Source organism: Pseudochaenichthys georgianus, chromosome 12 (assembly GCF_902827115.2).
Source record: "Pseudochaenichthys georgianus chromosome 12, fPseGeo1.2, whole genome shotgun sequence".
Taxonomy (NCBI): domain Eukaryota; kingdom Metazoa; phylum Chordata; class Actinopteri; order Perciformes; family Channichthyidae; genus Pseudochaenichthys; species Pseudochaenichthys georgianus.
In genome coordinates, this window is record NC_047514.1 from 19,703,703 (window position 1) to 19,847,881 (window position 144,179).

The 144,179-nt window shown below is 41.1% G+C and overlaps 6 protein-coding genes and 1 pseudogene across 8 annotated transcripts; 6 read left to right on the top strand and 1 right to left on the bottom strand.

Annotated features, from left to right (window-relative positions):
• The first annotated feature begins 410 nt into the window (after positions 1–410).
• ccbe1 (collagen and calcium binding EGF domains 1) lies at positions 411–63,941 on the top strand. 2 transcript variants are annotated; one of them, XM_034095870.1, is made up of 11 exons: positions 411–629; positions 705–785; positions 38,286–38,338; positions 38,532–38,666; positions 45,037–45,174; positions 46,150–46,259; positions 47,569–47,677; positions 47,948–48,087; positions 49,599–49,634; positions 57,340–57,375; positions 57,864–63,941. In XM_034095870.1, the coding sequence occupies exons 1-11, from the start codon at positions 526–528 to the stop codon at positions 58,137–58,139; spliced, it is 1,218 nt and encodes a 405-aa protein (XP_033951761.1). In that variant the 5' UTR covers positions 411–525; the 3' UTR covers positions 58,140–63,941. The 2 variants fall into 2 exon arrangements, with proteins under 2 accessions (XP_033951761.1, XP_033951762.1); XM_034095871.1 differs by having other exon boundaries at positions 46,153–46,259.
• Positions 58,615–72,219, top strand: LOC117456589 (tripartite motif-containing protein 16-like protein; annotated as a pseudogene).
• A 3,239-nt stretch (positions 72,220–75,458) lies between these two features.
• Positions 75,459–88,455, top strand: lman1 (lectin, mannose-binding, 1). Its single transcript, XM_034096238.2, has 13 exons — positions 75,459–75,710; positions 76,963–77,117; positions 78,667–78,774; positions 79,649–79,710; positions 80,049–80,148; positions 80,652–80,775; positions 81,335–81,393; positions 81,537–81,669; positions 81,863–82,050; positions 84,041–84,120; positions 86,780–86,936; positions 87,032–87,156; positions 87,949–88,455. The coding sequence occupies exons 1-13, from the start codon at positions 75,491–75,493 to the stop codon at positions 87,983–87,985; spliced, it is 1,548 nt and encodes a 515-aa protein (XP_033952129.1). The 5' UTR covers positions 75,459–75,490; the 3' UTR covers positions 87,986–88,455.
• Positions 88,456–101,996: 13,541 nt separating this feature from the next.
• On the top strand, positions 101,997–107,604 carry cplx4a (complexin 4a). Its single transcript, XM_034096613.2, has 3 exons — positions 101,997–102,160; positions 104,648–104,735; positions 107,377–107,604. Exons 1-3 carry the CDS (start codon positions 101,997–101,999, stop codon positions 107,602–107,604), a joined length of 480 nt encoding a protein of 159 aa, XP_033952504.1.
• Positions 107,605–111,113: 3,509 nt separating this feature from the next.
• On the top strand, positions 111,114–113,168 carry rx3 (retinal homeobox gene 3). Its single transcript, XM_034096624.1, has 3 exons — positions 111,114–111,372; positions 111,717–111,946; positions 112,728–113,168. The coding sequence occupies exons 1-3, from the start codon at positions 111,114–111,116 to the stop codon at positions 113,166–113,168; spliced, it is 930 nt and encodes a 309-aa protein (XP_033952515.1).
• A 6,568-nt stretch (positions 113,169–119,736) lies between these two features.
• grp (gastrin-releasing peptide) lies at positions 119,737–120,974 on the bottom strand. Its single transcript, XM_034095391.1, has 3 exons — positions 120,680–120,974; positions 119,962–120,164; positions 119,737–119,874 (listed from the first exon to the last, which is right to left on the bottom strand). Exons 1-3 carry the CDS (start codon positions 120,831–120,833, stop codon positions 119,821–119,823), a joined length of 411 nt encoding a protein of 136 aa, XP_033951282.1. The 5' UTR covers positions 120,834–120,974; the 3' UTR covers positions 119,737–119,820.
• A 4,734-nt stretch (positions 120,975–125,708) lies between these two features.
• Positions 125,709–142,125, top strand: znf532 (zinc finger protein 532). Of its 2 annotated transcripts, none has more exons than XM_034095356.1 (9): positions 125,709–125,972; positions 129,727–131,959; positions 132,197–132,378; positions 132,973–133,149; positions 134,016–134,178; positions 134,366–134,704; positions 139,699–139,811; positions 140,527–140,659; positions 140,762–142,125. In XM_034095356.1, exons 2-9 carry the CDS (start codon positions 129,758–129,760, stop codon positions 141,239–141,241), a joined length of 3,789 nt encoding a protein of 1,262 aa, XP_033951247.1. In that variant the 5' UTR covers positions 125,709–125,972; positions 129,727–129,757; the 3' UTR covers positions 141,242–142,125. The 2 variants fall into 2 exon arrangements, with proteins under 2 accessions (XP_033951247.1, XP_033951248.1); XM_034095357.1 differs by having other exon boundaries at positions 129,727–131,125.
• The last annotated feature ends 2,054 nt before the right edge of the window (positions 142,126–144,179 follow it).

Genomic DNA, 144,179 nt, shown 5'->3' on the forward strand with positions numbered 1-144,179 from the left:
TCACTTTCACCGGTTTAACGAAGAAAATAAAAGATATGTTTATGTTTCAGAAAACTTCTTTGCTAAAATATGTTTAAGGGAGCATTACAAAAAAAGATGTATTTGTATTTAAGTGGTTAAACCATAGGGTTATACACAGGCAGACAACTTATGAGCCAGTTTTCTGTCAAGTTTTACCTTAACACTGTAACAACAGTCGCAGTCTCAATGTGTTACTTGCAAATTGTCGACAACACGTGATGTAGTCAAAGATAAAAGTCACAAGTCTTTCTTTTCTCCCAACCTTTACTATGTATTGAACATATTGACTCATATTGAATCTTGGCATGACCTGTCAAAAGTAGGCTACGGAGTTGGGGAAGTTAAACTAGCCGCTGTAGTGACAGTTAATTCAGTCAGCAGCACGAGGAGTGGGAGGGTCTCGCGCGCGCTGCTGACCACTTCTCCCTGAAGCTGTAGCAGTGAGGAGTAATCAGTGCACGTGTGGATTACTGTCAGCAGCACCCAGGTGTCTGGACCGATGAGATGATACTAAACCGCAACAGGAGTCCTCTTCTGCTCGCCGTCACCTGCATGTACATCTCAGGAGGTATGCTCTGGTCCTACCAAGAGGAGGATGCCAGTGACGGGTAATTATTTGCAGCACACAAACTTGAATAAAGGTTAGAGAAAAATGTCTCACTTTAAAATGCTTTCTTTCACAGCGAAGAGTGCTCAGAGAATAAGATTTCCACGACAAAGTACCCCTGCCTGAAGCCGAGTGGAGAAGTTACAACATGTTACAGGTAAGGGAGGAATGTAGTTATTGTTCAACTTAATATAGTTATAATGCTGTGAAATGATCAAGCTGCTGAGGAGAAAGCATTGGATATTACACTTAAGTAGTTATAGCTTACTACAACTTTAATTTCACTGAAATCCATAATTATAAGCATCAAAATATAGAATAGAAGTACTCATTATGCAGAATGTCCCATTTCAAATGATTATGTGATTGCAATATAATTGTTGTTGCATGATTAATGTGTTCATCACTTTAATGTTGCAGATGGTAAAAGTGGAGCCTATTTTAATTACTCTTTATACTGTCAGGATGCTTGTGAATTTATACTTGGGGCTCAATTAGCAGTACATGGAAGTACTTAAGTTAAGTTACCTCATACTTAAATACAATAATGTAATACATGTAATTAGTTACCACTGATATTTATGTTTACAAAAATTATTTCAAAATATTACTCTACGTGATGTTAATTATAACTTTTTAATAGTCATTTAAATATTCAGAGCATGAATGTTGATTAGATGGTGCTTGGTTGCTGTGTTCACAAAAGTGTATTGCTTGAGACTGCTTATAACTTTAAAACTAAATAAGCAAACATCCTCCAATGTTTATTTTTACAGTTGACGTGGTTTACTTGTGATTATTTTCAATGAATTTACTTTCTGTAGGATGTTTAAATGAGTTATAAAATGTCTGCTTCCTAAAAAGGCTTTTGCAGATATAAACTTAACTCCATGAAGACTTTAGAGTTATTAAATAATAAGGTATCTAATGGATTTCAGGGATTTTATAGGACACCCGGGTGGATTTCCCTCTTAATCATCCTTTGTGAACATCAGAGTTCATAGCAATCTAAATATCCAGAAGCCTTCAGAATGGACTATTATGCTTTGACACTGGCTTTAATGATCAGAGACACCATGGACACAGCGTCTCCGTGCAGCAACACTCCTGTCAAAAGACACGGATTAAGTTGTTAGAACCTAATCTGTCTTCATTTCAAGGGGCCACCTCAGAGCTATATTGAAAACAACTTGTAACTACTGACTTTAAAGGGCTCGTTGGTTAAAAAATTAATTCAGATATCCACTGTTTGTTTCCTTTAAGGCAGGGGTTTTCAAAGTGTGGGAAGGTGAGCCTACCCTCAGAGAACATAAGAACAGCCGTGCCCCCCCCTCCCAATTATTATTGCTATTATTATTATTATTATTATTATTATTATTATTATTATTATTATTGTTGTTGTTGCTATAATGCAGGGGTATTATTATCCAGTGGAATGCCCTTACCTACTGGCCTAGTTAAATCAAAGTGGTTACTTTTTTTTGGCTGGGCAGTGTAGTTTTACACACCGTCTTATTTGACTTTCTCAGGACATAAAACCTGTTTTTCGGGGCAGACCCCCACAAAGGAAAAAATATATTTACACACGTAAGGTCATCATCTTAACAGTTTTTTATGCTCATCGAGTCATCCGTGAGCAGAGCATCACGTTGGCATGCCTATAACAGCTGAATGCGGCGATTACCATTTGTTCAGCAAAACGCAAACTTATTAATATCTAAAGCTTTAGTGCGTTTTGATTCAATGCTGAGTACAGCCAAACTTCACAGTCTCTTCTCTGTCATTGTAGACCGCAAATACCTCATTCCTTCCGTCTACTTGGGTCCGAATGCTTCTCGTTTTGTGCCGTCCCGTTCAAATGAAATCGTCACCAATCACATTTCCACGCTCGCGCCAGGGCTGGGGAGGGGTTACAAGACTCGCGTCTTGTGCTGCATTCACTTGCACTCGGACATTAGAGATTTTCTCTCATAAATGTCCGATGAGCCACAACTTTTCTTTCAAAACAAAGCTGCCAACCGGGGTGGCAGCTGGGGTGGCAAGGCTATTTTTAGGGTGGCAGTTGCCACCCCATGCCACCCCGGTAGATCCGCCCCTGCTTGACCGGTATACTTGCTTTTGATCAAAGTCCATGCGGAAAACCCGCACTCACACAGGTAAGCGGAGGTGAAGAGAATGAGCACTTTTACAGCCTTTTTGGCGAGGTGGGGGAACTCGGTCTCCACAGACAGCCAAAAGTGTGCAAGTGACGTTTTCTGCCAGACGCTGTCTCCTCTCTCACTTTAGGTAACTTCACTAAAAATCGATCCATGTTGCCACTCGCATAAAGTTAGCTGAAGTTAACTAGCTGAAATTCTCGTTATTATCGTCACACTTTGAAAACCGCTGCTTTAAGGTATTTGTATTGATTTTGGTGCAGGAAAAATGTACAGCAACAACGTTTGACAAATGCCTGTTGCCTTTTTGATGGATACAAGCTGAAAGTTGAATCATTTTATCAAGAAATTGTACTTGACAATTGTCAATCACCCAACTCCCCCACACATGATGGACACCTAGTAAATGCTGAAACACAACTTTGCGGGAATGCAGTGCTTTTTATTCGGGGAACTCATTTCTAACGAGTGTTGTCAATCATCTTGCTTTAAATCTATTTCTGTTCTTCCTTTCCTGGAAAGCCAATTGGAGAAATGCCAGATTGTAAAAAAATCTCTTCTGATAAGTTTTCCAAGTGAGAACAGAGAGGTTTCATGTCGGTTTTGCTTGACAAACTGCTGGCTGTGGTGCAAGCACACAGTGACATCCTGTTGGATCTATAAATCTCAAACACATTCTTAACATAATCATGTTGGTTTATGGTTGTTGGCTGCAGCCACAGTCGTTTCCCACAATGTTTATTTAAAAGAGCCAAGGCAATAGGTGCATTTCGGTTCACCTGCACGCCATGAGCTGATGACTGCATGAGCTCTGTAATTGTTGGTTAAAAAGTGTTATTGTAGTGCCAAATATTCCAATTAATAATCTGAATTTAACTTGGTGAATGTTTTCTTTGCGTACTGCATGTTTTCAAATTGCCGTCATGTAGTTCAAAGGGAACCAAACTTAATTTGAGTTGGAAAGATTGAGTTGCCAAAGGAAAATATCGTCCTTATGGCATTTATTAGGCACTTTGTAGAGTAACAGTGTGTCTGCCCATTTTAGAACATTTACTTTTATTCTATTCTATTTAGTTGTTTTATTTGAATGTGTTATATTTATGTCAAAGTTGTAGCTGTGCTTTAGGAGATGAATGGCCCTTAAAAGCTATGGTGCACAGGTTTTTCTTACTTTGTTTTTATTATTGTGATCACCACCCTGGATATTGAAATAGAAATATGTTAATCTGAACACTTAGTATGTCTTGCTTCTTTAGAGGAATCCTTGTTCTTCTTAACATATTTATGTTCTAGTATACATATACATCCAGCCTTCCCTACACACAGTACTCATCCTTTTCTTTTTTTTACACAATCCCCGTAACACCGCACATTTAGTTTATTTACCTGTCCTGGTAGCTGGACTTTTGTCCCACTGGAGAACGGTAGCTATTTCCCTGTGTTTCTTGTCTTTATGCTAAGTAAAGCTTATCAGCTGCTGTTTCGCACTGCAAATGTACCCAGCAAATGTCAGAGTGGCATCGACCTTCTCTTTGCAAGATAACAAATCTTATTTGAAATATAAGTCTTTGGTAGGACTAGCGGGAGAGGAGAGGACCACTTGAAGACATGTTGAAACAGCCCCCTTTGACCATGGCATTCCTCTGTGTGCACAGTTTAACGCTCATCTTTGCAGCATTTATCATATTGTGAAAGGGATCAGAGGAGACACCAGAGACCCAGAGAGCATATGTCACAGCACAAGAGATGTAGCAGGGCCTCAGCTGACTCGGACCATATCTGTCTCACTGTCAGTGCAGGCACATTCTTCTCTCTGTCTCTCTTTCTGGGCTTTTTTATGTGGAGATTGTCACATGTGGGTTTCTTTATAAGGTTTCAGCATTTTCAGGCTTCACAATATATGCAAATGATTTGCTTGGCTTACAATAAGATGTGAGAGGTTGTGTAGTTTGTTCCAGAAGTTGTACTCACAGTAAATCATGAATGCCTGAGATTGCAACACAAATACTTTTCAAAACTTCAAAAAAGGGTCTGATTAAAATGATAAGGTGTGTGCTGTTTGTACCAGTTTGGCAACATCTTGAGTGCTAAGCGGTCTCTGCTGTTGAGATTTCCAGTGTAGCTCTCAGAGATCAGTTTGAATCAGAATTGACAGTAACATGGATTATGAACTCCATTGTCTTTCTGTTGGTGACTTTGTGTTATTAGTTTGGCTGGTGACTGGTAATGCTTACCATTCTCTTGAACCTCACAGTGCATTCTAATCCAAACCACAGTGGCTGTTTAAAACATAAACCCATTACTTTCTGTGTCCAGAGAATGTTGCGGCTTGTGTCACAAAGCACATTACTGACTTGGCTGCATTATAACGCTGAGTATAACCTAGAAAACGTTTTTATTTGAGTCCATATTGCAGAGTCGATAGGCTTCCAGGTTTTACTCCGCAGCTATCAGCTAACCTCATAATCCTGCTTTGTGAGACGGACCCCCTGGGGAAAACATACCGGACAGCGGCTGTTAGCAAACAGCACATGTGTCACATCATAAACTACTTTACACTAAATCAATTCATCAGTTGGCAGTACAAAGCGACAGAAAATATATTTATGATATCGTTATACTAAAGATTGATTGTGTTTTTGTGCTGTTAACACAGTAAATTCAGAGCAGATTACTCAAGATGTAGACGCTTTTTTAGCGGCTGAGATAAAGTATCATGACATCCCTGAACATCCAAGATAAGAGCCAGATCCAATGTGTTGACCATCATAGGATGGAGGCACATTAATAACCATTGTTTATAACTTCTCCTGGTGACAAGAGGGTACATGAAACAGTGATTACATTGGCCTGATTTATTGTGTATACGATGTCTGCCTACCCTCCCTGTAAAGGAAAAGAAGCAGAGCCCGGTGAGGGGCAGTCTTTCACTCTACAGCTGCATCAGTTTTATATAATTGGTGTGCGACATTTGTAATTGTTGCCTTGTTATCTTTCCAAATAATTCTGGTCTTACTACATTTTGCCCCCCCCCCCCCCCAGCTAAGGAATTCAGGGGAAACTCTGGGTTACGCAGTGAGTAAACTGAGGATAACATTTCTACGGCCCCCCTGTGAGACATGATAGTCATGATACTCCTCATGCACTTGGCATATCCAAACGGCATTGTTTGTGTCCCGTAAATGTCTCTATCATTTCCTTCCAATAAAGTTCAGTGGAATTTGTTCAGAGGTATTTCTTTCTATCTCTTCTCCTCTTTTTACACATTGTATCCTGATGAATCAAGTGGCCCGGGGGTTTGTCAGTATTTGATTTTACATTGACTGCAACATGTGAAATGGATTTATATTGTGATTCTGCAGGCAGTATTTTAAACCCTCATCAGAAATGATCGCTAAAGTCTGATTATTCAACTTGGCGAAAAAGCTTGTCTCCTTAGTTTCAAATCTGGTTTTCACATCAAAATGTATTCTGCTCCTTAGAATAATCCTCTCAGCTGGTCTTCTGTTCCTTCTCCCAAATTCAAATAGCTTTCAACATGAGAAATACACTTGGGGTTCTCTGCTGCCATATTGTCATCCCTCCAGTGAACGTAGCTCCATGAATTGTGGCTGTAGACTGCATTTAAAATGTTGTGGCACAGCTTAAGGAGTTCAGCAGACCCTGGTTAGTTGTGCCTTGTCCTTTTGCGCTACTACAGCTGATACTATGAGCCCTGATTTATGGACAGCATACGAGTGGCATCTTTCAGGGGGAAAACATGTAACTCAGGAAAGCCCCCATGTTATATTGTTACTCAATGCACGTCTACTGAGCCATGGGCACACATCCAGTATTGTAGCATAGATATTTAATAAGGTTGGGAACTTTTCAAATATATACCAAATTATGCTAATTCTGAGGTTCTCATTGAACTTATACAACCGTTTTGCATTTATAATTTGTCATTAAACACAGGGGTTATTCCAGGATAAAAGAATAAAAACCCTCTGCAGGTAAACGGATGATTGCAGTTGAGCAAGATGACAAATATTAGGCAATACAACATTATTACTATTGGTCTTACACATTCCCTTTAGGTGTTTTTCATTAGTTACAACAAGCCCAATTATCAACCACCTCCGGTGCTACTGGAAATGCCTCAGAGGATCATTCTTTATAAATATGCTTGTCAAATCTTGTTTGTACAGAAACATCAGCAGGATGACATGACACTTGTTAGACGCTTTTATCCAAAGCGACTTACATACTTAATACTGTGTGCAATCCCCACAGGGGCAATTCGGGGTGAAGTGTCTTGCCCAGGGACACAATGACATGCTGACTGCATTGGGGTTTGAACCTGTGCCCCCCTGATCCGAACACCAACGCACTATCCACTGCCACAGCCTCCCTATAATAATTTAGGATAATTCATGTCAAAAGATTTTGAAAGATATCACTAAAGCTAAACAGAAACCAAAAATACACTTGCTGTAGCTGTTCTCTTGTAAAAGCCTTTGTGGTGGTTTCCACTGGAAACACAAGTGCTATGTGGCAAAGCAGGAATATTTTAGATGTATTAAAGACACATCTGGATTTACTAACAGAGTTTTTTGATTTAGTTCAAATTAAACACAAATTGCCTTTCGGAATGAAAACATTGTAAGCAACGTGCAGTTAAGCATTTCGAGAAGACAGAATGCACCAAAAGAAGTCAACTGAGGAAGGAGTCTGGAATAAGTCCAAACTGTTTCTCAACACCTCTTGTGAGTGAAACAGAGTGTGCCGGAATAAACCTCAGCAGATGCAGAAAGAGATAACAGCTGACAATCATGCCAATCAAAAATGCCTGAAATGATGTACGGTTCCTGGCACTGATCCCCAGCATCGAGTTACTTTTGACTGAATAATAAAAGTAAATGTGCTGGTTGAAGGTAAACATTACATAAGAAACTCTATTATTAAAAGGCATTACAAGTGTGTCTTTACATGTGCTAAAGAACCAACACCACCATAAGACTGGGGTTTGATTCATCCCAAACTCATCATAAACTGTATCCCAGAAATGATGCCTGGTCAAAAAAAAGACATTAACATCTGCTTTCTATCCATTTTGAGAGTTTGAGAGTTTGAGAGTTAACTGAAGTAGACCGTGTAACAGAGGCTGTCCTGTAGAGTTGACATGCACCTTCGTGTTACTCTTCAATGACAGCTCCCGCACAGCTGAATGTGGAGAGTGTCTCAGGCAGACGAAGTCAGCTGTGGGACTAAGCTTATGTTCACGTCTGTCTGAAAATACTATAACGTCTGTAATGAAATACTAGGAAATCCGTTGTCTTTTTGTTGACTCGTAGAGGAGTGCAGAATCGTCCTTCTGACAATCTTTCCTTTCCTTCTCCAGGATAGGTCAATTTGATGAATCACGAGCAGAGCAAATACACTTGAAGATAAAGGGGAGGTTGTTTGAACAGTTTTTCCTCACATCTCTTTCCAAAATAACACGTTATGTTTGTAATTGCAATCCAGACCACACAGATAAGAGATTTCTGATCTGGCGCCTTTAACAGCATGAGACAAAAACATGACAATCGGCTGTTTGGAAAAGTAAACCTGTTACAATCTGATAAGGCTATGGTACAAAGGTGGTTACATTTAAGTATGAACACAACTTTGTTTGGCAAGGGTTTAAGGTCGAGTAGCTTCATCAGAGAAGCAGTGTTCATGTTGTTTTGATTGATCCACTCAGGCGAGAGTCATTATGACTTCGCAGGCTGCTGGAGGGACTTTCCACCTCAAAGAAAGCATATGTTGTTCTGGGACTCCTTTTCAAACTGATGCTGTCCATTCATACTGTCAATTATAGTAAAGTGTCATTTATCCAGTGTATCCTTTTTTTTAATTGCTTCATTTCAGACAACAGTATAAGTGGATGGATCATCCTGTGGCTTATGAATTTAGCTCAGATCATTTTCAGTCCTGGTGGAGATGATACAAATACACACTATCAGTCACTCATCAACTTTATTTATGGTTATCACTTGTTTCAGAAAATGCCTGTGCTTGAATACATCAAGTTGCTCTGTCTTCCTGTCCCATAAACATATTATTCATGTTATCATTCAAAGCACATGCACTAATAGAGTCACTTATTACTGTGCGTCACTTTAATGGTGTCACACTTTGCAGGATATTGTTGTGAATAACATTGTTACAGAAGTCGAGCCAATTGGCGGTGAGTAATTTCTGCAGGTCCGGTCGATAATACATGACTGCTGGAAGTTCTCCCAGTCACTGCTGAACTCTGTTCTGAGTGGGAGGTGGAGGAAGGTTTTTTAAAGTGATTTTCATTCGTCATTCATCTTTGCTCCCATAGGGGGTGATGTGTTACAAAACATTTTAACAAAGTAGATTTGATTTGAAATGAGATGTAAAAGAGGTGTTTAGCCAAAGTCTTGTCAACAACTTCAGTGAAGTGGTGACATGGCCTATTCGGTAGAGTATGTTACCCCGTCCTGTTGTTTAGAGGAAGATGCAGTGAAGTGTAAGTGATGGCCGTGAGAGCACGGGAGGACATGTTAGTGGAAAGGAGCATTCCTGAGTGACAGATGTGGAGCACAAGCAGCAGCAAACATCCTCTTGTTTATTTGTTTTCATGAACTCATGTGGTGTGTTGGGAATATACATAGAGTACACTTCCGTAACTTGGCTTTTGGAATAATTAATTAATATTGATTTAACCAAAACTAACACCAGGACAATACATATGCTCCAACATCTTTTCAACTTCTGTTTTAATGTTATTTTTCTTTCTTAAAATGATTAGTATTCTGTTATTTCTATCAGATTCTAAAAAAAAAATGCTTACTGTACATTGTCAGTAATGCAGTGTTGTCAGAGAGTCATTTAATTGGGTTCCTTACAAATTCATGTTGCCATCTGTTTCCATTTGGAAAGAAGACAGTAATATGAAACATGCCTTTGCTGTAAAGACCATGACTTTGAGTGTTCTCACTTTATAAAAAACGTGTTGACAGAAAAGTTTGACAACTGTTGTTTAAAGGATGTATACCTGCTGCCCAGAGAACACAGTATTCAACACCTTCCAGTAGTGTTTCTGTATTTGCCGCACGGCTGTGAATGGAGATGGATATTCTACACCTGTCAAAGCCTTCCCCTCTTCAAAGGCGTGTACAGGCTGTGGGGTAGCTGGATATCTACTGGAAATGGAAATGAGGACTAAATGGGAAAAGGAATGACCATAAATCAAATGTGTAACTACAGTGAATCCATATGGCCTCTTTTCACCTATAGTGCACTTTGAAATAGAGTAATGTCATATGTGTACATGTGTGCTCACACAGATATAAGAAAGTGGCACCTGTGTAAATAATGGTATTTTAATAATAGTAGATCCTAAATTAGATAAATGATCCGTATTTAGTTTCTGTGATCTTTGAGTGTTTCTGAGTCACATTCACCTTATTCTTTTAGGATCACACATATGTTGTACTTCTTTAATCCACATTGCTACTTTTTCTTTTGGTATTAAGTCTTTTTTTTGTAATCCCTCTATTGTTTCGTTTGGCTGTTGCTCCTTTACCCATCTGTTTCTTTCCATGGAGAACTGTAGTGTGGTCACGCTTTGGTCAGGCTGTGGTGTTTCTGCCTCCATGCCTCTGCTCGTTGTATCCAAGAGCAAGCTTAAGTTGTTTACAACATTCTATTCTACAGAGGAACATTCAATAAAATAATAATATAGCAGCACTTTGAATGGAAAACAGTCATTGTACCAAAACACTTTGAAACACACAAAGTTATTGACAGGTAAATGGGCTTGTGTTGAAACTTGAAATGCATTTTTTGTACCTAATTGTTATTCACATCGGACTGTTTGAAGCCTTCATTTATGCTCCCATGCGTGCAAAGAATAAGGTGCTAATTCATCAGTCAAGAAGAACAGCAACTAGCCAAAAGAGGAGCTGCCCGCACCACTGAGCACAGCAGTCCTTCATGTTTAATTGTAAACAGCTGCTGCATTCAATATTAATAACACATTTTGGAAAAGGGGCTTCATGTTTGTTGTTTTTTTGCAGTGCACATGTTGCCCCCTCGACTGCAAATGTTGCTTGTATGCTGCTGAAATCCAATATTTGTGAGTCAGCTGTCATTTAATGTAATGATATTCATCACTACCACCACCACCAGTGTGTTTGTCCACCTGTCGTCATGCCATGTTAAACAGCTGTGCGTTACATCATGCTGCCTTAATAACTCCGACTTTAACTCCCCCACCGCATGCCCACGACATACCTTACCCTCTACACCCAAGAAGGCCGGATATGTTTAATTCTAAAGGAAACTTGCACATTAATAAGCGTTATTTTCAATTATAATCTGTGTTACTAATGTGGGTTAAATCCCGTGACAGAATATTAAATTTCATTACATGCAAGTTTTAAAATAACATGAAAACCAGAGCCTTTAATGGGCTAGCATACAACATTTACCACGCAGTTAATTTACACATGAACAGTGTTGGGACTAACGCGTTACAAAGTAAGCCGTTATTTTTGGCAGTAACTTGTACTCTAACGCATTACTTTTTAAATTCAGTAACTCAGTTACCGTTACTACATGGTGCGTTACTCCGTGAAGTTTTTTTATATAGTAAACAGCCAGGTGAACAGAGATGAGAACTGTACTTAAGTACAGTACTTGAGTAAATGTACTTAGATACTTCCTGTGTCACATGCGGAGACGGGCTGTGGGCGTGTTTGTGTCGTTTACTAACAAGACTATCATGGCGGCGGCGGAGCTCAAGTCTAGTTTCTCCACCTGGAGATATTCTCACTAGTTCACTTTTGTCGAGCACAAAGAAAATAACGTTTTAGTTAAATATAAGTTGTGTCCTGGCGGGTCAAAGAGCCTATCTACTGGCCAAACCAGTCATTCAAATCTCTTAAAACATCTGCAAAAACAACATGCTGGGACGAAGCTAGTAGCTAAGACCACAGAGACTCAGCCGACGCCACTCCACCTCCACCTGCACCTCAGCAACAGCGGCTGGATTTTAACCAAGGGACAGCTAGCCAGGGAAAAGTCGATAAAGCCATTGCACGGTATGTTGTGGAACACATGCAGGCTATTGCTACCAGGGCCGTATCCAGGATTTCCTAAATACCGAGGTCCAAACATGTTAGGGGGGTTCGGGGGATACCCCCGCGATTTTTGGGATTTTCATGATCTAGTTAGGTGCTTTTTAAGTCCTGTGGGGATAATATATTGATTTCAAACCATCTCAGTGGGCTGCAGTATAAATTATTTTTGAAAGTGTAATACATTAATCAGTTGACTGTTACTATTAATGATCTGGACATGCAGAAGGACCTGCACCCTCTCTTCCATCTTCATTAGTCTCTCTGCCCTCTACTCTTTCTCTTTGTTCAATCTCTCCCTGTTGTTCACCTTTTGCTCCTCCTCACTTGTCTCCTCCTCACTTGTCTCCTCCTCACTTGTCTCTCCTGCCAGTGAATTAAAAGCAATTCAGCCATTTAGTTCATTTCACTTGTTTGTTTGCATTTTTTATTTTTTTTAAATCTGTTTTGTTTGATTCTCAAAAGAGAATAAAGATGTAAGCAAATTGTGTTTTATTATGAAATCATAACTGCAATAGATGTATGTTGTTTTAAAATGATGCCTATTGTAAATGAAGACTATTGTTATAGATAAATAGATAGATAAATGGGGTTATTAAGCCTACATTCTTCTGTCTGACTGTACCTGCAGTTCCTCCCTGACTTCCATCACTTTCTCTCTCTCTTTCTCTCTGCCTGTCCTGTCTCTTCCTTACCAAAGCTGAGCTTCGACTGACATAGTCTTTTCATTACATCTGAGTCAGTGTAAAAAGAAAACAATACAATGTTATATCTCCAATGTTTTACTCAGATTGAAATGAAAAAAACCCATTAAAACGTTTGTTAAAAGGTAATCCTTCTGACATTGGATGAATGTAATTAACTGTAGCTCTCTAGCTAGTTTATTCACGCAATTTAAATCAAAGTATAGCCTATAGCTGCAATATAAGTTAGTGTGCATGTTGTCGGACATCCACTGACTAACGTAGAGCGTTCACACAGGATCTGCTGGTCATAATGTCCTGATGAACAGAAGCACAAGCAGCCCGCTGGACTCAGATCTCTAAATACCTCATCACTCCTCCGCCGCTCCGGTTCAAGTCCGGGCTGCGGTGGTTTGTTGATACATGTCGTCTTCTTCTGTTTGCTTAAATCGAGGCTACGTAGTTAGGCTACGTAGTTATGCAGCGCCCCCATCGTCAGTAAATGGAAGTACTACAAAGAACCCCGTTTAGTGCAATTATTTCACAAGTGTTGTTATATACACAGCTCGACAAATATTACCGAGGTCCGGACCTCGGTGACCTCAATGGTAGATACGGCCATGATTGCTACAGTGGAGTCACCCGCTTTCAGGGAGCTAATTAGCATGATACCATGTCCAGGCGGCACACGGCATATGAAACGGAAAACTTTTTCCAACTACCTGGAGAAAGAATATACAAAAATGTAAAGCCTATGTATAGCCGATGCTATCCAGATTGCATATAATGCATGTCAAGTTGATCAACAGATTGTATTATTCTCCAATGCAATAACAGTACTGAAATGAAGGCTATAAGGGCATTAATATAATGGGAGCCCTTTTTTAAGTAACTAAAACGTTACTTTTCACAGTAACACATTACTTTTTGGTGTAAGTAATCAGTAAAGTAACTAAGTTACTTTTGAAATGAAGTAACTAGTAATGGTAACTAGTTACTGGTTTTCATTAACTAGCACAACACTGCACATGAATCAGGTGAAGGGAGAAAAGTAATCTGTAACTACCCCACATGTACAATTACACTGAAAGAAAAGACTTATTACAGTAACTCGTAAAATGTATTAATTTATCTCATGTTCTAATATTATGTCGCTAAATTGAATCATAAAAAGCTCTTTTTCAAAAAAATCGTACCTTTTTATATTTTTTAACTTCTATTCTGCTTTTAACATTTTGATAAATATTGTTGGAGTGATTCTTACATTTATTAATTGGGATGAAATATGTTTATTTTTAAGGGCAAATAATCCCTCAGAAACTACTGTTTTATTTTATTTTACCTTTCAGGAGGGACCAGTTTTCCTAAAACCTCTTTGGCACCATTTGAGTAGTATGACTATTCATATTGCAGCGCCTTTCTCAGCAGCTTTTACCACAATGAACTGTTTATTCTGTTAATAATAACAAATTAATAGATTATTTAAACATTTCCCTGAAGTGGAGGATGCACTCCTTCACAGTAACCTCAGTGTTTCAGGGGGTTTGGTATATTTGGCCTTTGTTCAATAGAATGGTTTGAGTTAGAGACACATGGAAGGTTTGATGACGGTTTAGGCTGCGGCCACACGAGGACGAAAACGGTCGTTTGCGTTACTGTTTAGTGTCATATAGACCGTTCGGCCACACGAGGACGACCGAATACGGCACTAATCGACTGAGGAAATGATAACGGGTCCCAAGGTGGATAGAACGGCATACGCAACGCTCTGGGGGGTCAAACGGCTCCGTGTGTACGCCCTATACGATCATTTTCTGATAATGATGAGGCAATAGCCCCGCCTCTCCCCACCTCTGCTGCTCACCCCCGCGTCAAAGTAAACTGCACACTGAATTCAGATTATTTATCTTTCTCTCGATATGGACATAAACACGAGTGAAGTCTAATCTGACAGGACGGAGACACGCAGCTCTGCTCACCTGCAGCTCCTCCCGCTGCAGCAAAACACACACTTCAAGTCAGATCATCACCCTTAGCTATTTTAATTACCTCTCAAACTCCCTAAACTAGTTATAAATATGTTTATTTTTACTGTCCGCCGGGTCACTCATTACTGGATCAGCTGCTGCATGAGACAGACACTGACGCTGTCCGAAGAGAGGGAGGAAAAAGAGAGGCTCCGTGTATTTTATTATTATAATATATAGAGTCGTTATTCATTTGTTTTAAAGCTCAATAAATAACAAAGAAGACCTTTGACCGGCACTTTTATAATTTTGTCCGGAAGATTTCAACTTTAATACACGTTGACTGGCGAAAAACTCTACCCGGTTCCCTCGGCCCCCACCGCGGAGAATAAACAGAAGGGCAACCATGACAACCATGCTTCTTCGCTGCTTTTGTGGAGGAAGTTACAGCGCCACGTACAGGCTCCTGCATATGTACTGCAGCTTCTCCAGCGGTTGGAGCTAAACGGAGCGGTCTCGTGTGGACAGACACTATCCGGATAACTATTGCGTGTGGACGGAAGCTTGTTTGCGATTGTGTTTGCGTTAATCCTACGCGTTTAGCCGTTTTCTACCTCGTGGGGCCGCAGCCTCAGAGTAACAGGCCACAGACAGCCGTGCTCTGCATCATTTCCTGAGGTGTCAGTATCAGAGACATCACACACACTTCTGTACTTGTCCTCAGCGCTTTAAGTGAAAGTTAAATGAAAATGTGAGATCTCAATTAAAAATGTGACATTAAAGCAGATAGATTTCATAATGGATTACTTTACACATTTTATAGAATCTGGCCAGAGTCAAATCCGATTAGTTTGAGTCTGGAACACCACTGAGGAAAGGCAACAGAGCGAGGGCTGCCTCTGCTAAAGCTGACTGGTTGTGTTTTGGTTCCAGCTGTCCGCTAAAGCTGAGCGGAGCCGAGTGCTTTGCCGCTGCCTGTGAGTCACTTAAAAACTGCTGGTTTTGTTGGATAATGTTGCAGATGCCAGCACAGCAGGAGTGGTGTGCACGTCCAAAGTAGCTGCTAACAGCAGATGAATTGCAGAGTGTGGAGGGGTCCTTATTTCAAGTGACGCTTTTCTACCACACAAAACATGCGCATTGTTCAGTTTCCATACTGCAACAGTAATCCTTTCCCATCAGAGTGCTGAATAGACATACTTGGAAGTTAGTGTCGCCCTGGTTCTCCGGTCATAAAGTCAATGGGATTTTTGGATAATGGCATAAAATAAGCTCTTTAGCAAGCAAACGTTTATGATACTGCAATATTAAACTACACCACTGTTCCCCAACTTAACATCCCCACTAAGCCAGCTGCAGAGTTGTGTACTCTATATTGTAGGTCAAAACATTACAATCTCTTAAAGGGAAATGGAAACACTTTTCAAACTGCTTTCCATGCGACAATATTACCATTAGGAAATGTATTTATCTAGTCTATTTCCAATGTAAACGATCGAGATACGCGAATTTACTTTTTGAAATACGTGCCTAATGACCATGGGCGCTTCCATTGCTCCGGGACTTTCCCAGTGACGTCACTGATTGGGTACGGCTTCCTGGGCCAAAGCTCAATAACAAACAACATGGCGTGCAATGCACCAGTAGTTTACATTACAAGAAAACGGTCGTCGTCAGGAGTTTATTGTATTGCCCCAGGCTGCACAAATGGATTTTATACAAAGAAGGAAGAAGTACATTTCCATAGGCTGCCACTAAAGGATGAGAAGCTGCTCAAAGTCCAGTCTGGATGCCTGGTTCAATACAAAACATTGGATTTGAAGCCAGGATCTGTTCCCACAATATTCGATTTCTCAACGTATGCAGTCGGGAACACCGACCGTCCCAGCACGTCGGCCGCGCAAGACAATGACAGTGTCAACAAACGTGAAGTTCGAGCCACCAAACGAGTTGCTTCAGCTGCCGAGAGAGAGGTAAATATTGCAGCACTACTAGCTCACACATGTATTTACTGACACAGTGTGACCTTATTAATTAACGCAATCGCGTCCAAACTAAATGGTAGCTATTATTATGACTAGGGTTGGGTACCGAGAACCGGTTCCGGTTCGGAACCGGTTCCAACATTTCGATTCCAACGGTATCATTTAGAAATGTGAATTTCGGTTCCGCTTTTCGATTCCTGAGGAACTGTTTCTCGCAGCTCTCCGTAGCCTGCTGCATGACTGCGGCGGGGCGGGAAATGTAGCGTTGTATCTACATTTCCTACAGTGTAACCTGAGACCAGGGCCGGCCCGTCGCACTGGCATTATAAATGTTCGCCTAGGGCGCCAGATCTGTGGAGGCGCTGCGCTGACAGCTCTGGGAGAAAAAATAAATGTTTTGACCGTTGGGGCTCATCCTAATGTTCGACCTTGATGTAACAACATTCATAATTAAGTAAATGTAACACCCTTTTCACCCCGGTTACACTTTTCATTTGCCCTGGCCCCTGTACGATGGGCGCTGCAAGTGATGAAAATGGGGGATGTTGGCTTATCTGGCAACCGCAGCTCACAGCCAAAGTGCGCGTGAGCGAGGGAGAAAGGGAGGGTGCACTGGAACCGGCGCTGTTGTTATTAGCATCTGGTGCTAGCTGCTCTTACGGAAGAAGAAGATGTTTCTTCAATGATGTGGAGGGAGAGTCCTCTCCAGTCTGACTGAGAGGCTGATAACTACAGCTCAGTGAGGTAAAGTACTCCGAGTGTTTAGATAGTTCACTTTAGTCTAAGTTATCTCAGTGGGTCTCAAACGTTTTGATCACAATTTATGTAAACACATATTTCCAAGGCTCTCCTTTATAATTATTGGGATAAAACAGGTTTGAAATCATTCCAATGTATACTATAGGACAGTAAACCAGACATATCGTTTTAAACTGGAGAGATAAAAAGATATGCATAAATAAAATAGTAAAATAAGATATGAATGAACAACAAAAATAAAATGCATTACATGTAGGCTATTTGTTATTTAATTATTAAAATGTAAACTGATCTTTTTCATATGGGTGTTTAGAGTTGTACCCCCTAGATCTAGTCTCTAGTAATTCTGCGTGTGCACCAGATTGAAGCATTTTACTTCAAAATGTTCAAACATTTCTTCCCGGTATGCCTGAGAGGCAGATATGCTTGTTTTTCTCAACAAGAACTGTTTTTAAAAGTTGGACTGTTGCAGCTTCAGTGGTTCTCAGGTTAAAGTTACATAGCAGTGAATATAAACAGACTGATTAATGTGAATATTACTTTAAACTAACCTGTGTAAAAGTTTCTCAAATAAATGTAATTTTTTTGGTGGAAGAAGCATGTATCATTTTTTTACCCTGCCCCTCAAAGAATCGGAATCGAGAACCGTTAAGAACCGGAATCGAAAAGTAGAATCGGAATCGGAATCGTGGAAATTCAAACGATACCCAACCCTAATTATGACGCACAGTAGAGAATTGGGGGTGTTCTATAGCTCAACTAATTAAACTGGCATACACACGCTCATCTGTCGAAAACAGCCCTACAAAGGCTAGTATTGCTATTGATGGATGGTATTGCAGGACCCAGAGCGCACGGAGCACAGAGCGGACAGCAGATAACGGAATTGCAGTTGTATTGCTTATAGATTATCAGAACATTTCAAAGGGGACACAGCCCCATTGGATATTAACCTATGGATTAACTACATCATCATTTTTATCGTTGTAATGCCATTGAAGACCAGTTTAGACCAGACAATGAGGAAGGTAAGCCGTTAGCCTGGCGTATGTTAGTACCTAGCGCCACTTGTTTTGATGTACGTTTTTGTGGATAACCTCGCGAGTTTGTATCTTCCAGTGTTGAGGTGGGCACCGTTAGATTCTGTGTCTCCTTGCGATCATAAACGATGTGTTGGATGTCAATCAATCAATCAATCAATGTTTATTTATATAGCCCAATATCACAAATGTTACATTTGTCTCAGTGGTCTTCACAGTGTGTACAGAATATCAGTATGACAATACGACACCCTCTGTCCTTAGACCCTCACATCGCACAAGGAAAAACTTCCAAAGAAAACCCAGTTTAAAGGGAAAAATGGGAGAAACCTCAGGGAGAGCAACAGAGGAGGGATCCCTCTCCCAGGACGGACAGACGTGCAATAGATGCCGTGTGTAAATTGAAAAGATAATACATTTGCAACATAGGTAGTCCAAATGTTTGGAAATGCATGTGTGTATAATAGGAAGATGAATCCACGAGGATATCCATCCAGGACCTATGATCCAGGACCACAGCCACGACTCAAGATCCAGCGCTCGCGATCCAGGACACAGGACCGCAGGATCATCCATGACTCCGGATCCCAGCGTATATAGACACCAAAAAGAAAGACATTTGGGGAAGCTGGGTTAATCGGAACATGAGTGTACACGGGTATAGACAGAGAGAAGGAAGAAGTAAGATGTCCCCCGACAAACTAAGCCTATATCAGCAAAACTAGGGGCTGAATCTAATCAGCCCTAACTATAAGCTTTATCAAAAAGGAAGGTCTTAAGCGCACTCTTAAAAACGGATAGGGTGTCTGCCGCCCGAACACAAACTGGAAGCTGATTCCACAAATGTGGAGCTTGATAAGAAAAGGCTCTGGCTCCCATTGTACTTTTAGAGATTCTAGGAACAACCAACAACCCTGCATTCTTGGAACGCAATGCCCTAGTAGGACTGTAGGGTATAATGAGTTCTTTAAGGTAAGATGGCGCCTGCCCATTAAGGGCTTTGTAGGCGAGAAGAAGAATTTTAAATTCTATCCTGTGTTCTATAGGGAGCCAGTGTAAGGCAGCCAGAATAGGAGTAATGTGGTCCCTTTTCCTAACTCTGGTTAGTACACGAGCCGCAGCATTTTGAATCAGCTGAAGCGACTTGATTGACTTCTTAGTACTCCCTGATAATAGAGAGTTACAATAATCCAGCCTAGAAGTAACAAATGCATGGACTAGTTTCTCTGCATCGTTTTGAGGCAAGATATGCCTGATTTTTGCAATGTTACGTAGATGGAAGTAGGCGGTCCTTGAAATTGATTTTATGTGGGCGTTAAAGGATAAATCCTGATCAAATATAACACCAAGATTCCTTACAGTCTCACTGGAGGCCAAATTAATGCCATCCATAGTTAGTATGTCTTTAGATAATTTGTTTCGTAGATTCTTCGGGCCAAGTACAATAACTTCAGTTTTGGTCGTGTTTAACATCAAAAAGTTTAAGGTCATCCACGTTTTTAAGTCCTTAAGGCAGTCTTGAATTTTATTTAGATGATTAATTTCATCAGGCTTGATTGATAAATATAGTTGAGTATCATCCGCATAACAATGAAAGTTTACAGAATGATTCCTTATAATATTGCCTAACGGAAGCATATATAATGTGAACAAAATAGGTCCGAGCACTGAGCCCTGTGGCACTCCATGGCTAACTTTGGTTTGCGTGGAAGATTCATCGTTAACACGTACAAACTGAGAGCGTTCAGATAGATAGGACCTAAACCAGCCTAAAGCAGTTCCCTGTATGCCAACTAAGTGCTCTAGTCTTTGCAATAGGATATCATGGTCGATAGTATCAAATGCAGCACTAAGATCGAGCAAAACAAGAATAGAGACAAGTCCCTTGTCTGAGGCTATTAGAATATCATTTGTGACTTTAACCAGAGCTGTCTCTGTGCTATGATGTGTTCTAAAGCCAGACTGAAAATCTTCAAATAAATCATTGTTTTTTAAGTAATCACACAACTGTTTTGCGACCGCTTTCTCAAGAATTTTTGAGAGGAACGGAAGATTAGAAATAGGTCTATAGTTGGCTAAAACCTCTGGATCGAGGTTGTGCTTTTTAAGAAGCGGTTGTATCACTGCTACTTTGAATGATTGTGGAACATAGCCTGATAATAAAGACATATTCATAATATTTAATAAAGAAGTGCTAATTAATGGAAAAACTTCCTTCAACAGCTTAGTTGGAATTGGGTCTAACATGCACGTGGATGGTTTAGAAGAGAGAATCATTGAATGTAATTGTTCAAGGTTAATGGCTGAAAAGCATTCTAGTTTACTATCTAGTGTAATATTAGAACTTACGATTCCGGGAGCTGTTGATAACACTATACTGGTCAAAGGCAAGAGGTCATTAATTTTGTTTCTAAGAGTAACAATTTTATCGTTAAAAAAGCACATAAAATCATTACTACTGAGTGCTATGGGAATAGAAGGCTCAATCGAGCTGTGGCTCTCTGTCAGCCTGGCTACAGTGCTGAAAAGAAATCTTGCATTATTCTTATTCTCATCTATTAATGAAGAGTAGTAGGCTGCTCTCGCTTTACGCAGTGCTTTCTTATATTCATTGAGAGTAATATGCCAAATTAAACGAGATTCTTCAAGTTTAGTGGAACGCCATATCCTTTCAAGTTGTCTAGACTTTTGCTTTGCGGGTTTCGGCATTATGCCATGGAGCTAATCTATGTTGTTTTATTTTCTTCTTTTTCAAAGGAGCAACAGAGTCTAATTTTATTCGCAGCGCATCTATAGCACTATCAACAACATGATCAATTTGGGGTGGTGTACATTTTGTATAAGTTTCCTCCCCTACATGCAGACATGCTATCGAGTTAAGTATTGGTTGAATCTCTTCCTTAAATGTGGCTATAGCACTAACAGATAGGTTTCTGCCGGATGTGCGGCTAGGATAAGTAATAAGGGAGCTATCGGTGCAGTAATAGGTTAGCATTTTCGCTCGGGGCTAATTCAGAGGCTCACTGTTAGCATTGTGTTTTTTTTATTTTTTTATTCCGGATCGTATGCCACTCTATTCGACCGAATCGGTTCATAAGCATAGGCCATGGGATGCCTGGTAACTGTAGATGCTTCCACATCAATGTCATCTCCCGACGAATAGTCAAATTCATCGTTCAAAACGTCGGTCTCATTGCAAAATTCCTCCATCGCTGCCATATCTGCTACGTTGTGTTGACTTTCGGTGGAGCGAAAACACAGCCAGTGACGTCACCATTTGGGACTCCCCTAATGGCGGCGGCCTGGTCCCGGAATTCCCCACCCGGCCGGCGGATAATTAATTTTCTTTTGGCGAGTAATATCATATACAATAAATATTACGATCAATATCCATTGTAAAATGAATAAACTACCGGAATATTATAACTGTAATTGGTGTTTCCTTTCCCCTTTAAGCTTGAGTTTACCATAGACTCCATTTCAGTCAATGTATCGATAACTCCAAAGATCCAATGACTTTGGGATGAGGTCATTGGAAGTGTAGAAATGCAAACTCTTGTCAGGTTTTAAGGACTGATGCTTGCTCTTCGTAGGGCTAACTTCCCACCACAGCCACGCTGTATTATGCGCTCACTGTGAACGTCTTGTTTGTACAGATTGGTTTTAGAGGTGCCAGTAGACTGATTTGTTACCTTTGCCCAGAGCCAGACAAGTCGTTTCCTCTCTTTTTCAGTCTTCTGGAAAGCTAAGCTAACTGGCTGCTGACTGGCTTCCTATTCAACCTTTAGATACAAGAGTGGATCAATCTTTCAACTAAATTACTGCTAGAAAATAAACAAGTGTACTTCTCAAAATGTTGAACTTAGACTACAATACCCACGATGACAGTGCTGTAGCAGCAACAGTTGCTTTCAACTTGTGACATAATTGTGTTGCTACATGCTCAACAGCATATTGTCCTACTCTTTTTTAAATGTCCAGGCCCTCCAGTTACCATTGTGTCGCAAGAGAGAACATGAAAACAAAAGGGCAAGAATTAAAAGCAGAGTTTTGAATTAGTTACATTAAATTGAGCGATGCGTTTGCACAATTTATTTTAAATGAGAGGCCTTACCAAGGGGTATTGTACCAAAGCTATGTGACTGTCACGGGCCGTGAACACTGAGTGCACAGTCATTAACCAATAGGTTATGTTAATGTACCATGTTAGTGATGGGGCGCCATCATTTCTCTGTGCAGACGGATATGCACTCACCATGATACTGATGGAAAGAGCAAAGCACAAAGCATTTTTTAAACAAGAGAGGATATTTTCCAAGAGGATATATGTCAAGTATATAATATAATATAAGTATATAACTGCCCCTTTGAATAATTGGGACCTCAGCAGGATTGCGTCATCCAGATTCGTGACTTTTCGTTTTAGTGTTTTGCATATAACGATACAATGTAATGTAAAAATGGTTTGCTTTTTAGTGAATAACCCACAGAGACATTTGGCTCGATTGAGCCTTTTAGCTTCATTAAGCTCACAGTTTTAGTTGTATGGATTCCAACGGGTTGATGTCGCTGTGTGCCTGCTGGAAGTCGGCTGTTGTTTTCTAACATTAGCCAGATGTATAACGTGATACAGTCAAATATCAGGTGTCTGGCTGTGTGTTTGGCAGCTTTCTCTGTTTTCTTCTGTCCCTTATTGGCTAGAAATGCAGCTTGAAAATAAGTAACTTTTTTTTCAAGTCAATCCTCAAAAAGCAAATGGTGGAATAACTCTAGGTACGTGTGAATTGTGTTATGGGTCTACTTTTCTCTGCAAAACTCACCTTTGCACATACCATTAGATATGAAACACATGATGTTTGTTTTTGACGTCATAGTATTGTGTGCCAGTAACAACTCTCTGTAACGCCCTCCTGCTTACTCATTTCCGTGCTTGAATGAAGCTCTTGCACAGCTGAGTTGTTGTTGGACTCCTCAGTCTATGAAATGTCCCTTTAGTGTTCACGCTGAGTTATACTGCTAAGTGCTCAGGGGTTATAATTATACAACTGTTGTCTTTAATGGCCCGCTTCCAACAGACAGTTATCAGCTTGTGGAAAAAGATATTTCTTCAACACCGTTTACCTTTTATGGCATCTCAAAACAATCTCCTGTAATTACATTATAATCACTTTTAGTAACGGGACATAATACAGCGTAGCTGAATAACAGAAACACATTTTGAGGAATGTTAGTGCATAGGAATCACAGTCTTCCACTACAGAGAAAACTATGGCCTGCAACAATCACTGATCATTTTGTATTTCTTATGAGAGTGGCATTTTTAGCAGCATTCATGACCTTTCCAGGACTGGAGTATTTTCCAGTCTGGAGATTTGGAAAACACAAAGGTATCCAGGCATTCTGAAGACGTACGCTCTGTACCTTTTGTTTTGTTTTAATGTGTTCCCATAAACCCCTCAGAGTTGTGTTTTTGGATACAGCACTGACTGTCCCTCTTGATTTACTATATTTTGTCTGCTTCTGGAATTGCTAATGCGTTTCTTAACTGTATTGTCATGACGACCAGTGTGTGCTTACAGAAATAGGGCACATTTTGACAGGCTGGAATTTTATTTCTAAATTACATAATGACGCCTTACAGACCGCAGTGCACATGTGTTAATGTGTTTATAATACACTATGGGATCCTAAAACTGTTTGTGTTTGTGTCTGTATTGTATGTGTGTGGCTAAGCTTGACCGAGAGGGTTTATATGAAAGTGACAGCACTTACACTTCCTTTAAGATATGGCTATCAATAGCACACAACAAGATGTGGAAAGTAATGTGTTTTGAAGGCAGAATGAGTTATGTGGCGTATGATGGTAGTTCTTTATTTTATCTGAAGGAACCGCTGCAATCCAGACAAGAGACTGATGATTGAGTTGAGGTATTGTTGATGAAGAAACATCTGATTTAACAGATGGTTTCGTGAACACATACTAGATGGATTGGCTCATGGCTTTGTTGCAGGTTTTGCGAAACAGTCAGTTGACTAATACCAAATGCCTGGCAGGACCCACCATGGTCTTGAACAAAAAACGACATCTTGTTAAGGGAAACATTTTCCTGGAAGGAAAGTGTATCTTCTTCATTCCAGGACCAAGACTATGTTGCTGGCTAATATATCCCACATTGATGCAAAACAATGCGAGAACAATAATGCAAGGTGTATCACTGAAAACAAGTTGTGAAATGAAATAGCTCGGGGACACGGAACAAGAAAGAGCAACGTCTGAGCTGTAGAGGACTCTCAACGACAGAATCAAGAGTTAATAGTATTCAAATAGTGTGGAGACAATACACCCTGAAATAGTTGATTAGTGTTTCACCCCTCATCTACATCATTCAGCATGGACAGGCTGTGGAGGTTATGCTTCCCCTCTTCCACAAGCATTCAACTATTGTGGAATGCAGACATGTTATTGTATATCACTGCAAGACAAATAAGCCTCCACTGAGCAGCCTGCATGTTTTGTCCAACAGCTGTGTGTGTTTGCGTGTGTGATACCCTTAAGTTTTCTGATTGTTATCCCTGTTAGAGAGAAGAGCATGCTGGGATGCGACGAGGAGGGCCTCTCTTGTGAAGGTGCATGAACTGAATGCATGTTGTCATCCAGTTTTTGCTCATGCTTTAGTTCGATTTAACTTGTGTGTGTCGGTGGGAATTAGTGTGTTTCATTACAAGACAAAGCCAATCCGTGTTGGTTCAGGGGAGTAACTGAGGTCAGACTAATCTATGTCTAGATTTCATGGGGTGGGGGGGGGGCTGTAAAAGGATATGGATCAGTGGCAAAATGAACTAACCCTTAGGTGAAAACAGGCACAGGTGGCCAAACAATCAGACTGTCTGTGATGTGCTCATGTTGAACAAGTGCAGGACTCACAGCCTAATGGGACTGAAGTCTAATGTCAATCAATGGGTGGGTGTGTGTGTGTGTGTGTGTGTGTGTGTGTGTGTGTGTGTGTGTGTGTGTGTGTGTGTGTGTGTGTGTGTGTGTGTGTGTGTGTGTGTGTGTGTGTGTGTGTGTGTGTGTGTGTGTGTGTGTGTGTGTGTGTGTGTGTGTGTGTGTGTGTGTGTGTGTGTGTGTGTGTGTGTGTGTGTGTGTGTGTGTGTGTGTGTGTGTGTGTGTGTGTGTGTGTGTGTGTGTGTGTGTGTGTGTGTGTATGTGTATACAGGAAAGCAGGTAGATCATCTTCATCACAACTGAATTAAGCTATTTGTTGCAGCATACAAAACATGGCCTACACTTGTATGTGATGGTAAAAGGGTGGGATGCTCATACTCAAAGTGAGCAGATTGTGTACAGATCCCAAAGACTGGCACAGCTGGACATAAACACACAGTGTGAGACCAATCATAATTTAGAGCTGTAGCCAACACCTACGCCGTCAGATTGACTTTCTAATTCCTTCTCTCCCAACTGTTGCCACCATTCTGACATTTAAAATGTATGACTAACCAATAAGTGACATTTCTGAAGGGTAAATCAATGAAATAAGCTTGCTGGCTGTGGTCTATGATTGACACCTTGGCCAGCAAACATAAAATACAATCTAATGAGCTCTCGGACTGGTCAGTCGAACAGCAGTCTGCATCTGAAGAGTGTTTCATTACGCCGAATGAGAAGAGTGAATAATGTTGATCAAGTAGACGAATATCTGATGAGGAAAGATCTGATTCAGTAGATGTTGTTAAGTGCAACCTGTCTTGGTTTTGGCAGTAATTATATTATCGGGTGTTTGGAAGTGTTATTGATGAAAGCTGCCAGTTACTGCTGGGATTTCAAGCGTGCTATAAAAGAAGTGCGGTGATGGATTTAGACATTTAGTGTGTGTGTGTGTGTGTGTGTGTGTGTGTGTGTGTGTGTGTGTGTGTGTGTGTGTGTGTGTGTGTGTGTGTGTGTGTGTGTGTGTGTGTGTGTGTGTGTGTGTGTGTGTGTGTGTGTGTGTGTGTGTGTGTGTGTGTGTGTGTGTGTGTGTGTGTGTGTGTGTGTGTGTGTGTGTGTGTGTGTGTGAAAACTCATTATTATTCTTGTAGAAAAGTGGCATGTAGGCTTTTGGGATATCTTCCCCCCCTTGTTCTCTGACTCATGAATATGAATGAAATCCACATGTGTTTTACATTTGTTTTCTGATTAGCATGAAGTGCACGAGCCACTAACAAGCTGGCACAGCATTGTATTCTTAGCTGTTGTTATGAAAGGTGCGAAGCCTCCGTGCGTAATGACTCAGCATGATCTTGTTTTGTGCACTGAATATTATAAAGAGTTTCATCTCTAATCACCCATGCCTAATCTTTTGGATAGGTGTTAGTCTATTAAAAGCTCAAATAACGAAGGCACATTGATATCATGCGCTTTGACTGTCCCCTAGTGTGGCTGTGGTGGGTGATGTAGATCTGAGCTGTTTCTGCTGTTTACACACAGTGAGAGGAGCCGAGGGGGACTGTTAAATAACCCCTTTGAATTATCAATGCCCAATATCGATTAAGACAGTTGTTTAAATGTTAACAAAGCTGTTTGGAAAGAATTACATACTTTATTTAAGCATACACACTGCATTTAAAATGTTGGAAAGGTGTGAGGGACTACTACAATATGTCACTTGACAATTTGTATCTTTAAAGTAGACAAACGTTTCAATGTTTTTCTACCTGGATTATAACACTTGAAACCACATTTGAAACACATTTCAGTTTAGGTTTTTACATCTGGAATGTGATGTGGTATTTTCATGTATCATCAGATTATCTCTGAGACTCACCATACATATCAAAGATTTGGCAGATATTCCACCCCCACAAAATAAATCCTGTCATTTGTTTAAGGTTATTTTATTGCTTTGGTGCTTTGACCTTCAGCCTAGTATCCATCAGCCAGTGTCATCACAAGGCATGTTGTTTTAACTTGTGGACAGGTCATATCATTTCCATCTTGGTTGTCGTTTCTCCCTCTCCTGGTCTGCCTGTTTTCATGTCCATGTGTCAAAATATTAAAGGTTATTAAAGGGGCAACCTAAAGAAACTTTTTTTTTTTAAATGAAATCATTTATTTTAATGCAGAAGCCCAGATAATACTATTCTTTTGTTTAAAAGTGCTTTTATTTGCTTTAAATATAATAAATAATGTAGACCTGTTTATTTATGATATAATGAGAGAAAGGTTGATTATTATAGGGTTAATGATAATTTCCATAGATCATAATTTAAGTGAAAGTCAACACTGATGTGAACCCAGTTTCCATGGGATGTTGTCGCCTCTCATGATCTTCTGGAGACGGACATAGATGTTTGTTATCTCATGATTGTTCAACTGACCCTGGTTATTTTGCTAAGCTGCTTATTTGCTATAAGTTCCTCCTGTCCACATGGGGATGTTATTATGACATGAGATATTGGGTCACACACGAAACCAATCCTCATCAGTGCCCTCTCACCCACAGACACCAACATATGCTGAGATGTCATTCACTTACACAAATTGAAAGAAAGTACAACGTTGTATCGTTTGGCTTTGCACGGATACATTTTCTACACAGTTATATTTGCCTACACTTAAGGGGTATTCCAATTACTAGCTAATGCTAACGTTTGCGTGCCAACATGCAGGCCATGCCATCATTGTACACCATACAACCATCTTCACTTGGTGTGTTAGCATGCTAATGCATACATGCCAACCTTTCCAAATCCAAAAGAGGTAGGTTTGCGCGCGGCAAATGTGCACGCCCAAATTAGGTAAGAAATGGAACCCCAGTAATTACATGTATAAACCATGTATTTAACATATATTGCATCTTTTTATTCATTTTTCAGAAAAAGTGGTAGTTTGGTAAACAGTGACATCAACGACATGTCTGTTCTGTAAAATGCCTGAAAAGTAAAAGAATGGGAGATAAATCTCCCAAAGTCTCCACATTTTATTGTATTTTCAATGTGTTTCTGGTCCTCTTTCAGTTGAGACAGTGTAGATGAAGGATGTGTCAGGATGTAGAACTCTTGTGTGAACATTGGATAAAGCCAGGTTCATATTCTTGTTTCATGTTGTTGACATATTAGAGTCAAAGGTTTGCACAGAGCGAAATATCTTTTAGTTGCGCCATAAATCAGAAAATACTGCATTAAAAAAAGTCATTTCCTGCATTTGTCTACTGATAAAGTGTGATATAAATAATGTACAGGCTTTCAGATTGCTGTAGTTCACTAAACAGACACATTAACGACATGTTTGGTGTTGAAAATGTCTGAAAAACTGGGAGATAAATATCACCAAATCTCAAAATTGTATTATATTTTGAGTGTGTTTTGTGGTCCTCTTTCAGTTGAGACACTGTAGGTGAAGGATGCTTCAGGAAAAGACCAAACACTGGATGTCTTTCAGTCGCCAACATGTGTTTTCGAGACACTGATATTAACGGGGAAATCCTGCAGGACTCAAATGCCTCGTCTCTGTTCCCTCACTCAGCCCCGGTGGTGCAGAGGAAAGGTAGCGTTACCCCCGGTCTGCACGTTGTTTCTCTTTCAGAAACACAGAGGACTGTTTGTATCACAGACACGCTGCAAACGGTGCCCGCCAAAAGTCGAGTCCAGTGTCTATGTAGTGTCTTTTTTATTTGTTATAGTTTGGGAAGATTGAAAATCGGTAGGGAAAGCCAGCTAAGTCGGTAGGCGGTAGAAACACGTCAAAAGGTTAGAATGTATAGTTACAGAGGCGATGCATAAAGCTGTATTGTAGCTGATGTAGGCCTTCTCAAAAGTGTGATTACACATCGACTGCATCTTCGAGTACACGTTTCTGAAAGCAGTGGAGATTGTTGATGGTGAAGGCAGCGTTAAGGAAGTTGAAGTAAGACTATTACGTTACCATTGACTGTTAGCAGGCTCAATGTCGAGTCAAGGCAACATAATAAAGGAGACGGTAGACGAAGTAGTCAAAAGAAGAATTTAATTAATAATTACCACCATGGTTGGACAAAGGAAATATAAAGTAATGACAGACAAGAACACGTACTGCACAGACAGGATCAGCCACAGACAAAGGGGAAAGCAGAATCCTTATACATGAGGTAATGACGAGACAAGACACACCTGGGTTAATTACAAATGGGTACACCTGGAGGAGAAACGATAAGGACTACAAAACCATAACAGGAAACTACAGCTAGACATGACACATCACACTAGGAGCGCCTGATCAGGGCACAAACACATAACACCCCCACACCCAACTGTATGTCCATAACCCCAAGGCGAAATGGGGGAATGAACATAAACAGAAGAAGGAAACAAGAAACAATAATACTGTCAGCACAATAACAAATACAAATTGTACTAACAGCACCGGTATGGGCGGCCATAACCCCCACACCACCTCATGGATGAATAGCACCTCCTCACCCTGTCGACACAGTCCTCCATTCTGGGCAATGGAAAACTATCAGGCCTAGTCACGTCATTTACTCGGCGAAAATCCGTACAAAACCTATCTGTCTTGTCTGACTTATCAACCAATAAGCACGGCGAGCTCCATGGGCTGAAACTGGGCTCAGCGATATTGTTAGTGAGCATGTATTTCACCTCTTTCTGTAATCGTGCCCGCTTATATGGATGCACGCGATACGCGTGCTGTTTAATGGGTAATGCCTCCGCCACATCGATATCATGTTGTAATACGTTAGTGCGCGAAGGAATATCGGAGAACAGCTCACAATGAGACCCAACCAAACCCCTGATATCATCTCGCTGCGTTGTTGATAAATCGCCAAGATGACAGTCAAGAGTGATCAATGACTCAGTGTTTGTCAACCGTCCCTCCACGACCGCCTTGGACGGAATAATGACGTCATCTTCCAGTTCTCCAACCCCCTCTGAAAAACAAAGACTGTCATTACTCTCATCAACGCTAGATGGCGCCAACATACAAACTGACACCGGCACAGTGGACACACTCGCAGAGGGCACAACAATACTGTCAATAGGATTCACCAGAGGCTCCCTCACATAATATGGCTTAATCATATTAACATGACACAAGCGAGTCTTCCGCCCACGATCCGGTGTCTCGATCAGGTAGTCCAAATCCCCTACTTTCTCTCTAACCAGGTACGGCCCACTAAACCGTGCTTGTAAGCTGGAGCCTGGGACAGGCAACAACACTAAAACCCTCTCCCCTGGCACAAACGTTCTATCCCGAGCCTTCCTGTCATACCAGCCCTTCATCCTCCCCTGTGTGTCACTCAGATTTGTCCTCGCTAGTTCACATGCCCTCTTCAGCTTCTCCCTAAAGCCACAGACATAGTCTAACAGGTTCTTCGGCTCGCTCTCCCCCAACCACTTCTCCCTCAGCAGCTTAAGCGGCCCCCTAACCGAATGCGCAAATACCAGCTCTGCAGGACTGAATCCCAAAGATTCCTGCACCACCTCCCTTGCGGCAAACAACATTAAATGAACCCCTTCATCCCAGTCGTCCTTCGTGTCACGACAGAACGCCCGAAGCATTGTTTTTAGCGTGGAGTGGAACCTTTCCAAAGCCCCCTGGGATTGTGGGTGATATGGGCTAGAGAAACTATGCGATATATCCAGCTGCTTTAAAACCTGCGGGATAAAAAATTCGTACCTTGGTCGGACTGTACCACGCGAGGCAAACCAAAAACGGAGAAAAACCTCACCAAGGCCTGTGACACTGTTTTGGCCGTTATCCGTTTCAGCGGAATTGCTTCCGGAAACCGTGTGTTGGCACACATAATGGTCAAAAGAAAGCTATTACCTGCCTTGGTTCTAGGGAGTGGACCTACACAATCAATGATAACCCTCTCAAAAGGTTCCCCCACTGCCGGGATAGGGTAGAGTGGCGCCGGTGGAATGACCCCGTTAGGTTTACCCACCACCTGACACGTTGAACACCCCCTGCAGTGCTGCACCACATCCCGTTTCAACCCTGGCCAAAAAAATGTACGCAGCACTCTATCATACGTCTTATTGACCCCCAGATGTCCTGCGAGCCTGTGATCGTGAGCCAAACACAGAATATCGTGACGGTATTTAAACGGAACCACAACCTGCGTCACCACATTCCAATCATTCTCCGCTGACGCGTCGAGGCTAGGAGACCATTTACGCAGCAATACCCCGTCCCTCAGGATATAGCAACTTTTAGAAACCTCACTCTCTCCCACTCCTGCTGTGTTCGCAAAAAGGCCTGACAGGCTTGGATCTCTACCCTGTTCCGCGATAAGCTCCTCACGAGCAAAAGAAAACCCAGCCGCGCTACTGGCAGACTCACACGAGGAAGTAGAGGGCAGTAAAGGGCTGAGACCGGCTGGAATAGATGGAAGAACAGCATCACCTTCAAGAGGGGCAATATCAGGAACAAGCTGAGATGATGACCACAAGTCGGGTTGCCCCGGGAGCGCCCCCTCCACCTCAGGCCCCCGTGGTACTGCACCCTGGGGATTATCCATAAGTGGGTCACAACACTCAGGCACCCCGTTAACAGTCGCTATGATGGTATCAAACAAGTCCACGTCGTCCTTTTCCTCGGCCAGAGCCTTAATACCCATGGCCCGCGTGACTGCACATGAGGAGAACACTCTCGGATACGCATCCGCCAGGACGTCCACCGCCCCAGACTCTGCTGGCACACAAGTCACCTCTGCCTTCACGAGGACCCTACCCCCTGCCAGATCATTCCCGAGAATTAATGATACGCCCTCGACAGGAAAACAATTTTCCACCCCAATTACCACTGGCCCCGACACCAACTCAGATGTAAGATGGATAGTGTGAAGCGGAACTTCCATGACATGCATCCCAAAAGACCTGACAGCTATCCCACCATCCACCTCTGAACCACTGTCAAAAGGTAGCACATCTCTCCGAATAAATGACTGGGACGCAGCCGTATCCCTTAATATGGTCACAGGAACCTTCACCCCTTCGCCGGACAAGGATACAAACCCCTCACTGATGAACGGTAAGTACGCTTTCATATCCTCACCCCTTTGGGCATCCCTACTCAGAGATGTGGGTGTGGGTGTCATTATCAACGATATTTGTTTACTGGGACGGGTAAGGGCAAAACAGTTCTCCTTTATGTGGCCTTTTTTACCACAGTGGTAACACTCACGCATTTCTCCCCTCATTCCCCGCTCAGCAACCTCGCCCACACTGCCACCGCCAGAGGCCACAGGCCTGTCACCCAAGTCCCACCTCGGTCTACTCTCCACCCTGCGCACGGGATAATTAGGTCTGTCAAAGAGCACTTTGTGCGTCAACACGAACTCATCCGCCAGGCTCGCAGCCACCGAGCACTCAGTCACCTTATGTTCATTAATGTACATCGCCACATTATCGGGCAAACAATATGACTTAAACTCCTCAAGAAGCACGAGTTCCCGCATCTTAACCAAAGTGTCCACCTTCTCCGACGCGCACCAACGATCAAACACCAGCTCCTTCTCGTAAGCAAACTCCACGTAGGTTTGCACGTTGTTCTTTCTAAGAGCGCGAAACCTCTGCCTATACGCCTCCGGCACAAGCTCGTAAGCCCTAAGGATAGCAGCCTTCACCACGGCGTAATCCTGGGTGTTTGGGCAAAGTGACGCGTAAACGTGTTGTGCTTTCCCGGTGAGTGCGCTCTGGAGAAGTAATGTCCACTGGTCATTAGGCCATTTCAGAGTTGTGGCTATATTTTCGAACATAGAAAAATATTTGTCAACATCCTTCTCGGAAAATTGCGGGACCAGACGTAGGTGCCTAGTAGCATCGAACCTAGTTTCATGATGCACTGCCCGCGCCTCTACCCCAAGCCTTCCAAGCTCAAGCTCATGCACACGCCCACGTTCTGCCTCCTCCGCTTCCCGAGCGCATAACCGCTCTGCATGTCTCAGCTGCTCGAATTTAAACTCTAGTTCCATCTTCCTCAGCAAAACCTGGTTCTCCGAAACCGGGTCACATGTGACTACCTCCTGCTCCTCAGGTTTGCCCACAGACTCCATAACCTCCATGGCGGTCAAAGCCTCCACCAGCGCTAACCGCTGCTGCTGCTTTTTCATGCTCGGGGCAAGCCTGACACCGTAATGCTCTGCTATCCCCGATAATTCCTCCTTAGTGCACAAGCTCAACACGTTGACCGTTGGCCTAGCCACAAAATCACATACCTTCACAGGCATACCTGCCCTAGTACCGTCGCACCGGGGGAGGAAGAAACTAAAGAACCAATCCCGCTTCCACCAGCATATACGACCAACCAATTAACATATACACAAAAAACAAACAAAACCGGCTTCACCCTACACGTCTGTACAGTCTGTTCTTAATAACTCTGGCCACCGCTCCCCTACCGCTATCCACTAAATAGAGAAGAGCACCGGTATGACCTTCTGAAGCATCCACCCTCAAAATTATTCGCAAGAGATTAACAACTGTCGTGTGTTCAAAACAGGAAAAAAAAAACTAAGGCCCATCCCTTAAACGTTTCCATCCCTCACTATCAGACCCCCTATATAACTAACTAGCTGACATACGCCGGCCTAGGAGGAGCCTGACAGGGTCTTCCTACTACCCCGACCAGCATAGACGGTATGTCTTCCAGGCGAAGGAAGGAACCATAGAAAATGGTCCAGCTGCCCTAGCTGGATGAAAACGCTCCTTATTGGAGAATTATTTACCAAGAGGGTATAAAACATGGGCCACACACACGACACTGTCAACCATAATTCAAAGTGTGGACTAAGCTCAGCGGCCACCACCAAATTCCTGCTCAAATCAGTTTGGCACGAGCCCCCATATTACGTTACCATTGACTGTTAGCAGGCTCAATGTCGAGTCAAGGCAACATAATAAAGGAGACGGTAGCCGAAGTAGTCAAAAGAAGAATTTAATTAATAATTACCACCATGGTTGGACAAAGGAAATATAAAGTAATGACAGACAAGAACACGTACTGCACAGACAGGATCAGCCACAGACAAAGGGGAAAGCAGAATCCTTATACATGAGGTAATGACGAGACAAGACACACCTGGGTTAATTACAAATGGGTACACCTGGAGGAGAAACGATAAGGACTACAAAACCATAACAGGAAACTACAGCTAGACATGACACATCACACTAGGAGCGCCTGATCAGGGCACAAACACATAACAAAGACTCAGCAACTCTAGAAAGGATTTATAAAAAAAAAACATGCTAGCATTTGTAAATTTAAAGGGGACCTATCATGCAAAATGCACTTTTGTACGTCTTTTATACATGAATATGTGTCCCTGGTGTTCCAGGGAACTCACCAAGTGTCAGAAAACACAACCCTCTCTCTTTTCCTCCATACCCAAATCTCTAAAAACGGGGCTGGAACGGATCTGATACAGACTGATACAGATTTAAATTTCTCTGACGTCAGGAACGAGGAGCTCCGCCTATATGGCCAACTCTCCACCTATCAGGGGAATGTGGGGTTGAGCCACGGCCGGCCATTGCCGCTCGAAAGCGCTGGAGACGCTGTAGTACATATGCCAGGCCTGTAAGTGCCGCTGTAGTCTGCCACAAAAGCAGCGAAGAAGACTTCCCGCGCATGGTTGCCATGGTTGCCCTTCTGTTTATTCTCCGCTGTGGCTCTTGTTCTCCCTCCCCGAGGCAAGCGTTTGCTCCTGTAATTCAATGCAATCCCTCCCCGTCGAGGCAAGCACTGTAATTCTCTCCGGTAGTCCACCAGCAGATGACAAACACCCACCTCTCCGTCTCTTCCAAGGAACGAGGGGACCGTGCAGCAGAGTTTCAGTTAGATTTGTTTTCGCCGGTCAACATGTCCGTTAAAGTTTAAATCTTCCGGACAAAATTAGAAAAGTGCCGGTCAAACGTCTTCTTTGTTATTTATTGAGCTTTAAAACAAATGAATAATGACTCTATATAATCATATAAGAATAAAACACGGAGGACGGAGATCTCTTTTTCTCCCCCGCTTCTGACAGCCCAGCAGCTCAAAGCACGCTCCCCTCTCCTGCAGGGGGGCGTGGTCAGCTGCAGCTAATTTGCATTAAAGCTACGTCACAGAATCAGCCCTTGCAAAAACAGGGCTGGAAAGAGCAAATAGAGCGAAATGAGGCATGGCTAAAATGCAGGATCTGTTTGGTATTTTGAAAAAAAAACTATATTTATATACTTTGTATAGGTATGGCCCTACAATATATTGTTCAAATATAGCATGATAGGTCCACTTTAAATGTGTCAACAAGTGTGCTTTCTTTCATTTCCTGTTGGTTACATTTTTGTAATGATGGTTACTGATCGTCATCCCACTTTTAAACAAAGGGCCTGTAAACACAATGTGAACAAACACACTTTATTGAAGTTTATCAGAATGAAAAAACTTTGAAATGAAAGTGTCTGGGTTGTGCATGAATCCAGACCTCTCTCAGTACTACACTTATTGTGTAAATCACCAATGGATGTCAAATCTGTTGACTCATGCAATGCAAGCCAATATGCATGTATGCATCATGCATGTGCACTTTAAGAGATATTTTGATACATAATTGCACACACAGTATTATTTAGATGCACAAATCCACTACATATCTGGCCTGTACCCACGTCATAGAGGCCCCCCTGAGAAGTAATGTATGTAATCAAAGCTTTGAAATGAGAATGAAGTTAATATTCTTCAGTGGGAGCCTTAACTGCTGCGAGGAAATAACTAGTGAATCCTCTTTAGGTTGTAAATATTCAGTAGTATGAGTGAATAAGTACTTGGCTGCTCTGTATATCCTGTAACCATGAATATGACTGTAAAATAACTCGACTCTATCAGGTAGAGTCATTGGAGCGCAGCTGTGCAGAGTCAGCGATTTACTTTGTTTTACAAGGATTATTTTGATGTGATTATGTTAAGTCTGACCTTATTTTAGACGGGACATCTGATTAATACTAAATAGATTGGAAGTAACAAATGGAAAATCTCATAGTTATAAGATGAGAAACTGCAATGTATGCAAAAAGAGACTGTGATAGATCATAATGTGTTCCAAGTCTCTTACAGGACGAACATAAATTTTAAATGTGTGAGTTTTACTGTCTTCTTACTCTTTCACAACTTTCCCCTCAATTAATTTCCTCATATTTTATTTGAACCTCTTAGTCTTAGCGTGTAGCGTTGAGGAGCCGGAGTGTGTTGTCTCTTTCTTGGCAAATGCATTACACTCTTTCGGTGGGGCATTGGGGGGGGGGGGGGATGAGAACGCAAAGAACCAGAAATTATTTAAAAGGTGCTGGATTAATTACAAGATAGCCTATTATCACATCCATCCATCCATCCATCTTCTCCCGCTTATCCGTGGTCGGGTCGCGGGGGTAGCAGTTCCAGCAGAGAGCCCCAAACTTTCCTTTCCCTGGCCACATCAACCAGCTCTGACAAGATCCCTATTATCACATGTGTTTCTTTTTTTATATATACATCACAGTTACTGTCAACATAACGCCATAAAGTATGACGAAATAATTTCCAAACTTTGCATGATATTTTCGCGCTAACCAGCAAATGTTAGCACGTTACTAATATTACTATATTATATATATCTTAACTAAGATGTTAAACATGGTCAACATGATTACCATTTACATGACAACATCAGCATGTTAACTTTGTTGTTGTGAGGATGTTAGCATGTTAGCCGTAACCATTCAGACTAACCTAGCGGCTAGCATAGCTGAGTATTGTTCCCCAGTGGGCCTCCTGTCATGGTCAATAAAGTAAAAATACATTAATTGTTTTAAAATGCTGTTGAGCAGAGAAGCGAGTTTTCATTAAAAGAAATGACCAGACCCATAGGATGCCCTGTCATCATAACTGCTTTGAATACAAGCTGTAAAGCATTAATAATCGTTTTCCAGTACCAGTATCAAAGTGAGTGTGCCTGTGCTATATTGCCATGACTTCATGGTGTAATTGGATTTATTTGTATCACCTCATGTTTGAAAGTAACACCTGGTAGCACTTTTCCTCAGCGCCGAGTGAGAGCAAGGGATGAATAGCACCTCATGATGATGTTACTCGGCTAATAGAATATTGCTACAATATGTTATCATGGAGATGGTATTACTGAAACTGAACCCAGATCAGGAAATGATGCAAAAGAGAAGATCATTAGTTTGTTGCCTCACATTATATCAGCATTTGTTTTTTCTCATCTACAAACAATAATTCATCCATTCATTTATCTTTGCCTCTATGAAATTCCATACAATTATCTAAAGGGCAGGTGCATGGAAAATAAGTATACAAGTGAGCAGGACATAATTTGATGTTTAAGACACAGAAAGTTCACCTTTTGGTCAATAATGAGGGATTTAAAAGGGACATTTTAAAGAGAGATAAGAACTGCAACAAAGTCATTATAGTAAACCCAACGGGGGTTTTTAACCGTTATCAGAGGAGTCAATGGCCATGAACTACATGGAACAGCTGGCCAAATGCAATGATAACTGTGTGTGTGTGTGTGTGTGTGTGTGTGTGTGTGTGTGTGTGTGTGTGTGTGTGTGTGTGTGTGTGTGTGTGTGTGTGTGTGTGTGTGTGTGTGTGTGTGTGTGTGTGTGTGTGTGTGTGTGTGTGTGTGTGTGTGTGTGTGTGTGTGTGTGTGTGTGTGTGTGTGTGTGTGTGTGTGTGTGTGTGTGTGTGTGTGTGTGTGTGTGTGTGTGTGTGTGTGTGTGTGTGTGTGTGTGTGTGTGTGTGTGTGTGTGTGTGTGGTCTGGCCATATTAATCTGTTTTCCAGATTAACAAATAGAATAGTAAAAACAGACCATGTCACTGGATCCCAACATATTCTGCAGATATCTAATATGTGATTGTAAAAGTATTTTGTATTTGTCTTCTTTATGTGTCCTTTTATTTTACAGAAAGAAATGTTGTAATGGCTTCAAGTTTGTGCTGGGCCAGTGCATTCCTGAAGGTAGGGGAAACTGTTGGATGTCTAACTCGCATTTGTAATCATTTTGTAATTATCTTTCATCATTTCCCATCAGTGCCTGTACAGTATGTACTTTACTTAACTTTCCCTTGTTTAACCTCACTGAATGTTCAACAAGATTGTTGCCTGTTACATTTGTTTTCTAGCTGATGAAATGCCTCATGTATTTCTGTAGATTATGATGTGTGTGCTGGCGCCCCCTGTGAGCAACAGTGCACCGACCACTTTGGTCGAGTGGTGTGCACCTGTTACCGCGGCTACCGCTATGACCGTGAGCGCCACAGGAATCGAGAGAAGCCCTACTGTCTGGGTGAGCGCCTCTACAACACCTCATGAATTCATCTTTAAAAAACTAGTATATACGTAACATTCTCATATTTTAATTGTTTGAAAGTGTTAGGCCAATCTACATTCTGGCATTATCTAGATGTATGTTTTATATCAGTTCAAAGAGACCGGAACTCTTTATTCTTAGCAATCCTTAAGTACAGGAAGTCAAACTATTTTACACCATTTCTATATTTGATTGTTCTTGTGCATCCGCATTTAAAAAACAGAGCTTGACAAAAAGCCGCTTCAAGTTTTCCCCAACACTGAATTAAAATAAACTGCAGCATAGTATTGCATGTTTTTGTTTTGCTGTTTTTAAAATAAAGTGCCCCATCGACAACACAATACATTAGGAGCAGTTATTTGAAGTTTATTTTGGCTTTAAATAATGCTTTTAATTATGCTCATATACAAGTAATTCATGTTAGCCATGTCATTTTCTATTTTTGTACACATACAACCTAGAACAGGGGTTCCCAAACTTTGCCATACCAAGGACCCCCATAGCATTATCGTCTGGCGGGGACCCCCCTGTTGCAATTTGTTTTTTTAAATGATGAGTACATTATGATGGAAAATATGACATTAATCATACAGCTAAATACATTTTCTTATTATTTATTTGTATTAATAATCAGTTATTCGTCTAAACATTTTTTGAATTTATCTTTTGTTTGTCATTCATTACATTCATTGTGTCTTCTGTTATAAACATTCTTAACACAATATTAAACAGTAATATCAACAGTAAACATATTTTTAAATTGATTTCTGTCTTTATAATATTATATAATTTTGAACAGTAACATATATTTTTTGCATTTTTGAAAGTGACTTATGCCTTAATAAAATTACATATAATATTCAACAGTAATATTAACAATAAACATATTTATATTCATATATATATATGCAACAATATTTGCTACATCCGTGCTCTCATCCAGCTGCAGAGCAAAATATTCACTAGCTCTCACTTGCTCCAAAAGCTGAGCAGATACTCAGTTTCACTCTCAGTAGCGGCAGCTTGATTCTGATTGGCTTGAAGGGCGGTCGTGTGATTTAAAATATATATATATATGAATAAATAAAAAATATTAAAAGATTGACATCAAAGGACACATAGATTGATAGATATGCAGTTATTAATAACATCTAAAAAAGAAAAAAATGTAACTTTGAAAAAAATGTAACTTTAAAAAAAACTTTGCGTGACCCCCCTGGTGCCCCCTGGCGGCCCCCCGGGGGTCGGGGGCCCCCACTTTGAAAAACACTGACCTAGAAGATGGGTATTGTCTGTATCAAATTATTAAATGCAGCAGTCAATCATATATCATATTTGTACAGCGGATAAGCTCTCATATAACAATTGTGCATTTTATGAGAAAAGCATGACATTTCTAGCATAGTTAGTGCACCATAAGGTTTATTTTCAGATGTGGAGGAAAGTCAGATTTGACCTGTGAGGACCGTGAGAGGTCAAATCCAAGATGGCCGCCAGTCTCTCGGGTCAAATGTTCAAACACGCTTAATTTTGGAACCAAACATTGTAGAAAAACATTTAAGGTGTCATATCCAACTAACTTAGGGATGCCCAATCATTTGGTGATTCTTTTGAGATTGCCAGAATTCACAAAAATGCATTTAGGTGAAGATAAAGGTAGAAATTGACCAAAAATAAGCTGTCAATCAGTTGAAAATTGCAAATTATTTAGTGTGTGTGTGTGATATCAACTTATCATCAGCTAGATACATGACATCAAAGTAACAGTCAAATCCAAGATGGCCGCCAGTCCTCTGTGTTTAATGTCCACGTTTTTTTAAATGTTGGAACCAAACGATGTATAAAATAATGTGTCATACAATATGTCATTTCCACCTAAATTGGGGATGCCCATTCATCTGATGATACTTTTGAGATCGCCAGAATTAAAGACAATTAATTTAGATCAAGGACAAGGTCAAATTACATTAAAAAACTTTTGGATTCGACCTATGCAATATAGTGAAATGTGCTTCAATTTTGAAACTATAGGGATAATAATACAAAATAATAGACCCATGGTGCTAGTTTATTTTAATGATGATAATAATAATACAGATCTAAATCTAACAGTCTCCAGAACAGAAACATAGTGCAGTGCACTTCAGTGCAGCTTTGGCACACTTGCATCGTCCAGTGCACCCTTTCTGGCAGCAACAGTGGATCAATTCATGGCACGATTTTGATGCTTCAGGTAGAGTGGTCCAAAGTGGCTGCCACCCAGTTGTTTTCTCTGTCCAGCCCCAGTCAGACGGCTCTGGCATCTCTGGATCCAGGACCAATGCCTGGTTCCAACAGTTGGCCTGGTAGCAAGTGCGCTTGATGTGCTGCTTCAGTGCTGCCTGGGTTGGAGGAATGTTCTCTAGAGATCTAGACTTCTGTGTGAAGAGCTGTTTCCTGTCATCATTCACCTCCATGCTCTTACTGGTTCGGTCGTACATCAGCACCACAAATCGCTCCAGCAGTAACATTGATCCTTCACTGACCTCACATGGCATGCATAGGAGTTCATAGAAAGCACCAGTCACCTCTGGGAAAGACTTCCACGTTTCCCAGGCAGTCTTCTTCCCTCTGCCAGCGACGGTGTCACACCCGGTGAAAGCGTGAAGGACTGGGAGAGGCAGACACTTTGTTGGATTCATTGTGGCAACAATTTCATGAACAGCTATGTAGTGAAAGCTTGATCCAACACCAAAGGCAACCCACAGCTCATCAGGAGCTATTTTGCTGAATGAAGCCACAGCCAGTACCACCACATCGGTATCAACTGTATGTATGGTCACCTTCTTACACCCCTTTTGCACAGCATCTGCCACATGCAGAAGTAGACGAGTGTCGGCCTCCTCTTGAGAACACAGGGCAAGGCAGGCTAAGTAAGACTCAGCAGGAGAGCAGAGGACTCAACTTCCATCTGTTGCATACAGTTCCTTGCCCTCTGCGAGAGGCAGATGAACAACTCTGCGAGACAGGAAAGCAAACAAGTCGGTTTTGTTCTCATCGCATCGAAGAAAGTCCTTCCAGTTCTTTGGCATCACAGTAGAAGGAGCAACCCTTTTCCTGATGCCCTTTCCCCTCTTTTGTCTGGTTGAGGCTTTCTGTCAGGGTGGAGTGAGGCAAGCAGGACCCACAGGCAGATAAACAGAAAAAATACCTTTATTTCAAGGCTAGAAACAGAGCTGAACCCTCTTCCCCGTGAACACAGTCCAAATACAACAAGGAACTCACAAAGACTAACAGTAAACACAGAACCTAAATACACAGGACTAATCAAACAAACAAGAGACAGGTGAGGAGGGAGGAGAAAACACAGGGGCACCAGGTGAACACAATCGGGTAATCAGGGAGGGAAAACAGACAGAAAGCAACAGGCAGGAACGGGGGTGAACACTTTACAAAATAAAACAGGAAACCAAAGACAGAAAAAAACAAGACAAAACACAACACGGACAGATCGTGACACTTTCAGGCTGGCAGGTAGGTATACATCCCAGACAAGGTCAATGCGGCTGCTTTTCTCAAGTTGATCAGAGATGTAAGGTGCAAACACTCTATCTCCATACTCTTGAAATGTTCTTGATGTTCCAGGATTAAACATTTGAACCACAGCTGCACCATCGAAAATTGTTGCATCAGCCATAGGTACACTACTGTTTTCAAGCAGATCTGATTCTAGGCAGCGAAGTAGACCTGCTTTAACCCCAATCCGAATTTTGCCTCCAGTTGACAGAGCTGGTGGGGATCCCTGGTTTTCATGGGAGAAGAAATGTTCGATGTCTCCATCTCGTGTTTGACAGGAGATGTACTGCCTCGAAAAGAGACCACAGTCACTCTTCAGTGCTGCAAGCTGTGCCTTTTGTTTCGACTTCATCTTGACCGGTGGCCTACTGAACAGTGGCAACTTGTTCTTTAGAAGTGTTTGTGTGACCGGTGTTGTACACTGTTCTAGCCTCTCTTTCACAAACGTGGTGTACTGCTCCTCACTAAGGGTCTTGATCCTTCTCACAGTTTCAGCCACTTTGATGTCCATGATGTCCCTTGTGTCAATGACTAGTAAATCTTGGCTGTGTTCTAGGAATGGATTTCCCATCTCTTCCAGCACTGTCACAAGTGCTTTAACTTCCTTCAGAAATGCTGCTTGTACGCCAGGTTGCTGGTCATGATGACGGTGCCCAGTGTCACTAGCACTATGCTGTTGCTCAAACTCTGTAGTGATCCTGGACATTTCTGGCCCTGCTACCATCCAGTGTCTAAGTGCTCCTGGATTGCCAGTCAGTCCAATAGCCCCACCAGAACCTTTCACCATTGCATTGTTCTGCTCATGGCACTGGTCGAGTGCCATGGCAGAGAACTTGTTGCTGGTTTTGTGCACCACAAAATGTCTAGACTTGAATTCTGCTAGGACATGTGGATGTTTTTCAGCGAGAGTCATCATGTCACGGATGTGTACGGAAAGTCATCTGGAGTAGTGTGTGTGATCTAGGGCAAACATCCAGGGCATGATCTGTGTCAGGGATTCCACGTACAGCTGGAAGTTACCTTCACGAAGTGACCTGATGTACCGCAGCAAGAGAAGCTCCAATGACAGGGTCTTTAGCCAGTAGTCAAAGTGGACACTGGCCTTTGCTCGCTCTATGCACCACTCCTCAAAAGGCAGACTATCAGGTTGAATGGCATTACAGTCATCAGGTGTGCAGTCTTCACTGTAAGCTTGTTGGAGGAGTGTAGTGTAAAGGCTTGCAGCTGTGAGCTGGTGCGCATGGCGGGTCTTGGTGACATGGCTGGCATGTATGAAGGAATTTGCTGTTCCGGAACTTGCAATGTCAGCCTGTACCAGGATGTTCGTCCAGCCACTGTCTTCCAGCCAGTCTCCCAGCAACTTCAACATGGTCATCTCAATGTGTAGACCACCGAACATGATCACAAAGTGATCCTCTCCATAAGTGGCTGGCCAGGTCCACTGGACTTCCTTAGCAAGAGCATACCGTGGTTGGTCAGCTGCAAGGACAGGAATCTGACCAGGGTTCACGTGCTGAACTGCTGCCTTGACGATGTCCATGGAGTGACGTATCATTGCCACTGAGTGTGCATTGTCAAGAAACGGAGGCAATAGTGCGGTTATTGCTGCAGGTGGGATAACAGCTTGGTGCGTATCAGCGTGGTAGGTAGACCACGATATCCAGCCATCCATGGTAGACTTTTCAACAGCTGTCTTGACTTTGCTGATCCATGCATACATATCTTCTTTGGCAGCTGCAGCAGTCAGGAGGTTGGGAGGTCTCACAGGACCTTGTACACTGAAGACTGTTTGACTGCTTGAACACTGTTTGCACTGAAGACCTTTGTCTTTAGGGCTGCTTGTGGCACAATTGTGTAGGCTGATGGCAGAGGTGTCACTGACTTGGTGGAAGAGCCACTCTGACCTGAGCTTATTTTTTGTTAAATGTCTACCTTGTCCTTGACCAATTCAGTTGGAAATGACACCTTAAATTATTTTCTACATCGTTTGGTTCCAAAATTAAAAAAGACGTGGACATTAAACACAGCGGACTGGCGGCCATCTTGGATTTGACTGTTACTTTGATGTCATTTATCTAGCTGATGATAAGTTGATATCATTGGTAAGGCGGGACCATAAGCTACATATAATTATCCAGGATTTATTTACCTGTATGGCTCAAGAAAACATAGAACTCTACAGAGAATGCATCTATACCCAGTTAGTTGAAGCATGGATATACACAATACATAACTGCGCCACATCTGCCACCAGCACACACACACACACACACACACACACACACACACACACACACACACACGATAAATAATTTGCAATTTTGCAAATTTCAACTGATTGACAGCTTATTTTTGGTCAATTTATACCTTTATCTTCACCTAAATGCATTTTTGTGAATTCTGGCAATCTCAAAAGTATCACCAAATGATTGGGCATCCCTAAGTTAGTTGGATATGACACCTTAAATGTTTTTCTACAATGTTTGGTTCCAAAATTAAGCGTGTTTGAACATTTGACCCGAGAGACTGGCGGCCATCTTGGATTTGACCTCTCACGGTCCTCACAGATCAAATCTGACTTTCCTCCACATCTGAAAATAAACCTTATGGTATGCACTAACTATGCTAGAGATGTCATGCTTTTCTCATAAAATGCACAATTGTTGTGTTTATCCGCTGTACTTTTCTGTACTTGTATATGTTACTGGATAAGTGTGTGTTAATTCACACAGCCTTTCTTTCATTTCTTTATCGTGTCTCTTCTGTTTCTTTCTGTCTCTACAACATATAGACATCAATGAATGTGCAGATAAAAACATGACTACGTGCTCTCAGATCTGCCTGAATTCTGCGGGGAGCTACAGGTGTGAGTGTCAGACAGACTATTTCCTGGAAGAAGATGGGAAAACATGCACCAAGGGGGAGAGAGGTGAGAATACTATTTTTACTCAGACATTTTCTCTTTACTCAAGGGCTGCGATGTGAAGCTGACCACACATTGTTATTTGGTGGGAGAAAAGGAGATGGGGGGGGGGTGCTGCAAACACAGACACCTGGTAGTCATTACACATCCCAGCTCCTTTTGCATTTCAGAACATGTCTGTCTCCCAAACACACCGCTGCCCCCCTGACTCCTGGTCTTTTTTGATTTGCTGGATGCATTTGAGGGAAACGTAACAAGCGATGATAAAGTATTTTTTTGCCCCAGATTCAGCAGTGACGGGCTGCAGATTTGCTACTTCCTCCCATAAGTTTATCTTCCATTACCTACTAAAACATTACAGCAAAAGCTGGAGAATGAGAAACGATGGTTCATGTAAAAATGCTCCTGCTTTATGTCCCGCTGCTCTCTGGGAAAATAGTGTCCAGACATTGCATTCAATATATGCATTTGTAGAATAGGGCCCATTCTACCACAGACCAGAGACAGAGAAAGCTCTGTGCTTTTCCTGTTGTGTTTCCTTTTACTCGATGGTGTAAGTTTACTGCTTAAATTGTAATATTTTCATTTAAATTCTGAGTAAAGAGTTGTAGGTATTAAATAAGTCAAAATGTTTAAATATTAGAATGTATTTATGAGAAAATATTGATACACTTCAGTATTGTGACATTATGTTTTATAATACTGTATCCATTCTCCAAAAACGATTTATTTTTTATTACAAGTTAACATGCAAATATTTGTGAATTTTTCATTCTGACAGTTGACATGACATCTTTCCTCAAATTTTATATAAAAAATTAGACAGTATATGTTACATATATATATATAAACTACTCATTCACAAGTAAGCTAACAGCCAATCAAACTGTCACCAAACTATCACTAACAGAGGGGTATTTTCTAAAATATGTCTTTTCTGGTAGCTTTTGTGACAGAAACCTTTTTTCACCCAATTCCCAGCAGTGCATCTGTTTGAGAAGGCTGACAACGCAATGAATGCTGGAACTTGCTCAGCCACATGTGACGATTTCAACCAGATCAGGATATCTGTCCTGCAGCTTAAACAGAAGGTAAGAATTTAGAACAAGAACTATTTATCTATGCAATTGACCTGTAATACTATACTTTTATCACAACCCTGTATCCTGAAATCCTGCAGCTTTTCTGGTTGACGGCACAAAGCTCTTCTTGATTCAGCTGAATATCTGCAAAATGTTCCATTTCTTTTATGACCACCTAGGATCTCACTTTATCTCCAAAGTGTTCATACCTGACTGTATATCAGGAACAACAGCAGGCTTATTGTGAAAATGTCCTTGAGATTTATTTTAGCACTTTACTTCCTAATAAAAAATGTCTGAAACAACTTCCTTTACTGTAGCTGGTAGACTCCTTCCATAAGTGGGAATTGGTGGGCAATTTGTGTGAAACTCAACAGTGCGGCTACGTTTCCCTGGGTGTAATCACAGCGTCTGAACCTATCTGAGCACGAGCCCGTCACCAGTGGCACTCAACACCTCGCTCTAACACATTATATATTGCTTCCAGCTGTGTGGTCTACGGGCTCATGCAGCTATACAGCACATGATATTTACTATATTAAAAAAACAAAATTAAACTGTATATTATTACAATATATGAGAGATTATATACTCAGTTACTCACATCATGGGAAGGTTAGAGTTTCAATGTAGGTTCACACTGAGGTTCAAACACCTGTGCCCAAGGTCACAGGCCACATACAGTCTTGCATAATGCTCACTGATCAGCAGGTGAACCATAATGTGTGTGTGTGTGTGTGTGTGTGTGTGTGTGTGTGTGTGTGTGTGTGGTGTGTGTGTGTGTGTGTGTGTGTGTGTGTGTGTGTGTGTGTGTGTGTGTGTGTGTGTGTGTGTGTGTGTGTGTGTGTGTGTGTGTGTGTGTGTGTGTGTGTGTGTGTGTGTGTGTGTGTGTGTGTGTGTGTGTGTGTGTGTGTGTGTGTGTGTGTGTGTGTGTGTGTGTGTGTGTGTGTGTGTGTGTGTGTGAGATCAAAGATAACTTTTCCCAAGGATGCTGTTTAGCATAGAGCGCAGGAACTCTCCTGGTCTTGTGAATAATGCAGAGGGGTTGTCTGGTCCTCCATCTGTCTGGGTTAGAGCAGATGAAAGATCAGCTTCCATCTTATCATCTTAACATAATTTGCCTTGAAGTTGGACCTTAAGTGTGTAATTTTCCTGAGTTATTGTGTGTAAAAGCATTTTTAGGAATGAACAAAATATTTCATCCCATGACAGAATGTGTAATTTCTTTTGTCAAAGCTCTATTTATTATTTCACTCATTCAGTTATTTGTAATTATCCTGTTTATTCAATCGTTTTTTTCCCATCATCCTTATTCAAGATGGCTGTGCTGTCAAACAGTGCTGACATCCCTGAGCAGATGACCAGCGAGAAAATTGGGACATCGCCCATATTTCTACCAGGGCCGCCAGGTTTCCCTGGACCTCCAGGTAAACACATGGAGCTAAAGAAAATACAACTGTGTCAGACTGCATACCAGCAAGTCTCAAAGAGTGTCTCTGGTAATGCTAAAGGCTCTGTGGGAATGTGCTTTAAGCTTCATGCTCACCTCAACATGCCTACAGGGCCAATGATGAGGTTTAACACTTGGTCAGTTCAAGGCATCTCGAGAGCAAGAAGCATTTATCCATTTTGCAAAAATCATCATAAATGCTGTGTCTTTTGTGATCAGTTGTTTTTCCTTATCTGTATTGTTAAAGGTGAGCCAGGACCAGAGGGCCCTCCCGGACTTACAGGACTGTTGGGGCCTCCTGGGCCTCATGGTCCCAGGGGCTTGATGGGACCCATTGGACCCACACCAGACCTGTCACACATCAAACGGGGCCCCAGAGGACCTGTGGTCAGTTAATAAATGCACACTTTGTAGTTGCGATGAATGATTGTGTTTGATCATCTCTGCAACCCAGGGGTTCATCCCAGATACAACAGATTCCATTCCTCAGCTTTTTAGATTGTATATCATTTGTAACATTTCTCAGATGTAACAGAATAGGCTTCAGAAGTACCCGGTATGAATGTGTGTGTGAGACCGGAACCTCACACACACACACACACACACACACACACACACACACACACACACACACACACAGAGCTATGCTTGATCACCTTTGCTATAATGTTTCATGTTGTTATTACTAAATGAATTTGAATGAGAGCAAGCTACTTCTTTACTTTCATCTAAGTTTCAGACTTATTATTTGTTCAACCAAAGATCTTCCAGGTCATTTAGTAAACCCGCATTATGACAGGAGACAGCCCCAGGTGAGCTGTGATTGATTTGTCTTTATAAAAGGAGCACGAATTGAGAGCAACTAATATTTTGTTTTTCAACTGACACATTTCAGAGAGATGAGGAAAGACCCTTCCCTTCAGCCAGCCTCTTAGAGCAAAGCACACGTCTGCACTGTGAAAGAGGATGACACACTGTAATGGCAAACATAACAAAGAAGGCAGAATCCATTTACCGCTTTAGTTGTTTTCCTTGGCTTGCTGCCTTATTGTGCAGCGCTCCGTCTTGCCTGCGTGTTCAAGTGTGGGATCTGAGTCAAGAATGTGCGGGATGTGAACATAAAGACATATTTGAGTTCAAAGTTTGGGTATTTATGTAATCTGCTTATTGATAAATCAGGCTGTCAACATAATTAGTTTCTGTACATCACCATCTGCACGCTGCCAAACCAAGAGGTGAGGAGCGCTGTTTTACAGTGGTATGTGATCTATTGCTTTCTGTGTCCGTATGACATTTCGATGTGTGTCTTAATACACAACTCTTTATGCTCATGACCCGTTAATATATTGAATCCGTGCACATGTTCGTGACTCAAAGGGAGTTGTCCTTCTCTCCACACAGAAACCTGATTAGATTCTGAACACAGTTGTGAGGTTTAGCAACCGGGTCACATGTGTTCCTCTGCATGTCAGGGCTTCAGAGATGATGAATGGGGTTTAGTGTGTGACTCACAGGCGTGGTACTGATCTGAATATTGGCCCTGCTCCCTATACGATGTCTTCACCCTGCTTTAATGAGGATTATTCTAGGAAAGAGATCAAAGCACTGTCTACTTTTGAGAAGATCTCAAGAAAGCCTTGAGGCATGCACAAAGTTCATCTGGGGTAATCGTTGATGGTCGAGATGTCAGTTTTGAATTGAAAGAGATTTGGAATAAATGAGTTTTGGTGAAAATATTGAACTGAACATCAACACATGTAAGGTCAGGCTGCCATCAGATGGATAGTCTCATGAGCATGTATATGAATGCGCTTCTCAGTATCCTGTTGTATGTTTTAGAAATGTGAAAATAAACTATAATACAGAAATGCAGATTGTTTGTTTCCTTTATCTCACAGGGGCTTCCAGGAGCGCCAGGAAAGGATGGCCTAAAGGTGAGGTCAGATTCTACTTCATCACCTTATCTTTTCCCATCTGAATAACACAACCTTACTAAAGGCAACTTTCTAGAAAAGAGCCTCTTTTTCAGTTGCGTATTACCAAACCGTGGTCCAGCATGTCGCCCCTCAGGCACAACACTCATTTACCTTGGCAACAGAAATGGACTCTTGGCTGACAGAACAAGGCCTCTCTTAAAGGGAAGTACCAACTAGATACATTTGAATCATCTGCCAACACAATGTCTGTCAAAATCTATTTCTCAATAGCCAATATCTTCACATTTCTACAGGGGGAAAACCAGAAAGCAGGTGCCAGGATCCTCACAAATCCTCAGTTTAACCCTGCAGATGTTAGCATCACTGCAAGTTACTGCAAGTCCAGAGAGGGAGATTGGTGTGCCCAAACGCAATAGGCACACTTGGGTTGCTTCTCAATGTGAGTCGACATGTATCGGTTCAAACACTTTTTTTATTAATCAGATTTAAGATTACAGATTATATCAGAAGAGCACTGTTTGTTTAGAGTGTTTTAATCTCCCATTCTCCGGTTCAGAATCAACCCAATTCACAAGAAGCTTGCTGCTGACCACCAGTGTGGAGATTGTTCATTCCTCTGGGACTTGGTGGTTGTCTGGATAATCACATGGATTATAGGAACAGGGTGTTTGGATCAGCTGATGATAGGTAGCAACAATATTTCAAAAGGATAACTGGAACGTTTTCTCTGCTTTGCCTCCGCGGGAAGCCTCGGGAAAAGTGTTAAAAAGGAGGTCCCAGCAGATGGTTAAGCCTCAGATTAAAGAGGCACAATGTAGAATCCAGCGTGGTTACAGTGAGATTTGTGTTTACATTTTTCACATGTTTTTGGATTAATCCAGATTAGCTCGCACACTCATTTCTCATTTAGCTATTTCCCTAGAAAAGAGCAGCTGAGGTCAGAAAGATACGATGGCATATTTGCTGTTCTCAAGACATCTGCAGTGTGCTTTGGAGCTGAGTTTGACTCTCCTCATTTAGAAATGGAGTACTAATGAAGACGTTCAAGTTATATTTATCAACTAACAACATCCTAAGAGATTGTGGCAACAAAAGTAGAAAGGTGAGCTTCTTTTTGAAAAACAAAATCTACTTCCTTTGAATGGCTTTTAATGGGAAGTTGCAGTTCTGCTCAGTTTTAGTTGATTCTGACGAGTGACATCCTGCTGGATCACAGCCAGTGAAAGTAGTATGCAGCCAATAAACGGTGGAGGTGAAGACATGATAATACCAAGGTAATGCTATTTTCAAAAGCTAAAAAGACACCAGAGCCTGTTTTAAATATTGTTACTATGCAAGGACAAGTACTTGAAGTGGTTACCTGTTACAAATACTTGGGTATCTGGCTTGATGATTGTCTTACTTTTAAACTTCATGTCAATAACCTGCTTAAAAAGCTAAGGGTTAGGCTAGGTTTCTTTTTCAGAAACAAGTCCTGTTTCTCGCTTGAAGCCAGGAAAAGGCTAGTCTCTGTGACCTTTTGACCTGTGCTGGACTATGGTGATTTGTTGTATATGAATGCACCTGCCTATTGCCTGAGCAAGTTAGATGCCGCCTATCACAGCGCACTGAGATTTGTCACAAATTGTAAAGCACTTACGCATCACTGTACCCTGTATGCCAGGGGTACTCAGACTTTTTTGTTAAAGGTCCACTTGTCAATCAATCAATGTTTATTTATATAGCCCAATATCACAAATGTTGCATTTGTCTCAGTGGTCTTCACAGTGTGTACAGAATATCAGTATGACAATACGACACCCTCTGTCCTTAGACCCTCACATCGTACAAGGAAAAACTTCCAAAGAAAACCCAGTTTAAAGGGAAAAATGGGAGAAACCTCAGGGAGAGCAACAGAGGAGGGATCCCTCTCCCAGGACGGACAGACGTGCAATAGATGCCGTGTGTAAATTGAAAAGATAATACATTTGCAACATAGGTAGTCCAAATGTTTGGAAATGCATGTGTGTATAATAGGAAGATGAATCCACGAGGATATCCATCCAGGACCACAGCCACGACTCAAGATCCAGCGCTCGCGATCCAGGACACAGGACCGCAGGATCATCCATGACTCCGGATCCCAGCATATATAGACACCAAAAAGAAAGACATTTGGGGAAGCTGGGTTAATCGGAACATGAGAGTACACAGGTATAGACAGAGAGAAGGAAGAAGTAAGATGTCCCCCGACAAACTAAGCCTATATCAGCAAAACTACGGGCTGAATCTAATCAGCCCTAACTATAAGCTTTATCAAAAAGGAAGGTCTTAAGCGCACTCTTAAAAACGGATAGGGTGTCTGCCGCCCGAACACAAACTGGAAGCTGATTCCACAAATGTGGAGCTTGATAAGAAAAGGCTCTGGCTCCCATTGTACTTTTAGAGATTCTAGGAACAACCAACAACCCTGCATTCTTGGAACGCAATGCTCTAGTAGGACAGTAGGGTATAATGAGTTCTTTAAGGTAAGATGGCGCCTGCCCATTAAGGGCTTTGTAGGCGAGAAGAAGAATTTTAAATGATATCCTGTGTTCTATAGGGAGCCAGTGTAAGGCAGCCAGAACAGGAGTAATGTGGTCCCTTTTCCTAACTCTGGTTAGTACACGAGCCGCAGCATTTTGAATCAGCTGAAGCGACTTGACTGACCTCTTGGTACTCCCTGATAATAAAGAGTTACAATAATCCAGCCTAGAAGTAACAAATGCATGGACTAGTTTCTCTGCATCGTTTTGAGGCAAGATATGCCTGATTTTTGCAATGTTACGTAGATGGAAGTAGGCGGTCCTTGAAATTGATTTTATGTGGGCGTTAAAGGATAAATCCTGATCAAATATAACACCAAGATTCCTTATAGTCTCACTGGAGGCCAAATTAATGCCATCCATAGTTAGTATATCTTTAGATAATTTGTTTCGTAGATTCTTCGGGCCAAGTACAATAACTTCAGTTTTGGTCGTGTTTAACATCAAAAAGTGTAAGGTCATCCACGTTTTTAAGTCCTTAAGGCAGTCTTGAATTTTATTTAGATGATTAATTTCATCAGGCTTGATTGATAAATATAGTTGAGTATCATCCGCATAACAATGAAAGTTTACAGAATGATTCCTTATAATATTGCCTAACGGAAGCATATATAATGTGAACAAAATAGGTCCGAGCACTGAGCCCTGTGGCACTCCATGGCTAACTTTGGTTTGCGTGGAAGATTCATCGTTAACACGTACAAACTGAGAGCGTTCAGATAGATAGGACCTAAACCAGCCTAAAGCAGTTCCCTGTATGCCAACTAAGTGCTCTAGTCTTTGCAATAGAATATCATGGTCGATAGTATCAAATGCAGCACTGAGATCGAGCAAAACAAGAATAGAGACAAGTCCCTTGTCTGAGGCTATTAGAATATCATTTGTGACTTTAACCAGAGCTGTCTCTGTGCTATGATGTGTTCTAAAGCCAGACTGAAAATCTTCAAATAAATCATTGTTTTTTAAGTAATCACACAACTGTTTTGCGACCGCTTTCTCAAGAATTTTTGAGAGGAACGGAAGATTAGAAATAGGTCTATAGTTGGCTAAAACCTCTGGATCGAGGTTGTGCTTTTTAAGAAGCGGTTTTATCACTGCTACTTTGAATGATTGTGGAACATAGCCTGATAATAAAGACATATTCATAATATTTAATAAACAAGTGCTAATTAATGGAAAAACTTCCTTCAACAGCTTAGTTGGAATTGGGTCTAACATGCACGTTGATGGTTTAGAAGAGAGAATCATTGAATGTAATTGTTCAAGGTTAATGGCTGAAAAGCATTCTAGTTTACTATCTAGTGTAATATTAGAACTTACGATTCCGGGAGCTGTTGATAACACTATACTGGTCAAAGGCAAGAGGTCATTAATTTTGTTTCTAAGAGTAACAATTTTATCGTTAAAAAAGCACATAAAATCATTACTACTGAGTGCTATGGGAATAGAAGGCTCAATGGAGCTGTGGCTCTCTGTCAGCCTGGCTACAGTGCTGAAAAGAAATCTTGCATTATTCTTATTTTCATCTATTAATGAAGAGTAGTAGGCTGCTCTCGCTTTACGCAGTGCTTTCTTATATTCATTGAGAGTAATATGCCAAATTAAACGAGATTCTTCAAGTTTAGTGGAACGCCATATCCTTTCAAGTTGTCTAGACTTTTGCTTTACTTTTACTTTTGTCACTTGTGAATTTTAATGGTCAATGGTCCGGATCAAGTTGGCGCGCTATGCATGGGGCCCCCTTGAGGGGGTTTCCCAACATGTTGTTGCAGTAAATTAAAGGGTGTTTCATGTTGTCGTTGCTGTGGACCTCCTTAATCTTTTTTTAGTATCTTTTATTTTTAAATGTATTTATTTATTTTATGTTTTATGAGCTGAGCTGTGTGATTTTATATTTTATGTATCTCTCTGTACAGCACTTTGGTCTGGAGGTTTTAAAGTGCTATATAAATAAAGTTGGATTGGATTGGATTAATCTACTTTATTTGGGGGCCCCCTTCTGGTCCAAGCACTTGCCTGTCGGTAAACGGCGCCCATGTATACACACCTACACACACACATTCAATACATACATACAGTATGATGGCTTGAACTAGTGGGAGAAAAGGCACTGTTTGTCTGTAGCCAATGCCTTGAACCTCTGCAAAAATGGCATTAGAAGCATTAGAAAGTCAAGGTAAACTTGCGGTTAACTTGCGGTCTGCAATGCGTGTCACGCTCACGCACACAAGTAAATATAGATGCACGTTCATTCTCACAACGCGTCAGACACAAGAACATATACATTAAGGAGACCTATCATGCAACATGCACTTTGTGATGTCTTTTATACATCACTATGTGTCCCCGGTGCGTCGGGGAACTCACGCAGCATCAGAAAATAAAACCCTCTCTCTTTTCCTCCGTACCCAAATCTTTTAAAAACAGGGGTACAACGAGCGGATACAGATTTGCTGCCGATCTGACGTCAAATCGGCAGCGGACCCACAGAAAATTGCTATCAGAAACAATGCCTGACGTGTTTTGGACGTAATCTCGTCTTTTTTTACATTAGCAAGCCTCGCTAACACTCAGAGCTAACCTGTACTGTAGAGCAGATGTGTTTAAAAAGCAGGAAATAAAAAAAGGAACTCACCTTGTGATAAACCCGCAAGAGAAAAAGCATTTGAGCTCCATACTGTTTCAGACATAATCCTTGATGTGGTTTAGAACAGGGTGGCGTTTTATCACAGCAGAAATTAACTTTATCTCCGGTAGAATTCTGATCAGGCATTAGCTCTGCCTCCTCTTTTTTTTTTTTAAGCTAAGGACCAAAAATCTGCGTTTCTCTAACAGGGCAGCAAAAGACGGGTTTGAGCAGTATGATGCATGGCTACAATGAGTGAACTGTTTGGTATTTTGAAAAAAAGAACTTCACAGACATGTTTTGTATAGGTATGGCCCTACAATATATTTGTCCAATGTAGCTGGATAGATCCACTTTAATTTACTTTTTTTTTTGTATTCTTTTTTTTATAATGGGACACAGGGTTCGGTCCGGATTGATTTGCAGTTCGGTCCGGATCCGGACCTTGCTCCGGAGTTTGAGAAGCCCTGCTGTATGCCAAGGCAGGTTTGCCATCACTTACTGTAAAGAGGCTCAGTCATTGGTACACGTTTATTTATAAAGCCATGTTGGATAAACTCCCGTATTATATCTGCTCTCTGAGAGCACAGAGAGTTGCAAGCAGCTATTGTCTGAGATCGCATGATGTAGTATTGTTAGATGTGCCAAGAGCAAGGACTGTCTTAGGTAAGACAGCTTTTATGTGCGCAGCTCCACTTGCTTGGAACAATCTTCAGCAAGAATTGAAACTGAGCAATCTCATTCCTCTGCATGTTTTTAAAGCTAGGCTAAATAAAATGCTCGTCAATCTCGTTAAATATAGGTTTGAAATGAAATGAAATACCGTTGATCAACAAAATGATAAGAATGTAAATCATATAATACCTATTTTTTGGGAATGTAATTTGAAAACTGTGGCTGATTTAATACAGCATTACAGGATTATTATAATGTGGTCAATAATAAATCTAGAATGCCCGGTAATCCCTGTCACACTGATTTAGAGAATTGAAAGGTGAACGAGCTGATGAGAGTCTGGACTTGTGTTGGCTCTGGCATCGTGTTATACCCTCAACGCTGTTTGCTTAGCTTGTGGATCACGTATGGAACAACTTAGGTGCATCCGGTTTATTGACATAGTACCTTGGTATTCTTTCAGTACAGCGTGGATGTTTGTGTGGATAGATTGGAGGTTGATGGTAATCTGTCTCTGAGACACAAATCCAAACCATCTGCCAAAACACTCACAGCCTCAGTGTGACCCTGAGCCCTCTAACAACCAGCGGTCAGGTCAATGTGTGTGAGAGTGTGTGAGAATGTGTGTGTGTGTGTGTGTGTGTGTGTGTGTGTGTGTGTGTGTGTGTGTGTGTGTGTGTGTGTGTGTGTGTGTGTGTGTGTGTGTGTGTGTGTGTGTGTGTGTGTGTGTGTGTGTGTGTGTGTGTGTGTGTGTGTGTGTGTGTGTGTGTGTGTGTGTGTGTGTGTGTGTGTGTGTGTGTGTGTGTGTGTGTGTGTGTGTGTGTGTGTGTGTGCGCTACCGTAGGTCAACAGGCTGCCATGATACTTCACATTGTCATGTACAGCATGTTTAGTGTTAAATGAAATCACTTCCTCATGTTCATGTTGAAATTTCACACATTTTAGAATGATTTCCACGTTTTGGGAAATACACTTATTAGCTTTCTCTGCAAGGGAGTCAACACCATGGTAACCTCTGTATGAAACTAGAGAATATTAAATCATAATATTTTTTATGATAATGCTAAGCTAAAATATTAACACTGGATTCAATGGGAAACGAGCGAGGCTCTTTCCAAATAAAATACACCTACCAGCCCCTCTAAAGCTCACTAGTTAACATGTTGTATCACATTTGTGTAATCCGAACACACAACTATATGCATTCAGTTAAACTGTTAACAAGCCACAACATGTTAATTAGTGAGCTTTGTAGGTGATGATTTGTTGTGTTTTTAAACGTCAGAGCTGGGATGTCTCTGCCTTCCCCTGGACTCATAACCTGACGCCAGATGGTTTACTACACAGAACCATCTGAGAGGCAGATTGGAAACTTTCTAGAAAAAAGGGCTGGAACTTTTGAAAAATACATCCAAATCCAAATAGCTGTTTGGATTAAACATCTGTCAATCAAACTCTTACCAAAGCAGGTCAGGACAGAGTGAGACAAAGTGTATGCCCCTTCACACACACTGTTGCTGATATGCAAAGTTTAAAAGATAAAAGTAATTGTTGTACTTGTTGCTCAGACTATTCATTTTAATTGTTTTAAAATGCCACATTCTAAACATGACAGCCCAGTGTCCCCATGTTCAAAGATAAACGGCTCTGATTGGCCTGTCCGAATACAGGACCCCTAAGGGCCAAAGGTTTGTTAGCGGCACTTCTCGCTGACTCTCTTGCTACCTTTCCCCTAGTTCTTTTGAAAATGTTCCCTGACAAGCATTATATGAATTATTTATGTGTTCCCCCCCTCGCTGTATTTCGTGTAAGCTAAATAATTGTTTTGTTTCCCCAGGGAGATAGAGGAGCTTCTGGGCCTGTCGGACCACCAGTAAGACTCTTCCTATCTATATTGATGCTTCACCATTGTAACTGGTTACCATTATCCAGAACAATACAGTTTAACAAAAGCATGACTGAAAAACAGACCACTGTGGACTCTGGACATTAAGCACCACAGCTAATGATACTGTCAAACTCAAAGTAAATAGTATCCAGTACAGTGTAAGCATTATCCCCTTAGATAAACACGGATGGTGCTAACATTAACAAATCATGAGGAACAGCTCAGTAGCCAGTGGCCACTTGCAGACAGTCCATTGGTCAGCTGGAGTTTTGTTGGGAACATCTCCATGGTTTCTCAGTAAATACAGACGCAGAAGAAATCTTTCCATTCAATATGAGAGTAACTTTAATTAAATTTACTCAAATACTTAGTGTAAATATAAGATAAATATTTGTTAAATGATACGTTTTTGTGTGTCCGGTGCAATCTGTGCATGATTCAATGATAACGTTTTTGTTGTCCTCAATCCCCAGGGTCCTCCGGGCTCCTTTGATTTCCTGCTGCTGCTGATGGCAGACATCCGTAACGATATCACTGACCTGCAGAACAAAGTGTACGGGCGCCCGTTGCCCTCTCCGGGGGAGGACTTTCCTGCAGTCCCTGACAGCTGGAGGGACACCCAGGACAATTTGGAGACCGGCTCAGGTGAGGACTACAAGGAACCTGCACCTCGAACAGGCGGAGGATCAAAGAGAGACAGGAAGTGGAAACCAGCGCGAGAGAGAACAGACTTTAACTGGAATATTTAAAAGGGTTTGGTTTTATATATGATACTGTCAGGTGTAAATATTTAAGTGTATGCTTTTTTATTTAAACAGAGTGTACTGTATGCCTTTTTATCACAGAGGTTTATTTTTATATGATATACAAGAGTTTGTGTGACTATTTTTTAACAAAATTAGTTGAATGTGCAAATGCATGAATGTGCAAATGCATGAAACACATGTTTCCTTCAGATGTCTTTACTTTATGTAAATGTTTCTCTTTCCCACAATTTGTATAAGAAATAGAGCCACCAAATGTCTAAATAATAACACATCTAATGAAAGATTCCTTTGCCACATGGTCACCAAAGTAAATATTGAACTCATTTTTCCAAAATACACGTTTCCTTTTTTCATAATACATACAAAGATGTTGGATCGATGTTTGATTCTCAGTTGTTGGATAGTTCTCCACCAGAGGGAGACATACTCAAAGCCACTCAGCATTTCTGAGAAACGAATGGCTGACCAATCACACTCAAGTTCAAACTGTCAGCTATTGACTCTGAGAATGTGAGTACATCATATGGTCAGTCAGTAAATGAACTTATCTGAGTAAACCTTTATATAATCACTGTGAGGAAGGTATGAAATCATGTTTATCCGTCAACATTCAGCTTATCCTGCAGCGACATGACATGCTTTACTTCTTTATACTTTTAATTATAATGCTGTGTTATGGCTTTATGTGTTCCCTGTGCTGTTCTCTCCCAGCTCCGGTAGCTCTGGTTTCAGGTGTGCTGTGTTGCTCAGCAAGGTGCACCTGAGCTGGGAAGGCGTCTGCCGTATGTCTTTATATTAATACATCCTATGGATTTAATAGTTTAAAGGCGTCTTCTGTGTTTGATTTGGGCGCCCCGTAATATGGGGTTTAGCAAGCTAAAGCTTAAAATGCACTCCCGTGCACACAAAAGTATAGCACTTGTTTACCTACTCAAGGGGCTGAGTTATGATGACTTTTACTTCACTTTTGATACTGTTAATACTTCTATACCACTCTTCACAGTGCAGTGCCCCAACGGTCATTCAGTACCACTCTAAATCCACTAGGTGGCAGTCATTCCTCAGTCAGTATGAGCACTGTGTGATTCATTCCCTCTGATTGATGCACAGCACTCAGTGTTCAGTGAACTCATTAAACTGTGCAGTATAGTTCACAGAGGAGCACGTGACCATAATCAAAACACAATTATGAATAAGAAGTTCACCCAGCGTGGATAATCTGTGTTTTCTTGTTTATTTTCAGACTCATTGACTGAAATTAGATGTTCTTACTCAACAATATTTCATGTCTTTCCACTAAAAGATTGTTTGACAACAAGGCAGGCTGCCACCAGCGATGAGACCAACTCAAAAAGCCCAGATGAATACACGTGGCCTGTCTCTGAGTAATTGTTGTAAAAACTAAATGTGAACCTGTTGCATTTTTTCCCTGGAAGAAAGCATTACATTAGAACATGAGATTCAAGCAACTTATTTGCATATTTTTTTCAACTAAATACTGTATCTTCATATAAATGAATATGATCACATATCCACGAATCATTTCATTCATAACACAATCAAAAACCATTTGTTAATTTATTCTAGCGCCACCTTCATTTAAAACGATCATTGTTAACATGATGCGTATTGGTTTCACAATGAGCCCATTTCCAGAGAACAGTACATGTCATGATTAAAGAGGGGCTGGAATTAAAGTCCTGTACACATCCTTTTAACAAGCTTCTGTCGTCTCGCCCGAGCAAAGACAGACACAAAAACGTGGCATTATTTTTGATCCAAAATCCCTTGTGGAAGTAATTAATCACCATCAAGGGAGAGCCTTAAAAGATTTCCAATATTTGCTGAAGTGCCCCCTTGTTCCTAATTATATCTCCCTGCTTGTCCCCCTCATTATTTAGAACTACCCACAAAAAGATGCAACACTGAATGGGGACACCCCCAGCCCCCTTTCCAAAAGAAAATGTTTAATAGCAAATGAATGAGTGAGTTACTGTGCTGCGATAAAAGCCTTAATGAGGTAATTTTATTAGTAGCGGCTGCCCAGAACTGATGGAGACCGGTGGAGGAAACAAACAGATTGAGGCAGCAAAGGGAAAATTAGTGTTGCCCAATTCATTCATTAATGCATTAGTGCGGGCAGCAAATTAACTGCCCCAAACATCCCCCATTCAGTGAAGATTATGATGAACAAAATACATTGTTGCCCTCCGACGTAATTACAAGACACTGCAAATTCAATTCTAATGAGGCGAAAGGCACCCCCTTAACATACATCCCCTATTTCCCCTCTAAAAGGGCTTAGCCTTGTTGAGGCCTAAGTTTAAGGAAGTATTGAGAGTGAAGGAGACAATAATGAGAGATCGGCCTGGCCTTAAGTGCTTTCTATGCTGCAAGCAGGTAGAGAGGATTGAATGGCTCTCTTTCTGGGACTCCTGGGGGGCCTGTCTTCCCAGCACAACAACACTTGGCCCTGAGAAAAGGGCCCGCTGAGGAGCCTGGAGGGTGAATGGACCTGTGCTGCAGCGGGTCAAAGTGAATGGCCACAAGTTCTTCAATGATTACAAACTATGTTGTGCCGGCCCAGCTACACACATGTACACACAGAAGCACACGGAGACGGCCCTCACCCTTCCACCTCTCCCTCTCATTGAGTTATCTTTACTCAGGCTTTGTCTCCACTAATTGGAGCTGATGAGGGACTAATTGGTAGCTTTTTTACAACACCCAGTACTTAAGCAATGGCCAGCCGAGGGAGGCAGCATGAGCAGAGTTAATGAGAGGCTTTGCCCAAATGAAAGCTTTAAAATGGGCCCGTTTCACAGAATGGGAGAAAAGGAAAGTTGAGAATATCTTTTGTGTGCTCTACATCTTTCACTTATGTGCAGGTATCTGAAAAGAAGAGGGAGTGGTGGAGGGCACACAGTGGTTGCCGAAACGGTGAGCACTTGTCCGCATAAAGGGATCTGTTCGGTATTGTTTGGGGCCCATCGTTTAGTGTGTCTGTTAATAATGAGAGAGGGCCGCTCTTCAAATGAATGTGGCAAAGTCCTCAGTGGAAAATAAGTGCCCTCTCTTGGCTGGACCACACTGCACCGTGTTGAAGCAATCTGAAATAAAGCTTTAGTCCTTCGCCATTGTTGAGGGTGAGTGTGTGGCCTATGTGCACAGACAAATAATATAGCAGCGAAGCCAGTCAACACTGTTCTGATGTGGGGTCTTCGTTAAATATTAGTTTGGAATAATCATCACCACAATAGGGTTTTAGATTAAATAAATGCTGCTTGTCTCCTCTTTGATTCACTTCAATTGGATGTGTTTTGCATCAATCCAGATGCTCAAATAAACCCAAAATCACACCCTCCTCATCCTCCTCTGCGGGCCAGCTAGATATTTGCATCATGGTGGTAAACTTAAGAGCACAGTGGGTTCGACCGCAGGATATTTCCTTAGGATGCAGTCGTCTCAGCAGACATTTTGTTCATGTGATAATTGGTTGCTTTGTGCTTTTCAGGTATGAATAAACACCATGAACAACAATGAGCAACAGGCTTCATTAAACTAAGCCCTGCTGTCACACCAGGAGGCGACAGGCCACTCTCCCTTTCCCCTAATGCGACATGGGCAATACAAACATCTTTAGATCCCCCAGGAACAAGAAACCCCATGTCCAACACAACTCTTCTTTGTTCTGTCCCATAAGCCCAGTTTAGGATCTGTAAATGTTGACTCATTCAAATGAAGGCTTAGATACACACAGCGAGCGGAGGTGACTTCGACAATCTTAAGGCACATGCGTTATTATGGTCACATGTATACAGTAACGGCAGTTAAATATAGATCAACTTCAAATAAAGTGTTATGTTCAGGCTCCAGCAATATTTACTACAGCATCCCATAATTCCTGGCCACATATTTGCACTGACTCATGTGATAGGCTATTCACCGTCTCAGTGACCCATTAACATCCTACAGGTTCCCATTGTCCACCGCTAAATGGATACATTAGCATTGCTTTTGTTATTTAAATCCTACATGTCCTTACAAAGAGTGTGGGTTAACTCTCTAATGAGGACTTCCTCGGACAAAGGACAGAGGCGTCTATTTTCTCCACTCTCTAAATCCACTCGTAGCCTGTTAGTTATCAAGAGTTTTAAATGTTAGTTAGCATGTCCTTTATAAGGGAATTCACTTCAAATACTTTACTTTTATTCCTATTCTATCTTTATTTACATTACTCGTAAATGCACTTAGAGAACATTAAGAACAAATATTTCCCTCAAATATTTATTTTCAAAGTTGCAATATATATATATATCTAATATATGCTGAACGGTCACTGTGTGCCCAACATGAAACCGGAAGAGAGAGCAGACACTCCTGTCATAAAACAGATTGTATTAGATTAATTATGATATGAACCTCTTCTGCACAGGGAGGGACACATTTGTTGTGACAGATATTTTTTTGTCGGCGCACAATCAAAACCAAGTTTTACAGGTTCGTAGAAAAATAATTAAAGTTTCAATTGTATATTTTTTGGACAGTTCTCATTGATCTTTATTCAATGTGGATTCACTAGATTGACTAATAACCCCTTATAAAGTATAACTGTGTAAATGATGTAAGTGTATGTTTAAGTGGGGATAGGATTGGAACTGCTAGCTAAATTGTGCAGTTTGGATCAGTGAAATGATTATCACATGTTTTTGGAAGTGAAAATGCACTGAAACAGTAAAAGGAATCCCTAAAGTAAGACATTGTTTCCTAAATGACTGCAGCATGAAACCTGAAGACTGTACACCTGTGCACAGTCCTTCCCACTTGCTGATCACTTGCCATTATATCCAACATCCCTAGATTAGTGTCACTACAATGGCCTGTTTGTTCCTGAACCCGTAATCACAGGCCCTCACAGAGAAGCTGCACCTCCAGAAGCAATAGGAAGAAGCTGGCTGAAAGCAAATAGAAAGCGAGTGACACATAATTGTGTCATCTCCCGTCTCCTGCTGAGGCTTTCAGACTGCAGTGAAAGCTCCAGCAGCCAGCACAGCTACGTCACTTAACCTCTCTCTGACCTCACACAGGCGGACGAGCCGCTCCGTGTGACAGTCTGATTGCTAATTCAGCTAATTTGTAGATCATGTGTGCCCGGTGCAATCTGTGCATGATTCAGCAATGATAAAGATATGTTTCATATGCCTTACTTGTTAAAATTCCTCTCATTCCATTCTAACTTTGTTTGTTTGTCTCATTGAAGTAACTTAAGAAATAAAGGCAGTAAATGACCAAAGAAGTGTCAAATAGTGTAAAGGAATTAAAGCCAATATGCCATATTAACATTGAAATTTGAGTTAAAAAGTGTGATAATGGTATATGGACAATATTTACATCTTTAAGATGAATGCATAACATCGAAACGTGTCTAATACATTTCCAATAAATATGTTTTAAGTAATGAGCATTAGATTAGTATAAACATTAGGTATCAGCAGTTTAGTTTGTGGGAGGGAGCACACATATTGTTAACTTGTTTGCATTGTTTAACTGTTCTCCACCCTAAGTATCAGTTCCTCCCCTCCAGGCACACGCTTTCCTTTACAAACCCTTATCAACACCACCCAGGAAGAGATATGTGTCCTTCTTGTGATGTTTCACTGGTATTTGTTGTTTAATGTGTACTTTATTCTGATGTATATGGGTTATTGAACATGTAAAGAAATGTTAAACGCAAATTGGGAAATTGTGCAGTATAATCAATCATTAAAAGACAAAACAACCTTATTTGCAAGCCTACTTTGTATACATATTCCCTTGATATACAGTATGTTACATCTGTTCATGTCAATAATATTTATCTTCCTGACAACGTTACCTGTCTACAGGTTTAGGAGGGTATTCTGTTACGATTACTTAATACCTGTATACAAATGTAATCAGTAGCATACTCAAAGTGTTTACAATATAAAAGTAATTGAACCTGATCCCTTTCTGTTTACTTTTGGATAAAAAATGCGACCTCATCAGCATATGATATTCTTTTCATTTAAAACAACGTATTTGTGACGGTACCCACAGTATTATATATATAAATCAGGTGTGCATACTAAACTGTCAAAAAAAAGGAGAAACACAGCAAATGCATGCAATATACAGGCCTAATTAATGCAGATTAAAGGTGGGGTATGTAATTTATTTCAGAAACACTTTTTGTTATATTCCATGGAATGCTCTTAACGTTCAGATAGCAATGAATATATTAAATGCTTTGACAATAAATACATTAAAAAAAATGCATCTGTGGAAGCCGTAGCTCTGTAAAAAGCACGACCAATCATTTTAGCCGGCCCGGCTAAAATAACTGGATGGCCTCCCTGCAGGGGCGGATCTACCGGGGTGGCAACTGCCACCCTAAAAAATAGCCTTGCCACTCCAGCTGCCACCCCGGTTGGAATCTTTGTTTTGAAAGAAAGTTGTGGCTCATCGGACATTTATGATAGAAAATCTCTAATGTCCGAGTGCAAGTGAATGCAGCACAAGACGCGAGCCTTGTAACCCCTCCCCCGGCCCTGGCGCTTGCTTGGAAATATGATTGGCGGCGATTTCATTTGAACGGGGGGACAGCGCAAAACGAGAAGCATTCGGACCCAAGCAGACGGAAGGAATGAGGTGTTTGTGCTCTACAATGACAGAGAAGAGACTGTCAAGTTTGGCTGTACTCAGCATTGAATCGAAACGCACTAAAGCTGTTGATCTTAATAAGTTTGTGAGGCGTTTTGTTGAACAAAATGGTAATCGCCGCATTCAGTTGTAATAGGCATGCAGAGGCGCAGGAAGGTATTTTGAGTGGGGGTGGGCTCCGCTGTATAGAAAACTGTAGTTTCCCCACAGCAGCAGACACACATTTATGACGTCTGCTGGTGCAAGCGCATCATAAACACGTCGGATATTGAAAGTGCAGTCGGATTCTCAAAGCACCGCAGTCTCTTCTCCTAAGTCCTTTTGAAATCTCCTATCCACTATCCCTTAACCCCGTGACGTTTCACACAGAGGTCAAGGAATAGACGATAAGGATAGACGATAGGAGGTCAAGCCTTTCCTTTCTTTTAATGACTTTGAGAGAGTAATACATTGTTTTATATCCACTGAACTGGATTACTGCAACGCTCTGTACATTGGAGTAAGCCCTGTCTCGCCTACAGCTGGTCCAGAATGCTGCTGCACGCCTCCTTCATTTCATTTAATTTCAAACCTTTATTTAACCAGATTGGTCCCATTGAGATCATAGATCTCTTTTTCAAGGGAGACCTGCAGCATATAGGTTCCACATGAAACATAAAACAATAAAGGACATTATACATTATATTTACAGGATACATAGTTATAGACATTTACAAGTGCCCAATGTATCAGCAAGCATTTCATTTACCCTAGCTTTAAAAACATGCAGAGGAATGAGATTGCTCAGTTTCAATTCTTGCTGAAGATTGTTCCAAGCAAGTGGAGCTGCGCACATAAAAGCTGTCTTACCTAAGACCGTCCTTGCTCTTGGCACTCTTTAAATTGGCTACCACTCCATTTTAGAATATCATTTAAAATGTTATTGTTTGCATACAAAGCCCTAAACGGTTTAGCCCCACCGTACCTGGCAGATCTTTTAAAACCATACACACCCACGCGGTCACTGAGGTCTGCTGACAGACTCCTTCTGGTCGTCCCTAAATCGAGGTTAAAGCAGCGAGGAGACAGAGCCTTTGCTGTTGCAGCTCCAAAATTATGGAACGTATTGCCCCTCCAGGCTAGACCTGCTCCAACTCGGCCTGCTTTTAAATCTCGTTTAAAAACCCACTTCTTTTCCATTGCATTTACAGGCCAGGTGACACTTGTGCTTTTACATTTGGGTTTTTATCTTACTAGTGTTCTGTACTGTTTGTACGTCATGTAGGAAAAGTTATTCAGTCTGTGGCTTCTGATCTGGTTTCATTGTCTCGTGTTTTACATTAGTTTCATATCCTGTCTATTTTTTATGTATGTGTGCTATGTTTTTATACAGTTGTTGATGTACGGCACTTTGTTCAACTCTGTTGTTTTTAAATGTGCTATAGAAATAAAGTGGATTGGATTGGATAATGACCAATGACAATTATTGGGAAATAGAAAATAAAACTGATGATATAACAAAAATACTTTATTAATCTGTTTGACGACCAATTGACAAACATGACGATGTTAAAAAGTGGTAAAATGTTGAAAATAAAACTAATAAAAGTCATAATAAACAACATTTAAGTGAAAATACAGTGAATAAAAAGTTATGATTAAAAAAATGATTAAATCTTAATAATAGAAATAGGTAGAATAAAGGAAGTAAAGTAAAAAATAACTATAACATGTTATCACATTTAAAACAATGATATTGCACCTTTTAGAGCTCCTCTAATACACTTCAAAGGGTTTGACAAGCAATTGATAAAAATGTGAAAATAAAATAGATTAAAAACAATAAAAAAAAGTCATTCAAAAATACAATGAAATGGAAAATAAAGATGATAGAGTTATAAAGTACATAATAACCAGACCGTAATGATGTATTTTATTTTAAATCAGATTTCGTTCAGACCCGCAGATCGGCCGCACCGGCCAAAACACGTCTCTTTGGATCACTTGCTGTCTCCTCTGGGTTCTGGTTCTGGTTCGGGGGTGTAGAACTGGAACGTGACGCAAAGAGGGACCCCGGTCAGAGCGGTGCTTAGATGGATCTTTAGGGTGGGGTCTGCTGTGGAGAAAGGGTGAGGAAATTGGGGAAGGGGATGCAGAGGCGTCCACATGTGGAAGTACATTCAGGAGGTCAGCAGCACTCGGAGAAACATCCACAAATAGAGCTATGTTAGCTGGGTCTTCACTTCAGGGAGGAGAGGGAGGGGGTCTGTGGAGCTCTTTTCAAATCAAGAGGATGTTGTAACCGAGGCTCTGTGTAGGTCAGAGTCTGAGCGCTGCTCCTCCTCCTCCTGGAATGAGCCAGTTTGATAAACCCTCCCTCTTCTTCCTGCTCAGAGGCCGTTTCTCAATCTCGAGGATTCTGGCTTCCAAGCCAATATTTCAAGGATGCTACGTCATCGAGTGCCGCCAAAGTACTGTTCCAATCTCCAGCATACTTGGAATTCCACCGAGGCCGCGTCCTTGGTTTGGGGGAAATTTCGAGGCTGCACATGGGTAGACTTTGCGTCCTTAAACACAATGCTTTGCGCACGGACCAATTTCAAAAACCCTTGAGGAGAATGGCTGAACCAACTCAGCAGACATTTAAATGTAAGTATGTAGTGGCGTAGAACATGTGTTGGTAAATGTGTTACTTTGTTAAATTTGTTACCACCATAAATGTGTTCCGTGAAAGTAAAGCAAGTTCATAATTAGATAGACATCGTGAGGTATTTATTTTCGGTAGAGTTTATGTTGAAACCGTTAGAGAGAGTGGCACACTTGTTAGCCTGTTCCATTCTTCTTCGTTTTTCCGAAGCCGTGGCTTGGAAGTATACTTGCTTCGTTTCTGAAGGAAGTGACTTGGAAGTACACGACTACCAAGCCAGCATCCTCGCGATTGAGAAACGGCCAGAGAGCCAGCTCCACTCTGTATTTCCTGGTTCCTCCCCTTCTGTTAAGATCTGTCTGTGGTTTTCTGTCTGCGTTGTGTTTTGTCTTGCTTAGATCTGTCTGTGGTTCCCTGTCGTTAGTTTCCCTGGTGTGTCTGATTACCCGATTGTGTTCACCTGTGGCCCCTGTGTTTTCTCCTCCCTCCTCACCTGTGTCTTGTTTGTGTGATTAGTCTTGTGTGTATTTAAGTTCTGGTTTTTCTGTCTGTCTTTGTCGGTTCGTCTTGTGTATTGACATGGTCTGCGGTGAGTGTTCTGTTCTGTGTTTGTTAATAGTTAATAGTTAATAGTTAGCCTTGTAATAAAGGAGCTATTTTGTGTCACATCAATCTGCATTTGGGTCCTGCTTCCTGCTTCACACATCGTAACATTACGAACCGACCTAGAATGGACCCAGCGGACAGTTTGTACAAGGTGGAGTACAATTTGACATGTTTGAGGAATGACTTTAAATATGCCTCCAGTAGTGAAGAGAGGCCGTCCGTTTTTTCTACGGCACGCCAGGAGGTAACCTCAAGGCCCTGGTTGAGGGAGTTGCTACCCGAGTGGGTGGAGGACTTTTTTGGCAGCTTTGAGGTCAAACCTGATTCCCGGCCTGCTAGCCCCAGGCATGCTATCTCCATGTCTCCCAATTCCCAACCTGGCACCATACGCCTTGGTGGGTTCCGCCTGAAGTCAACCCGTGCTTCTGCCCCAGTTCCTGCTCCTGTCCAGGAGTTGTATTCCGGAACTCGTCTGGCTTATGGAGGTCCACGGAGTATTCAGGCGGCTGCTAAGAGGAGTCGTCGCAAGGCCAGGCTAGCAGCCCACCCAGAACTGGGTATGGAACAATGGCTGTGGTTCCATACCCAGTTCTGGCCCCAGCAGCCATGGATTCGGCTCCAGAGCCGGACCTTACAGCCATGTTTCCGGCTCCAGAACCGGACCTTAAAGCCATGTTTCCGACTCCAGAACCGAACCTTACAGCCATGTTTCCGGCTCCAGAACCGGACCTTACAGCCATGATTCTGGCTTCAATTCCGGCCCCCGCAGCCATGGTTCCAGACCCAGCTCTTGCCCCAGCTGCCATAGTCCCTTCTCTGGTTCCCTCTCTAGTCTCTTCTAGAGTTCCCCCTCTAGTCCCTTCCCTAGTCCCTCCTCAGGTCACGTCTCGAGTCCCATCTCCAGTTCCCTCTCGAGTTCCCTCTCCAGTTCCCTCTCGAATCACCTCTCGAATCACCTCTCGAGTCCCCTCTCGAGTCACCTCTCGAGTTCCATCTCTAGTCCCTACTCAAGTCCCTCCTCTAGTCCCTACTCAAGTCCCTCCTCTAGTCACTTCTCGAGTCCCCTCTCCAGTCCCCTCTCGAGTACCCTCTCCAGTTCCCTCTCGAGGTCCCTCTTCTAGTGCCTCCTCTAGTCCCTCCTCTAGTCCCTCCTTTAGTCCCTCCTCTAGTCCCTCCTTTAGTCCCTCCTCTAGTTCCTCCTCTAGTCTCTCCTCGAGTCCCCTCTCTAGGTCTCCTCTCGAGTCCCCTCTCGAGTTCCCCCTTGGTTCCCCTCTCGAGTCCCCTCTCGAGTCACGTCTCAAGTCCCTACCCAATGTCCTGGTCCGTTGGAGGTTCCGCTGGGGGTCCTGCCAACTCCATGTCCTGTCCCGTTGGAGGCCCCTTCGACTACTCCTCTGCCAGGGGTCCTACCAATCGTATGTCTGTCCCGTTGGAGGTCCCGCCGTCTACTCTCCTGCCGGGGGGCTTGCCAACCCTTTGTCCTGTGCCGTTGGAGGCCCCGTCGACTACTCTCCTGCCGGGGGTCCTGCCAACCCTTTGTCCTGTCTCGTTGGAGGTCCCACCGTCTACTCTCCTGCCGGGGGTCCTGCCAACCCTATGTCCTGTCCCGTTGGAGGTCCCGCCGACTGCTCTCCTGCCGGGGGTCCTGCCAATCCCGTGTCCTGGTCCTCTTCCGTGGGGGATCCTGCCGAGGCCTGTCCCACCAGCTCCGACACCAGGTCCTGCCCGGCCTCCGGCGCTGTCCCGTCAGCGCCTTCCTGCCCGGCCTCCGGAGCTGTCTGGTCTTCGCCCTCTGAGAGCCTGGCCCTCTGAGAGCCCGGCCCTCTGAGAGCTCGGCCCTCTGAGAGCTCGGCCCTCTGAGAGCCCGGCCCTCTGAGAGCCGTGGTCTTCACCCTCGAGCCCGGCCCCTGAGAGCCGCGGTCTTCGCCCTCGAGCCCTGCCCCCTGAGTGCCGTGGTCCTCGCCCTCGGGCCCGGCCCCCTGACTCTTCCTGCCACTGCCTTCGCCCCTCCATAACCCCCTTTTCAAGCTCTGCCTTGCCCCTGGGCCGTCTGCCCGAGACCCCTTCCGGGTCCTCCGCTGTGCCCCTAGGCTGTCAGCCCAAGCCCGTCCTCCAGACCCCCTCCACCCACCCTGTTGGCCCTAGTTCTGTGTCCCTCCCTCCTCACCTGTGTCTTGTTTGTGTGATTAGTCTTGTGTGTATTTAAGTTCTGTTTTTTCTGTCCGTCTTTGTCGGTTCGTCTTCTGTATTGACGTGGTCTGCGGTGAGTGTTCTGTTCTGTGTTTGTTAATAGTTAGCCTTGTAATAAAGGAGCTATTTTTTGTCACATCAATCTGCATTTGGGTCCTGCTTCCTGCTTCACACATCGTAACACCTTCAGATCCAAACTGAGGAGGAGGGGTGTAACCAGCATGTGGGTAAAGTACATGAGCTGATAGGCCACATTCACTGCACACAAACAGCTGTTCAGATAACCTGTAGCACTAGTTTCAGCTCTCAGGAAGTGAAACTCACACAGGAGTTCAGCTGGACCGGGAAACCTTAATATCTTGTCCCATCTGTCTGGATCTACTGAAGGATCCTGTGACGACTTCCTGTGGACACAGCTACTGCATGAAGTGTATTAAAGGCTTCTGGGACGGAGAGGATGAGAAGAAGATCTACAGCTGCCCTCAGTGCAGGCAGAGCTTCACACAGAGGCCTGTCCTGCGGGAAAACACCATGCTAGCAGCTTTAGTGGAGGAGCTGAAGAAGACTGGACCCCCACCTGCTCCTGCTGATCTCTGCTATGCTGGAGCTGAAGAAGACTGGACCCCCACCTGCTCCTGCTGATCTCTGCTATCATGCTGGAGCTGAAGATGTGGCCTGTTATGTCTGCACTGGGAGGAAGCTGAGAGCCTGTAAGTCCTGCCTCGTGTGTCTGGCCTCTTACTGTGACAAACACCTCCTGCCTCATTATGAATCAGCTGTCTTTAAGAAACACAAGCTGGTGGAGCCCTCCAAGAAGCTCCAGGAGAACAACAAGGCCACGACACGGTGTCAGCTGCAGCAGAGAGGACTGAGAGGCAGAGAGAGCTGGAGGGGAGTCGACTCAACATCCAGCAGAGAATCCAGGACGGAGAGAAGGAGGTGAAGCTGCTTCAGCAGGAGGTGCAGGCCGTCAATGGCTCTGCTGATAAAGCAGTGGAGGACAGTGAGAAGATGTTCACTGAGCTGATCCGTCTCATGCAGAAGAGAAGCTCTGATGTGAAGCAGCAGGTCAGATCCCAGCAGAAGAGAGAAGTGAGTCGAGTCAGAGCTCCAGGAGAAGCTGGAGCAGGAGATGGCTGAGCTAAAGAGGAGAGATGCTGAGGTAAAGCTGCTGTCTCACACAGAGGATCACAACCAGTTTCTGCTCAGCTACCCCCCCCCCTCCTCACTGCCAGCCCTCAGTGAAGCTACACACTCCTCCAGCACCAACAACCGTCCTCTGAGCTACTTTGAGGACGTGACGGCGGCCCTGTCAGCAGTCAGAGACAAACTACAGGACGTCCTGAGAGAGGAATGGACAAACATCTCACCGACTGAAGTGGATGTTTTACTGTCAGCAGCAGAGCCCACCACCAGAGCTGGGTTCTTCACATATTCACAGGAGATCACTCTGGATCCAAACACAGCACACACACAGCTGTTATTATCTGAGGGGAGCAGAAAAGCAACATACATGGGACAAGAACAGTCTTATTCCCAGACAGATTCACTGGATGGTCTCAGGTCCTGAGTAGAGAGAGTCTGACTGGACGTTGTTACTGGGAGGTGGAGTGGAGAGGGGGAGCAGTTTGTGTAGCAGTCGCATACAAGAATATCAGCAGAGCAGGGTGGGGGGATGAATGTGGATTTGGAAACAATGACAGATCTTGGTCCTTAGATTGTAACAAAATCAGTTATTCATTTTGTTACAACGGTATCAAAACTCCCGTCTCAGGTCCTCCGTCCTCCAGAGTAGGAGTGTACCTGGATCACAGAGCAGGTGTTCTGTCCTTCTACAGCGTCTCTGAAGCCATGACTCTCCTCCACAGAGTGCAGACCACATTCACTCAGCCGCTACATGCTGGAGTTTATCTTGATTATGATTATGGAGACACTGCTGAGTTTTGTAAACTCAAATAGCCTGAAGTCATTTGAGGAACTCTTCTACTTCTTAAACTCACCGTGTCTCCATCAGAGCTGATTGTTCATGTCTTCACTGCAGAGATCAGCTGTCAATCAAACATTATGGGATGTGCTTCAACATCTTATCACGAGTTGTTCTGTAGATGTTGGACTTTCGTCCGGCTCCTTCTTGTGTCTGTTTAGCCATGGAGGCTGTCACTGCTCAGGAGGATCCTTGTTCACCTGAACTGATGTGTAAACTTTGCTCTAAATATGTGTTGGATATTTCTTTTGATTCATGTTGTTGTTTCTCTTGTAGTGCACGAGTCTTCAGAGAGAAAGCAGCAGAGCTTCTTTTATTGTACACATTTTATTCTGGCCACTTTCTAAAACAATAGAGACATTTATAATCACATGTATTATATGTATGACAGATTAAATGTTATTGTTGCCCAAATTAACTACACATGAGTTCCCCAGATGGTTATAACACTTATTTCATCATAACATTTATTATTCTCCTGTAAATAGCTTAGAGTCTTTGCTTGGGAAATAAATTGTATAATATTACAGTTATTGTTTTGCACACTAGTTGTTGTCCAAACAGAAAGTGGGTACTCTGATGTTTTATAGAACATTATCATGATAATAATCAACAAGGAAATCATGTATGATTCTGTTTGAAATAGCTGAGATTAAACACATTCATGGTGTGGATAAAGTAAAACTGATCATGAAATCATTGAACAGACTTTACTGATGGGGTGTGTGATCAAATTAAATGTTTGGATAATTAATAAAGGTTTGTCTTTCAAAAACAAAAAAAAGGATGTTCTTCTTGTATTATGTCCAAGCTGATGGAGAACATGTGGAAGTGGACCGTCCTTACTCATTCATGTTACTCTCTCTCCTCTCAATAAGTGATCCGGGGCGTCACTCCCCAGCTTAACCAATCACTTCGCTCTATTCTCACAAGCCTATCATAGCGCTCCGCTAACCCTTTTAAGTCTGCTCTCCCCCCTCTGTCAGCTGTCATTTCAGGTGACTCAATGCAAACCCTCGTCCACCCCAATCCAGGGTCAAGCTAAGCCCCTCCCCTTCAGACCAAACCCAACCATCCATTCACCACCACCAGTGTCTAGACCCCGGGGGGTTTCATCGGATAGGTTCTCCCCTCCCGAATGATACTCCCGCAGAACGGGGCCTAATCACCAAAACTCCATTACGTTCATTTGTGTATTCCTGGCAATAAATATGTATTCTTACATCAAAACCGTCTCTCCTGATTGAATAACTGAGTTTCCTCCTGAAACAAAGCACAGTGTTCATCATCACCGAAACCGTGCCGCGCCACACTAATTGCGCCGCATAAGTTCATGGGTGCGCCGTATTTTCGGCTCAGTTGAGGCACCCTCCGCAAGATGAGGCCCCCTCCGCAAGATGAGGCACCCTCCGCAAGATCAGGCACCCTCCGCAAGATGAGGCACCCTCCGCAAGATGAGGCCCCCTCCACAAGATGAGGCACCCTCCGCAAGATGAGGCCCCCTCCGCAAGATCAGGCACCCCTCCGTAAGATGAGGCCCCACGCAGTCTGCATGATCGGCCTGTAGCGAGGGATGGCCCTGCTTATTAGCTGGCCCTAACGTGTAAAGTTATACAAGCATTTGTACCAGTGCTTTTCACAACTCTTGCAGGCCAGAGTAGCTGGAGTGATTCAACAACAACAAAAAGACATAGGCCTATCTGAGAAGTGATCAGGATGAACAGAAAGAGGAAAAGGAAAAGAGAGTACACTGAAGAGACCAGGAGGGTCAGAGCAGGAGGAAGCCAGGAAGAGATCAAGACATTAGTGAAGAAGAAGAAATGTATGTGAGGAATAAAGATGAAGTGTCAGAAAAAGGGACAGAGGCAGTGATCAGGAGGCAGAGGAGACTACAGCTGGACCACATGGTATGTTATTATTCTCCTTGCATACAAATGCCATTATAGCAGCACAATCTAGCGGCTCTTAGTATTGACAAATATTTATCGAAATGTGTTTCTGCACAGGTCACCTTTAGCTCTCTTAAGAGATGGGTGATGTCATTTGTGTACTTCATTATAACTAAGTACCTTTACTGTACTTACAGTAAACAGAATTATAGGGTATCATGAGTATGTTCTGCTGTTTTATACTATATTTTAGTTTGTTGGTCTGAACACCTTGTTTCTCTTGTGCATTAAGTTAGGGCATGATTTAACAATACATAGGTTATATACAGTATAAAATACCACGTATACTGTCCGCCCTCCCATGCCACCCTGGCATGACCTCTTGCTCCCCTTTTGCCACCCTAAATGTTCTAGAACCGCCACTGCCTACCTGCCTCTCAGCCTTCCATCTGTGCACAAACTTATCTCATGCCCTCATTGGTCATGTGCGCGTTCGTTTGTGTTGGAGGAGGGGCTCTAAGGAAGTGGCAGAATTTTTCCGGCTGTGTATGTTCAAATTCTAGCGCACTCGAGCTGGTTTCTCCAAAATGACCTACCCCACCTTTAAATTATAGGGTTGGCCTGCTGAATGGTATAGTTTACAAATTCTGTTTTAGTTTATTCCATGAAAGTCATGTCATCTTCAAATCAACCCTGAAAACTCATCTGTTCAACAAAGCCTTCCAACATTAACTCACTCTCCCCCCCCCCTGCAATGTAACACTTCCATTTCTGCCACCTGTTTTATGTCTTGTCCTTATATGTTTCTTTGTCAAGCGACCTTGGGTTGATGAAAGGCGCTATATCAATTAAAGTTATTACTATTATTATTATTATTATTATTATTATCATGTACGCATATACAGTATTTATGTTTAGTTGTCTATCTACTCCTGCATTCAAAAACTTGGTTTTAATGTGTAAGCATGCCGTTCTTTGTTTTGAAATGTAATGATACATTGTAATCCTGCTAGTTATCCCATTGTTATTTTTTTTATTATTATTATATGTTTTTGTATTATTGTATTTCTTTTACCAGTAATCTAATAACGTAGTTGTATTTAAATGTAGGCATTACAGTTAACTTTTTTGATTCTTGATTACGTGTTACCGTTATATATAATCCGTTACTCGTTTGTGTACATATGGCTCCTGTCGTAAACCCCAGAGTCAGCTGTTTCCTTAAAAAAACTGAAGAAGAAGAAGAAGAGAGGAAAAAGGACCAAAGCAGAGGACCAATCAGAAAGCGCCCTGTTGGCCCTTCACGCAACTCGTCATTCTCGTGGTCTCAGCGCTACGTCAGCAGTGATACAGAAACATGGCGGTGTCCATAGCGCAGCGCCCGGCTGCCAACACTCGTTTGTTGATATTAACTTTTCTCACCACGTTAATATTGCACCACAGCCTCGCCGACGTCCCCGCCGGTGCCCCGACGACAGAGGAGCTTCCTCACCGCCGGTTTGAGTACAAATACAGCTTCAAGGGACCTCACCTGTCTCAGAAAGACGGCGGGATCCCGTTTTGGATCCACACTGGAAGTAAGTTTGTATCCAGCTGTCAACATCACAGAGCTGCTGTTTCAACCTAAAACACAAATGTAACAACACGACAATAGGACAGCTGGAGTCGGTTATGTTTTACCGGTTTATTTCTTTCACTGACGTGTTTCCGTGAAGGATGTACAGTCAATATAGCACGTTTCTCGGTCCATTCAAAACTGCACCAGAGATATCATACATTTTAGCAGCGTAGTTTTTACGTCCGAGTCCCAGTCCTTTTCCAACGTGTCCTGGGCTAATTAAAAACAGCACTGACGGAGAGGCTGTGCACACACATGCAACTCAAGCGTTGAACTTTCATCTTTCAGAAATGGGCCTTTGGATTCTTGCATCACCCTGTGATTTGTCCAATCGCTGATATGAGCATTCAATAAACTGCAGCAGCACGAGATTATACCCTCTCAATCGGCAACGATTATTATTCTGCTGATCTATGTTTAGTCAGTCACAATTTCCCAGGGTTAAAGGTGACATCATCAGCATTTTTTGGGGTGATTTTCTGTCCTTTGTTAAGATGCCAAAATACTGCTTCTCTATATTGACAGTAAACAAGGTGAGAGAGATGTGGGATGGCATAAAATGTCTGCAGCCATACTCCAAATTAATTAAACTGCTCGGCCCCCATGCATGAGTTGTTTGTTTAGTCCAACCAGCAGTCCAACATTTTAATTATTAAGTTAACAACACAATTAGACGAATAAAAGATGTAAATCCTCAAAACCGAAGAGCTGGAACCATGTTATGACTTTAACAAATAATGATCCACTATTTTCTAGAGCAAAATGTAAAAAAAAAACATTAGGTGATATATGTAAGCTCCTTTATTTCTCCGTACAGCACTTATAACGTTATAGAAGTTACAATGATATGAAATAGAGAATAGCAACATGTTAGACATTTAGTAAGCTCATGTTGGTTTTAGAAAGTGTAAACCCAGATTGAACAAACAAATCTGAGGTCAATCGTTTACTGTGTGTGAATCTGGCAAACGATTAGACAGTAGACACAGCCTGATAGTGCTGGCTTCTGATACCATTACCAGAGGTGAGCTGGCATGTGCTTTTTCTCCAGTAAAAGAAGGCCACACAGTAAATGACTACTTTAGTGTGCAGTTGTTTTATAAACCACATATGTTGTTGATCTTTTGTAAATGGGTTTCATTTCCCCTGAGATCATTGAACATACACTACCTTGCTTCTAAAACCCTTATTCTCTCCTTTTCTCCATTAAGATACTATTCCCAGTGCAGACCAGGTGCGCATCACTCCGTCCCTCAGGAGTCAGAAGGGCTCTGTGTGGACAAAAAACAAAGTCAACTTTGAACACTGGGAGGCCTTGGTGACCTTCAGAGTGTCTGGACGAGGCCGGATGGGAGCGGATGGTTTGGTAAGGAGGGGTCAGACTGCTGTGTCTAATAATGAGGCAGTTTACATTATATACATTGTAAAGCCAGAACCCTGAACTGGCATCTCCTACTCTGTGCAGCTGCACTAGAGCAGTGATTCTCAAACTTTTTTCAATAATGTACCCCCTTTGAAAAAAAGATTCAGCCACGTACCCCGTGATAAATGTTTACAATCCATCACTAAATTCATGGCAAACCAAATTTAACATCATGCAATAACACTAAGACGACATTAGTTGCATTGAACTGATCTTTTTAATAAGTTGTACTTACAATGTAGTGAGAAACATGGGCTTGTGCTTCACTGAGGATCTTTGTTAATCTTTGACAGGAAGGCCACTGCAGTTTTTTTCATTAACATAAAAATAAATCTCACGTACCCCCTGCAGTACTCCAACGTACCCCTAGGGGTCTGCGTACCTCCATTTGAGAACCACTGCACTAGAGCATCAAAAGTGGCTTACAGTCTTACTTCCTTGTGCTCTAATTCAATATGTCATCATCTAAATCAGTAAACCCTCTTACTTTCCACTCTAATATTATTCGTATGCAGAGGAATAATTGGAAATCAGGTCAAAACATGTCTCCAGAAACTGAGTATGTGTTTGGTAGTTGGTGTTGTCACAGAAACTCAGCTATTTACTGACTGTTATTTCTTAGAGCAATGTCTTATACTCATTTGCATGACTCTGCAGTCAACAGTTATAGGAATGAAGCATATCCTGTTTCACTTTGATACACGGCATTAAACATCTTGACTTAGCTTGTAAGTCGTTTTTGGTTTTCTGCATCGCTTTGCCCCAGTCAAACAGGCCTCTAGTCATATCAAGGGGGACGACTGTAGATCCATTCACAGCTGCAGGACAACACATGAATACTCAAGCACATGTCATGTTTACTCCCCTTCACTGTTTCACTGAAACCTGAACGGTTACAAAGGAGAAGTGAATTGATATCTTTAATGGAACACACACACAGAGCATGAACATGTGAATATGACCAGAGAGTTTAAAGCTACAGCTCATTTCTAAACCTCGTGCCCAGAGACTACATCTGCTGCATTACAGAAAGGTGATGTCATTTCATAACACTCGTCCTTAGGCCAAGCTGCTACAGGTGATTATTTATACAAATATATTATTGTGTGAATATTTTAGAAAGGCTACAATACTCAACCCTACAATTTATTTGCAATACCAACACCAAGGGAATAGTAACACACATATTGTGATATTTAATATAATCACTATGACCCAGCCCTAATATACAGTGCACTAATACACTTTACACTCCAATTGTTAAAATAATGACACTTCTGGTTTGTTTTTAGCCTGCACTTTGTTGTTTATGATTTTATATCTGGAATACATTTTTAATTTGAGGTTGGTATTGTTTTCCAGAGCTCCAGAGTATGTCCAAATGAAGATGTTAAATGTGGTTCATCTAAAATGCTACTGCCTTTGACTTGTGACTTGTGTTTTGTAACTGATGCTAAACTGACTAACATGTCCTCCTCTTCTGTGTCTGTAGGCCATGTGGTTCACCACTGAGCAGGGCCTCGACGGCCCGGTGTACGGAGCGGCCGACCAGTGGAACGGAGTGGGAGTCTTCTTTGACACCTTTGACAACGATGGAAAGGTGGGTGTTTATTGGTCAGCCACGACTTATAATGACTTGTTCCTGAAATGAGTCCTTTTTGAAAACCACACAAAGACACGTTCAGGCTCTCCCTGCTCCTTTTGGTTGTTGTCAACTGATGAGAGGGGCACTTTGATAGACAAATTATAATTGTAAGATTATCCTCCTTTTAGAGCTACTTTATATATAGATATTTATCATCCTTAATATTAGTTCTTGCTTGTTTTGTTAATATAAACATGTCTATTATACTTTTGTTGGAAGGTTTTAAGTATTCCGTTTTTTATTATTTATTTTATTTAAATAATCATAATTATTATACCCAATTGTATATATTTACATATTTATTTTTGTTATGTATTGTAGTACAATGTTCACATTTCTATTTGAGATGATCTCTGTTTGTATGAACAATTTTATTTTAAGTATTTTTTATTGAACATATCAGAAACAAAAACATACAACAATAATATATATATATATTCTTTTTTTCCTTTTTTTTTTTCTCACTCAAATTAATAATTATAATAAAGTACAAACAAAACAAACAAAAAAACAATAATAATTCTCAGATAGTCTGTCATGTTCAACAGGGGCACGAAGAAGCATACAAAAAACTGTTCTGGTCCTACCCCCTCTAGCATATATTTTTCTTATAAATAAAACATTAGATATTTTGATTCTGTTTCCGATGGTTTGAGTTCATAAACAGATCAATGTCATGCTAAACAAAAGACTCATGCTTATGTTTGTATCACATTTGAGTATTTATTATTTCAGGTTTGATATTTTGGAATAAGATTACCTAAAGGCAAAGTCACATGGAAAAAGGATTAATGTGTTGTTCCCTTGTTTTCTATCATCTTCACTCCAGAAAAATAACCCAGCTATAGTTGTTGTGGGAAACAATGGCAAGCTTGTTTATGACCATCACAAGTAAGTAAACACTTCCTTTGCTTGGCTATGTCATCAACTAAAATTTCAACAATTTAAAGGAGATTATGAAATATGATTATATTTGCTTGGAAAGTAAATAATCCTCCAGTTTTCCTAATCTCCAGTGAAAGCTTTAAATCACTTTTCCAATGCCATTCCAGTCTTAGAGTTCACACTGTTTACTGCACTGCACGTATTTACCAAAACAAACACGGGCATTAGTGTTATTCACTTTTTAAGAAAGTCTAATCATACCGTGTGTGTGTCAATAAGTTGAGCCCAGTGCTGTATAGGTGCGTTTATTTGTGTGTTTATTTGTCTGTCTTGTTTTGATCCAGTGACGGCACCACACAGGCCCTCGGTACGTGTTTACGAGACTTCCGCAACAAACCCTATCCTGTCCGAGCCAAAATAACTTACTACAAGAAGACGCTAACGGTAGGAGAAACCATAAACACAAGAGTTGTTACCTGTATACATAAAGCTGTGTATATGTAATGCAAGAAAACACACGTTCATTTATGTAGCAAATTTCAACACGAGGCGATTAAAAGTGCTCAAATCACACACACAAATAAACGTTTTGAGATTGAGTGCAACGAAAACACATTATGAAATTACATTTAAATACTTTAAAAACAATATAACAATCTAAAATGGAAAAAGTCAAGTTTTCGTATTAACACTCCATTATTTTGGCCGTGATAGAATAAATCTTTATTGTCATACAAAGTACAACGACATTTCTTTGGCAACTGTCACTGCAGCAAATAGATGTTATTGTGTTTTATAATTATGATCAGCAAAGTTGGTAGTATTTGTTCAGCTTCATCATTCCTCCTCCTCCTCCTCCTCCTCCTCCTCCTCCTCCTCCTCCTCCTCCTCCTCCTCCTCCTCCTCCTCCTCCTCCTCCTCCTCCTCCTCCTCCTCCTCCTCCTCAGGTGATGTTCAACGCTGGTTTCACTCCAGACAAAGAGGACTATGAGCTCTGCACCAAGGTGGACAACATGGTCCTCCCCACTGAGGGCTTCTTCGGCGTCTCGGCAGCCACTGGAGGCTTAGCAGGTACAACTCTATTCTCTGTGCTAAAACAAACTCTTCAAGCTGTGGGTTGAATGCGAGTAAGGGAGAGGACTTTCAGCTTTAGTGTCTGGTGGTGATTTCTGACCGTATTTAGTGTCATGTCTTATATGTCCTATTATCATCTTAGAATTATGAACTAGTCTTTTTTTTACTTCTCTGCTATCCTCTTTTTCATCAGCATATTTCAACACCATCACATTACCCCATTATTCATTTCAAATGATGCAACCCTATTATTAAGGTTTTGTTTATTTTTGCCCCAATACCACATTGTCTTTTAATCATATTATGTACCCTATTTATATGTTCTTCTTAGTGTGACACGCATTTGTATTCCCCTATTAGAGAAGAATACATTTAGATGTCATATAACACATGTTATTGTTGGTCTTTTACTGACAGGATGTTACCCCAGTTCCCCTTCCCTCCTTAATTATAACCCCCTTCACATGTCTTATAAAAGTGCAGTAAAGCACCTCCATAATTGTTGTGATGTTTTTCTGTTGCCGTTTACTAACTGATCATTTCTTTCCTCCTCCAGATGACCACGATGTTTTGTCCTTCTTAACGTTCAGTCTCACGGAGCCAGGCCAGCAGCCGGTAACTCCATTTGACTAAAGCTCCCAATACGTTCACGTCCCTGTGTGCAGCTGCGTGTCTCAGCGTGCATGCATGTGCACAATGTAGTCCAAGCACAGCCTCTATTGAGTTCACTAAGGGCTTTTTTGTCTCTCCCACTGAAGCCCCCACCTGAATCTGAGATTCCTAAAGAAGAGAAGGACAAGTACCAGGAGGAATTTCAGAACTTCCAGCAAGAGCTGGACAAAAAGAAAGAGGAGTTTCAGAAAGAGCACCCCGACATCCAAGGACAGCCAAGTTAGTTTCTGAAACCAAATCATAAGTGATTATAAACAAAATCATGAAGTTTAAAGTTATTTGTAATGATACTCTTTATTAGCAGTTTTATATTATATTAGCGAATCCACTCAAATAGATATAAATATTCTGAAACATTCAAATGCCTCATGAAAGCTCTGTGGATGTAGTTACTCATGTGTTTTCTCTTCAGTTGAGGACATCTATGAGACGGTGAATGACCAGGAGATCCGTCAGGTGTTTGAGGGTCAGAACCGGATCCACCTGGAGATCAAACAGCTCCACCGGCAGCTCGCTATGATCCTGGACGAGCAGCGGAGATACGTGTCCGTCATCACCGACGAGGTCGCCAAGAAGGGGACCAACGCCGAGTCGGCACAGGTGAGAGTTATTGGGAGAGATGTGTTCACGCCAGACGCAAAGAGACACGACACAGGATGATAGATCACTGGATGTGTTTACATTCCCACACTGTTCACATTTCTTCCAATAAATGAATAAATTCAGCTGTTTTAAAATAGACATTTTCTAAACATGTGTCACTGGTGCAGACTCTTTCAATCTTCAACACATTGTCCCTCTTACATTTCTTCAGCCACTTTCTTAGGAAGGTCAACGTTGTGCTAAAGTATCAGAAATGTGGCCTTTCTGGGCATCTCTCGTCGGCTTGTGTACAAAACACAGCAAGAGGCCGTGGCCCTTTCTCATTTCTCTAATCTCCTCCTCGACTCCCCTCCTCGACTCCTATCCTCGATACTTAGTCCCGCCCACAGGAGATGCGAGCGGAGGAGCCGAGGAGGGGAACAGAGGAGAGAGGAGGGGAAGCAGCAGGCTGTTAGAGAAATGAGAACTCCTCTCCTCTGAGCGGTCATTTTAAAGAGACGTCCATTAATGATGACAGGAGGCACAGCAGCCTCTGTCTGATGGACACATGTGTTCATGACCGCTTATATATTTACTTTGATTCATTCACAGTGCGGTATAATGAGACAATAACAGGCTACAGATGCGGACACACACACACACACACACACACACACACACACACACACACACACACACACACACACACATATTGATATAAATATATACAATTTCAGAATCAAACAGAGCACTCTCATAATAACGTAACACTATCGGAGACTGGATATATCCCCCCCCCCCCCCCTCTCTCTGGTCGCTACAATGAGGAAAATAAATTACGGGCCAAAAGTTTTATTTACAAGTATTAAAAGTAAGCAGAGGACACCAAACCAACTGAGACCTGTCTGTCCACACACCTACACACTGTACCACACACACACCACCCACATGCACATACAGTTCCTAAAACAGGCTACAGCCGTTGTGTATTTTATTATGTGAAGCACTAAATGGTTTTAGAATTTTTTTAAATATCGACTCTTTGTAGATATCTACTAAACTAATGCAAATGAAGAGAGTAGGCCTGTTATACTGAGTGATATATATTATACACACTGCTCTGCTTTCTGCACGGACCTCACAGCTGTTCTCTCTGTAAACATCGCGTCGCGATGAAAGCAGTTAATAAAATAATATCCAGGGGATGCATGCAGAGCTGTCATTGGCTGAGATAAGTCCGGCCGTGCGTCACATCTCTGTTCCCGGAAATGCATCCACGAAGGAGCCGTGGAGGACTGTGGAGGACCCATCAGTGTATCCTCGGTTAGAGCTCCTCCAGAGAGGCTCCTCTGCGCTCGATCCTCGGTCCTCGAAGTGCATTTAGAGAAATGAGATGTCCTTCAACATGGCGCGCTGAAATTCATTTCCGGGTCACTACCAGAGGACAGAGGAGTCGAGGAGGGGGATTTGATGAAATGAGAAAGGGCCCGTGTGTTGCAAACTGCTGTTAGAAAACTGAATGAGAAGCCATTTGGATGCTGCGTCTACACGTCAAAGCAGGCTCCTCACACCTGAATGATGTCAGCCAATCCCACACGACTGAATGGAAATATGCTTCATTTTGAAAAGGGCCTAGTTGGAATTATAAGAAGTTGTAAGCTCTTTACATGACCTGTATTACACGTTGTATATTGTCTTATTTGGAATAAGAGTAAAGTGTTTGTGTGCATGTAACTGTCATTTTACACAAATGTATGGATATGAATAACATTTGGTGGTTTTGCTTTAACAACACTTACATTTATTTCTAGTCAGTTTAGTGATTTAAAAATGTACCGGGATCCCAACAGACTGGCATCCTGCCCACACCAACTATAAAGACAAGCACTCTTGCTAACGTTAATTGTTTTATCATGGGTTATTAAAGCCGTTACATCTGTGTTTAGCAACAGCGGTATCAAATCTTCACACAGGCCTTTAACCTTCACCATGTTTCTTTCCCCTTCAGCTGGACACTGTGGGTCAACAGCAGTTGGGCTCCGTCCTAGCCACCCAGCAGGAGGTCCTCAAAAACCTGAACGAGCTGAGGTAAGTCCCAAAGGGCTCATTGTTGTTGACGTTTGATCGGTCTTAAAAACTAGCCGTTGTTTTTGCCAAAAAACATAACGACAGCTCCGCGATACTCCAGAAAAACAAGGGAAATCCTGGCGGCTAAATCCCTCCAATCATATTTAATCTGAGGATGCGGTGACGGCAGCATCACAGGTGTCTGCCAGCCCCTAATCCATACGCAGTATCAGTCTGCATTTGCACACACTCACACATTTTGAAGCCTCTGCTCTGCATGGTATAAGCGCTACCATTTAACTCATGTGTTGTATTTATTAATAATGAATGTCTGGAGGTTACCAGTTGCATTATTTACTCCTGATGTAAAAACTGGAAGAATGGAATCCTTGACGAGCCATACAACGATAGGTAGAGTTTGTTCTGCCCGCTTTAATCTTTTCTTCTTCTTTGGTTCTAAATATGGTCTCCTCACAACTCTGGCAGGATTTGAGCGCTCGGATAATACAGCTTAAGAGATTTTATGATGGTATGCCTTCCCTGAGTGTTTCTAAGTAAGCCTGATTAGGTGTTCAGAAAGTCATTTTTGATGTTTAGCTTCAATCCTGTGCTTTCATATTGCTTGCCTACGGTGTCGGCTTAGTCATTGTGAGCACGCATCAGATTAAAAAACAATGTCTTCCTCAAAACCCTTCTCCTAAATGTGAGCGGCGATTTCAAGAACGTTTTTCTTGAGTTCAAAAGAATGAAGTTAGTTATTTCTCCACCTTTTTTAAATTGCGTTTATTTATTCAATCCTGTCGCATGTGTGTCCTGTGGCTGCAGTCTCATCGGGTCTTAATTGCAACACACCATCTGCATTAAGAATTAATCTGAATCACAAGATATTAATGATTGTATTTGATGTAACATTAATCTCTTTGTCTCATAAAAGAACCAAGCTGTTTATATGCCCTCAATCCAACAGGACATTCATCCTCAAATGATTTTGCAGACATGATTTTTTTTTAGTATATTGTTGACTCATAACTTCCAACTTTCATTAATTCTACCAACATAAATGATATTATAGACGGCAGGGAAAGACAGTTTCTGTTATGATTTGTTTTTAATAAAGCACATTATCAGAGGGGAAGAGGACTAAGCTGATTGACACAGTAAATAAGTTGAGACCCTGGCAAAAGGTTGCAGCTGCCCCCTCTAATGTGCTAATGTGAGCGACTGATCTGTATTACATTGTAGATTAAGCTCGCAGTTGATCCCACTCTTTAAACACAGTTTGTGATAGGACTTCCTCTCAGACTCCAAGGAGGGCTTTCTGCTCATAAATGGGTCACGTGTAGCAGATGAAGATTAGACGTGGGGTTTAATAAATGCTCACTTACTTTCTCAAGGGAGATTTTTATTTTCCCCCTCCTCTGTGAAACAAATTAGATTTTGTTTATATGTCATCCCTGTCCATCCTGTCGGACATGTGGCCGAGCAAGAAAAGGCCACCGTCTTAGCACCATTCAGTCCTTATCAGATTAGGCGTCTTTAAATACATCTGTCAGACACAAGCAAAAAATGAGTAACCTCCAATTCATCTGTGGAGCGACTTGAATTACTTTCATTTGCAAAAGACACTTATTTTCTGATAATCGTCTTAGATGTGTTTAAGATGATAAGGGGAACTTATTGCTTTCTCCCTGTAAGTAATCAACTTTTAAGAAATTCAATTTGGTGGAGAAATATGATCCGGGCTTAGACGTTTTCATTCTCTTCTGGGAATGGTTTACTTGATTTCATTTACTCATGAAATTGAAAGTAAAAACAAAACGATTTCAGATTGTATTACTTGTGAGAGTTAATGGTTTTGGATTGTACATTTTGGTTGTTTTGAAGACGTGATGAAGGGAAATCGGACAAATAAACCTTTGCGAGATAGACGCTGTGACACAGGACAAACTAGCATTAACCGTCAGTCAAAAAAAACATAATCCAAAATTACTTATTGACTCAAAAAGACGCCAAGACTACAGAAAGTCACGTCGCCAGTTCAAGAAATGGCACATTACGCTCCGGGGGTTATGTGCCATTTCTTGACCACTAATTGTGATTTTTACACAGATTAGGCAAATGATACATAACATGTTTATTAATGAGCTAGCCAGGATTGTTTAATCCGACCAGTCTGTATGCTAAACTAAGCTAACAGGCTGCAGCTTCGTTTTGATCTGCTCAGGTTGAAAAGACTTTCTGAAACCACTCTTCTAAAAAAAGGATACAATACATTTATTTGTTTCCATTTTCATGTTTTTTTGGATCCCTATTTTCATCATCATGCCCAGACTAGACCTCTCTCCTCTGGTCCGTTTCTTAACCTCCTGTAATCTGTTGTAAGAACATGTTTTTATAAGGGATTAATTTGCAATCATGACCTCTTTTATCAGATGGTAATTTTCTGTTTTCAAACAAGTTTAAGAATATGTATCCTCCAGGGAATGGGGATTAAAGGATTAATTCTGGACAAAGTATTAGTGTAAATAAATGATACCACCCAACACATTGACCGGGCATCGTGCTTCCCAACATGGATTCAAATTGAAACATCTTGATTATATTGCAAAGATATTTATTTGGTATTAAAAGGTTTTTGCATTAAAAGATTATATCACGTGTGTTCTCTTTGTGTCTGCAGGAACTCCTTCTATGAGTCTCTGAAGCAGATCGGCTCAGCGCAGGGGAACGCGGGCGCTTTGGGAACGTACGAGACCATCCAGCACTTCAACGAAATCAAGGAGCATCTGCACACGGTCAAAAGAGACGTGGAGCACCTGGTGCAGCGCAACGCTCAGGTGTGGATCCGAGGGGAACACATCTTATGGAGTGGTTTGTGAAAAGAACATCAGAATTGACTGAACTCTGTCCCTTTTCTGTATGTGTCACACAGAATCCAGCAGAGAAGACGGTGAAGTGCCCCGAGGTGCCCCCCATGCCTTCCTGCCTATCCACAGTTCACTTTACAATCTTCATCATTATCCAGTCAGTCCTGTTCTTCTGCTACATCATGTACAAGTAAGATTACTTTTTTTCCAAAACATTTTCAAAATACTATGACTTTTTTTGAATATTATTTTTCAACATACTATTCTATTAATCCTTCGCAACATACCACATCGTTTTTTTGCATGTTTTTCAAAATCGTATTATACTATGTTGTTTTTCTCATATATACGTTTTTCCAGATATTTTACACATGCTTGACTACACTTTTTTTTAGGTATTATTTAATTTGAGGTTACAAGTTTGTAATTTAAGTTACTTGTACTTTACTTGGGAATTTCCATTTTATGCTACACTCTTACTCGACTACATTCCTCTCACTACATATTCAGGTTATCTTCAATACAAAATATAAATCAATCGAATGTCCATCAGATTTTATTTATATATAGCACAATATTACAAGGAATACACATTTGTCTCAGTGTGCTTTACAGTCTGGACCGCTCTCTCCTTAGACCCATGATCAAATAATGCATACAGCTCTATTATGCAGATTACAGAAAGTATACAGATTTGTGGAAATGATCTCCAACATTAGTCAAACACATTTATGCATCGTTAATTGTGATCCAGTGAAATACAATCATTATTCTGTAATGAACTATAATGAATGTGTTCTTTAGTTCAAGTATTTTTGGTGCTAATGCTTTTTTGACTTGTAGTTCAGTAAGAGTTTAAGTTCATTTTCAATGTTCAATATTTCTACAATGTTGTATCACTACTTTTACTAAAGTAAAATATAGCACCTCTTTCACTACTGTCTGTAACGCCTTGTCTCTCCTCTCCTCTCCTCTCCTGCAGGAGTCAACAAGAAGCAGCAGCAAAGAAGTTCTTTTGATAAAATACATTTCTAAATAAGAAAGTGTGTAAATGAGGGAATGTCCATTTGGTCTATGGTGTTTCTGATTATTTTGAGATCTTAAATTATTGTACTTGAAAGAAATGATCTTGTTGAAGTTTGTTTTAATTAATTGCAGATTTTTTTTATTTGATCACTAATTTGCTTTGTATGAATGCATCTGTGAGACCTTTGGATTTCCAACATGATGTAACATGTTCCCTACAGTATTTTTGGTTGGATCCGTTTTGATTTTGTTTTCAATCTGCCCCAGTCCCATTTTATGAAACTGAACAGACTACAAAGAAACCTGTGTTTTGAATTGTGCAATTTTGTATAAAATAATGCTGAACTATTGGTGGCAAAAACTCAGAGCAGATGTCTGCTTCCGTTCATCTGCTTTGATCGAGTCAGAAACTGATACTCATGAACACATGAACAATTTACATAAACATGAAAAAGCAAACAAATCACTCTCTGCTTATTTTTATTGCGTCAGATACTCTCCACTAAGGGTAATCATTATGTAAAGATATGTCTCCTGGTTGTCCATGATTTATGTGTATTCTAGTTAGCAATTACTGTACAAAGATTTGTGCATCTCAATTATTGATGATATTTCAAAAAGCAAAGCAAATTGCACCACTGGAGAATATTTAAAACAGTATGGAGTTATAGGGGCATTTGTAAGATCACACATTCTTTCTTTATTGACAAAGTACACAATATATTTCCTGACATTTTCAACATTTTCTGTGTTGTTTTTTGCAAAAGGTGAAATACTACACTGTCGTATTTTTGCATATTCTGGACATACTATACAATATCATTTTTCCTGAAATTTAGCGATTTACTATACTATGTCGTTTTTATGCATATTTTTGATATAGTATACTTCATTGTTTTTTGGCATTTCTTTCGACTTATGTCATAGTTCTTTGCATATTTAAAACATTGCCCGTAAACAATTTGTTCCCAAACCAGGGCCCCCTGGGGGACAAACAGGAATCTTCATTCCGAGACCATATGGTACCTTTTTAATTGCATATTTTGGACATACTATATATACTATGTCGTTTTTACCAGACATTTTGGAAATACTATACTATGTTGTTTCTTTGCATTTGCATAACCCATTTTCGACACAATATATAATAATATTTTATATAGTATTTGTAACATCCCGTCATGTCTGCTAAATTGTTCATGTTAATCAGGTTCATGTTATTGTTTCACGTTTAGTTCATAACCCAGGTTAGATTTATGTTTAGTCAAGTCTTTTTGTTCACCTGTCTAGTCCTGTCATTGCACTTCCTGTTTTATTTTGTACTTACCTCTGGTCTCATTTCAGGTCCCTTTACTTCCTCCCTTTGTGTGTTTTCCCGCCATCGTCAGTGTCTGCCCCGCCCCAGATTGTTTCCACCTGTTCCCCCTTACCTCATGTATAAATAGTCCTGTCTCCCTTTGTCCTGTGCCAGTTCGTCTTGTGCCTTGTGCCATTTAGAGAGCCAGCTTGTCTCGCCAAGAGATTATTGTATTTTGTGACCATAGTCAAGTTTATTTAGTTTGTAATTTGCTTTGCTACGTTTTGCCTCTTAGGAGTGATTTTTTGTTTGAACTTTATACTTTTCCAAAGTAAAGACTATTTTGAACAAACTTTCTTTTGAGTCGTGCATTTGAGTCCAAGTGTCTGTAAGGTTCCTAACAGAACGAACTGGCCAAAAATGGACTCAGCCGACTCCGGTTCCTTCAAGGCCGATGTGTTAGCGCAGGATGCTAAGCTAACCCTCCATGCTGAACAGCTGTCTTCCATCAACCAAGGAATGATTGGTCTCACGGATCGTCAGGATGAATTCCAATCAGCTGTAACCAACCAAGTAAATCACCTGGCACTTCAAATGCAGCAAGTTCTCTCACCCCTCAAAGACGGTTCCTCTGCACCTACTCCAGCAATGCCAGGTTCACCGTCTGTTGCTGTTGTTTCGGATCACACCACCCCACCTGGATCGACGCTTCGCCTGGCTCCTCCGGAGAGGTTTTCCGGGGATTCTGGTAACTGTCGACCCTTTCTGGTACAGTGTGAACTACATTTTGCTCATAACCCTGCTGCCTTTGTTTCGGACCAATCTAAGGTAGCTTTTATGTTGTCCCACATGTCTGGTAGAGCCGCTGCTTGGGCTACAGCCGAGTGGTCAAGAAACTCGCCCATATGTCAGTCACTGAACATGTTTACCCAGACCCTAAGCCGTGTGTTTGATCACTCATCACCTTCCAGAGAAGCCTCACGAGTCATTATGCAGATCAAACAGGGACAACAGAGAGTGACAGACTATGCAATATATTTTCGTACTCAAGCAGCAGACAGTGGGGGGAACACCCCTGCTTTAATTGATGCCTTCATGAATGGTCTACAAGACTCTATAAAGGACCAGTTGGCACCCCATGAACTACCCACAGATCTTGATTCCATCATTGCCATGTCAATTCGCATTGATAACAGGCTTCATGAAAGGCAGAAGGAGAGAATCAGAACCAGTGCACGACCTCCGAGCCACATTGGTCACTCACCTGCCTTTCGACACCCATGGAGCTCCAGTCCACCTTCCTCAGCCTCGCCCAAGGAACCAGCGCCCTCGGCTGCACCGGAGGAACCCATGCAGCTGGGCAGAGCCAAGGTCTCTCCAGAAGAAAGACAGCGCCGAGTCCAACAAGGAAGCTGTTACTACTGTGGGCATCATGGTCACGTGGTGTCTTCTTTCCCAGTAAAAGGAGGGGCTCATCGGTACGACGGAGGGCGCCGGTGAGCCAATTCTCTGCAACTGATTTCCCTCCACGTTCATTGACCATGGTAAATATTCAAGTGCGTGACCAAGACATTACTGTGGGGACATTAGTCGATTCAGGTGCCGACGAAAGTCTGATGGACTGGAGTTTGGCAAAGAGACTATGCATCAAGACTGTTCCGTTGACTTCCCCTGTTACTGCCAGTGCCTTAGATGGCAAGTTATTATTTAAAATAACCCATGTATCTGAACCTGTCCAAATAACCATTGACAATACACACAGAGGAAATGAAATTCCAGTTATTTGACTCTGCACTACACCCCTTGATTTTGGGTTATCCATGGCTGATCAAACATAATCCGATCATTGACTGGCGATCAGGGAGGGTTAAGGAATGGGGCCCAGGCTGTAGGCTGACCTGTTCAGACCTTCCTAGGTTCTCCACAGAACCTGAAAAGGAACAAGACAAACACACTCATAAGCCTGACTCCATTTCGGATTATCCCGACCTGACTAAAGTGCCCTTGTGTTACCAGGACTTAAAGGAAGCATTTAACAAAACTAGGGCCATGTCCCTACCTCCCCACCGACCTTATGACTGTCCCATTAACCTGTTGGCTGGTTCTCAGATCCCTAAAAGGAGACTTTACTCTCTCTCTGCACCGGAAAGGGAGGCTATGAAGTCCTATATTGACTCCTCTCTAAAAACTGGACTCATCAGACCATCCTCCTCCCCAGCGGCCGCTTCGTCGATAAGAAAGATGGTACCCTCCGTCCATGCATTGACTATAGTCCCCTTAATGAAATAACAGTTAAAAATAGATACCCACTCCCTCTCATGTCTTCAGCCTTTGAACTTTTGCAGGATGCAAAACTATTCACCAAACTGGACTTGAGAAACGCTTACCATCTCATTAGGATACGAGAGGGGGATGAGTGGAAGACCGGTTTTAACACTCCCAGTGGTCACTACGAGTACCTAGTCATGCCATTTGGATTATGCAATGCTCCGGCAGTTTTTCAGTCATTTGTCAACGATGTGCTGAGGGATTATCTCAACAAGTTTGTATTCGTTTATCTCGATGACATCTTGATCTTCTCACCCGATGAGGAGACCCACACCCATCATGTCCGCCAGGTACTGCAAATCCTGATGGAGAATCAACTCTACTGCAAGGCTGAAAAGTGTGAGTTTCACGTCAAGACCGTCTCCTTCCTGGGGTACATCATCTCGGCCAACCAAATCCAGATGGATCCAGAGAAGGTTAGTGCAGTGGCCAATTGGCCATCTCCCACCAACAGGAAAAAGGTGCAACCATTTTTAGGCTTTGCAAACTTCTACAGGAGGTTTATAAGAAACTTTAGTGGCATTGCAGCACCTTTACATGCTTTAACCTCTCCCCATGTCATGTTCAAGTGGAATATACAGGCGGATGAAGCTTTCCAGAAGGTCAAGAAACTGTTCACGACTGCCCCAATCCTCAGAGTGGCTGACCCACAGAGACAATTTATCGTGGAGGTGGATGCCTCCAACGATGGCATTGGGGCGGTGCTTTCCCAAAGATCTGTCCAGGACAACAAGCTACACCCATGTGCGTTCCTTTCACGTAAGTTGACAACTTCAGAAAGGAACTATGATGTGGGGAATAAGGAGCTTTTAGCAGTTAAAACAGCTTTGGAGGAATGGCGTCATTGGTTGGAGGGGGCTGAGCAACCATTTCTAGTTTGGACTGACCATGAAAACCTGGAATACATTAAGAACTCCAAAAGACTGAACTCACCCCAGGCTAGATGGTCATTGTTTTTTTAATCGGTTTCATTTTGTATTGTCATACAGACCAGGCACACAGAATGTTAAACCTGATGTATTGTCACGTTTGTATGATCCTGAACCTGTTGCCAAAGAGCCCGAGAGCATCCTTCCACCTAACCGTGTGTGTCAAGCCCTTGGGTATATTTGCAGTTTTCCCCGCTTGAAAGGGATGGTACAGTCCATAGGAGGTTTTCACTGGGTTTCACTCGTACAATGACCACAACTTTGTTTCTTTTGAGTTTTTCTTTACTTTGGTATTTGTTGTTGTAGTACAGCTTATGTTGTAAGTTGTAAGGTAAAAAACCTTAAATGAAAAATAAAACATCATTACTGTAAATGCACATCAAAATTATAAATGAAAAAATACATGCTTTACATATACTTTTTAACACTTGTGAATATTGTTCTTACTTTCTTAATGTATTTTTTTAAGTTATGTTTTAAACAGTTTTTAACTTATGCAGTCATTAAAAATGCAAATATAATAGACTGAATTCTTAGCAGCATGCAAACTGTTTTTACCAATCTACATATCTCAATAAACAAAACGCACTCGTTTTTAAATCAACAATCATGTTGCTTTAGCTTGAGGACATCAAACAAACAAATGACACTGAACTAGAACGCACGTTCTAACGTGCGCCATGAACGGTAAATTGTATGACTTGACTAAACACATAGTTCGTCTCTCACCGGCCGCTTCTCCAGCTTTTTATGGCTGCACCAGTGCTGCTTCTTCTACGTTTATTCTGCTGGTTCGTTGCTGCTGCTGGACGCACGCTCTTTAGTTTGTCCCTCTCCAGCTTTGATTACCGCCCTTCTTTCAGATGCGTTGCTTTTAAAGGTGCAGCGACGCTGATTAGCAATTAGAGACTGATTTCAGACAGCTGCCACTCTGTCAATCAGCCCGACTTTTTAACCCCTTGATCTCCTGTGAGGATTTTTCAAGTTGACTTCACAGTGTGGTTGGAGCAGTTTCATGGCCAATAGAATCAGTGGTGAAGCAGGCAAATGGTGAGACCCCGGCACCTAGGGGTTGCCCACGAAATAGGTTGTTTGTCCCTGTTTCCGTTCGATCACAGGTAATACACTGGGCTCACACGTCTATGCTCACCTGTCATCCTGGAGTGTAACGCACAACCTTCATGATCAAGCAACGTTTCTGGTGGCAGGCTATGAGGAAGCAGGTGGCAGAATATGTTGCGGCCTGCACTGTCTGTGCCAGGAACAAGACCTCCACTGAAGCACAGATGGGGTTGCTGTAGCCTGTTTTGTAGTTCCTCATCGGCCATGGTCCCACATCTCGATGGACTTTGTCACCGGACTACCGATATCAGAAGGTAACACCACCGTCTTATTGCACTATCCAAGCTTCCCTCTGCCAAGGAAACGGCAGAGGTCATGTTACGTCATGTCTTTCGCATTCATGGTTTTCCCAGGGACATTGTGTCAGACCGGGGCCCACAGTTCATTTCCCGTTTCTGGAAGGAGTTCTGCCATCTCCTTGGAGCCACCGTGAGTCTTTCCTCAGGATATCACCCCCAGTCGAATGGCCAGGAGCTACATTATCCCGCTTATTACATGGCCACATTCTCAACAAAGTAACGACATGACTCCCAATATTAATTGAAATGCTTTTGTGGATTTAGAAAATTATTTAATTGATTTAAAAAATAGTTTTATGTATTTAAATTGCATCCGCTAAGAGAAATAGTCCGTTGTTACTGTTTGAACTAACGTACCAACGGCAGGAACTGCTTCGATAGCGTTTTTGAGGAGCTTTTTGATTACAGATTTGAAAAAATCGTTGCTTGCTTTAAAAGTAGCACAATTCATTATGTCAAACCTTGGGAAGTATCTAGATATCCCTGCCCTAATGCCAAAGTAACTGGCAACTGAATATGTGTCGCCGTCTGACCTATGTCTGGACCGCTGCGTAAAAAGGAGGGTTTCTGCCCGTTACTTCTCCGCTGTTTTCTTGTCGCTCTTGTCTTGTCAGTTAGTTTCAGCCAAAGTCTTCTCTTTGTGCAGATGTGAGCGTCCTTAACAACGGTCAATAAATCCTTGACAGCGGTCTGTCTGTTCTGGATTAAAAACGTGTCACGTGTTTTGAATTGACCAATCAGAATCGAGTATTCAACAAAGCCATGTAGTAATGTTTTTTAACGGACGTTGTCTGATTATATAATCATGTCTGTTGATCTCCAGACTAACAGCAGCATGAGAATAACCTGCTGAAAGTGCCGATGCTCCATGGCGGAGGCTCCGCTAGAAATTGCCGGGATTTGCGTTTGTACCCCCTTAATGTCTGACCAATGGTTGAACAGCATTTCCGAGCACATGACTTGTGTTTAAAGTAGGGCTGTCAGTCGATTAAAATATTTAATCGCGATTAATCGCATGATAGTCCATAGTTAATCGCGATTAATCGCAAATTAATCGCACATTTTTTATCTGTTCTAAATGTACCTTAGAGGAATATTTTTAATTTGTAATACTCTTATCAACATATGAGTGGACAAATATGCTTTATGCTAATGTTTATTATCATTTGAACAATGACAAATATTCTCATGAATATTAAACACAACAACCTGGAACCTCTCATTGTGTGTGTGTGTGTGTGTGTGTGTGTGTGTGTGTGTGTGTGTGTGTGTGTGTGTGTGTGTGTGTGTGTGTGTGTGTGTGTGTGTGTGTGTGTGTGTGTGTGTGTGTGTGTGTGTGTGTGTGTGTGTGTGTGTGTGTGTGTGTGTGTGTGTGTGTGTGTGTGTGTGTGTGTGTGTGTGTGTGTGTGTGTGTGTGTGTGTGTGTGTGTGTGTGTGTGTGTGTGTGTGTGTGTGTGTGTGTGTGTGTGTGTGTGTGTGTGTGTGTGTGTGTGTGTGTGTGTGTGTGTGTGTGTGTGTGTGTGTGTGTGTGTGTGTGTGTGTGTGTGTGTGTGTGTGTGTGTGTGTGTGTGTGTGTGTGTGTGTGTGTGTGTGTGTGTGTGTGGTGTGTGTGTGTGTGTGTGTGTGTGTGGTGTGTGTGTGTGTGTGTGTGTGTGTGTGTGTGTGTGTGTGTGTGTGTGTGTGTGTGTGTGTGTGTGTGTGTGTGTGTGTGTGTGTGTGTGTGTGTGTGTGTGTGTGTGTGTGTCGCGCCGCTGTCTGCATCAAGTGCTCGGCGCAGTTGTGGCGAAATGTCGGTCCTCTGTTTTCATTTAAACAGCTCCTTATATCCGTTAGCGCAGCTAGCTAGCACCAGATGCTAACAACAACAAGCACGTAAGGTCTCTCTCTCTCGCTCGCTCGGGCCACATTACACACACCCTCCCGATGGCCAGTCGGTGCCTGCCGGTGAGCTTGGAAGTGTGGTCTGCCACAAGCGGGCGGCAGGAGCGGGGCTGTCAGCAGATGGTATTTTAAACTCGATGCGCTCTGAAACTACGGGGCGGCTGAGGAAAAAAAATACACATGCGTTAATCGCGTTAAAATAATTAGTGGCGTTAATTTTTTTTTGCGTTATTAACGCGTTAACTTGACAGCCCTAGTTTAAAGTTTATAGTCCGTTTGAGTTTTGCCCGTGTGAACGCAAACCGAACCTTCTGAAAAATGAAACAATGTAACAAACTGTCATCTGGTGCGCACCAGAGAGCGGACTATTAGGTGTGATCAATGCACCCTTCGACGTTTTGAAGTTCCGGACCTTTGAATGGTGAGATTTTCTCTAACTGGACCTCGTTGAATTTTAGTTGAATACCCCTGCACTAGACCATAGGGACATGATTTCTTTCTTTTTTCCAAATTTGTTAAGATACTATGACTTTTTTTCAATTCTTTTGACACACTATACTATTACTTATTTTCAATTTTTTCGACACTAGATTATGAGTTTTTTCACATTTTTGGATATATTCTACTATGATTTTTTTCTACTTTTCGACTCACTCTTTTCCATTTCTTTAAAACAGCTTATACTTTGATTATTTTCCCCATACAAAACTGTGAAAAAGGTAATGGTATAAAATGCCAAAAATATTTAAAAAATACATAAAAGATATCCCATAGGTGGTCTATCCGTCAGGATTCCTGGTTTTCACCCAGTCAGCCTGGGTTCAACTCCCGGTATGGGAACAGGTTTTATTTGGGAAAAATAATCAAAGTATAAGCAGTTTTAAAGAAATGGAAAAGAGTGATTAAAAAAAATCAAAATAAGTCATAGTACAGTATACTCTGTTATAGAATTGGAAAAAACGTCATAGTAGAGTATGTCCAAAAATGTGAAAAACGTCATAGTAAATCAGTATAAGCTGTTTTAAATAAATGGAAAGGCAAGTTTATTTATATAGCACCAACACAAGGCAATTCAAAGTGCTTTACAAAAATGAAAGACATTAAGAGCATTAAGAAACATATTATAAAATGATATCTAGAAACACTAAAAGCAATGATATAAAATTACATTTAAAAACACTCATTTAAAAGCAAAGATAAAAAACAAAGATAATTAAAGTTACAGTGCAGTTTAAGATATGAATATATCAATTAAAAGCAGTGACAAAAAGAAAAGTCTTCAGCCTGGAAAGTAGTCGTAGTTACATCGGACCTGCAGGTTTCTGGGAGTTTGTTCCAGATATTTGGAGCATAATAACTGAACGCTGCTTCTCCATGTTTAGTTCTGACTCTGGGGACAGAAAGCTGACAAGTCCCAGTGGACCTGAGAGATCTGGATGGTTCATAATTTAGCAGTAGGTCAGAAATGTATTTTGGGCCTAAACCATTCAGTGCTTTATAAACCAGCAGCAGTATTTTTAAATATATTCTTTGACACACAGGAAGCCAATGTAAAGACTTCAGAACAGGAGTGATGTGATCCACTTTCTTAGTGTTAGTGAGGACTCGAGCAGCGGCGTTCTGAATCAGCAGCAGCTTTCTAATAGATTTTTTTAGTGAGACCTGTAAAGACTCCATTACAGTAGTCGAGTCTACTAAAGATAAACGCATGGACACGTTTTTCCAAATCCTGCTGTGACATTAGTCTTTTAATCCTAGATATGTTCTTTAGGTGATAGTAGGCTGATTTAGTAACTGTTTTAATGTGACTGTTGAAACTCAGGTCAGAGTCCATGACTACACCTAGATTTCTGGCTTTATCTGTTGTTTTGAACATTGCAGACTGAAGCTCAGCGCTAACTTTTAAACGTTCTGCCTTGGCTCCAAAAACCATTACCTCAGTTTTATCTTTGTTTAATTGGAGAAAGTGCTGAGACATCCAGTCATTGATTTGTTCAATGCACTTACTCAGTGTTTGAATTGAAGCATAGTCTCCTGGTGAAATGGTTATGTAAATGTGGGTGTCATCCGCATAACTTATTTTGTTGTTTTTCATTATCTGAGCCAGTGGTAGCATGTAGATGTTAAAGAGAAGAGGCCCCAAGATGGGGCCATGAGGTATCCCACATGTCATATTTGTCAACTCAGATGTGTATTTACCTATAGAAACAAAGTTGTTTCTGTCCTTTAAGTAGGATTCCAACCAATTTAGAACTGTTGCCGAAAGTCCCACCCAGTTTTCCAGTCGGTCTAGTAATATGTTGTGGTCAACAGTGTCAAACGCAGCACTGAGATCTAATAATACTAACACTGAAGTTCTGCCACTGTCTGTGTTTAAGTGGATGTCATTGAATATCTTTACAAGAGCAGTCTCAGTGCTGTGGTTTGGACGAAAGCCTGAATGGAACACATCGAAACAGTTGTTTAAATGCAAGAAATTACTCAACTGTTGCAAGACAACTTTTTCAATGGTTTTACCTATGGGAGGTTTGACAGGCCAATGCCTGTAATTGTTCATTACTGAAGCATCTAGATTATTCTTTTTAAGCGGTTTAATGACTGCCGTTTTTAGGGCCTGTGAAAAAATACCTGAGTGAAGAGATTTGTTTACTATATGAAGTAGATCGGAGGCCATGCTATGAAAAACATTTTTGAAAAATCCTGTTGGAATAATATCAAGGCAGCAGGAGGAGGATTTTAGAAGTTGAATAATGTCCTCTAGGTTTTTATCATTAATCTGATGGAATTGTGTCATGGTGTTTGAATTGATTTTAAGTGGACACAGGAGCCGCGTTCACACCGCAGGACTTTCCCTGGTACTTTAGTTCTTTAGTTCCGTTAGTACCAATAATGTCGCGTTCACACCGCCGGGACTACTCAGTGCCGGGAACTGTTGGAACTCTTTTGGTACTTTTTAGTCCCTGCTAGAGAGGTGGTACGAACCTGGTGACAAAAGAGTGCCAATTTCTATTCTATTTCTATTGGCTGGGCGAATTGCAAACCACGCCCCGTTAGACTCTGAATTTGTTTTGTTAGGCAGCCATTTTTTTCCTCGCTACAAAACCACATCCACACCTGAGCGAGTGTTTTTTTTGTACTTTAAAGCAGTTATGACCACACGTACTACAACACCGGAGCGGTGGAATGATGAGGAATTGTCGGTGCTTCTGGCAATTTACTCCAAGGACGGGATGCAGCATCTTCTACAGAAAGCAGTTCCCAACTCCAAATGTTTTGAGCGATGTTCGCTACTTGAGCTGGGAATCGTGCACAGTGCACACGGATGCCGGGTAAAAATAAAGAAACTCAGGCAGGACTATAAAAAAATTAAAGACCACAATAATAAGAGTGGTAACGATTTTCTATTGTTATTATATATATATATATATATATATATATATTGCCACTGTTACATTGTTTTGAAACTACTTACACTTTATTTTACATTTCACACTGTTATTTAACTTCAATTTACATGCATACGACACACCTGGAACAGCATGATGCCGTTATTGTTATGTCTTGACTGTGCAATAAAACAAACAAACTGGCGAAGCTTTATTTATTGTGTCCCACCCCAAATTTGCAGAATAGAAGAATGTGAGAGCAGACAGGTGTCGGTGGTTGAATTGATCAGAAACACAAGTCTTACACACAAACACAAGTAATTTATCATGTCATTTGTTTTAGATAAATAAGGGAAAAACACCAAACAAGGGTTGATGTCCTTTTCCAAAATCAGCCTGAGGGGGTAATATATAATAAATACATAAAGATAAAGTCCATTGTTATAATGGGGTATTTTATTTGTAAATTACCCTTATGAACTCCATCATGTCTGAGGTCGGAAAGTAAACAAACGCCTCATACAGCGGATGGGCTTTATACCCCCTCCTCCCCCGTGTAGTTCTTCTTCTCTCGTTTTTTTGTTGTACTCGCTGTGAAGTGGTTTTGCGGCCTGCCAGTAAACCCAGAGAAGAAGAAGACGAAGTGACGTCAGCGTAATCGTGCCTCAGGGAAAGTACTGCGGTGTGAATGCGATTGGCACTAGCCCCCTGGTGGATTTAGTGCCGTGGTACTTTAGTGGTACTTTAGTGCCGGCACTAAAGTACCGCAAGTCCTGCGGTGTGAAAGCGGCTAGGGACAAAACATTTGCTGTACCTGATACAGAGGCACTTGTCAGTGAAGAAGGAGGCAAATTCATTGCACGCCCTGGTGGATAGAAATTCAGAGGCTACTGACACTGGGGGGTTAGTTAGTCTGTCAACGGCAGCAAACAAGGCACGTGCGTTGTTTTTGTTTTTGGTAATGATGTCAGAGAAGAAAGACTGTCGTGCAATTTTCAATTCCAAATTATAAAAGCCAAGTCTCTCTTTATAGATTTCAAAGTGAACCTGGAGATTTGTTTTTCGCCACCTGCGTTCAGTTTTATCGACACTCTCTTTTTTTCTGTTTTCACGCTCATGGCCTTTCTCCATGGAGATATTTCCTTGCCAGAAAGACCTTTTTTCCAATGTATTGACACAATATATTATGAATTTTCACATTTTTGGACATACTCTACTTTTTTTCACATTGGACATATTCTACTATGACTTTTTTCTACTTTTCAACTCACTCTTTTCCATTTATTTAAGACAGTTTATACTTTAATTATTTTCCCCCTATAAAACCTGTTCCCATACCAGGAGTTGAACCCGGGCCACCTGGGTGAAAAACCAGGAATCCTAACCGCTACCATATGGGACATCTTTTGCGTCTTTTTTCCAAATCTTTCCCCTTACTTTACTATGATGTTTTTCCAATTCTATAACAGAGTATACGATGACTTTTTTTCAAATTGGTCAACACGCTATGTCTTTTTTCTCAAATATTTCGACACACTATACTATGACTTTTTTTCACAAATAGTGCTGATGTCATTCAGGTAGTCCAATCAGAAAGCAGGCAGCCAATCGGCAAACTGGTCCAATCACCAGGAAGCACCTGCACACAGACACACACACACACACACACACATCAGAAAATGCAGACATAATGACCCAGGTTCATAACAATACTATAAAATTACTTTCATGTTGGTCAAGATACTATACTATTCTTTTCATGATATTTACAACATATGACTTTTTTCATTATTTTAAACATACAGAGAGCCACCTTCACCAAGCCAACCAACAATACGGTTTGTACATTTGGGGTAACAGCTTCAAAAGTCAAAACATCTCTATACTACAACACTGGCAGGAAACCCTGGATTTGGTATGCAGCAGCGTTTTATAAGGAGCGCACTCATTTGAATAGCATTTTATAAAATGTTTTACGTAAGAGCGTTGGATGCTGAACCACGACCAATTTAACCCCTGGTTAGAGATGAACATCTTCTGTTTTTAATCAAGAATATTTGGGTGATCAACAAGTCCTTCACCAAAGCTTGCAAATAGCTATGTAGTGATTTGATGAAGTGAAACCAGAGCCGCCTTCTCCCCATCTCCCATACTCTTGTCAATCAACCTCCCTCTGAACAATAGCACGGTATGGCCCCAGTGGGGGATAAACAACGCAGTAATCCCGCTCCTCTCTCTCTCTCTCTCTCTCTCTCTCTCTCTCTCTCTCTGCGCTGTAAGCTGCACACGGGCCAGTCAGTACTTTACTAATATGATTAAGCAGTAGTGGGAGGAAACCACACATGTATGGTCCTAAACTGAGGACAGCCATCTCCAAAACCATTTTTACGATGAGAGCTGCACCTAGTTCCTCCAAAGAATGCAAAAAGTGTCAAAGTTAATAAAGATAAACATCTACACAGGTCTACATGCTTTAAAAATAGACAAAAAACAGGCCATCTGCCTCTTAGCATGGTGGAGCAGGGAGGATTAAATCCAGATTATGGCCGTTGTGTGTGTTAGTGTGTGTGTGTGTGTGTGTCTGTTGCCTGTCGTCAGTGTGTCCTTGGCTCCGTAGACAAGCAGCAGGTTAGCTAGAGAGCTACCACTGGATTTGACAGCTATAGAAAGCCGAACCGGAGGGCGCCATCAGGGGAGCAGCATCACTTTCACCTACAAAAAAAAATATTCTCACCCTCGCAGAGTGAACACAGCAACTCAAGATGGCTTTCTTGATCAAGAGCATGATTGGGAACCCCCTGTCAGGAATTGGCCTTGGTGGTGGAGGTGCCAAAGAAGAGGAGGCCGCCCCCACAGATCCAGCCAAAGCAGCAGGGATGACACGAGAAGAGTATGAAGAGTATCAAAAACAGGTGGTGGAGGAGAAGTGAGTACAACATGGACGGTGCTCCATTTTCAATTCATGCCATTGGCCCATTGAAAACAGTATGGCTGCAGAATGTCCAATCTGACCTTGACTAACTACTTTCTACTTCACTGCACTGTTTACTCTCCCCTCTTTTGCACTGACATATTTTGTACCCGTACCCTAACTAAATGTAAACCCTCATTTATATATTCGTTTCATGAGTTTACAACAAGCTGGGTGTGTTTTTGAGAAGAGCATCTGTTGCTGAAGGTCACAGGTACCACCCTACTCGATCTTTCCTGCATGATGACGCGCTGGGGCTAATGGTCCTGCCTGGATCAATAATCTCCCGTAATCTGCCCTCTATTTCTGCAGCAAGAACAACAATATGTAACACTTTGGGGAATTTCTAGATTTTGAAACATCAATTTCAATTTGAAGCATTTATAAAGGCAGTTTATTCTCTGTGTGAATCTTTTTTACTTGACAGCTGAACATATTGGATTATTCAAACCGAACACTATGATAAATGAGATTTCATTTATTTCTAATGGAATATATACATCTTTTTATAAAGTAGATGTTATTTATACAGCAGGTAGCTTGGTTTTGCACACTGCCATGTTGCTGTGCTTTATGTAAACATAATACACATGATTTTAATGTATGAATGTACATTTAGCAACAAGTTATTCCATCCTATGTTTAATTTGAAAGAAAAAGTGTGAAAAATAATTTCCTCTTACAAATTGGACTTTTGTGAGAAGATGTTGCAGCAGCGAACAGATCCCGTATTACATAAGAAGATTAATCCAGCCTTCCCTCTCTTAAAATGTTGGTATTAAAATAGTAATTGTAAATATAAAGGTAGATTTCAAAAGATGACAACATTCTCCATTATTGTAGACTCGATTTAACGGATGTTTTCTGTATAAACTATCTAGCCAGACCAAGAGTCAAAATAAAAAATGCACAGTGTGTCAGGAACCTCACTCCACTGTTTTGTTGCATCAATTATTTTTTAATGGTGGCGTCTTGGCTTGATTTCCAATCTGCTTGACTCAGTCTGGCCTAATAATCCCATCTGTAATTGGCTGAAGGAAAGTATGTGAGTCTGTCTTTGTCAAATCAAAATACTGAAATAAATGTATTAGTATGAAATAATATCTATAACATGAATTAGGCAAATACATGTAGGTGTGCACATTACAGATTTCAGCAATAGGATATGACACTGGAAATAGCCCAATAGTGTTAAACATTTTCCATTAGGTAGTGCAACAAAGTACTATTACACCAAAGGCATCAGATTTCATCCTCATTTGCATAACCTTTGCAGAAAACAAACCATTTAAAAACATATTTGTAATGTTTACAGCATACACCTATTGCACTGATTTCTTTTTTTCATACATGGAAATGCTTACATAACTGCACATCAGGGTTAATCATTCATGCCCTCCTTGGACACCAAAAGGACATACAGTTTCTTGATGTTATCAATTTCCATATTGTGCAAACATTATCAACATATTACAGACATTATCACTCCCCCTCATCGGCAATATGATCGCACAATACCTGAACCATTGATAGTAAGAGCCAGTGCTTTACCATCCAGATGAAACGAGTACAAGTGCAGTGAATAAAATAAATGAAAAATAAATAAATTTAAATAAATAAGGAGGTGCTGCTAGAGTTCTGGTGTTGCTTGTTTAATACAATGGGGACCATTTTTATTCGAATGTATCCGTTTTCAGCTGTGGTCATTTTTTACCCTGTTTCTCCAATGGACTGTGCTGGGGGGCTGCGGCTTCAGCCACAAGACCGTTATCATTTTTTTCCGCAATTAGAAGAAGAATTCTTAGTAAGAAAGCTACATTTCTGTCCATATCACTGGGCAGTATACCCAGTATATAAAGTGCTGGGTCCAAAGTAAAGGTAATGCCCAGCACCCGTTTAATCAACTTTTGAACATCCTTCCAGAAGCCCTGAATGTTTGGACAGTCCCGAAATATATGTGTGAAGTCTCCCGCCCGTCCACAGCCCCTCCAGCACAAATGAGAGGTATTGCTATATTTTGAAGTGATAGATGGGGTCAACATTTATTATTTTTAATTAAACGTAATCCCAGTAAACACTATTTTAGTTAATTGTCTTTTTTCAGCTTTAATGCTTTATTGATATTCAGGTGAACTGGAGTAGGTGGTGTTGAGTTGAACAAGTATATGTTGTCTATATAATTAGGCCCATGTGTATGTATGCAAACAACCAAAACAAAAGAGAATTTGTTTTTCATGAAACTCAAATTCTGAAAGATGTATTATGCTGTCTTTTAAGCACTGATAACAACACAAGGTCCTTCTGTTCCACTTTGCTGGTATTTTGCTGCAGCTTTCCTCCTTTCTAAGGGATTGAACTGAAACAATTCTTGTTAACCTGGGATGTTCCTGAGGCCGGCAGCAAAGTTTATTGTGGTAAACATGTTTTTAATCTCTATTTCAGGATGGAGAGAGATGCAGATTTCTTAAACAAGAAAGCAGAGAGGGCGACACTCAGGGTGTGCCTCAGAGACAAATACAGGCTGCCAAAGGTAAAGAGTTATCATTTCTCATATTTAAAATGCAATCTGTACTCTATATTCATATTCTGAAAAGGAACACAAATGCATAATACTTTACTATTAATATAAATTATTATTATTACAAGGACCAAAGGAATGTCTAATAAGTGATTAATTTTACTTCTAATCTAGTAAAGGGCATTTTAAGTGTTTTATAAATGGCCAGTATTTTCAAGGTTTATAACTTCTCAGATGAAGACATATTTTATATGATTACGATATTTCAATAGATTGTCTTTCATTATCATTTTTATACAGCTGCTCCAACGTATGAAGGCACACAGGGGTTAACTTCGTTGATAAGTACATTGATGAACACTAACATCTGCTTTTTCACTAAATGATAGTGACTTAAAAACATAGGGTTATTGTTGCTGCTAATAAATGACAAATAAGAATACAAATGTAAGTGTTGCCAATAAGAAACCATCCAACATACTAAATACTTTTTTTATATATATATATATATATGAAATTCTTAATTCTCTCAGTCTTCTAAATGGATCATGGCTGAGGTTATAATGATCCAACAGCAGCACTTTGCAGCGTGTGCGACAGGAGGTGGAAGCCGTGCCAGTATAGATTAGCGAGGAGGACGTTCAACCTGCGCTCTGGAAGACGTTAATATGTGTCCCATGTAGCACCTTGGGTCTTAGAAAGCCAAATGCCTCTGAGCAGGTGTCCCAGGCTCATTAGGGAACGCCGGCAGCATGAGCAGCATCTATTTTAGTGGATGTAAATCGAGCAACTGCAGGATTTAAAGGACTGTTAAACAAAAAGCTGTAATGGCAGGAGCACAACAGGTATGTTGGCGTTTTAAGTAGGTCTTTTAGAGATTCATACAGGAGTGTTTCCTATCCTATAATTCAATCTAATTTAAAACTGACTAGTACTTAATAGTGTGTTTTTATAATATAAGAGCAAAATTGATTTCTTATACAGCTTTTCTAATACCAGTATTTGTGTGTACCTGAATGCAGTGATGACCTTGGCTGCTGTAGGTTTTTCCTACATGTAACGCGACAGACTCTCTATTGTTCAGTCTCCTGCTTTAAACAATGGCTGCACTTCTTTTCACTGTTTGTCTTTTAAATTGAAACCACACATATATGATGAGGACAATAGCATTAGTCTGAACATATAGATCTAATTAATTTTCCCTCAATGGTGTTTACAGTGCATTCCAGTTTGAAAAGGAACAAATGACAAAGTGCCTTTATTAGAAGTGAAATGTGCATTTGATTGGGTTTTCAAACGATAATAAGGAACCTAAAGGGATCCTGTACTGTTAATTATGTGTCTTTGAATGGGTAGGAGGTTTGGAATGTACATACATGCTGAGTTAGTGAGAAACAATTATAATCTAATCATATATATATATTTGAATGTACAAGTGTGCGGTAGAAACAGGAAGTTGGTGCTGTCTGTCTAATGGAATTAGGGTCTCGTGCAACGCTATAGTGGATATCTTTAGACTATCGCTGGGATTCAGAGAGGAAAGGCTAAAGCAGGTCCGAAGTAATCCCACAGATTGAGTTTAAAGTAGTCCCAGCACGCTGCCTGTTGCATGACTATTCAAGCGATTAGATTGCGTGTGTTGGAAAAGGCTTTAAACGTAGCATTTCTATGATGCAAAAGGCACATAAAGTAAAGTGAAAGGAGACTCCAGTCTGTTTAAGAAAATGTAGAAAACAGAGAGAGCAGAATATCCTGGAGAGCAGCTTCTTGAACGTGGATTAAGACCTAGATCCTAGAGCTCTTCTATTTGTGTTCACTAGTCTGCCTAAGGTCTTACAGTTTGAAAACAAACACAGACCAATCTGCAGTATTAGAAAGTTGCTATGTGTTTACATTGGAATTGAAGTTTAATAAAAGAAGGGCAGTATCATTTTTCAATTAATCAATGAATACTGTAGCTAGAAAGTAGGTAACAAATCATCTAACAACCTGAGCTTGACACCTGCAATGTTTGTCAAAGATATTATGAATGCTTTGGATATGCAGCAGACTGACGGCAGGTTAATCCTGTAAAAAGCCTTTAAGTTGTTTACTCCTGCAAATATTAATTAAATGCCAAAAATATAGAGTCTGTTATATCGGGGAAAACAATAGAAAATACCCTCGGTCCTGTCTGGTACTTTGAAAGTTAATATATATCATAACTTGTCAGTACAATAATATTTTGGGGAAACTATTACAATTTACCTTATAGTGTTTAAGCACCAATGATTTAAAGATAACATTTGTGAATGTTTATTAATTAATGTTGTACATCTCAATTAAATTACCCAAACGTTACCCGAAAATCTCTAAAATAGAGTATTTTGACCTGTTTCCTTCCAAGATGTTGTCATAAAGAAATATATCTGGATGACAAAGAGATGTCATACCAACTAAGAGCCATTATGATATCTTATAGTTTGAAAACAAAGGCCTCCTCAATACACACTGGTTGTACACAAGTAACATGTAATGTACACACACACACACACACACACACACACACACACACACACACACACACACACACACACACACACACACACACACACACACACACACACACACACTGAATGTTAAATCGTGTCTGTGTTTCTCTCCTGGTGTGCAGAGCGAGCAGGATGACAACATGATTGAGATGGCCGGGGACGACGTGGACGTTCCCGAGGAGCTGCTGAAGATGGTGGACGAGGACGCCACGGAGGAGGAGGGCAAGGACTCCCTCATGGGCCAGTTTCAGAACTTGCAGAACATGGACATGGACCAGCTAAAGGAGAAGGCGTCAGCCACCGTCACCGAAATGAAGACAAAAGCAGAGGAGAAGTGCTCCGTCATGTGAACATGTGAGGGGGGGGGGTAGTCTATGTTTGAATGATGAGGAAGACGAGGAAGAGAATGACACAGGAAAATGAATTCCAACCCTTTCTGGATATCTGCAGGCTGAGCTGTATAAATACATTTGGGATTTGGTTACAACAGCAAACCAAGAATTTACTTTTATTATAAGCTAAATCATCCTGCTAACATCTACTGAAGGATTTACTGTAACATTCCCTGTTAGCTTGTTTCTGAATGGGTTGTCATTTACAACTTATGATTGCAATAAACTGAACATATTTTAATTGCAACCACAGTGCCCCATCTCTCCCCAATGGCTGTTTTCCTTTGATGCATTTTGTAGAAAAGTGATTTTCCAAGCCAAGTATTCCTTTTCACATTTAAAGGCCACAATACTTTTCAAAACATTGATTTCACGCCATCTAATGTTCACTTTTTCTGTTTGTTGTAAAATGAGACAGCTAAAGTCTCTGAAAGTGTGTTTTCAGTCAAATATACAACTAACCAAAACTACCCTGTGTTTCAACTTTCCTTTTGGTTTGTTGGTTATTTTAGATTTTTTTTTTTATGTATGTGGTGTTTGAATTAATTATGACTTTTAGATTTTTGTTTTCTTTTGGTGTTGTCACAATGAAAACAGTGTTCATAAATCCCAACATGTTTTATTTATTTAACATTTCTACACACATTTGAACTGTAAGAAAAGATGTTGAGCCTCAAGCATTTGCAGAAACTAACTTTAGAATACTGAATCATTTATTCCACAAAACTTAAAGCAATGTACATAAACACAGATGAAAGAATGGAGGTATACTTGTAAATGTATTGTTCAAATAAAGATGTATATTGAATACATGAAATATGTCGGCTTGTGTTGTGGTCCTAGAAAACGCATTCCAACATTTCACATACAACGTCATATGCTTTTTTATGTTAATGTCTTTACTAAGCTCCAAGTGTAAGCCAATTATTATTCATTTAAAAGATCCTTAGCTTGTCAAAAGTCACTGTCTGTACAGTGATTTATGCTTGTACAACCATTAAGTATTTTAAATCAAGCAACTTCAATTAATCCCAATTACCTGAATCAGGGCTAATGCAGTGAATTAAGATAATGGTCTTAATTTAATTGGGCATTATCCAAACACTTGTGAGGGGTGATTAGGCAGAATGGGGGGGAGGAGGACTCCACGTTTAGTTTCACATGAACCCAAGTTTAAACGGCTGTGCAAGTCTGGAGATTATCATCTAATAGGATCAGCAGAGACAAGGTTTCAGCGTGTGCACCGCGCTCTCTTTCTCTCTCTTTCTGTGGATCTGAGAATAGCTCAGGACAAAATGAAGTTCTGCAGAAATTGCATTCTACTTGTTCAAGAAAAAGAGGATGAAAAAATAGTCATAGGACAGAGCCTGTCATCAAGTATGAAAAATATAAAGTCTAAATTAAACTCACCTATTCAGTCCTATTTCAGCACAAGCTAATGTTAGCTGTTGTAAGACACATTTGGAAATAAACTCATCTTTTGTTATGCAGGGAGTTATATCAGTAGTTGATATTGCTCTCATAGAGTAACAGCTGCAACTGTTAGCTTATAGCTTAGCACAAGACTGCAAACCCAATGAAGCAGCTCCAACTGAAGGAAACCAAAAGCACCTACCGACACTTCTAAAGCTCACTAACTAACATGTTGTATCTGTTATAACTGATTCCTGATATTCCAATTTCAATCTGTCCAATAAAAGCAAAAAAACAATTGAAACAGTCAAACTAAAATAAAGGGATTCACTGCTGCTAACGGCAAAGAAAAAGCCTGGCATAAAACCCCCTGGGGAAAAAACACACATTACCATTACATCCTATTTTTAGTGTGATGATCAATGTCGCAATTGTAACGTTTAAATGAATTAGCTTCAATGTTGTGGCCCATTAAAAAACAAAATTCTGACAGGGCCATGCTAGCTGTTTGCCTCAGTTTCCAGCCTTTGTGCTAAGCTAACCAACTGCTTGCTGTAGCAGAACATTTACCAGACAATTACAAGAGTGGCCTTTCTTTTCAAAATGTTAAACTGTTACTTTAAAACTCAAAATGTTTTATTCCTTATAATAATATTGAACAAATTGTAGAATAAGCACCATGATCGGTCTCAGATTGTGGAAGTTTCACTTTCAAATTAAGTTTGACTTGAGAAACATGCAAGACTTTTTCTCTCTAACTTGTTTCCTTTTCTAATTTGTGCAAACTGAAAGTTATTATGTTGAAGCTTCTTTCAGCTCGTGTTCAAGCATCTTTCAAGATTAACCAGCATCTGACAGACTCTGTATGATCAGCTTTTTTCACATTTAACAATAAAACTGAGTCAATTCAAACTCAAATAAACGTTTCGGGTATAGACCTCAAGAAACTATTATAAAGCTTTGAATATACCTTAAACACTGTCAAAGCTCCAGACAAGAAAACAATAGAGCTTCTTCAAGCACCTTTGCTATATAAACTTTTGCATCAAGTCACAACTTTTTGCTGCTAATTAGAACAGTGCATGCTTCTCCCTCTGACCCCCCTCCCATTAGCCAAACAAAGGATAAAGTCACCTTCTGTAATTAGGAGAAGCTAAATAGTTTTAAGGGTTTTAACTCTTTTGAGTAAAATAATGTAATCCCCTTAAGCAGGATTACCACACTGCTGTCAATCTTTGTTTGCTGTTAAGTGGTTATGGCCAAAACGTGTTGTCGTTTGGGCTTTGTAACCCTAATTGACTCAACACTTATGAAAAACGGGTTAGAGAATCCCCTTTTATTTTAAATATGATTTATTAATTACATTTCATTTATTTTAATGAGTCTATAAAAGTCTTGTTTAATCAACATGTGTCAGGAGGTGCATGATTTTTCCTTAAGGTCAACAAAACGAATAAACTAAATGAAATGTCTTTCTTTTTTGGCCATAATATCTTTGATTAAATATTAAGCTTTCATCTTGCAATCCATGTCCTGACCAGAAATCTTGTAATTATGATTTTGTTGTACCTTAATCTGTGCCTCTGTGGGCCTAATCTTCCTCTTTTTTTCGCAGACTGACATGAACATGACATCTGGAGGAGTGGAAAGATGGTTTTAAGATTTATGTAAGTAGGTTTAGAGCCAACACTGACTGATGCACTTAAGATGGGGAGGAGTTACGGGCAGGGTGTGCGTACTGGTGCCTGCATGGGCGCACAGTTACCCCTAAATCCGGGGCCAAATCCAACAGGACGTCCCCTTTCTGACGTGCAGGAGGGGGGTGCCACATGGGTAGGGGGTCTTACAGCCGGCACTGCTTTAAAAGCCCCCTCAGAAGATGCTCCTATCCACTGAGCAAGACGGGCTTACTGGAGTCTTGTGCGTAACTTCTCCACTCTTGGCTCTGCAATTTACAACTTTACCAAGCACAAAGAGTAGCAATATATTTGAATAGCCTAGTTGCACATCTTTAAGCAGCGTTATTCCGACTATTTTTTGGGGACTTTCGACCAATGTGGCTTCTTGGATCAGCTTCCCAGGTGATGATGATGATGGATGAGCGCCTGTCTCCCACCGCACGCTCCGTCCAGAGCCCGGGTGACAACCCGGCCACAATCCACAGCATAGACGCCATACTGGGATTTAAAGAGGACCAGCTCTTCCACAAATCGGCCTGCTACGTCGTGACGGAGAAAGTCCTGGTGAAAGATGCTGAGCGGAATGTCATTATGTCTCCACTGAAGAAAAGTCATTCTTCAGAAAGTTTTGACAGTAAGTTTCGTGATTTTTCTCCAGAAAAATAATAAATAAATTAAGTGTAAAGAGTGTATAATCTACAACACGTCATGTTATATATCTGTAAAAGAGAGGCTTACCGTTATAACTTTATATTCAATTTAGACTTAGCCATTTCTGATGAAACGCAACCACTTGTTATTAGTTTGGAGTCAGGTCTAATTTTCATGAAGTGCGCACATTATTGATTCTTTCAGAAGATTTAAAAACATACTAAAAAAGAAGAGAAAATTAAAATCATTATATTTTAGATGTTAAATAAATCTTGCTCAGCTGTCCCGGCTATTTCTCCCGGTGCTCACACTCTCCTCTCCCCGCAGGTGTTTGTTGTTCCGGCGGCGCCGCGGAAGCCTCGGTGTGCCCGGACTCTCCGGACGGCAAACTGTCGGATGACGATAACCCGAAGAAGAAACACCGTCGGAACCGGACTACTTTCACCACCTTCCAGCTCCACGAACTGGAGAGAGCTTTCGAAAAGTCCCATTACCCGGATGTATACAGCAGAGAAGAGCTCGCTCTGAAGGTCAACCTGCCGGAGGTCCGAGTGCAGGTAAAGTCTAACTCTGCCATCGGCCTGTTTCTCACTGAGTATAGCCACATGTATTCAGCCGCCATATATTAGGAACCATGTCTCTATAAAACAATGAATAGGAATTTGTGGCAATATAGAGAAATATAGAAGAACACCAAAAAGTGTTTCCAAAAGCATGTTGGAAATGTTCGATTTAAAGTTTATATTGTGTAGATCTTATTTTACTACATCACATTTAAGATGTATAAAAAAGACCAATAAAGAACCAAGTTGTGATATTGCGCAATTATTTTGTTCAAAGTGATTTAATTTGTAATCTTTAACCTAATAAACCTGATAGAAATTACATTGTTTGGATCAGTGCATTTTGTACTTTTCAAGGAACAGCAAAAACTGATTTAATTTATTTTAGAAATGTATATTTAAAATGTATTCACAGAATATTAAACTTCAATTAGCTTTCATCATGGTTTCAATAATGAAAGAAATTTCTCTCAATATATTATATAACAAATTATATTTGTAACAATCCCTTGTTAATGATTATACAATGATATAACTTTAAATCCTGAAGTGCTTCGTTTAGTAACTGATAATTGTCACCTCCAGATTTCTCATGTTCAAAGACTTTTACACAATATTCGTTTTTTTGTTCTTTTTAAAGATTTTTGTTTTTAGCTCTAAAAGTTTTGTTTCTCTCCCTCTCTTCTCTTATCTGTTATAATGCCTTTGGATAAAGGAATGAAGCTGTATACATTTGAATTGAGTTGAAAATTAAAATCCTCCTCTTACTTTCAAGGTGTGGTTTCAAAACCGACGGGCCAAGTGGCGTCGCCAGGAGAAGCTGGAGGTGAGCTCCATCAAGCTGCAGGAAACCTCCTCCTCCCTGCTCTCCTTCAGCCGCTCCCCCAGCAGCTCCCTGGGCTCCAGTCTGCAGCTAGACCCCTGGCTCTCCACCTCCCTCACCACCTCCACCTCCCTGCAGTCCCTCCCCGGCTTCATCACAGGTTCGCAGGGCCTCCCGGGCACTTACACCCCCTCTCCTCCACCCTCAATGACCTCTTCCATGCCGGCTTCCTTCCTGGGACACAGCCATCACCTGCCCCACATGGGCTCCATGGGCTCCATGTGCCCCCCGCCCCCCGCCTACCACTGCTCTGCTGACCCCAGGAACACCAGCATTGCTTCACTGAGGATGAGAGCAAAGGAACATATTCAGTCTATTGGGAAGACGTGGTGATGAAGAGGGGAGGTATCAAATGGACCCAGAATGCATAATGCTGCATCTTTTGAGAAACGGACTCCTCATGATGACGGGATTGTTATTTTTGGAAGAGGGAAAACTGCAGGATTAGAGACTCGTCACTAATAAGGGTAATACTTTACTTCTCACTATTTAGCATTCATAAGCAGGATATAAATACTTAATAAATGATTTATAACACACTTCGATAAAGTTGCAAGTGAATACAAGATACAACTATAATTCACGCATACCAGTTAGCTGAGGTATTAACAGACACAATTCGGTCTTTATACTGTACATAATAAATACTAAATGTCCTTGTATCTATTTACAACCACATCATGATGTGTTATAAATCACTTGTTAAATGTGTGTTTTTTGCTTATGAATGCCAAGGGAGACTTAGAGGAAAATGTCACCCTTAAGAAACTCTTAGATATCAGAAAATCTGTGAAAATAACTGTGAAATTCCTGTGAAATTATGAAAACTACACTGATGATCTGGTCCTTTTCCTCTGCTTTATTTCCTCTATAAGCTGTTTTTACTTTACATTCATTCAGCCCCATCCCATTGTTATCTGTGTTACGTTGCCGATATAACAAATCCATTATAACCCATCAGTATTTATTCTTCTTTTGTAAATGGAGCACTCCTCATTTTAATTAATTTGTCCCTGCTGCTTTTTGATCTTCATCATAAAAGATTTTTAAAAAATGTGAATATTTTCTCTACACAATAAACTTTATATGTACATTTCATAAACAAAATTGTGGCTGGCATGTTTTCTTAGAGAATGTTTTACATTTAATGGGCAATTTGTCACAAATTGGCAAAATGAATATAATGTTCAGGAGATGCAAAAGGAAATATATTGCAATACAGCATTTATATAGTTCATCTGTTGAAATCAAATTTATGTCAAACATATTTGAGTATCATAAATCTGCTACAGAGTGGAAGTACATGAACACAGCACCCCTTAGTGGTGCATTCCTCTAACATGATATCCTTGTTGGGAAACATTATCAATAAAACATCAATGTAACACTAAATGCAAAACTTGTTACAATTGGAAAGTCGATTGACAGTTTTAGGAGTTTCTTTCTTTTTTTCACATTGAGAATAATTTGTTATTGTCTAAACACGATGTAATAAGGCCGATCAGCAAACTACAAAAGGTATCAAGTTTAATAACATGTACTCATTTAATTTAAAGACAAAGAAGGGTGGAATAAAGAGGCAGCTTAAACTCCCAGACTTCCTCTCTCTGATTTGCATATAGTTTTGTCAACCCACTTATTTCCACTTCATTAACTCCAGTAAAATGTATCCTATCGCTCCTGGGCTCATAATGACGGGGTGAAAGTGGCTTGTACCTCTATTGTTGTCCAATCATCCACGACAAATGAGGACAGAAGAGAACACTTTAAAAAAAGATGTGTGTAACCAAATTGTTTCAATTAGCATTTCCTATTGTCTGCAACCCCTGCGGGCTAATAATAGTCATCATTTATCCTACTGTCCTAAATACACACTGGGGTGTGTTTGTGTTTATTCTGATGAGGAAGAAGCAGCATCAAAGCTCACTGAATGGACCATAAACTGCTCTTGTCATCTGTAATTATAATTATGAAATGCTTCACCTTAAAGTGAAGTTTCTCAAAATGTGGATGCTCTTCTTTCCCATCTGGTGGCACAAACTGGTTACTGTACAGGTGGAGTTCCTATTTTAAAGGTCCCATATTATACTATATTTGAACAATATATTATAGGGCCATATCTATACAAAACATCTCTCTGAAGTGTTTTGCTCAAAATACCAAACAGATCACCCATTGTAGCACCCATGCCTCACATCCCTCTATTTCAGCCCTGTTACTAAAGTGCTGATTCTGAATCTGTATTTAACTGAGCTGCTGCCGACCATGCCCCCTTTGGAGCGGTGAGCTCTGTGAAGAGACGGGTGTCTACTGGCAAGTGGCGACTGGTCATTAGGGGCAGGTGGGGCCACCTAGTGTTAGCAGAAAGTATTACAAATAATGATTACAAAAAAATGCAAAGAAATAATTTAATATATTTATATATATTTAAAAAAATATATATATATATATATTTAAAAAAATATATTTTAAGATCATGTTTAATCATCTGATTCGTCTGTACATTGCTGTTTTAGTCTGTGTTCTTCTAATTAGTGTCTACAGTGTGTGCCTATTGAGCTGTTTAGAGCCATGTGGGACAAAACCCGATCCTGCCCCTCCCTCTTACTGTCTAAGTGAACGGTGACTGTAAAAACTACACTGCGCATGCTCAGAGTATTTTCCTATTTAATGTGTGTGGCAAAAAAATAATGACCATAGGGGCACTGAGCTGCCATCCCAACACATCCTCACTCCCAGGTCGGCCTATGTTGACGTTATGTCAAGTCCCCTGTGTCGGCTTTTTCCAATGCAAGGGGGGGGGGCCTTAGCGTCCATTTTCAACGCAAGGGGGGGGCCCTTAGCGTCCATTTTCAGCTTTCCGGGATGTCCATATGCTTCTATGGACGCTCATGGAAGCACGGCATTCGTTTGTGTCGGCTGCCCTTAAAGGCAATGTGAGCGTCCATTCTCATTGGATAACGGAGAATTGTACACCCGGAAGTAAGTATTCCCCTTACTGTCGATTGATTTTACAGTGATATCTGCACTACTCATCGACTAGAAAACACCAGATTATCCTTGTTAATTACACAACATTGATTGGTTTAAATTGTGTGCAATGCTTTTGTATTTTTCCCCTTCGATTCGGAGTAAAGGATGGCAGAAGACACTACACTACCCAGAATCCCCAGCTATCATTTGGACTACACCATGTGCTCTGTTTGACAAACCCCGTGATAGTCCTCAAGCTCTGTAATTGGAGAGTGTGCTCCGAGGGTTACCGAGCCTCGAACAGCACTTGAAATGGGATGGAACCACGGCAGACTGTCCAAAACTGGATTTGAACGGGTCCACCGCGTCCCCCCCTCCCCGTCCCCAGAACTACACATGCTGGCTATTCTGTTTCGCAACATGTTCTCTATCTATGGCACGTCTCTACTGGGAGTTGTAGTTTTAAAAGACGTTTTCGTATTTCCCATAATAAGAAGTTGCCAGTATTAAACTGTGTACATCCCTGGAGGTTTAGGGGACAGGAAACACTCACATTTAAAACATATAATTAATAAATGGGTGAAAATTGCTTGTGCCCATAATGGGCAGCATTAATATATATACACACATGCCAGCTAAGGTCAGAAGAGCTTTATTTAACAGCTGGTCTTATGTTTGTGACCCCTGTTGTTAATTGATTACATTACATTACATTAATTGATAAGCCTGAAACATGCACTTGTCAAGGTTCAGAGGCACATTTTGCAAATATGGCAGTAGCGATCGATCAGCTTAAGATAAGATATACTTTATTGATCCCAAGTTGGAACATTTGCGTTACATCAGCATGTGTAACAGTTAAATATGCAGTGGTGTTTATTTGTAAATCATTTAGTGTAATCACACAAATTCTGTGTTTTATATTCAACAATTCTGTGTTCTTTATTTATTGATTGTTCAATACCTGACAAGGCCGGAGATCTACATACATCTTATAAGAGTATAATACATTATGTATAATATCAGTTAAAAGTGCTTCAACATAGTTAACATTGCTGGAGGTATGCACACATATTGATAGATTTCTTATAATGCACTATTGAGGAACCTGCAACCCAAGTTTTTCATTCAATGCATAACTACACCATAGTTGTGTAGGCCTATATGTCAATAAACCTTAGAAAATCTTGAAATCTTGAAAGGGATGTGCAAAATACTCATTATATACAGTCTTTAATTAACTATTAGTAGAGAATAACGAGTAATGAATATACTTTATAGGGATCCTATTAATATCTAATAATAAAAATAATGAAATTCAATAACATGCTTTAACCACTAGGTGTCCCTTTATATCAGCTGTGCACCTTTATGGTGTAAATACAGCCTATCTACCAATTGGATCAAATATAAAAGTGAGCCGAATTAGTGTTGATACTGCAAGGAGACGTATTGTGTGAAAAGAAATGTAAGATGTTGTTTAATGGCTGATATATTTATGATCCACGTCACGTTTTCAGTTCCTCATGTTTGTCTAGAGGTCTTCTCATCAGGGCTCTATAAATACAGAACTACGGCAGATATGTAATATGTAATGCAGCCGAACCGTGTATTACAATGCCGTTATGTGATGACTTTCAAAGAGAAAAGCAAGCACACTCGGAATAAAGTATTATTTTTTTTTTTTTTAAATGTTTTCAGTCTGTTTCCGGTATTTGTTAATGACGATGTGCTGTGAGATGTGAGACTGGAATTGCACAGGGGAAAATAACGTAGGCTATCTTTAGATGCGGATTTTGTTAAACTAATAAGTTTGCGCTGTGGACCAACACTATACATTGACGGGGAAGGGGGTAGCAATAAAGATAACACCATTAAACAGTTACACAGCATAACAGAAATAATATCGATAGCAGCGTCCCTAGCAACCACCTTGGTAACAATGAAAACGTTATGGACGCAATTTCCTGAAGTAATCTTCATAATAACTAGCAAACTAAAGATCATGTACATCCACTGCACACATAATCTGAAATAACAACTCATATTTCTCGCATCAAATGACATCAAAACGCATTTTAATGGCCAAACTAACTTTAAAATAGGCATTTTCCACCGAGAATAAAATGAAGTTCGGCCATGTTTTTTTTTTCTACAGGGAGAAATTTGAAGATCACGTGACATCAAACAGAGCACATGGTGTAGTCCAAACGATAGCTGGGGATTCTGGGTAGTGTAGTGTCTCCTGCCATCCTTTACTCCGAAAAAATATTTGTTTCTCCGAATCGAAGGGGAAACATACAAAAGCATTGCACACAATTTAAACCAATTGTGTAATTAACAAGGATAATCTGGTGTTTTTTAGTCGATGAGTAGTGCAGATATCACTGTAAGGGAAATACTTACTTCCGGGTGTACAATTCTCCGTTATCCAATGAGAATGGACGCTCACATTGCCTTTAAGGGCAGCCGACACAAACGAATGCCGTGCTTCCATGAGCCTCCATAGAAGCATATGGACATCCTTGAAAACTGAAAATGGACGCTAAAGCCCCCCCCCCCCCCCCTTGCGTTGGAAAAAGCCGACACAGGGGACTTGACATAACGTCAACATAGGCCGACCTGGGAGTGAGGATGTGTTGGCCATCCCCACCGAAAAGTGTAGTGTGTGAAGAGGAGACAAGACGCGTCCTAAAACCAGGAAGTAAGCTGCGCATGGCTTCCCTCCACAAAAAAGCAATGAGATTTCTCCATAGGATTTTAGAAAATAGCTCCAAATAAGATCTGTGGGAAACGTACCTGTTATAAATGCACATTTTGTTCAGCCGGATAATATCCACATGTCTACCCTACTTTTATAATTTTCTAATCATAAATCTATCGATCATAAATCTATCGAATAGACTTATGATTAAACTTTTGACACTACAAGAAGATAAGGAGGACTTTTACAAAAAAGTAATAGAGATTTTTGTCCAGAGCGATAGGCAAATGGACTTCATCTTCAAGTCAAGGTAAGGCCACAATTTTATTGAAAATGGGATCTTACTAAGAGAGAACAATTCAATATTTAAATGATAAAATTACATTTTTGAGGTATCTTTTTGTTGAACTATCTGTTTAAAATTAATCGAAGCATCAGACTAAAATAGCTTTTGAAAATAATAGAATATTTAGATTTAGGTCCAAATATAATATTTGTAAACCTGAAGAGTCAGTGCCAGGGACTCACCAGCCATGAACGTCACTGCACGTCACTGCAGAAGCTTATATATAAACATCTACGTTTTTTGTGCCACACCACTTTTGTACATATAAAAACGCCACTGCTACTGGCAGAAATTCAGCTAAATGCTGCCGTGATTAAACGCCATATTATGTTCCATACCAATCAAGCATTATTTCTGAAACAGTATGGAGCTCAAACGTTTTCTCTCTATACCACAAGTACCTTTTATATCCAGCTTCTTTACACATTTTCTCTAAAGTACAGCGTTAGCTATGAGTGCTGGCAATGCTTGTATATGTAATGTAAACACAAACCACATTACTTCCAATGCACGTCACGCATTTCCAATATCACGTCAAGCCCGCAGCAAATCTGGACCAGCTCCGTTGAATCCTCGTTTTTAGAGATGTGGGTGAGGAGGAAAAGTGAGAGGGTTGTATTTTCTGTCACTTTGTGAATCTCCTTACAAACCAGGGACATATATGTATGTATAAAATACATCAAAAAGTGCATTTTGCATAATAGGTAACCTTTAAGAAAGAACAGTGAAAAGACATTGCAAAGCATGAAGAGACATCCACAACGTTACATTTATTCCACACTCTCAGCTCACAACCAAACTGCTGCATGATGTGCATATTAAAATATTTTTAAATTAGTGAAAACAAACATATGGTTTCCAGCGTACTCTTATAGCAGAAGAAAATATACACTTTAAATAAATATGTGACTACAGGGCACAAGTTTGTATTTTGTGATGACTTGAGAGAAGTCGTCTTGCATTCAGGTGGAACCATTGTCTCGCAGTTTCAAAGCCAGAAGAAGCAGGTTTGACATCTATGATATAAAAATAGAGATACATCCATAAGATCTTATTTTCAAACATCGTCACATATGAAGAAAACTGATGGCCCACACACTGACCTCTCTGAGATATTTGTCTCTTTCCTCTTGTCTCCAGCCGCTGTGCAGCAGGAGCAGCCGGTCTGCAGGTTTCTGTTCCTTTTGCTGCATCAGAGCCTCCAACAGGCGCTCTATGACCCCTGCTGCTTCTGAGGGAGAGAGGTAGACACGCTCACCCTCTGACTCCTGCAGCGGCTCGATGCTCTTCTTTCCCATCAAATGACCTGGGGAGTAGGACGTAATGTTAAACATGAACTATTCTGGAAAATATCTGATTGTCGTCCAACTGCAACATGATCATCTGTAATTCAACTGTAATTATTAGTTTTTTTTTAACTCATTTTCACACCATGGATAAAGCTCAATTTATTCAGTAGATGTCTTCAATGAAACAGCTTTTTTTTCTATTTTCTCCATTCACTTCATTTATTTTGCTAACCTACACAGTAAAAAAAGAAAGATTTATCTTTCCATTACATTAAGAGGTAAAATATGAGTTACCTTAAACAGGGATGAGAAAGCATATGACTGCCTTATTATACAAAATACATTACAAAAAAAGCTCAATCATAAGATTATATTATATTATACAACATATCTAGGAGGTAGGCTACTGTTATGCTTTAAAACAAAACTGATGAGATATTTAATTTATAAAAATAATTAGATAAAGAAAAAACGAATCTAAAATTCAATATTAGTTTAAGTTTTTGTTTAAATATGAGGACATTTATCTTACCTACTGCCCAGTGGTTGCCTCGTGGATACATTTTGCCCACCGTAGCTGCAGGGCTCTCGGAGCTGTGCAGCATGCAGGGCATTGTCGCCAGAATAATGAAAAGTGGCCACATCGGTCTGCATGTCCATGAATAACACACGCGCACTCCGCCCATGTTATCAGAGGAGAGGTCAGATCTAAAAAGCAGCTTTCTGAATCCTTTTTCCCCCGCAGTTATTCGGTTTGATCTAACTTCAGAAAGTCTCCACCATACTCGGTATTTGCGTGAACCGATATCGCAGAGGGGGGGGAAAGTGCTCCAGCTGCAGACTTGTTGGAGTTACACTCCCGATGCCTTTGATAGAAATGACCGATGATGAAAGTAAATGCCCCTCCCGATACCAACTGTACGTCAGCAGCTGTTTTTAAAAGTACCACGGTGACGAGAAAGTCATGATGACAAATTAGCATCCATAGCCTGTAATTATTATTGCTCGTCATTGTTTGTCCAGTGATTGCGGGAGGTGTCAACGTCACCTCACGATGATTGACGGGACTTCTGGGTAATTGCTTCTGTTTCATTGTGTGTGGAAAATGGGAATTATTCAGATCATGTTTGAAGGAATAACTTGTAAAATAACCAGTTGTATGTAATATTAGCCAAATGTAAGCACACTTAAGCTACAGGGAGTAATGGTACTTCCACTATCTTCACAACGTGTTCTATTGTTGTGAATGCTAAATCTTAATGTTAAAAGTAGCAATAAACGTAAAATAAATCAAGTGAAACTATATGGTTCAACATTTTAGTAGGCTATAACGTATCAAGAGAAATAAGAAAACGACACAACATTTGCATTCCATTCCTCTGGGATATCATTTAAAAGATCAAATTGACGCAGCAGAACCAGAGACATTGTCTTTTATTCCTCTCATTGAACTTATTTGTCAAGACATGCCACCTACATTACCCACAATGCACTTGACAGGCTACATTTTAGTCTGAGATTTCAGGTGTGTTTTGCTTACATTTGCAAATGGAAGTCTGCATCATTTTAGAACACATCTGGCTATTGACATATGTAGGAAAGTTTTATTAATTCAAGTGCTATATTTTTATTATTTGCTCAAATGTCTTAGGAATGTACAAGTGAATCAAACAGTCTTGGCCGAAATCCCTAATAAAAACCATTGCACCTTACTGGATAGCAATTAATCTTTACGCTACATCAATAAAGCAAATATTCGTTGCGTCCATGGTCTTACACTTGGCAGAAGCATCCATGTTGTTTTCACATTTGGACTTAAAGTGGACTCAAAGTGGACTCAAAGTGGAAAGAATGACTTGGCAGATCAGAAAGTGGGGCTAGCCAAGGGGTAAGTGACTGCACAAAATGTATTTTTCAAGTCTGAGAGAAACCACCTTGATGAAGTCATTAAGGTTAATATCTCCAACAGAAAGCCTGTGTTACAAAAAGAGCATTTATTAGGTAATGAAGATCTAACAGGTTTGAAACATGTGTAGGATCCAATGTTAATTGAGCCTGACTTGTACTTTTGCCTTGTGTTTAGTTTCATCAGATCCTACCATAAAACAAGATACATTGTCCACTATAGGACAACACATTAAAGATCCCTCCCTTGAACCCAGACATACAGTCATCATATGTTCTGCTACAACTGATGTTGTTGTTCTTGTTTAGAGGATAATCTTTTTCATTTTGACTTGAATTGTATTGGCTAAATGTGTCTCCCAACTTTATAGATCTGGAATACAAAATCCATTAATTATCTCTTTCAGCACATTGGCTAAATGTACTTAGTTCATATCCACCACTGGTTATGCCAAAGTGTAAAAGTAATCTATAACATTATGTGTCCACTCGACATTTTACAAAAGAAAAATAGTAGCCTACTATCACCAAATAAAAGAATGAAAACTACTCATCATGCAGAAGGTCCCCATTTCACAATGTTGTTGGATTTCTGGAGTAAGTACAATAATTGTTTCTGAAATAAAGGGGGAGTAGAAGTAATAGGCAGAATAAATTGATTAGTCCATTCAAGTACAAATAACATGCAATTACCAAATGCACTCATGCAGTTTTCTAAACACCACCTTATTTTCTGAGCAGAGGAAATGATGCAGAAGTTTAAAAAAAAAATACATCAACAAAGATTTTGGAGGAACACAGATCCTGAAGGGTGATGATGCATATTTTTGCTGCCTTGTGCTCAGTTACAAGAATTTGACAATGCAGCATATGCCAGCTCGTTATGCGTAGTCCACATCCTTTATCGATGCAGTTAATTACAGTATATTTATCCCCCTGGAAAGGTCAACAGTGTGAATTAAGCTGTCCTCAAACACAGAGGAGCCCACGCATGTGCCTGTGTGAAATTCTCTTACTTGACTGATCCCTTTCATGACGGTATTGACGGACAGATTGCTGCAGGAGGAGAATAGATGCGGACAGATAAGGAGTCCACGCAGGTAAGTAACATTTTGTTTTGAAAAGGTTGGAGACTTCCTCTGGGTATTGTCATGTCAAAACCACCCACACACACAACCTATATGAAATATATTAAAGGGAATATTTCTGGCCAAGGATGACCTTAAAAAAGCAGGATGAGTCACTTATGGTCCAAGGCCAGTATCAGGAAGTGCCAACAGAAGTAAGATGTTGCTTTATTTTGCGTATATGAACATACAAAGAAATACATATTGAAAAATCAGGGAGTTCTAGTGATAATACTCTTACCACCTTCAATATATCTGTTATAAGGTAATTATTACCTTTTTAATAATGCACAGACATTATTAAAAAGACTGATTTCTGGAGTTAGTTAAATATTCAACCTCCTCATGAGTTCACTAACAACCAATCATGACTCATGATTGCCAGCCCTTCATCACCTACTTTAGGCCACTGAACTAATTTCAAAAACACACAATTAAAAAAACAACAACTAAAAAACTTAAGAGTGGATAATGTTACAATTACTACACAATCCTGTTTTCCACTCATTTAACTTCATTTGTTGAGTAGAAACAGCAGATGGCACTGTGGGGTGACTTATTGACTCAGTAAATGTAATTTTATGATGAGTCATGTACATTTCTTAAATTGTATATAACACATATAATATAACATGTTGATATACATTTGCTCTATAAATTATAAATGTTAATATAATTCTATGATATTATATTACACAAAATAGAAATATTCTCATATTTCTGGGGGCTAATTTAGTACATTCTCAACAAAGTGAGGAATAAGTGATCTCATCCGTCTCTTCTAATTCATTCTTTGAAAATGTCATTTGATACATTAAGTGTTCTGATGGTGGCGTCAAACCTGTGATAATATTGGCCTCATAAAACGTGAAAATTATCCTTTTAAGAAGGGCCATTCAGCAGTGAAGTGTCAATTAAAACAGACAGATTGTCATTACGAGGTCTTTGCTGCTCGTCACAGTTATGACTAAACCCCTGGCAGCTGTCCAATCAGAATCCTTGAAGTTAGCGCTGGATTTAAGGAAACATATTGGTTTTCTTTACTTTTGTTACACAAGAGATGGAAAGAGAAGACAAAACTAAAGGGTACATGACATCCTCAGTTAGGGCCCCACACACAGGATGCCCATGCCTGAGGATCTGAGACTTGCAGAATCAGAAAATATTCACTTTTTTAGTAATTTAAAAAATACTATTTTATGCAAGCACACACTTCATTTCAGTATGCATTCTCTTTTTTCTGTTTTATACAGTTTTACATTTTTGTAGGCACCACCCTCAGCCTCCTCCCGTGCACTGCATCTGTCACACTTTCATGATATGCACACATCCAACTGCCTCGCAGTGTATAACATGCATTTGTGTTGTCTGGTGAATAAATCTGTCTTTATTCTTTATACAATAAAGACTAAGTGTATTCTGCAGCAGGCTGTGTTTGATATGTCTGCCAGATGTATCAGGGACTGGTAGCAGGCCAAACAGAGACAGCTGAAAGCCTCACAGCAGTCTTGCAGGTAGGTTATGAAATACTTTATTTGATCGTGTTTCCTTTGCCACTTTATCTGGAACATGAAGTGTGATGTGATGCTCTATTTTTCTCTTTAATTGCCTTGTATTCATGTTATTTCTGTGTCTGTACTGTGTGGGTAACATGCATAAGCGAATATGCTCTTATTAGAATTTGTGAAATAGCATGGTTATGAATTACGATTAGTTACGTGTAGTAAAAATAATTATGCCAATTAGTGTATCTGGAGTTAATTCTTTCAGACTGGAATGTAACCCTCTACTTTCATATATCATTGTTATTGTTAGTTTGCATGTGTGTGTGTGTGTGTGTGTGTGTGTGTGTGTGTGTGTGTGTGTGTGTGTGTGTGTGTGTGTGTGTGTGTGTGTGTGTGTGTGTGTGTGTGTGTGTGTGTGTGTGTGTGTGTGTGTGTATGTGTGTGTGTGTGTGTGTGTGTGTGTGTGTGTGTGTGTGTGTGTGTGTGTGTGTGTGTGTGTGTGTGTGTGTGTGTGTGTGTGTGTGTGTGTGTGTGTGTGTGTGTGTGTGTGTGTGTGTGTGTGTGTGTGTGTGTGTGTGTGTGTGTGTGTGTGTGTGTGTGTGTATGTGTGTGTGTATGTATATGCTGTTGCATCAAAGGTTACAACACTGTCCAGTAGACATGAGACTTATTGACTTTGGCCAAAACAGCATGCAAATGGAGCAGTTGGGCCTAAACAGAGGCCTCTGCGATTCATACATCCTGTTGTAAATATATAATGTTACTGATTTGTGCAGGATTGAGACAAGCTATCAGCCTATCATATGGCTATGCTATGGTACCTGAAATGTAGTGTACTTTTTCAAGCACTATTATAATCTTCTCCTGCTTATTTCCTTTTCTTCCTCTCCATCTCCCCCACCTCCCTCTGTCTCCATATCCCACTCTCTCTCTTCTTCCTCTGCACCAGCTGCTGCTGCTGCTCCAGAGCCAGAGTGGAGAGTCCCCTCGCCCCCCTGCTCAGACAGAGACAAAAGGCCTGATTCGCCTGCTGAACACTGCCCCCTTTCTCCATCCGTCCCTTCATGCACGGCCATAGAGGTGATGGTGGTGGTGGTGGTGGCGGGGGCTTCAGGAGAAAACAAGGCCCGGACTGGGACTAACATCCAGGACTGACCCAGTGAAGGAGAGTGTGAAGAGGGGGAGGGGAGGAGGAGTAGGATGGGGCTGAGTAAAGGCAGGTGGCCTCTACACAGGAAGACTATTTTTTCCCTGAATATCTCTCAGAGTGGAAACAAATCTGACAAGGGTATGCCACATTTAACTATATATGCATGTAGTGCATGTTTATGTGTGTCTCTGTGGTGGCATATGTCGGCAGGTGTGGCATGCGTTTCAGGGGAATCTGGGGAGAGGGTTGCATAAATGGCCTGCGTTTGACCACGCCAGATTTTCTAATCTGGTGTTTCTACAATCCTTATGTATATATGATATTGTTGCTGCTGTAGGCTGCATGAAGGTTCTTTATATTTCAGAGTGATTACCAGTGTGTCTATGGTGAAAGCACTGGGGTAGAAACAGGCCAAGCTGCCAGATTGAGCCTTGTCTAACATTAAGGTTACCTATATTTCCTTGTTCCTTTCATTTTCTTTCGGTAAATATCAGCTGTTATCAGTTGTTTTAAACATTACCTCTTGTAACCTATTTTTTTATTTACATTGTATGATATTCCCAAGGAAGTGGGCACACTGCTTCTGCCTGTGTGTTTTCTGAGGCCGTATTGCAGCACAGGGCTTTATATTGGGCGACCGGAACCAGATGAAACCGGTTTGAGGCAGACTGAGGGCTGACAGGAACAATGCCCAGTCTGTGCTCCACTGAGGTATAGAGATAGCCCAGGCTACTCCATGGCAGCCCTTCACTGCTCAGCCACTTGCACATGGCACTGACAGAGACCCTCTGCTGCTGCTCGCTGCAGGCTGGATGTCGGCGCATAGCGAGGGGAGGCAGGAGGATTTGGGAAGGGCCGAGGGCTGGGGAACATGGCTGGCTCGGAGTTAGTCAATCTGCAGCCTGAAGCCTCACATACACACACATCCGAGAGCATGATCTATCTGTCTGTTGTATGTCTGTGTGCTGCTGGTGGTGCACAGAAGGACTAAGGAGGATCCCACCACCACTCACCAGATCCCTGGATGTAACCTGAACCAGAATTCTGGGCCTTTACTAGTCGGGAAGGTATTTTTCCCCACCTCCAGACTGGTTGGGGTGTGTGGCTTTTTGTGGGTTAGTTGTGTTGTAACTGTTTGTTGCAGGAAGGAAGGAAGGAAGGAAGGAAGGAAGGAAGGAAGGAAGGAAGGAAGGAAGGAAGGAAGGAAGGAAGGAAGGAAGGAAGGAAGGAAGGAAGGAAGGAAGGAAGGAAGGAAAAAAAGGGTTGGCTAGTGTCTGGAGAGGGACGGAGGCAAGAGGGTGAGGAGTAGCTGATTCCTGTGCATGTTTCCACCATTGTTGTTTTACATTCACTTTACCAATATTTTAGTTTTACAATGTGTGGGTTTGAGTTGGTAATGATGTCTTTTAAACTGATTCTGTTTTCATTGGTGTCTGTATGTTACCCATTTACTTTCTGCATCAGACTGCTCTTGCTGTCATGACTGTATAGGTGTTTTTCCAGCAGGCCTTTCTCTCTCTGCTGCAGCCTCACACAGCTCAGCAGCCATGTTCCCGCCTTACTGCATTTCTTTCCTTCTCTCTGTCATTAATGCAACCATTCCATCATCTGGATTGAACTGAGAATTCTTGCTTTGTGAAACCAAAGACGAGGCAAATAGATGTGGGTCTCCCTGTGTGTGTAGATGTACATCTCGATTAAAGAGCAGTACTGGTATAACTGCATGTACTGTTCAAGCACACTTGCACTACAGCTGCTTTGATTTCCCATCATGAACCCAACGTTTTACTGACCAATAATGTATAAGATATTATGCTAAATAAACATGGTGTGTTTTATTGAGTCATTATCCCTATATCTTTTCCATGTGCCCTCAGAATTCTTCTCTGTCATCAAGGTCATATTAACAATTCATACAGTACTTAATTCAGTTGAAGTATTGTTGAGATTATTCACAACCGAAGCAGCTAACTGACAGTCCACTGATATATTCTGAAAGTACACTAATCTTCGATATTGTTCAAACAACTTGGACAAGAACCATCATCCTCCAGATTATATATTAGAAAATAAATGTAAAAAGAACTCTATGAATCCTCTCTTTCCAAGACAATGGAATAGGATAGCCTGCTGCAGTATACTTGTTTTTCTCCCCATTTAATTTGTTCAATTACAGCACTGCTGACCATGTAGTGATTGAAAGGGGAAATGTTTTGCCAAGTACCCACATTAATTTCATCAAAATGTCAAATCTACCCCGTGTGGAGCAACAAGTGGTTGCTGCGGAAGAACAATGACGCAGAAAAGGGAGTAATTGGAAGTCAGTCTGAAACCTTTTTTCCTTTGCATTGGCAAGATGCACAGATTGATTGAAGATGTAGCAGGAGAGCACTATAGCTCAGTTTGCTTATGTATCATTTGTAACCAGAAAAACAAGAAAGCAGAGATTAAGGGTGTATTGCATAGGCTGTACCACAGAATATCTGAGACTTGTTCACTTGTTGCAAGTGTTTAGACACCACAAGGCTGAATGTAATTCGCACAATAGGCAAATATGAACTGGACAACTACATCATGGCTTCAACCAAAATCACAAAAATATCCCTAAAACAATGTTGTCAAATAAGTGTATTCTATTTAGTTTTGTTAAAAATGGAAATAACAAAAAAGCAGGGTTAAAACTAAACTTGTGTTAAACGATATGATATGATATGATGCGATACGATAAGATACGATGCAATGATATGTTATTGTCGGATCAGCTCTGGAATTGTTCTCACATCGCAGCGGCTTCATTTGCTATATCAACAAGGACAGTGCTCACCATTTCATCTTAGTCTACAATATGAAAGGGATACCAAAGCTGAAAACGGTATTACATCACTATTATTTTAAACTGGATCTTTTTGATAAACTCACATAATAGCGTATAGCCAGGTACTATCCAAGTAAGAATGAACAAGATACCCCTGTAATTAACTCAAGTAATGCCATTGTCTCTAATAATGTTTTTCAACTATAGTATTAGTGCTCCGAGCCATCACAATTGCTATTATAATGATAATGTATTGTCAATAGGGATAGGTCGGTTTATTTTATTGATTATATCGACAGAAATCTAATGTACAATTTATACTGGCTGGAATGTACATCCCCCCTCCTTTAACATACTGTATCATCCAGGAAATTCAATGAAATGTATATCTTTGAAGATCTATTGAATGTCTGTTGTATTTCCTTTACTGTCTAAAATAGTATATGTTGTACTTTTATCAACCAAAATGTCCTATTTTCTCCAGCAATACAGATTGTAACCACAAGCCTATTAGAGGGGCCTTGGTCCACAGAATTTGAGAGAATTACAATTATTGCCCTGCAAAACGTCACTAATTTGGTACATTTAAACCCAAAGAAAATTCCACACTGAATATGAATAACATGATTATTTCCCATCACCATGAGAACAAGCCTGGGACTAATGATGGACTTAGTGGGATGTTATTCAATATAGGTGTCCATGAAGTTTATCTGGAAAATGTATATCTACAAGAATACAAACCTTTTCGATTTAGAAAAACTATGATCAGAAACAAAGATACCAGTTTTACAGCCCATAATCTAATACGCATTGGTATGAAAATGACTAGAAACTGTCAACATGAGCTCACAGTGGATCAACTGTCATAGAACACAATGGTGATATTTTATATGCTTTAATGGTTTTTGGCTAAGACAAATCAGTGAAATATTATTTTTTTCTGAATACAATATACACAGTATAAAGACTTTCCTTGCCAAATGTGATACTGTATCAGAAAGTATTTTGAAAAACTTATATCAGTACGTGTAGTAATACAATTCATCATTCTACCATTTCATCTGTGTTCCGCAGGTGATCTCCTCATTAAAACAGGATTAGGACCATGGGAGATATGAATACACCAGACTTTGATGACCTACTAGCGGCTTTCGACATCCCGGACATGGTGGATCCCAAAGCTGCTATTGAATCTGGCCCTAACGATGACCATGACGGACAGCTAAAGCAACCTAGTGGTGGGGTGAATGCCAATGATGACGAGTCCCAGAACCCGTCACATGACATTGGTGTTAGTGTCATTGTCAAGAACATCAGAAACAAAAACACTAGCAGGCCTAATGAAACCATATCAGAGACGGATGAAAAGTTCCATTCCCAACACTATACTGCTAGCATTGACAATGCACTTTATAATGGCTTTTTGCCTTCAGGACAACCTGCTAGTCTTTACACCAAGAATGGATGGAACACTCCCAGCAAGGAAGGACAGCCAGTTGTCAATCAATCACCTACATTCAATCAGCTCAGCCCCAGCAGTGCTGAAGAGTTTGATGACAATGATAAAATAGAGGTAGATGACCCTATGGACAAACAGGGAGGTCAGTCATTCTTTAAGTCCATGACTAAGACAGAAAGCCCAAATCCCAAGTCTCCTGTATCAATCGCTAGAGTTTCCAGCACAATCAGGAACCAAAAACCTGATCAAAACAACAACACCAATGGCACTCTCGAAGGTTCCAAGTCGGATAAGCCCCCTCAATTAGGTTTACCTGAGGGGGAACAAAAGGAAACTGTCCTCAAGTCTCAACGTCTGGAGTCCAAGGAGGCTGGAAAGCAAATGGATCATGTTAATGAGTCCATTGTGTCTCAATTCCAAGCCAAGTCCTCTGCAAAACTTTCGTCTTGTATAGCAGCAATAGTAGCTCTCAGTGAAAACAAGTCTATCGCTACAGACTTGCCTGTTTTGAATTTGGCCACAACACAGAAGGAACTAACCAATACAAATCCCATAGCTCTAGTAAAGCCACACAAGCTGGAGTCAGCCCTAGAGTTTGCAAAGCGGCTGCTCACAAGACAACCAGACAGCCCCACTAGTGTCATGAGTGAGGGTAGCAGTAAAGATTCCCCTGCCTCAAGCACAGATACCCCAACGGTCATCCCGAAAGTCAGGATCAAAACAATCAAGACGTCATCGGGGCAGATCAAGCGTACTGTCACCCGAGTTGTGCCAGAGTTCAGTGCAATTTTCTCATCTCTTACAAGGCCCTCTCTGCCAATTGAAATAACCAAGCAAATTACTATTAAACCTGTGGCAACAGCTTTCGTGTCTGTCTCAGCAGTCAAGACCACTGGTTCCCAAGTCATAAACCTGAAGCTAGCTAACAACATCACAGTCAAAGCAACTGTCATCCCTGCTGCATCAATGCAAAGTGCCAGCAGTGCCATCCTGAAAGCCATGCAGCAACAGACGGTAAGGGTACCTGCCTCCAGTCTTGTGCCAAAAACAGTCCATCTAAGTAACCTCAATCTTCTGCCTCAGACTATATCTCCTGCTGTATGTGGTCTGAAACAGGCCCTGTCCTCCTCCAAACAACCACAGCAAGTCAAGCATCAGACAAGTCTTGCTGGCCGGGCCTCAAAGAAAGTCTCCACTATTCAAGTGTTTACCAACTCTCAAAGCTCTGTAGTGGACGCCTTCAATAAAGTCCTGAGTAGCGTAAACCCAGTCCCTGTGTATGTCCCGAACCTCTCTCCACCAACCTCAGCTTGCATCTCTCTACCCTCACGTGGCTACAAGTGCCTGGAGTGTGGAGATTCGTTTGCTCTTGAGAAGAGCCTGACACATCACTTTGAACGTCGCAGTGTGCGGATCGAGGTCACGTGCAACCACTGTGCCAAAGGTCTAGTGTTCTACAACAAATGCAGCCTCTTGTCTCATGCCAGGGGCCACAAGGACAAAGGGGTGGTCATGCAATGCTCACATCTAATCCTAAAACCCATCCCTGTAGATCAGATGATAACTCCATCACCCTCATCAGGCCCAGCCAACCTAAATGGCATCATCTCCAACTCCCAAGTTCAAGCACCCACCAGTCAAATCCCAGGAAGAGTTGCCAGTGAAGGGTCCCAAACTAAAGTGATTTCAGCTCCATGCAGTGCTCCTCTTGTGGCAGCCATGCCATTGGGGGATGATGCATTGAAGGTCTGCAGGCACAGCCTAAAATGCTTGGAGTGTAACAAAATATTCCAGGATGGCAGCTCGCTAGATATGCATTACCAACAGGCAGTGGATTCCAGTGGACAGGTTTGTTAATGTTATAACGTGAACTGCTACATAGGTTCAAATAGGAGGGAGCCTTTGTTTCAATACATTTTTCTCATTTAGACTTTTACATCACAGTACGAGAACTTCTATTTGTTGGCTTGACAAGATCTTTCGTTAAAATAAATAACAGGATCATTTATGCAAGAAAAATCCCTCGTATGCTGGGTGCTTCTTTCCAGTGCCATGATAAAATGCTATTTCTTCTTTTCTTTTCAGAAAACATGCACCATCTGCCAAATGCTTCTCCCAAATCAGTGCAGCTTTCAGTCACACCAGCGAATCCACCAGCACAAGTCTCCTCACATCTGCCCTGAGTGTGGCGCCAGCTGCCGTTCTGTCCACTTCCAATCACATGTCACCAAGAACTGCCTGCATTACAGCCGTAGAGTCGGCTACCGGTCAGTCTAACCAAATAAAATCATAACATTTATTATTTGTATTTAAGTTTTCTCTTGTGCTCAAATTTAGTTTTTAACTTTCCAAAAAATGTCTTCTGTTGGAACTGAATTTGTTCAATAGTCAGACCTGACAATTGAACGATTTTCTTCCTTTACACAGTAAAATGTCATTTATAATTACAGTTATTATAACATCACATTTGTCTCAGCTTGACAACCTTTGTAAAGGGAAAGTGAAACTATTCAAAATGAAACTTATGGGGGGAAATTGGACACTCATAATATTAATGTGAATTCACCCAAGATACAAAACATTAAAACAGAAAACCCAGTATCTGACCAATTACGGTTCAATTATGAGTCTGATCCATTACAATGTTATAGAAATCAACATCGACTTAAAATCGACAATATATTTGTATTCCAGTCTGGTTAAGATCATTTCCATGTCAGATGGTTATTCCATTTCTTTCACAGAAAATGAATATGCATATTGACCAAGAAAAGTTTGTGTCATGTACTGACCAACAAAAAAATGGAATCTTATAGCAGATACATCAACAAATCATGTCATCCTTTTCCTTCTCCCTCCAGCTGTATACACTGTAGTGTGATCTTCGCTGATGTTGCATCTGTAAAATCTCACATCCAGAGTTCTCACTGTGAGATATTCTATAAATGTCCTCTCTGCCCAATGGCCTTCAAGACTGCACCTGGAACACACTCTCATGCAAACACACAGCATCCAGGAATGAAGGCAGGAGAGCCCAAGTAGGTCAAAAGCACTGTCTGCACTTACTATTTATATAAATGCTAATCTAAACCAAATGTATGTTGTTGTTATGTTCTGTTAAAGACTGAATTCCTGTTATGGCCTGTTAATGTTTTGTTTTGAAGTACTTACAAATATAGATAAAATTAAATATTGTAATATTTCAATTCAAATAGTATGCAATACACAAATAATACACCAGCTTTTTTGTTCTCAACACACATCCGCACGATCTTCCTTTTACAGAGAGTCTCCTCACATTAAAACCGAACATCCACGTCCAATTGATGTTTCAAAGGAAATTCATCCTCCCTGCATCATGAGCAGGATTTGTGGGTTTTAGACATGGTGGCTTATCTTGGGTTTGTTCTTTCCACATGGCAACCTTTCAATGACTTACATACTATCCATCATCACAACTACTGACGACACAGGTGCCAAATTTAGATCTAAATCAACATCTGATGTTAAACAATACTCCGAGTACTAAACCAATTATTGAAGTATGTTTAATTATTTAATAATTTCATGATCTAAACTTTTCTTTCGGTCTGTAAATGTTGACAAGTTAACGCTCTTGATTAATCTGGAAACCTTAGCATTAAACTGAAATGAATGCAAATGAATCACATTACCAGGTTCATAATCTCGTAATTCCATCCACTAATGTTTACCATTAGTTGACTGGACTGACTCGAGAACACATCAGTAAGAACCATCAGTATAAAAGACACACCTAATCCATGACATATAGCAACTACACTTGTTCTTTGGTTGTGGTGAAAACTAAAAAATGGGGTTATACCGATTGAAGTGATGGAGCAGAGCATTTTAAAGGACGTACATTTTGTTATCTCTCTTTCAGGATGATCTACAAGTGTTCCATGTGTGATACCGTGTTCACATTGCAATCCCTGCTCAACACGCACTTTGACCAGCACATTGTCAATCAAAAGGTTTCAGTATTCAAGTGCCCCGATTGCTTCATGCAATACGCACAGAAACAGCTCATGATGGACCATATCAAGGTGGGGATATAAAGCAGTTATTTTAGGGAAGTTTATCCACTGTTTATGTATGTATGATTCTGTTGTAAGTTATTTTAAAAGTTAATTATACAAGTATACAAATAACTTTAGAAATCATTCATATACTAGTGCTGACTGCTGAGTATATTTGTGGTTATGATTTATATGCATTGTGGATCATTTTCAGGCCATCCATGGAACCCTGAAAACCATTGAGGGTCCACCAAACCTGGGCATCAACCTTCCTCTCGGCACTATGCCTACTAACTCCAATAACAACAACAACAGCAACAGCCCCAAATATAATAAAAATAAAACAAATAATAACAACAAAGATGGAGGAAATGTAAATGGTCAAGATAAGGGAATCACTAAGCCTTCATCTTCACCTCGAAAGAAAACAAACACTAACTGCTCATCGGACCTGAAGAGCCCACCATGCTCAGGATACACATGTGGAGACTGTAGGAGCCTCTTTAGTTCCAGAGAAGTCTTTGTGGTTCACATGAGAAGTGAACACGGAAAGGTGAATGTTTGAAACCATTCTCATTAGGAGGTTTACGAACAGTGGCATTTTTGAGATTCTGCTTAAGGATGAAAAGAAAAAACACGTATTTTTAGAGCTGATGCCAGTTAAAGCTCTTTTACTTAAATAAAATGACTATAAAAAAATACTGTATACAAACGATAGGGTTCTGTTACTTAAAGGTCAAATGAAAAGCTTCCAAATATACTACATTTTTATAGAAATGTTGGTTTTAAGACTGCCTGTATTTTTTATTTAATTTAAATCGAGATAATACACCCGAAAAAAAGCTTTTTATTGATACAAAACTCGACCCAAAGCCGTCTGAATTGTCATTCCCAGCAGCCTCCGCGCGCGTGACGTCATTGTGGCCAAACAGTCTCTGGGCCAAATATCCGGACTCGGCAGTCTCGTGCGCTGTTGTTCACATGTCAGCGGTGTTTTTCGCTCAGGACTGGTGCAGAAAACTCTAAATTATATCCGCGAAATCACGCAAAACATGGGTTATTGTTGTGCTTTCGGATGTACGAACGGTGCGGGATCTGGGAGAATTTTTCATTCATTTCCCCAAGACAAAATCATCCGCCGAAACTGGATTATTTTAGTGAATCGTGTTGGCTGGCAGCCGACAAAATGGAGCAAGTTGTGCTCTGACCACTTCGCTTCTGATGCATACGATGTTGATCCTGCCATCGTCAAGTCTGTTGGTGGAGAAGCATTTAAAGTACATCGGATGCTGAAACCCGGAGCCGTCCCCTCCATATTTAAGCACAAAAAACAACCGAAAGAACGAAATAGCCGGGCAATGCAGAAACGCCAAATAATTGAGGTAAACACCTTTTGATTTGATTTCAAAGCGCACAGAGCGGACAGCAGATAACGGAATTGCAGTTTTATTGCTTATAGATTATCAGAACATTTCAAAGGGGACACGGCCCCATTGGATATTAACCTATGGATTAACTACATCATCGTTTTTACCGTTGTAATGCCACCAGACAAAGAGGAAGGTAAGCCTAGCTCATGTTAGTACCTAGCACCACATGTTTTGATGTACGTTTGTGTTGATAACCTCGCGAGTTTGTATCTTTCAGTGTTGAGGTGGGCACCGTTAGATTCTGTGTCTCCTTGCGATCATAAACAATGTGTTGGATGTGCAGCTAGGATAAGTAATAAGCGAGCTGTGATTTTCGGTGCAGTAATAGGTTAGCATTTTTCGCTCGGGGCTAATTCAGGGGCTCACTGTTAGCATTGTGTTTTTAAAAAAAAAATGAAAAAGATCAGTTAAATGAGTTTTTTCCCGTTATATGGATATAAAATATTCATAGTTTATTACATATTAAAGGTGGAGTAGGTAAGTTTGAGAAACCGGCTCGAGATCGCTAGAATTTGAAAATACACAACCGGAGAAAATCTGCCACTTCCTTATTGAGCCCCTCCTCCAACACACACGAACGCGCACATGACCAATGAGGGCACGAGATAAGTTTGTGCCCCGATGGCAGGCAGGTAGGCCATCCGGATTGGTTGTACTTTTTACAGTATTACGGCTTCTACAGATGACATTTGTTATGGATTTTTTGTCAAAGCACTTAAGATATTCATTGCTATCGGGATGTTAAGAGCATTCCATGGAATATAACAAAAAGTGTATCTCGAGCCGGTTTCTGAAACTTACCTACCCCACCTTTAAGGTTCCTTAGACGTTTCCTGCAAATGATGCGATTTCGGGTCCGTGGGGCTAACGGTACGTCCACACAGCAGCTTTTCGAAAATCTTGGAGCTGGGCGTGTCTGACAGCTTGGGGATTTTTTGCGAGCAATGCGACCAACAACCAATCACATGAATCTCCCGCCCCCGACATACAAAGCAAAAAACCCCGGGGATTTTATGCGAGCAATATATATATATATATAAACTCCCCAAACAGGCGAAAACCTACCAGTTTCACCCACTGTCTCTGCCACCTCCCTCCATGCCTGGTTCCTCCGGTTTGTATCCCGTTAATAGTTCTGGTCGTAAAGAACCGGGTGATTTGCTACCGTAATTTCTCGTTTGGAATATGAGGAAATGAACTGCAGGCTGGTTCTGCTGTGTGGACATACCGTAACGGCCCCTACACACGGCGGCGTGCGTTGCCGCTTCAACGCTTCTGCCCATTCACTTTGAATGGGGTGACGTCACGATTCGCCGAACTGCATTGTGGGAGCAAAGCGTAGCTTCTCTCGAAGTGCTCGCTGCAAAAGTAGAGCAATGTTCTACGGAGGCGTCAGCCAATCAAATCCCTCGTATGTAAATCTGACAGTACAAGCAGTAGCCAATCAAACCGGGTGTATGTTGGGAGAGCCAGACCGCAGTTATTTCCCATATGTCAACAAAAGGAGGAGAAAATTATCGTGGCGGTAGGGAACATACAGGGATACAAACCGGAGGAGCCAGGCATGGGGGGAGGTGGCAGAGACAGTGGGGGAAACTGGTAGGTTTTCGCTTGTTTTGGGAGTTTATATCCAGTGTATTTCGTTTGAATGGACAGCTAGCAAGCATAGACAGTATATTTAGCCAGCATGGATGTAGCATGAATGCTTTGCTTTGTTTGTCCGGGGCGGGACATTGGTCGGCTGCTCGCGTTGACTCCCCAAGCTCAAGACACGCCCAACGCACGCCGCCGTGTGTAGGGGCCGTAACGGTACGTCCACACAGCAGCTTCAGAAGAATCTTTCAACGCTTCTCTGCCCATTGACTTTGAATGGGGTTGACGTCACTTTGCCTCGCTTTTCGCCGAACTGCATTGTGGGGGAGCGAAGCGAAGATTTCCAGGATTTCCAGGATTCCAAAGTTGAGCAATGTTCAACTTTTGAAGCTGAGCTGGAAGCGCCAGCCAATCAAACACGTTTATGCAAATCTGACAGTAGAAGCGCTAGCCAATCAAACCGCGTGTAAGCAGGGAGAACCAGGCCGCAGTTCATTTCCTCATATTCCAAACGAGAAATTACGGTAGAAAATCACCCGGTTCTTTACGACCAGAACTATTAACGGGATACACACCGGAGGAACCAGGCATGGAGGGAGGTGGCAGAGACAGTGGGTGAAACTGGTAGGTGTTCGCCTGCTTGGGGAGTTTATATATATATTGCTCGCATAAAATCCCCGGGGTTTTTTGCTTTGTATGTCGGGGGCGGGAGATTCATGTGATTGGTTGTTGGTCGCATTGCTCGCAAAAAATCCCCAAGCTGTCAGACACGCCCAGCTCCAAGATTTCCAAGATTTTTGAAAAGCTGCTGTGTGGACGTACCGTAAGAGTCACCCTTGAAAAAGAGATCTTTTGATCTCAAGGGGCTTTCACCTGGGGGGTATACTACGAAACAGGATTTTCGCTTAGCCGGCTAAATTCAGGGAAAACTCCGGCTTTCAGGTCCTATGAAGCTGGTTCTCTTTTTAGCAGGCTAGATCTCCATGGTAATTTATGCTTAGCGGCTAACCTGGTCGGGGCCAGGTTAGGTTGCAGGCTAAGAGCTCAACTCAGTGAAAGCACTGCCTGCTGACCAATCAGAGCTCAGTGTGCGGAGTTTAAAGCGATCAAGTCATATTACAGGAGAAAGGAAATACAGAAAAGCTGCCGTTGCAGGATAGACGGCCGGCAAAAATCACCGACTGTGTGAACGTGAACATTAATAGAATATCACCTCCATCTTCAGAGCAATCTGACTATTATAACATTAGCGTTAAGAAAGCTTACTTAAATATCTGCCACGACATAAGTAACCGGATCAGAGTAACATTAAGTACAGTCCGCGGCATATCACTTCATAATGTATCATATATCTCCTTATCTGAGTCAGCTGAGCCGTATCTGGCCGTGCAACACTCACTGTGTCACATACTGTATGCAGAAGTATTATTTTAAGCAACACATTAAGTTGACGAAACACTCGAGACAAATGTAATTAAAGTCAGATCCACTCGTGTCTTAGACGGGGCAGTGATATCATAAACCTGTTAATGTACGCATTCAAACACTTTTACCAGCTGTATTCACCTTGCAGGTGCAGCTATGTGGCTTTGATCCTGGATAAAGTGTTTAAGTCATGGATATTTAATTTAACTTCTTCATATGTCTAATATTATCATTGACTTTTCATTCAGGAAGTATGACGCTGCGCTGTCAGTACGCTTCTCCATGTTTGTGATTGGTCGAATGCTCCAAATACCATGCGTATGTTTTGGATTAGGCCAACCGGCTAACTCAAACATATCCAGGTTAGGTTGAACCAGCTTCGTAGTATAGGCCCCTGGTTAAATAAAGGCTACAAACAAACAAGAGGATAACAGAGTATGTTTTATTTTTTTTTCACAACAGTTGTATTTGGATGGAATGAATACCTATAGTGATAATTCAAAGTAATAAAATGATTTTTACAGTGAAAAAGTTCAAATGGAACTGATGGTTCCCAAATTACCCAGAGGTCGCTTGGACTTTATTTTTCTAAACCTCTCTAAAAAGGTCAAATTTCACTTGTTTTGCATCAATCTTGATACAGGGTACTTATTATGTTATAGTTTGGATTCCTAAAGCTTTTAGTCTATAGTCTACTCAGAATCAGACATGATAACGAAACTAAGTTGTACTATCGGCGGAAGCAGCTGTGAGCGATAAGCCAGGTGGAAATATGTTTACACTCTGACGTCACGCGACGCCATCTTGCGGAGACGAGCAGCTGAGAAATAAATCGTCGGACTTGGTGTTGGGGGTTGAACCAAATAAATATTGCGCATTGCCAGACGCATATTATCTCCGATTTTAATACTGCAATATCTTAGATAGTGTTGTAGCTATATGATTTCGATTTTACTGGCAATTATAAAAAATCTTTGCATTTGATCTTTAAGATAAGTATGTAAGCATAATCAAGAGAATAAATCAGTGCGGAAATATGGCTGTTGTACTATTGCATGTTTTATAATAAATTCATTGATTAATGCATTTTCCATTGCAGATTCTCAAGAAACACCCTTGTCGGCAGTGTGAGAAGTCGTTCAGCTCCTCCCACAGTCTCTGCCGACACAACCGTCTCAAACACAAGGAACTGCGGAAGGTCTACACCTGCCCGTAAGTACACACACCCACTGTGGTTTTAACAGCAAGTCTTACAAACGGTGTCCTTACGCGATTACGGTTGAGGTTCGGTTCAAAATAACTTAGCGAAAGATCATGTTTTGGTTTAAAATAACACTTGATTTTGTTATAATGGTTAACTATAATAAATAATTGGATACATGAAGCAACAACTGGTCATGTGATGATAAGAAACCAATGTTGACAGTCTTAGGAAATAGGAAACAAGTAGCAGTTGATGTGGTCCAATGTTATGTTTGTTGACCCATGCATCCACCCTGACATCTATGTGGCCCTCAGACTACTTCTTATTTTACTACTAACAGATAGACAGGGCTTCGTCTCTTAAACGTACACATTCGTCATTTTTGTCTGCTAGGCTAAATGTCTGATGTTGGAGGACTGTCTCGTTTTTGAAGAATGTGAAAGAGAACGTGATTGGATACAAAGTACCAACTAGCCAAAAATCCAAAAGGAGTATTGAGTAGTTTGTGTCAAAAACTTAAGAGGCATGATTAGTATCCATACAGAAGCCAACATTACTGCTGTTAATTCTGGAGGTTTAGGGGTGGGAATGCAAGCTTGCTTTCCTACAATTTCAACCGAAATTATTCTTCAGAAGTTATAATAAGAATGAAAGCTAATTTAAACTGTGCAAGTACTAGCACGCACATTCGGCTGTTATTGTTATTTGCTTGTACTTTGATAGGCACTGTCCAGCTCTCAGTCCTCCGTTCAGTAAAAGAGTGCTGCTGGATCAGCATATACATCTGACACATGGGGTCAAAGAGGGGAAGACGGTCAACTCGGACAATACGGAGGTTTTACCGGACAAGGATACGGTACTGTTGCATACACGTCAACATAATTGTGTTAGCAGGAAGTTCATCTTTTTACCCTACAGGGGTACTGTCAATCCTAACTCATTTCCATTTTCTGTGCAGACCCTAAGCCCCAAAAGGAAGCCAGAAGAGGACGAGGAGTCTCCAGGCCTGATGTCCAGGGGCTCCGGCTCACAGCCGTTAAAGAGGCTCAAAGTTAATATCCTTAAAGTTCAAAAGTGTGCCGTCTGTGGACTCACAACTGAAGACATTGCCGCTTTCCATGAGCACATTTCCCAGCACAAGTCTGATGGCTCTTCCTACCAGTGTCAAGAGTGCGGCCTGTGCTACACCTCCCACCGCTCGCTGGCCCGACACCTCTTTATCGTCCATCGGCTAAAGGAGCAGCAGGGTCTCGCCCTATACAATGGACGGGGCAAGGATGACGATGAGAACCAGCTGGACGTAACAGACGTAACACCAAACACCAAATGCAAAGTGTGCGGGATGAGGTTTGAGACTGAGGGAAACCTAAACACTCACATGAGGACACATGGGATGGCTTTTATAAAGTCTAAGAGACTGAGTGCGGCTGAGAAGTGACTCTTTCAAAGCATTCCAACTAAAGCATTCCAACTAAAGCAAATACTGTTGTTTTAAACTTTACAGTTTGTTAAGACTGACAACTCTCAGTATACGTATGATGCTGTACATACACTCAAAATCTAAATGCAGGTTACTACAATATGTATACAGTATAAACTCAAAAATATGTAAGACATGTCAGAATCACTTTATGTTTAAGATAGATTTTTGTACACGTAAATGTTTTTAGGCTTTGAGGTTGTTTTATAGAAGAGCTTTTCTTCTTTTATTTGAAACCATTTCCTTTGTTCTTGCTAGGGCTAGATAATATATTGTTGTAATGACTAATTATCATACAGTCAGCAGTGTTCTGAATGTTTAAAATTGCTGATGTAAAACAAATGTCTATAAGAAGAAACATGCACACACATAAAACCTTTTGGAGTTTCAGGTTTTCCCATTGTAGTACACAATATTTGTCCTGTAGTACCTGATGTTCTGAGTTTCACTTAACTTAGAAATTGAGGGAAAAGATTGGCATCAAACATTCATTATGTTTTAGTTTTTGTTTCATTTAATTAATAACTCTGAGCCTTTTAAAATAAAACCTTGCTCTGGTCTCCTTTAAAAAAACAAAGATTGTTGACCATAAAACAAAATCTAGGAATTCCGTTTAAGCTAATATTAAATTAAACATCAAAAGATATCACACAAAGATAACGTCTATCAGCGACATACAACTTTGTAAAATGTGTGTTATTTACATATCAAATACACACACAACGAATATTAAGAAATCAGTTTATAGCTACCATTTTTGTGAATGACTATTGTATTTATCAACAGAAACAGGAGCCGTTAAAAAAAATTATTAAAATTTTAAATAATTTTTGGAAACATTTGTGTATGGCAGCTCTTTAAGTTCTTTAAAAATAATATTAAATTCTATTGACTTTTTATAATATCAGTCTTATTTCTATCATAACTAATATCAACATTTTCAGTTTTTTTTGTTTTGGTTTTAATGTTGTCAATGAGTTTTCATTTTTTTACATTAATAACACTGAGATTTGTTTTTTTACAAATGTTAACTGGGAAACTGAATTATTGATAAAAGAACCAGTTCAATTAAATGAACAATAACTGCAAGACTTGATAATCAAAAGATGGGTTTCCATTGCTTTCTATGTTGCAATCATTTACAAACGTTTTTGGATAGTAGTTCTGCTACTTAGACAATGAGGCTAACTGTCAGGCGCTGTGAGAAACAGTCTGTGAATGATTGTTGAAAATAATGTATCTTACTGCTGTTGTGTTTAGTCAGGCCACGTAGACTGAAACAAATAACAAATGAAAAATAAAAACTGCTTTGCCCTGACCTTCGCCATATTAATCTTATCGGATGATAAAAAGGTAGTTTTGGGTAATAGCTTCTTGTTTGCCCCCATAAGCCCCAACAACTCAATGTATGGTGCTTTAACCAACAGTGTCACTGTCTAGTGCTTCTAATATTATAATAATAATTAAAACTGCGGTCGCACTTGTGCGCGCAGTGATGAGCGGGCCCTCGCGTCCGTGCGCCTGTCGGGGAGGGTAGCCGGTCGTCCCGGCGTCAAGCAGACGCGTGCGGGTCCTGGGAAATGAGCCGTTTCTCATTTCTATAATTTTCGCTTCCCAGACTTCCAGGTCCTCCGGCAGCGACCCGGAAACGGATGTCGGCGCGCCGTCTCGAAGGAAAACAAATGTCTCTAAAGGCTCGTCGAGGATCGATTATCGAGGAGGCTGTCTGGAGGAGCCGTAACCGAGGATACACTGATTTAGAGGAGAGAGGAGTGTCTCTAGAGGAGCTATAACCGAGGGTACACTGAAGTATTCTCCTGAGACAATTTCAGCCAACAGTGATGTTTAAAAGAGGTGTGACGCATGGCTGGACTTCTGTCAACGAAGCACAGCTCTGCAAACTGTTCCCGTTGTGATTATAAGTTATTAGAGATGATCAAATGTGCATCAGACTTTCTGCCCTTTACTGTTTGTTTACTCACTAATCACATGTCCCCTGGATGTTAGGTGATGTTACAGTGAGAACAGCTGCTGAGGTCAGTGCAGAAAGCAGAACAGTGTGTATAATATATATTGCTCAATAATAAATGTAACAGGCCTACATTTCACACTTTATTTGTAGGCTTTAGGAGATATCTACAAATGTAGGGTTAGGGAGTGTATAGGTGTCTGCTGTAATGAATATGCCGCCAGAAAAGGGTGTTGTTGGACCGTGTGTGTGTGTGTGTGTTGATGTGACAGACAGACAGGCAGGCCTCAGTGGCTTATGTGACATATAATTGATCAAAAATGGTACATTCTCCGTTAGCCTACGAGCTCCCCGTTTGAGCGGAGGACTATTCCTTCTCAATGTAGCATTACATTGGATATGCGCTGAAGTTGTCCTGGATTGGAATTTTTCCGATCATTCCCCTATGAGGAGTTAGCAGAAATGTGCTTAAAATGCGTGAAAAACACACATTTTTCAAAATGGCCAACCTTCTGGGGGGCAGGGCTAAGGGAAGGCAATTTGAAATATGTGTGCAATCATAATAGCAATATGTATACAGCGTTTCGTGAATATCGGAATAACTATATCCGAGTAGTTTGGAGTAATTTGCGACATGTAAATCGTCAAAAATGGTGTATTCGCTGTTAGCTTACGACCTCCACAAGTAATTTTTTTTAAATGTGCTCCTCAATTAAGTATCATATTGGATAGGGGCTGAACGTGTCCTGGATTGGAATTTTTCCGATCATTCCCCTAGGAGGAGTGCGCAAGAATGTGCTTAAAATGGCCGACTTTTGGGGGGGCGGGGCTAATGGAATGTATGTATAAATATGTCCGCAATTCCATGAGGAATGTCTGCCAAAATTCGTGAAGTTCTGAGAAACTATGTGACTACCACACAATAGA

Bases quoted from the DNA above. Each gene is read 5' to 3' on its own strand.
- ccbe1 (XM_034095870.1), top strand. From the start codon at position 526: ATGATACTAAACCGCAACAGGAGTCCTCTTCTGCTCGCCGTCACCTGC. The intron at 46,260-47,568 runs GTAAGAATTTAG...TCCTTATTCAAG, and splicing joins TCCTGCAGCTTAAACAGAAG to ATGGCTGTGCTGTCAAACAG. The intron at 57,376-57,863 runs GTAAGACTCTTC...CTCAATCCCCAG, and splicing joins CTGGGCCTGTCGGACCACCA to GGTCCTCCGGGCTCCTTTGA.
- lman1 (XM_034096238.2), top strand. From the start codon at position 75,491: ATGGCGGTGTCCATAGCGCAGCGCCCGGCTGCCAACACTCGTTTGTTG. The intron at 82,051-84,040 runs GTGAGAGTTATT...TTTCCCCTTCAG, and splicing joins CCAACGCCGAGTCGGCACAG to CTGGACACTGTGGGTCAACA. The intron at 84,121-86,779 runs GTAAGTCCCAAA...TTGTGTCTGCAG, and splicing joins AAAAACCTGAACGAGCTGAG to GAACTCCTTCTATGAGTCTC.
- cplx4a (XM_034096613.2), top strand. From the start codon at position 101,997: ATGGCTTTCTTGATCAAGAGCATGATTGGGAACCCCCTGTCAGGAATT. The intron at 102,161-104,647 runs GTGAGTACAACA...TCTCTATTTCAG, and splicing joins AAACAGGTGGTGGAGGAGAA to GATGGAGAGAGATGCAGATT. The intron at 104,736-107,376 runs GTAAAGAGTTAT...CCTGGTGTGCAG, and splicing joins ACAAATACAGGCTGCCAAAG to AGCGAGCAGGATGACAACAT.
- rx3 (XM_034096624.1), top strand. From the start codon at position 111,114: ATGTGGCTTCTTGGATCAGCTTCCCAGGTGATGATGATGATGGATGAG. The intron at 111,373-111,716 runs GTAAGTTTCGTG...CTCTCCCCGCAG, and splicing joins TTCTTCAGAAAGTTTTGACA to GTGTTTGTTGTTCCGGCGGC. The intron at 111,947-112,727 runs GTAAAGTCTAAC...CTTACTTTCAAG, and splicing joins TGCCGGAGGTCCGAGTGCAG to GTGTGGTTTCAAAACCGACG.
- grp (XM_034095391.1), bottom strand. From the start codon at position 120,833: ATGGGCGGAGTGCGCGTGTGTTATTCATGGACATGCAGACCGATGTGG. The intron at 120,165-120,679 runs GTAAGATAAATG...CCTACTCCCCAG, and splicing joins AGGCAACCACTGGGCAGTAG to GTCATTTGATGGGAAAGAAG. The intron at 119,875-119,961 runs GTCAGTGTGTGG...TTTATATCATAG, and splicing joins GAGACAAATATCTCAGAGAG to ATGTCAAACCTGCTTCTTCT.
- znf532 (XM_034095356.1), top strand. From the start codon at position 129,758: ATGGGAGATATGAATACACCAGACTTTGATGACCTACTAGCGGCTTTC. The intron at 133,150-134,015 runs GTAGGTCAAAAG...TCTCTCTTTCAG, and splicing joins ATGAAGGCAGGAGAGCCCAA to GATGATCTACAAGTGTTCCA. The intron at 134,179-134,365 runs GTGGGGATATAA...GATCATTTTCAG, and splicing joins TCATGATGGACCATATCAAG to GCCATCCATGGAACCCTGAA.